This window comes from Lemur catta, chromosome 23 (assembly GCF_020740605.2).
Source record: "Lemur catta isolate mLemCat1 chromosome 23, mLemCat1.pri, whole genome shotgun sequence".
NCBI classification, from domain to species: domain Eukaryota; kingdom Metazoa; phylum Chordata; class Mammalia; order Primates; family Lemuridae; genus Lemur; species Lemur catta.
The window spans coordinates 1,689,796-1,833,974 of NC_059150.1; the positions used below are offsets into that span (position 1 = coordinate 1,689,796).

At 37.2% G+C, this 144,179-nt stretch overlaps 2 long non-coding RNA genes across 2 annotated transcripts in view; both read right to left on the reverse strand.

Moving 5' to 3' along the window:
• Positions 1 to 2,011: 2,011 nt before the first annotated feature.
• Positions 2,012 to 63,233, reverse strand: LOC123626838. Its single transcript, XR_006731036.1, has 3 exons — positions 63,041 to 63,233; positions 26,930 to 27,040; positions 2,012 to 3,433 (listed from the first exon to the last, which is right to left on the reverse strand). It is a non-coding gene; the product is annotated as an uncharacterized LOC123626838 (long non-coding RNA).
• Positions 63,234 to 142,626: 79,393 nt separating this feature from the next.
• Positions 142,627 to 144,179, reverse strand: part of LOC123626840 — a 9,136-nt gene continuing 7,583 nt past the window's right edge. Inside the window, exon 3 of the long non-coding RNA XR_006731037.1 lies at positions 142,627 to 143,288. This is a non-coding gene — a long non-coding RNA (uncharacterized LOC123626840). The remainder of the gene's footprint in view (positions 143,289 to 144,179) is intronic.

The following is a 144,179-nucleotide window of genomic DNA, read 5'->3' on the forward strand; positions in this document are numbered from 1 at the left end:
GATGTACATCCATCATCACAAATTTGGAATAACTTGGGTGAAATAATGGAATTAAAATATACATAGCATACTGAGAAATTCAAAACAGATGTCTCCTAAAATTCAGTATATTTACATGCTTTTAAATAGCATATCTTTCCAAAATATGACATTTCTTATTTAGGATAATTTGTGTGTAACTATGGGATAATAGGGTTGGAAGAGGGAGAATACATTTTATTCAAAGTTCTACATTTGATAACACTACATAAAATGGAGTTGTTACAATTATTCTAAGGGTGACAGAATGTTTCTATTTGAAGGAATATATGAGTGAATCGAGTTTAATGATTTGCTTTAAGCTGACTTATTTTCATGCTTCTGCACATGTACTACAGAATATCTGCTCAGCCCTTACTCTTTGGTTCCTGTATTTTTAAAGATTTTAGGGACTAGTACATGAAAATATACACCAGAGCTGTTTTTAAGTATTTTTTTTTTCCTGCAAGAATAAGGCTGAATTTGGAGGCTGCATCAATCATCCAACTTTATGGCATTATAGTTTGATTTAGAATTCGCTGCAGAGTTAGTTCAGATAGTTGTTACAAACCCTGGAAGCATAAAGTCTTCAGGAGTCTAAAGTTCAACTTTCCCAGTAGGAACAACCCATTTTTTTTCTTAGCTTTAGAAGCAAACATGAAAACCAAATGCTCCACTTCTATTGCTCATTTAGAAACTGCACATCAAAGCCCCAAATACAAATAAAATATTTTTCTGTCATTGCAACTTCCATGTAAAGCTACCCTTGCTTAAATTTTTCTTAGTAAAATGAAACAAGAAAGAAAGAGAGAGAAAGGGAGGGAGGGAGGAGAAGGGATGGGTGGGAGAGGGAGAGGGAAGGAAGAAAGGAAGAGAGGAAGGGAGGGAAGGAGGGAGGAAAGGAAGGGAAAAAGGATGGAAGGAAGGAAAGAAGGAAGAAAGGGATGGAGGAAGGAAGGAGAGAGAGAGAAAGAAAGAAAGAAAGAAAGAAAGAAAAGAAGAAAGAAAGAGAAAGAGAAAGGAAGGAAAAAAAGAGAGGGAGGAAGGAAGGGGGAAGGGAGGGAAAGAAGGGAAGAAGGGAGAAAGTTAGGAAGGAGGGAGGGAAGAAGGAAGGAGAAAGAAAGGAAGAGAAAGGAAGGAAAGAAGGGAAAGGAGGAGGGAGGAAGGATGGAAGGAATGAAGGAAGGAAGGAAGGAGAAAGAGAAAGGGAGAGAGGGAGAGAGCTAAAGGAAGGAAAGAAGACAGGGAGGGAGGCAGGAAAGGAGGGGGAGGGGGGAAGCAGAAGGTTTTGAGTGGGCGAGCTGCCACCGTGACAGATGGGCATGGTTACAGGCAGCCGGAGAAGCCCATGCACATCGAGGTACATGAGGGCTGAAGGGAGACTGATTTGGAACCACCTGAACCACCTTTATCTTTCCTGAGATTCATTTCGGGCATTAGTTGAGAGAATATTTACCAACGAATGAAGATGCAGTTACTGAGTGGAGTTTTTCTTTTGTTGTTTGATTTCAACAATGGCCCTATAGCTTCTATACCTGAGCTGAGTTAGAATCAACTCTTTTGCATTACTCCCATACTCTTGCAGAGTTTTATATTTGGACAATTAGATAGTAAATATATGCCCTGTTAGCTAACAGGTTGCATTTATAGTCAAATATATATTATTCAGTAGCAGCTTTATTTTAAGAAAAGAGGAAACAAACAAACAAACAACTTTTAAAATTGCTTGTTTTTATTTTCTTTTGTGAAATTGAAAATTATCCAAGTCTATGTTTTAATTTCAGAGAATCTCAACATGAGGGCTAGATACCTAACAAAGGCTGTGTTATACTTTAGGCACTACTTTGATTACAGATTATTAGCTGAAAGTGAGTATAAATTTGGATTTTTTCCCATTCAGTTAAAAACACAAATATACACACTTTCTGATAAAAAACACTCTTAAGAAGTAACTCTAAAATAATAATTATCTCATCAAGCAATGGTGAAAAATTATTCAACCTAATTCTATTCATTTTATTGTAAAACATATTCTACCTAAGATGATGCTACCTATCACAATATATTAGTACTCAAATTTCTAGTTTTCTTTTTTTTTAATTTTCACTACTTGGTCTAATTGAGTCACTATAGTTTGTAAAAGAGGAAATGGTGACTTAGAAAATGTAAGTGACTTGCCTAAAATACCATGAAAATGTAAAGACAGAGCCAGGAGTTACTGCGTCATCTGGGGCTACGTCAAATCATCACTTCCTCCTCTGTCGGGTGCTCAGTGAAGTTCATGGGTCAAGCTAAAAGTCTCTTCTCAACACTTTAGACTGTAATTATTGCTCTGTTGCTCTATTTTTTGATTCATTTTATGAGTTTATTTTTATGTTGCTTGAGTTCAGAGATGTCACCTAGAGCTTTATAATGTCTCATTACAACAATGTAACAATACATTGCAACACACATACTTACAATGTTTCATGACAACAATACATTCTTACTGCCTACTCTGTTTTTCTCTCTTCATTTTTTTTGTTTTTTAACAAACTCATTCAAGAATCTAGAACTCCCATTTCCGTAGGATCAGTGTTATCACACGAGCACGCGTGGCAAGTCAACGTCCCCACCTGGCCCTTCCCTCCCGTCTCCCAGAGTGCCACTGGCAAATACATTTGATCTAAAAATGTCATAAAACATAAATGTCCAATCTTTTTTTTTTTTTTCTGAAGAACAAGGATGCTTAATAGATTTTTGTCATTATTTTTCTCTGGGACTATGTATTGAAAGCTTTATACTTTGCAATAAATAAGTTTATCTAACTCTTAAACCTATGGCTATTTCTCCTTCCTTCTCTCTCTCCTCCTTTTCTTCAAAGAAATAGCTTATTTTTCAATATTTGAAATGGATAAGGGCAAAACAAGATGTGACTATAGAAGAAAGATTTACCTGTAGAAATATACATCAGACCTTAACATTGTATTTTTTTCAATATATCTTCCTGTTATTGAATGCATATCCTACACAAATGTAACAAAGTTCAGGTTCTGTCGGATTTATGTGAGAGATACTTAACATATGATGAGGAATTTACCAATACTTGTTACCAATATTGATATATGGGCAATACATTATTATACTACTTTAATTTCATTATCTACGGCTTTTCTTCTTCTACCCTCAATCCAATCTATATACACCAACATATAGATAAATGGATTCTTAAAAAATAAAACAGATATTCCAAGTCTATGGAAAATGAGAAGTGAGATGTCCACGAAACACAAAGTGTCTGGATCCTTGTCTGGCCTCGCGCAAAGCCCGTTTCCGAGGTCTGCGACAGCTACGAAGTCCGCCTGCTCGTCACACAGCAGAACACGCCTGGACCCCTGTCCACTTCTCTGCCAGAGTCCCGGCCCTGTTCTTGCCACTGCAATGAGCAAAAGAATCATTCTATTTTCTATTATTTTTTGATGAGACGATTTAGGCAGATTTCTCAGAAATAAATGAAGTTCTAGGTGACAAGTAGGAGGGTTTTTTTCTTTGGTTTATATGTTCTTTTTTAAATGCACAATTCATTGTAAGTAATTTGCCTGTATCATCCTATGAAGTAAAAGGAAAATAATTAGAAAACTTTGGACAGAATATATTTTTTTCTTCCTGAGTGAAGAATAAGCCCAGTTAAGAGCCATTTTCCATGCGTGTGAAGCACAGCTCGGTCACACCGGAGTGGGGGAACCGACGGCAATTGCAGGGTGGCAACTGCTGCCCCTTTTTGTTGCTTTTAATTAGCTGGGAGGCCCCGAGCGGGCAGCGCCCACCCGCCGGGCGCTCGCGCTGCAGGCTCGCCGGCCTCGAGCAAGAGCAGACCCAGGGCCCCGGGCAGGGCACGCTCCGCAGGGCTGGGATTTGGGAACGCACGTGTGACCCAGAGACGTGCCTGGGGGTGGGTTTGTTACTCCTCGGGGGCATTCCAGGGGGCCTCTCAGCTCTGCGCCAGGGCTCCAGTGAGAGCTCTCAGGGGACACAGCCAAGGACCAAGGACCAAGGCAGGTCATCTGCCCCAGGCTGGGCATTGGCCCTGCCCAGGCACGGCTCTCAGGGAGGACTCGGCCCATAAATCAGAGACAAAGTCTGTCTCCGTGGACGCCGAGGCGCAGCTGAGAGCACGAAGGAGCCGCTGTCCCCGGCGCGGGCGGCTCGTGGGATGCGGGGCCACAGGCTGGAAGCGCGCAGCCCCGCGGGGCTCGAGTCCCTGAGTCACACGGCAGCGACTGATCGGGGCAGCCGACATCCAGAGTCGCCAAATAATGAACAAGTTGTCGGAATGAATGGGATTAATTTATCATGCATAAGAGGCAGTCTGCCCAGCTGAGGTGCCCTTTGGACAGGTAAAATAATTACAAGTCTACATGCTCCACCAACACCAGGTGAATTGTTTTCGGTTTCTATAAGTCTTTGGCACTAAATATAGCACGTGCTTTTTAACCTCACAAATAAAATCTATTAAATGCATTAGATGTTCACTGCTACATAAAGAATTGAACTGAATGATGAAATATAAGCATGGCCTCTGGTTTGAAAACTCTCAAAGACACGTTCTGAGTCTTTTCGGAACACGCTTTGCTCCGTCCCGGGTAAGGCTGAAAGGGGGACGCTTTCGTGTTGCATCAAAACCTTGAACAGTTTCTCTGCAGACGTGCCATTGCCTTTACTGAAAATTCCAGAGAATGTGCTGGATGTAGAAAACAATTAATAGAAAATCGCAATTGATAAACTATATAATAAAGCACCATCTTTAATATTACCGGTCCCTCTCTTGCTTAGCATAGATATAAATAAACATAAGTCAAATTCAGATTGTGATTATCAACAGTAATAGATCATTTCCTCCGTGGGGGGATATTGTTAAGAGGTGAAATGACTGGGCCGGTAATGTTTTGGTGTGTTTGTGAGATCAAACAGTAGCTTGAAATACATAAATTCTGTGGCAGGAAACTATTGTTATTTCATTGAGTGATTATTTCATAAAATTCAGCCATATATTATAAGACTATGAATGCAGAAAGATTCATAGCACAGATTAGGACTAACGTATTTCAGGTTCTGAGTGGGACTGCTTCATGTGCTAGACCTTTTTAAAAAATAAGAGTATCATCCGTCTTTTTCTTAGTCTTTACATACTTTCTTAAGTAAAACTTTCCACGTGTCTCTTTCTAACTTACTTCTACATGTGTTTTTGTTGTTGTCATAAAGTGTACGGATAGGGAAGAAAATCATATTCATTTCTCTTTTAGTTTTTTCATTGTCCTTATTTTTATCTTATAATTGTAAATTGATCTATGGTATATAATAAATAACTTGCATTGAATACTTTTGCACATGTGTGATATTCTGCCACATGCTCTCTCTTCAATACCTCTCAACACCTCAATCTGGTAGACAGTCATGTTAGCATATCCAAAGTGCTCTCCAGGGCTTACATGAATGATTTCAACTATTTCTCTCATTTCTTTCCTTTCTCTCCTCTCTTCATTCACTCTGTGCCTACAAGGGCTTCCTTGCCATTAGCAGAACCTGCCAAATTATGAATTAGCCTCAGGGCCTTTGCACGTGCTATTCTCTCTGTCTAGAAGGCACCATGACTCATTTTTCTCACCTCATTCATGTCTCTAGTCAAAAATTTTCCTTCTTAGAGAGGCCTTCCCTCACCACCCTATGTAAAACAGCACTCTAGTTACTATCCTTAACCACTTACTCTGTTTTATTTTTGCTTAATTGCAAACATCACCGTAGGACATTAAACTAGATATTAACGCAGTCCTTTAGGAAATAGGTAACAAACACCTGCTACATGCCAGGCACTGTTCTAAGATCTTGGGGTATAATAGAGAGCAGAATAGAAAAATGTCCTTGTCCTCATGAAGTTTACATGTTAGAACAATGACACATAAATAAGACAAATAAGAAAACATATATGGTGTGTAGACAGTAACAAAGACTAATGATTAAAAAATAATAGAGCAGGAAAGGGACTATGAACTATGACAAGGTGGGATTGAAATTCAAGTATGTAGCCAGTGAAGATGACCTTTACATAAGAATACAACGGATGAGAGGGAGCGAACTCTTTAGACACGTCTAGGAAGAAAATTCCAGGAAGGCAGAACACACACTAAGGGCTGGAAGCAGGAAAAGACAGGTATCATTAGTTTTTCAGTTAATTATCTGTCCCTCATCACCAGAAGGGAACCTTCATCAGAACAGGGATTTTATTCGTGTGGTTTATTACTCTATCCTTACAGCCAAGAACAGAAATCTCTGAACAAGTATGTTTGCATGCATCAAATAAATTAACTATTCTCAGTTGACAAATGAGGAAATTGAGGCACAGCATTTAAGTAACTTGCCCAAAGTATCCAGGTAGTAAGAGGCGGGTTTAAGATTTGAACCAAAAAAAAAATCTAACTCTAGTCTGTGTTCTAATCAGTATCCTTTGCTGCTATAGCAGCTCCCAGTTCTCTCTAAAAGTAAGAACACACAATGTGTAGACTAAATAACTTAACTGGAAATCAGAAAGGACTATGAAAAGAAGGAGAAAAAGAAGAACTATTCTGGATTACCTATTTGCATTCCCAATTTTCATTTAGACTCAGAAAGGTTAACGCATTTCCCAAGGTTAAGTCCAGAATCATCTGAGTCACAGGCTGTTGGGATCAATGCTGCAGAGACTGGCGAGAAACAGAGAGCTAGTCTTGTCCCTGTTGGTTATTACCGTGCAACTTTGGGCAGTCTCCTCTCTCTGTGCCTCAGTTTCCTTAGCTACAAAGCGAAAAGGTTGGGCTAGATAAGCCCTAAATATTTCACTGTTTTTCCTGGTATGTTTTCTCTAAATATTAAGTTCCTGAAAGTACTTTGGAAAGTTTTGAACAGTTCTTATCTACTGAAGAGATGAGGAGAAATTATCTGTGAAGAAAAACAGACAGAGGCATTCCAGGAAAAATGGTTACAAGGAGAAGCCAACTGGGTATGAAAGTTCATGTGTTCGGGAAAGAGTCCATAAATATTAGACTGATGTGTCTGGAAAACTTACAAGAGAGGTGAGGAGCAAGCCTGAAGGTACTATGTTTTCCAGACTCAGCATATAAAAGATCTTCAACACCATGGTAGGGAGTTTGGACCCTACTCTGTGGGCAGCAGAATGAATCGACAGTTTCGACTCAGAGTTACCAGAGTTGTGTATACTTCACAGGTCAGTGATACATCGACAGCATGGGCTACAGTAAAACTTCATCAGTTTCTTATTCTGAAATACTTTCTTTGACATGAATTCTACAAGACAAGGTAGAGAAGGAAGAGACAGAGCTTTAAAAAGCTATTGGAATGAGTTACAAAGATGTCAAAATAACGCTCCTCCCTTCGGCATTCTAACCTGTACCGGGTAGACTATGGGGCGTGTGGTCCCTGTTCTCATGTGGCTTATCACAGCGTGGAAGACAGCATCAAACAAACAGCACGGAAACGTCCTTCTCAAATCACCTGACAGTATATAAGGTGTAAGAGTTAAAAGGAAGATTCTAAATTGAATGTGATCAGTTTTAGAATTTTGAAGACCGTGTACATGCCATTGTGGAAAAGAGGTGGAGGATTTCTTTAAGCACTTGGTTCAGTGGTCAAGAAATTAAAGAACAATAAAAGCTGCTTATAGAGAGTCTCCTGTCCCCCCCACACATTTATTTTTTCCTTCCCTTCTTTTCCTCCTCCTCCTCCTCATGCTTATTTATGCTTTTCCGCAGCCATCTGTATGAAAATCTCAAGAAACTTCCTGTAGAGCCCGTGATTCACCAGCTATTGCAGAGTATTGCATTTCTTGGTGACTCACACGGTGGGGGGTAACCCATGGGTGCCCTTCACTTTTAACTGGAGTTTGTGTTTTCCCCCCGGAGTTGTTGAGTATAATTCACATGGCCAGTAGCATATGAGCACACCTACAATAGAGGCCATATGAAAATTAATATATAGTTTTCAGCAATAGCCTGTAAAATGCAGAAAGAAAATATAATAGAAATCCATTTCAGAAGAGATAAGTCAAGAAGAAAAACAATGTAAAGCACAGACACAACAACGTATAGATAAGTCTGGCCTTTGACCATATTAGGAAATTCCAGACACTTTCAAATATAAAATTTTAAGTTAATGCATACTAAATCAATGAATTTAGTTAAATTTAACAAAGTTAAGCCAAGTTACCCACATAATGAAGAATGACCTAATCTAGAATGACTATGACTACCAATATACCATATTTAAAGATGAAATCATTATGTATGATAGTGATTGTTTCTAAAAATCAAAGGAAGCCGGGCGCGGTGGCTCATGCCTGTAATCCTAGCACTTTGGGAGGCCGAGGTGGAAAGATTGCTCGAGGTCAGGAGTTCGAGACCGGCCTGAGCAAGAGTGAGACCCCGTCTCTACTAAAAAAAATAGAAAGAAATGATCTGGACAGCTAAAAATATACATAGAAAAAAATTAGCCAGGCATGGTGGCGCATGCCTGTGGTCCCAGCTACTTGGGAGGCTGAGGCAGGAGGATTGCTTGAGCCCAGGAGTTGGAGGTTGCTGTGAGCTAGGCCGACGCCAAGGCACTCTGGCCAGGGCAACAGAGCAAGACTCTGTCTCAAAAATTAAAATAAAATAAAATAACTAAAAAACAAAGGAACTATTGCTCTGATGGTTTCGATTTATATATATTTATATATGTAAACATATATTGCCTGTCTATATTTCAGTAGCATGCAAGCATATATATTTTAAAAATATCATTGCCTTGCTTTAAGTAGTAAATTTTTTAAGCAGTGAAAAAACAAGTCAATTGCAAGCTTCATTTTCCCCTTCCAAACTGGTCCTCACGTTTTCTGAGCAACAACAAACCACAGAACCCCCATATTTCCTTATGTTGTTCTTTTCCTTTCTCTGCTTACTTGATTACCATTCATATTTTTAAATTAAAGCCTTCTTTAACTCACCAATCATCATATTTTAGAATACACGTCTTAGTTACCTTCAAATTGTTTGAGTTTTTAAAAACATTCTGAGTCTCACTATTCATGTACCTTTGTACAGTAAGTACTCAAAAGTGAGAGAAGAAGTATCGTTATAAAGGAATGGCCACTCCACAAGCTTTGAAGAAATTCATTCTGCAGAAGTATCTTCTGATACTTAGTCAAAACGCAGCTCTTCCAAGACAAATGACTATCTCAGCAGTCAGGGGCAGGCTTTTGGCAGAGTTGACATCTGAGAGATAGCTCTACTTTGTGTAGATAAACATATATGCAATTAGTTTATCCACGATAAAGACAAACAAATTTTATTCATTTAAATGAAAAAAGAATGAAGACAAATAATCGGTCTCCTTTTGAAATGAAACCGTTATACTCGTAATTCAGAATGTTTGCATTTTTAAATTAGCGTTCATATCAAAACTATCAGCATAGGTATGTTTCTGTTTTTCTCTAGTGAACTCTATTTTGCTTACACCTGAAAATACTTGAGTATTATTTCTACCTTTTACCCACAAAATATTTTGTTTATTTTAGCCTTAAGTAGTAATTAAGCTCTCTTCTGTTTTACAGTAATGAAATCAAAATATGACAGATGTGAAGTCAATTGGATAAAAGCAAAATTGACCTAATAATTTATGCTCCAGGAGACGGGGACTATGTGAGCATTGATAAGGGCTTGTTATAGCATAGGAATCACAGCTGAGGTTAGTATACAGATTTTTCTACTTGGTAATGAAGTCCAGGGGTTGTAGAAGTGATAAACACTCTTGCAGTAACAGGAACACAATACTCTACCTGTTTTCTTAATAGAAACCTAAGAAAGTACAGGTTTGGATTTTTGTAGAAGCATCATTTATATTTTATGAATTATTTATTATGTAAATTATGAATTATTTATTTCACAGTTCTATATTTTAAAATTAACAGCACCTTTCCCCACTTCTTTCTGGAAAAGGATTACAATGAAAGAAGCAAAGATATTTTGATGAAGTAATTAGAGGGTGAAATTTTCAGGCTACATAAAGAGAAAGGTAAATTCATTACACCTGTGCTTGTTCATGTTCACATAACTCTGTGACATGAAACTGGATTAATCCAAAGGATAATGAATAATTACCTTTTGGAGATTTCCCCATGTGTTAATGTACAAACGATATTTCTATTCACTAAAATTTAAAAACAGCTAAGTTACAAGCAATGCTGATGATAATTATTAAACTTTTCCAGGCATAAGTAAGCAGCACTTTAGAAGACCCTGTAGCATGTTATTATCTAGGTTTACTTATAGAGATGAGCTTCGGTGGCAGCCTGTAGGTGGTTGCACCTATGCAATTCCCACCATACCAGGTCAGGACTGGTGGGATTTGTATAAAGCTTAAAAATACTTTTATTACCACAAAATCATTAATCCTCTCTATGTCTACATTTAAGGACATTTCTTGCAAGAATTATTTTTAAGTGCAATGAGCCTAAGGTGCAGAGAGGATTGAGAACTGGTCCCAAACTCAACAGATCTAAAATGTCACCCTCATTCTCCTCATAAAAGAAATACAGTGCAGGGCAAGTTACACACGTCACCTGATTTTTTTAAAATACGCATTCAGTGTACATAATTCTGACTTTATCTTTTGGGAAAAAAATACAGTATGTTAACTTCAGCAAAAGCCCATGGCAGTCACAGGTTGGGAAAAAAGTATCCATAAAAAAAACAGAAGGGGCCGGGCGCGGTGGCTCACGCCTGTAATCCTAGCTCTGGGAGGCCGAGGCGGGTGGATCGCTCGAGGTCAGGAGTTCGAGACCAGCCTGAGCAAGAGTGAGACCCCGTCTCTACTAAAAAAATAGAAAGAAATTATCTGGCCAACTAAAAATATATATACAAAAAAAAAAATTAGCCGGGCATGGTGGCTCATGCCTGTAGTCCCAGCTACTCGGGAGGCTGAGGCAGGAGGATCGCTTGAGCCCAGGAGTCTGAGGTTGCTGTGAGCTAGGCTGACGCCACGGCACTCACTCTAGCCGGGGCAACAAAGTGAGACTCTGTCTCAAAAAAAAACAAACAAAAAAAAAAAAAACAGAAGGCCTGAATGTTCCCTAGACCACTTACCAGCTGTGAAATCCTAAAAAACAACGGATCCTCTGAGAGATGTGCTTCTTGAGAGAAAAAGAGCAGCTGCCAACTCTGCAATCGACTTCATGGTGTTTTGGTGAGAATGAGCTTAGCTAAGGGCGTCAGAATCTATAACGGTTACAACGGGCTTTGATACCAGGAAGACCCAAGTTGGAGCTTTGACTTTGCCTCTTACTAATTGAAGGGCATTATACACTTAACCTCTTGAAATCTGTTTCCTCCCCTGTAAAACGGTCGAGAAAGGGTTGTCTCAGCCTGGCTGACTGGCTATTTATCTATACATCTGGCTATTGATTTACCTACCAATTAATCATAGCATTGTGAGTGCTGGCAAATATTAATAAAGTATAATAAAGTATTTTTAGGTTCATATTCAAATGTAAGCCATTATGAATGGAAGTGGCATGGAAAAATTCTATTTATAAAATGTGCCCTTCATATTAGCAACTCCATGTCACAGTTAAAATTCTCAACTTCATATTGTTGAAGTTAGAATACAACAACTTGGATATTAGCATCAAATTTTCATTTTTAGAATAAATAAATGCATTCAAGTAACAGAAAAGTACTGTAAAGGAAAAAATATGAAAAGTGTATTGTCTCTATCCTTTCTTTTGCCAATCTAAAGAAAATATTCTCACAGTTTTCTTTTAACACCTAGGTCAGCAGGTGCCCAGGATGCTAACTTATGGGAGCTCTTAAAGATCTTAATATCTAAAAAGAATTGAAAGCAAAGACTTAAAAAGATATTTGTACACTTGTGTTCCTAGCAGAATTATGAACAAGGATCAAAAGTTGGAAGCAGGCCGGGCGCGGTGGCTCACGCCTGTCATCCTAGCACTCTGGGAGGCCGAGGTGGGTGGATCACTCGAGGTCAGAAGTTCGAGACCAGCCTGAGCAAGAGCGAGACCCTGTCTCTACTAAAAATAGAAAGAAATTATATGGACAGCTAAAAATATATATATTGAAAAATTAGCAGGGCATGGTGGCGCATGCCTGTAGTCCCAGCTACTTGGGAGGCTGAGGCAGGAGGATCGCTTGAGCCCAGGAGTTTGAGGTTGCTGTGAGCTAGGCTGACGCCAAGCACTCTAGCCAGGGCAACAGAGCAAGACTCTGTCTCGAAAAAAAAGAAAAGTTGGAAGCTACATGCCCTCTGCTCATCTGTGGGTGAATGGATAAACTAAATGTGGCATATACGTACAATGCTTTATTGTTCAGTTTTAAGGAAGAATATTCTGCTACAACATGGATCCTTTGACATTATGTAAAGTGAAATAAGCCAGTTACAATAGGACAAGTGCTGTATGATTCCACTTCCATGAAGAACTGGAGTAGGCAAAATCATGAAGACAGAAAGCAGAATGGTGGTTGCCAGGGGACGGAGGGAGGCGGAAAGAGGATTACTGTGTAATGAATGTGGAGTTTCAGTTTGGGAAGGTGAAAAAGTTCTGGAGATGAATACTGGTGATGGTTGTGCAATGATGTGAATGTCCTTAACACCCTGAACTGTACACTTAAAATGGCTAAAATGGTAAATTTTATGTTATGCACATTTTAACACAATGAAAAATAATCTTCCCATCTAATAATTTTCTGTACATTTATCTGCTTTCCTTATACTTAGGATTATAATTATAATCTTCATGTTTTGGAGTTCATAGTCAATATTTCCAAGAGTAATTTGAAAAGCCTATGGGAAAGGAAATAAAATTGGTCATTTTTACATTGGCTGAAACCTCTAATTTTAATCATTTCCCAAGTTTAAAATAAATGTACTTAATCCATAATAAGATAATCAAAACAGTTTCTGGCTCTGCTTCCTTTTCTAGGTAATGGATTTAGATGAATCAATTTGATGAATTGATTGATTTAGCAAAGGCAGGTATTTTACAAAACCACTCAAGTAGCTACTTACAAATGGAATTGATGCTTATGCACAAATATTAATAGTACTTGTATAAATGATGAAAGTATTAGAAAATGTTTAGGTCTTTTAAAGGAAGGCTTGCCCAGTTTCATATCATACCATTTTCCATATGCATGCATTAGAGTTTTTAAAGTTTACTTTTCACATATATACCCTTAATCCATCTGGAAACCTTATGATTCAGAAATTCCTATTCTCGTACACATCGTGCAGCATTTCTTGCCCATGTGCACTAAGAGACCTATAGAAGAATATTTACTGCAACAGCTTGTATAATTGCAAGGCAGGTAACAACTCAAATGTCAAAGAAGAGAACAAGAAAATAAATTGAGGATATTTATGTAATGGAACTCTATATGGCAATGAACTACAGAAACGTGTAACTATTAAGTAACAATGTAGATGACAACTGGAAACATAATTTCGTGTGGAAAAATCTAGTTCTAGAAAGAATATGTACAAAATGCTATAATGTTTGTAAAGCTCAAAACAAGCAAAACTATCATATATATGAAAAAGTTATCCCAAAGCTCAGTAAAGTACCAAGCCGCTTGTGAAAATATGTGTAGGTGATGTACTACACACTTCAAGGGCATCATTCATATCAGACCTGTACAGAGATTTGTAAAGTACACACCCTGCACAACTGCACGTGGAGACCTTGAAAATAGTAACTTCTGAGGGAGAAAGGAAGGCACGTGACAAGTACAGAGGTTGCTTTGTCAGTTTTTGTGCTGCTGTAGTTCTCAAACTGGGGAGCAGGTTTGTGAGTGTTCATGATATTGCATTTACTCTTTTGTACTTATCGAAATAAACTCCCAGCAATAATTCTTGGATATATCCCAGTGTTGTGAGGCAGAAGAGAATGGGGATAGAAAATCAACTGTTTTCCATACACAGAGAATTTTTTTCTACTCTATTCTTTTGTCCCTGAAAGCCACTGTTCTTTTTCTTTGCTCCCAATAAAAGAAAATAACGCATTTTTAATCAAAATATTGCATTACGTGGCACCAGTTAGCTACATCAAATTATGACAATAAAATCCTTGTCGTGATTTCTTGTCAAATATTAAAATTGTACAGACATCCAATCCCGATTCAATGAGAAAGTGATATATTCTCAATAAATATCTTCCATGTTCCGTACCAGGTTCCTCAGGTAAGGACCACATCATGTGGAAGGAAGTTTGGCATCCCTGTGTTGAGGAAAAGACTTTACTCCTCCCCCCACTATGTGCACAGCAGCCTCCTTTATATCTACTCTACATGGAGCATACAGAAGATGTGATTTTCTACACAAAAATAACAGCAATAAAAGTTGGTCAAAATAATTTAGAAATTTAAGAATTAATTTATATGTAACTGTTGGCTTTTTCCAGAACATATAAACCTATTCTGGCATAAATATTCTTAACTGCAGTTTTTCTAAGACAGTGTCACTTTAATTAAAAATATGCCTTCCATGGGCAGGGTAAAATCACTTTTCCTCATCAAGCATATTGCATCTCAATCTTAAAATGAACATGTGGTTTAAAATTCATTATTTTTTCAAATTATTTAAATCTAGTCTTAAAAATGCATGAAGTCCCATGTTATATTTTGAATCGCAAAACCAAAGTTATCTATCAGTTACTAATCTAGCATATGCTTCTAGAAAAAATGAGTTTTGCTCTTTTAAATTCCTATGATAACTACTCATAAATATATATAATATTGGATAGCATGAAAATGTAAGATAATTGTATATTCCTGCTTATATCTGTTTTTGAGAAAAAGCTCACTCCTCTTGTAAAAGTGTACCATCTTATTTTTATATGTGCATGGATATTCTGAGTAAAATGCTAATTTTCAGAAAGGTTTTATTGTTCAGTTACTATAATAAACATTATGTTAAAAGTACATATTCAAATTAAAACTTGCCTCCCCAGTGACATTTGAAAAATGCCATCTGTATATTATGTGCCATCCTGGAATTCAGAGAATAGCCCCTTTTCTTTATATGTAATACTCACTCTTTTATAAATGGGTTTAACATAAAATACTTTGCTTTGAGAAAACAATATTTTAGCTATAATTCTCTAATGGACACACAGCACTAATTTTCATCTAACAAGTGTCTATAATATGCCATGTGTCATGTGATATAAGAAAGATGAAAATCCTAAAAACAAACAAAGAAAAGTGTGCAGGGGTATATCACAGAAAAAAAGGAAGGGGAAAAAAAATCTATACATTGGTTTAAATTCATTAAGTTAAAATAATATAAGCCAACGTATGCCATTTGTCTATCTTTATTAGATCAACTCATAAACCTAGTTTAAAAGAAGATAATTCACTCCGTTTTTCTACCAAAAGAGAAAACGAGGACAAGTACAGTATAGAAGAATTTTTTAGTGAGACATACTGACAGATTATAATATGGTGTCCCATCAGATGACATGGTGTTTTGACTGCATGGCTACAGAGGGCTATAATTTAAATGCCATTAAAGACACATACGCTTTAGCGTGGAGACAGAAATACTGTAAAATCTTTTGGTCTGTAGTCGCAATGCAGATAAAATTGTTCCTTTGATCTTGCAATGCCCAAGTCTGTTGTCCAGAAGGGAAATGTCTTTGTGCTTCTGTCTTAAAGTAAGACAGATTTCGTTTTTTTTTTTTAATCTAAGTCATTTTGTTAACACCGCATAAAAAGTAACGCGTATTTTATCAAGCAGAGCTCTGTTTTCTTCCATTGTTATTTTAGGTTATGTTATGATTATGTAGTGCTCAAAAAAATGTGCCCAAAATACACACATCTGGGTTTAAAGTGACTACACTCTAACTTCAGATGTCTTGATATGGAAAGTTTAGTGGCTTTTTCACGCTAGCAGTTAAGAACATTGCAGTTTTCTTCTCTTTTTTATGCATTTTTCTTTTTTAAACAAGAGGAATATATTTCACACATAAAATCAAGCAGCTCATAAACACAGATTTGACCTCTGTGAAAAACCTCAGCAGCTAATAGTCTGTAATAAAATATATGCTACATCATTTGCAAAATCACACTGAATGCTCTCCAGATTGTCTCTAAATTATAAAAATTTGTGAAATATTAACAACTTTGGGTTTTAAATTGCAACTTTAAATGCATATATTACATTATTAAGGGGAATTTATGATGTGGGAGATTTTCATAATAGATTTACTGTGTCTTATGTATAAGAAGATCTGAACAAAAGGAAGCACTTGTGATTTGCACGTGGTCTTGATGATTCATTGTACATGACCCTATTAAATTTATGTCAAAAACATTTATTGTTTTTGGATAACAGTACGCCACTGATAACTTCTAGAATCTAGCATATTTTAGTTCTTAATGATTTTATGGTAATTCTCCATTATATTAAAAAATGAATAATATCTTTTTAAAAAGTAGATACTGCTAGAAATACATTTTTGCCAAGATTGAACCTAATATTAAAATATTATTTATCTCTCTTTATGCTCAGTATACGTAAGAAGTATTTCCAGTTTTTTTCTAGGTGAAAATTTGGGGATGATTGAAGGCAGTATGTTTAATGGCCAAAAATAACATTTCCAAAATTTATGTTATCAGGTGGGAAAATCTTGATAATAAACTTTACAAATGTCAGGTTTGAATAGCTTCAAGGCAGCATGTCTTATGCATAAATCATCTGTTTATTTTAATTTTTTCTACCTTGATACACTTTATTGTATATATGAAATAACAAAATTCTAAAAGTCAACTTTCTGAGCAAGAGGTCTTTGGAAAGTTAAAAGAGATTTTAAAAGTATAAGAAAAAAGAAAAAAATACAACAACAACTTAAGCAGCACTATTTCAGGTACAAATCAGGCTCAAAGTAAAACAATTCAAACACATTGGGTATTTCTGCAACACCGATCAACAAGTAAACAAAGAAAACCAAAACCTGTAACTTAACTCTTCACTGATACTGTTCTAAATATTTGAAAATGGTTTGTATTCAATAAAAATGGAGGCTTCTTAACGCTGTCTGCCCCAAAGTGGGCACTAATGGAGATGCTTTTGTTGAAAAGTCTGTGCCTCGTGTTTATTATTACCCAGCTGTGCCATACTTTTAGTAAAAAATCTAGAGTGTGACCATCCTGAGAGCAGCATCCCAGGCATCTCCTGGGCGTGGCCCCCGAGCTCAATACAGGTGCCCAATGATGAGCGTCCTGACTCCACAACTCTGCGCCCCTGTCTTTTTTGTGTAAGTGGATCCCCTGGCAATAAGAGTACATCAGTGGCATTTTGGCCAAACCTCTGCAAAACATCAACGACATGTAAAGACACCGTCATAAAAATAATTCTGTTCTATTGATTCTGAAAATAATTCACCTGGCTACGAATGCCGGGGACCAAGCCAAGATTGATACAGAATCTCCTTTGTCTGACTCATTGCGTGTGATGAAATGTAAATTAAGATAAGGAAGGCAGGCAGCACGAACAGCAACCAAAACCAATCCTAGAGAACGTACTGTATATTTTATATCTGATTTTGAAATGGCTCTTTAAAAACTTCATATCAACATCTTTCTGGAATCCATAATTGCTAATGGTTACAAATATCAGCCCCAGGCAAATTGACGCCTAGCAAGGTTTTCTGGAGCAGTGAAGATACACAAACCAGTCACTATCTAAACAAATATTGTTTTTATGGTTATTTAAGCCTGCAGCATATCTTGTGGTATTAAAATAATAGGAGAATACACAATATCCTCTGATTATCATAGGAACGGTTAGATAAAAGTGGCAAAATACTCAAGCATACCTAGAATCAGTATAATAGAAAATATATTATACATACATTTCAAAGAAATTTCTAGCCAGAAGAGGATATCAGAGGTTACAGTCACCAAATAAAACGTATTGGCAATCATTTAAAATCAATCATTAAATTACAGTGCGGTGGGGAAGAGATTGAGATTTAATCACTGTGAGTATAAAATTCCAGAAGAAATAATTAAGCAAAGAGAAATATTAAATTTGAAATTAGGGCAAATAAAAACATACAAGGGGGAACAAGGGATATTTTGGAAAAAATGTAGGAAAGAGGAAAAAACAGAAATAAAAAATAAAACTTAAAGTAAATAAAAACCACATGTAACTGTATTTTGGTAGAGTTATGCGAGGAATCAGAGCAGTCCTCAATCTGTTTTACAGCAAAACAGTTTAGTTTCTAGATCAGTGGCAATCATTTTGAGTAACAAAGTAATTGTAGGGCAATATTAAAATCCATTTCATTCTTAATTTGATGAACAAAAAACACTAATGCTCTTAACATGAGAATAATAATTATTTGTAGGCATTTCAGAGATAAATTAATAGTAAATCAATCCAGCAGTAATTCCCTTTGATTAAAGGATAAAAGCAATCTGAATAAACAATTTATAGATTTATCAGCTCAAAACCACAAAATATTTTAGAGATTTAGTGGAGCCAAAATTCAGTTGGAGTTGGATATTTCTGCACTTTCTTTGGAGATCGATCGATCTCTAATAAATTCCTAAGTATCTGAAAATCTGTGTTAACTGAGATGCTATGTGAGCAAATACAGAGCACAGTGATTATGACTAAGTTAAATTAATCAGTTCTCTTCCAACAGTTTGAATACAAGCATATATTTGGGTAAGCTCTCTTCCATGCCGGTCATTTGGGAAGATGACGGAAGTGGGAGAGTACTGTGACTAGGAGCAGAATGATGTTCAATTCTGTAATATCCATTACTGTGTATTTAAAATGGTTGAATTTGGAATATGACCGCAATGTAGAGTTCTATGTCATTAAGCGAAATACCACATTCGATACCTGTAAGTGGTTCAGACTGTGTGACACGTTATACATTTGTGTACGGTGCCAAGATCTGGTTGATACAAAATAGTGTGTCCACCCATATCCAAGCTTTTTTGAGCTGCTAGAAAATATCAGAAACAATTAGGGCTCTTTGGAATGTGTATCTAACTTCCTGCTAGGACCGGAATCACAGCTGCTACAGTAGCAATGGGTCTCCAGATGTCAAGGCTGTAAGGACGGTGAGGTAATTGCAGGAAGGAAGGGATACACTTTTGTTATCACAGATCACCCTCCCCACTGACAACCGTAGATACAGCACTAACTCAGTGCTTTGGATATGCACGTGACGAACTGGAGGTCTTCATGTTGACGTTTAGAGGTTTGTATGTTTGCTTCTGTGGAAAATGACAGGCCAGAATTATTAAAATGTGTGGGCAACAAAGAGAATAAGTACTCTCAAAGCTGCATGATTTGATTTGTAAAGCATCTGTAAGTGTTAGTAAGTGTTATCAGTGAAGGCTGGTCTTACAAGGCCAGAGACCAAATAAAAAAATTTAACTATAAGTGTTCCAGTACTATAGCTTATCCATTGCAGTAGGAGAAAATAAAATGATTGGTCACAGATAAATTAATCAGCAACTCTGTGTAAGGCTTTCTTTGGATACTGGTGACTCAGTAGAAGAGACAGGAGGATGAGTTTACGGTATTCAACTAATTTTTCTCAACTTCCTCTGCTATGTAGTCAGAAGACTGAAAGTTGGTGAAAACTCTGTAAGCTCTCTTTCACAAATTAGAATCAAGGTGCCATATTTCTATATGGGAATTTTAAAGACTATGTTATTTTGGCATATTTCATCATCAAAACCAATATGCACTTGTCCACAGATTATTGACATTAATTGAAAAATCCAATTTGACAATTTCTTCTTTTTCTTTTGAAGTGTCTCCATTACTCATCGTCCTCAGTGTAGATACTAGCTTAATGTTCTCTGTAAATGAATGGAGTAAGTGGTGAGCGGGTTTCACCTAAAACAAGGCATGGTTGAGGATATTGAGAGAGGTCTGAGAAGTGGCCCATTCTGGTTTCATTCTACCAGCCACAAAGAGAGGGACGTCTCCTCTCACTCATACCAAATATCCTCTCCTCTATTAAAACATTCAGCTTTTCATAGTTTTTGTGGGAAACTGTATATTACTATTGACTCACACTGAGCTAATCACAGTCAACTAAACGGTCATAAGTCACATGTGCAATTTGTACACCATGTCTACACCATTTTGCAGAATTTTGAAGTTAGGACTGTAACTTTATGTCTGTCTTTTTAAACCTGGCCTATTACATCTGACTAAGAGTCACATGATTATAAAATTCCAGAGTATCATTCCCATCACTGTCTCCATTAGGGGTACACCCTGTAGTTGAGCAGCCTTTATGGCCATATGCAGTAGTCCTTTGAAAATGCTTTCTTGAATCATAGATAATTTATTCAACATATCTGATGTCCTATCATTTAATGGTATCTTACACTTAATAAGATCCTGCCAAAGTTTAAACCAAAGTGTTGGATTGATGGGGTCTTGCAGTACATTTAGGCTATAAAATATATGAGGACAAGAGCCGTTGGGTAATTTGAGGGTCTCAAGACTGAGGGGAGAAAATGATTATTTTTTTGTGGCAGGTGGAATAAGGATAATTAAGGAAAAATTTAAACAAAATATTGATAAGAAAGTATTTACTTGCTCAGGAAAATGAACTTTTAATACTCTGTAGTGGGCATTCAGAAAAAGGTTTTTAGCTAATTCAAATCCACGTTTGGGAGGAGATTATCAGTTTTGTTTTTCTTTTAAGGTTTCCTGTCTTTCAATGGCATGTAAAGAATCTTTTGTTAAAAACAACCACTGCCAAAAGTCATTCTTTCCAGTAGTAAAGCTGATTTGGTCTATTGCAAATGAGCAAACCCAAATTCATGCAACGTTTTATTTATTTATTTGCTCATTTATTCCTGTATGGTCTTTTGCCATTTTTAATAAAGAGAAAGTTACAGAGTCAAAATAAGAAACTGGCCCTGACATTAAGCCTGCCTCTAGAACAACGACTCTCTGTGGTACTGGATCATTTGAGGACTTTTTATAAAGGCAGATCCTCAGACCCCTACTATGGAATCAGAAATTCTGGGCTTAAAGCCCAGTAATCTGTATTTTAACAAACTGTCCAAGTAATTCTGATACAGCTAAACTTTGGGACACTTTGACCTAGAAAACCTGTGGTAGTTAAATGTTTTCTCAGTAACTAAGTGCTAAGAAATAGTGATGCAGTATATATCACTAAAGGAAATTTTACTTTCTTGTTAATTTGAACATATTCACTATAAAAATGTTTTATCACATTTCAAATCCACTGGCAATGATAAATTGTTATACCCACTTTCCCCTTTGTTATATGTCATATTGTTTTTTATCAGGGAAAGAATTCACTGTAATTAAAAATGCAACATATAGAAACAAAACATCATTACCCTATGCCCCTCATAAAGAAAAAATTTGAATGGTAAGCATAACACCATTTTATTACATAGTTTCTACAAATCGGGACTATAAAGTCTCCAAGTTTAATGCCTAAATCTTGACACTACAGATTCATGGTGATATGTTCAATCAATCTCCTTACAAGTAATCCCTGAAAGGTACTAAGCTCATATTTATCCTTAGTGTACAACTCAGGGCCTATAAAAGGCAAACCTGTCGTTTTATCATTAATGGATCCAGAGAACTTATTAAAATCTCAAATCTCAAAATTATAATAAAAAAGAAGTACTGGTATATTTAAATTTTGGTGTCTCCATATCACCTAGTAGAGGGTCTTAGAGTAAGTGATCCTCAAGAGCTTTGGGAAAAAATCCAAGAAAGACGTCAAGAATAAAAGGCAAATCACCTCAAACCTACCAGTTTAAAAACTTTCACAATTTTTTAAAAAATAATGAAGGGATTAATGCCATACGATGAATTTTTTTTTTCCTAAGGTCTAAAACTCAAGATTCTGTACATCCTGGGTATCTCTCTTTTGATTAGAATTGTCTTGTAGCCTTCCATGTGCCTATTATCTTTTTCTTTTCTATCAATATAGTTCCACCAAATAAACCCCCCCCACACAAAAGACAGAGGCACAGCTAGTTAATAGCATCTCTACCATCTCATTGTTAGTTAAAAAAAAAAAAAAAAGTTGACAGCCCATATTTTAGATACATGATTATCAACCCATTTTAACTTTTGTTCCCTCTCAAGATTTTGTGTGCCATCCCAAGAGATCTGTGCTTTAACATGCAGATAAAACTAACATTTTATAGGAAAGCACGTGAGAGCCATTCGTCTGCTAAAATCTGCCCCATGTAGAATCATTCCAGAACAATCTTATTTTGTTTTCTGATGCAAAGAGTAGCCTCCGAACACATATTACTGTACTTAACTATAATCCACAAGAAAATGTTTTTACGTTCAAAGACAAACATGTTGCAGTGATTTACCTGATTTACATTACAAATTTTCAAATGAGGCACAAAGTATAAGCCCACATTCAACATCCCTAAAAATTCATGTATTATCTATAGCAAATATTTTAAGTGATGACTGTGCCACTGAGATTCCTATAGTTTTACATCCTGCAGAAACATTTGCATTACAGAGCTGTTCTTCACTGAGCACATAAAATTTCCGTATGCAAAATTTCTGTTAAAGTTAACGCAAAGAACAAACATAACTCATTTGGCATAACGATAAGAGAAAAAGCCCAAAATGCCTAGACAAGCGGTTCTCCACCAGGGGAGATTTTGTTCTCCAGAGGACATCTGGCAACTTCTGGATATCAACACGGTGGGTGAGGGGCATTACTGACATCTAGTAAGTAGAGACCAAGGATGCTGATACAACAATCCTCCGGGGCACAGGAAGTCTCCTCATGACAAAGAATTATCTTGTCCAAAGTACCAACAGTGCCACCTGCTGAGAACTCTGCCCCAGAGAAAAGTAAAGTGCTCTCTAGTCAGTACAAGTTGGCCATAATTATTATAATTTCCATGTTTCCCACTTGAAAAATGAGAGCCTTCCATCCTAGTAGTATAACCCTGTAACGGGAGTGAAATGCGCTTTTCTCATACTCAGAATCTCGACTTCCACTCTCATCCTCAACCCCTGGGGAGAACTTTCCTCCTCAGTGAAGACAATATGACTAATTATTACAGACCAGCGCCGAATCCCCATTTATACACTAATATTTTTGCACTGGCATTTCGAGCTCTGTGACACATTGTCTTGTGTGAACACTCAGCGTTGTTAATCAATAACCTTGTTTTTCTGAAAAGAAAGTCATTGCATGTGTACTTGAAATGACTGCTTCTTATAAAAAGTAGCCATTTCACTATCTGTATAATTACTACTTCTAATAAGACTTGTGTTTCCAGTTCATCTCTTTCTCAATTTTTATGATTAAAAATTAGTTGATAAGATACTGAAGTACAGACCAGTTTCTAAAACAAAATATGCTTTCGATTAATGAATGTATTTGATAGTGCCATTCAAAAACTCTGAAGTTAGCTCTAGAAATGTTTTCTCATGTGTATGTTATGACTTTTTTTCTTTTTTAGCCAAGGGATATTTCTAGACTTCCCTGGGCAAAAGGTGTCATTCAAAATTTGGTACAATTTTGCAACATAAATTTAACAATGGACAAATATTGCCACGTATTTATAATTTGTCTAACAATATAAAAATAGCAGATTGGGAGTAATGCATTTTTGCACTATCCAGCTCTAAGTTTTATTGAGTTATACCCTATCCAGTGCTATTTGCAGAATATAGGCAGGTGATTCGCAGCTGCACTTTCTGTCCCTGAAGATTCTAGGAAAGGCAGTTTGGCGGGTAGCCTAATTATCTCTGCTATGTCTTTATTAAGATATCTTTATTAAGAATACAGATACTGCACACCTACAGACTCTGATATTAGCCATGGATTTCCTCATATAGCATTAAGACAACAAATATCAAACCCAACTGTTACAGATTAGTCTACAGAAGTGCCAGGAAAAATAATCATGTTCATCCTCATTGTGCTAATTTCTCTGTACTTTTTTTGCCTAAGGGAATGCAATTTTCTATAAATCTGAATTCATTATATTATAGTATCCTATATCTTCTACATTATTATTTAAATTATGACAATCATGGAGAGAATTCGGATCTTGACGATACTTAGCTGAATTTGGAGTCCCTGAAACATACACCTGCAGAATGTCACATAATTCTGGTTTAATTCCTTTTTGTAAACTTAATTATTTCTATTTCACTAAGGTGTGTCTCCAACGTTTTGAGACTGAAACATGTGCTCTGAACAAGTAGCATTTGAGTGTGGAAACTAAGATCCACTTAAGTATTATTATTTCATCAAAATATTCATCTTTAACTGAAGAGATGGCTATCTTTCAAACATTTCATCAAAACATATGGAGAACTAGAAGGTAAACCAAATTATGGTTTTCTAAATACCCCTAAGACTTGCACTGTTAACCTTTGGGCAGTGCAGCACATTTTTGGAGCAAAGACTTTGTACTTGTTTAATTTACAGAAATACTCATTGTATTTCCAGTAACAACACCACATTTTGTGTGATGTTTGAAATATTAATCTCAGTATTATTTTTTTAATTTTTTGATTTTCTTAGAAAAACTGGAAAGCCAACTGAGGAGGATAAGTTAATTTTAAAAGCTCTGTTTAATACAAATATTGGTATTTTGACTATCTTGGTATTTTAAATATTATATCTACTATGTCTTCAAAAACCAGTATTTATGGAAATACTCATGTTCCCATAAAAATGAGAAGAGAGGATTTTTTCTCTATCCTTTTTCTTATAACAGGACAATGCTAATAATGGGAAAAGAACTTCTGGTTCACAACACAACTTATGAAATAGCTCACCTTCTTTTCTTCTGGGTAATCCCTTTGTTCTGGTTAAAACTGTTGAACTGTAAGTAATAAATAAGTGGAATACAAAAAAGTGAAATGGGGATTGTACTTGTACACAAAAATAATATTCATTTATGTACAGAATTTGGGTTGGTTTACATACTTTATACCTATAAAGAGGTCAGAAGATATATTAACAAAGTAAGTTTTGCTATATCAGTAATATACTCAGGCCAATTTCAATACATATCTTGGCTATGGTGAATGGTAGTTACATTTTACTGTGCATATATTTTGATGATTGTATATCTTCAGAAACATTTATAACTACTCTCTGAGAAAATAGTTCTTTGTCTAATATATGCAAAAGGATAATTAAGGCAATGGCACTTATGGAAAATCTGAATGATTTAGAGCAGATTATTTTCTGGGCTTCATTTTCTTCATCTAAATATGAGAGTTGTATTAAACAGCTATATATACCAGCTTTATGATTTTCTTAATTCCCATGAAAATATAAAAGATAAGGCCAAACTGTGAGTTGAAACCACCAAGATCATAGTGAATATCATATAAGGTAAACAGGAAACTACGTTCATTTTATTGGTGATCTGTTTCTATTAAAATGCATGCTTCCAATGACTCCATCGGCAAATGTGCCTGACGCCCAGCTCCGCACACATGTTCTTTAAAACCATTTTAGGAAAGGAGATTTTTTTTAAAAGCAGAATCTACAAGAGAGCATGTTCAAAAATGAACTAGTCCCTGGTGGATCAAGGAGGGCTTTTTGAGACGCAGAGTCTCCTTTCAAAGCACGCTCTTTGTTTTCTGGGGACACCCAGCATGAAATGGGAGTCAGAGGCCAAGCAACTACTGCAAAAAAAAAAAAAAAAAAAAAAGGTAAGGAGTTAAAGAAATGGGAAGAAAGAAATAAAATATGAAATTTTCAGACAGAGGGATAAAATCAAATGGAACGTGGGGGACACAGGGATGGGCAGGAGAACATACACTGACAGGAAAGGGATTCTGCCATGGCATCACCGTGAGTGTGCAGCCTCGACCCTGGAGCCCTGGGGCTGGTCCCCAGGGAGGCTCAGAAGTGCCACCTTCCCCGACGCCAGCCCCAGTGGCCGTGGCTCTGCACGGCCCGACTGCAATGGCTGACCCAGCTGCCACCACAGCAACAGAAATTACAGCCCTCAACCCTTCATTTTATCCCTCTTACCTATAATCCTCTAGTTCCAGTCTGTCTGACCACTTGACAAAGGTTTTTTTGGTTGTTTTTTTGTTTTGTTTTGTTTTTGTTTTAAATTAGTGCAGCTTTGGGGAAAACATTTAAATTTGCTTTACACACAGAGAGAACAGCAGACAGCCCTGGAAACTCGTGATGAGAAAAAATAAAAAAGAAAAATCCTGCCGGGAACGTAAAATGGCACACAGAGGGCACACAATAATGATCCTTGTAATTGAGATAGTCACGTGTCATTAAACGCCATCATTTACCTGGAGGTCTTGCTTGAAAAAAAATGCTAAGATGCCTGACAGATTTCACATCCTTATGTTTTTCAAAGCCTTCCTGATCTATTTTCATATGGGTGTTGCTTGGTTAGGTCCTTCAAAGGGCTTCAAGGTTTACTTTTATATTTAAAAAGAGCGAAGATGAAAGCTATTATTTGCATACAGCATTGCCTTTAGTGGCACCAAGATGCTTATTACAACTGCCCTGATGAGACAGTAGAGGCCTCTTCTGGAAGCCAGACTCCCCTAACGTGTACTTAGGTGCCCCGTCTGCCGGTTTGCCTAAGTGATGTGGCATATATTTGATGAAGGGACAGTAAACACCATCAATTATAAAAGACATCTGCTAATAAGAGGAAGAAAAGGAAGAGGAGGAGAGAGAGAGACAGAGAGATTGGAAAAAAAAAAAGGAGGAGAAATTCTCTGCGATGGAAAGAACAAAGCATTTTGATTGAACTAAAAGAAATGACGTACCTTAATGATGCCCTAATTTTAGGGCCAACTAGGCACGCTCTCTACTTACTATTTGGAGACATAACATGTTTCCTCAACTTCTGTGGACTTGCCATTGAAGATACAGATCAATTTGCCTTCAGTTTCCTTCATGGACTTGTTGGTAAGTTTTCCAAGATCCCTATCAAAACAAACAAACAAAAAAAGATATGTGAAACTCAGGCTGTGCTAAGCAAATTAGCTAAAATTCATTTTTACTCTCTTGGATGTTTTCCAGTCCAACAATCAGTAGGGATTTGCCAACTTTTCACGTCCTAAATTCACCCTTTTCTAGAGCTACTAATTTGGTTCCAGAAAACATTGTTTGTGGTTTTTTTTTTTTCCCCCTCCATAAATAAGATTTGTCAAATAACAACCAGACACCCCTGAAAAGATAAACTAGTTCTGGCTACCTCTGGTTTGCTAATTGAATTTAAGGGTTGGTTTTCCTTCGAATGCATTTCCTCTGTGTAAAAATGTTTAAAAACATTACATAATATTAGCATAATTATTAATGAAATCTAGATTTTATTGTCAAACATCTTAAACATATTTTTATCATCTAATTTCTCTAAAGAGACTAGTTTATCTATCGAATCATGCTATGCTATCTTTATTCTAGTCTATGATAATAATTGAATTTTCAAATAGGAAAGTATTGCATGTGACTAAGCAATGTGATTTCTTCCCTTTCAATTAGACTAAATGAAGACAAACAAATGTGTTTATTTCTTCTCAATGTTGAAGTAGAGAATCCTGATATTTTGTTTAAAAAAATGCTGTAGGAGACACTGTTTAGAATTTATAAGTTTGTTGATCTTCTTAGGTTCGTCATTATGTATCCTCTCTTCAGGAATGTATTTCCATTACTTCTATTTCAAAAGACTATCAGGATTTTCTGGAATATTTTCCATATTATTATACAATATGTTTTCTTCCAATCATAATCTATGTTCACTGGCACTGGGGTCAGGCTCCGGGCACTGCTGGGGAAGCACAGCTACAGAGGTGTGAATGACCCTGTTGGCTGGACTGCAGGAAGGGGACTGAACAACTCCACATGTCTCCCACTGCTATTTCTGTCTTCCAAGGCAGAGGCAGGGCCCTGGCAGCATGGAAAGGGGTGTCATGTCACCCTTATTGCCTGGCCGGAGTTTCAGTGTCACTCTGGTTCACCTTGGCTCACTCAGCTACTCCGCATACATCTCTTTAGTAGTAAAATGACTAACAAAGGGAGGGCAAGTTAATAAAATCAATCAACCATATGAATAAATAAACACAGATAAAGCAGCTATACTTTAAGAAATTTAAAATTAGACTATCAGATTTAATGTTACAGAATGTTGAAACATTCCGAAAGGTGAGCAGATGCACCAATCAACTGGTCTCAGGTGCGGTGACTGCATAACTTTTGACTGATTCGTTTACTGAATTCTCCAGGGACTCTTGTTCTTACCAACGACACTGAATTGCTCTGCATATTAAAATTTAAAGTTTCAAAACACAACAGAAGTTCTATACCTTCCCCCTCCCAACTCCACATGTTAGCATTTTGGAATCCAAGCAGCCTTGGTAGATTGATCTCCAAACAATTTCCTACAATTGGCAAAACTCTTCCTATTATAGAGAGAGAAACTAAGACTCAGAGTCTCACTAAGATTACCCAGTGGCTGAATAATACCGTTAAAAAGTTATGCCTTCAAACTCTAGGATCAGTGCTTCCTTTTGATAAGCAAATATTAACAGATGAATACTCAGACTGAGTATTTTAATACCTCAAATGAAATATTAATTTTATTCATTAATGTAACAAATTTTTGCTTAAATGTTATATAGGAGTCTCCTTAGATTAGAAATACCACCTAGAAATGTATCCTGACATGAATAGTGTTGCAAGAATAAAGAGCTTGTGTAAAACCCTTAACGGGTATAGGGCCTACCTATTTATTGTCTTTTTCCTTTTTTCTTTTCTCTTATTACATTATGAAGTGACTTGTTAAGTCTCTTTTCCTCTCTCTGATGTTCCTTTTGACTAAAGAAAATTAAGAATTGCAGGAGCTAGGAGAGGGGTGAAAGAGGACAAAATGTGTCCTCTATTTTTTTTTTTATTTTGGTGTAAAACATTTTTTTTTCTCATTAAAATATCCCCCGTGCAATTTCTTGGCCTATTACCCCTGACAGCTATTATATTTTAACCTGTTAATGGTCTCACACATTCTAAAACATAGTAAGCCACGTTTTCTGCAAGCAGGGAGCCCACTCTGTTCGATTAAGAACAGAATGCTATGCGCTGGATTTGAGTGGGCATGTAAGCAGGAGGAAAAGCGTGATCTTCCTGAGTGAATGATGAACTTTCTTTGTCTCCCAGTCCTAGCCTTTGTACCTGCACGCTGCCTGGTGCGATGTGGAGGCCGAGCAGACGGCCCTCGCCGTTAGATGCCAGAAGAAGGGACTGCGGAAGCCAAGGCCCTGGGCACACAGGCTAAAACTTGCAAGCTTGGCAAGGCTCTGACGCCAAGGTTTGCATCTCTAATAAACCACTCGCTGCCTCTCCAGTAATGATACCCTGGGGCTGCTGGGAGGGGATTCTTTTTATAGGAAACAGACTCATAAGAACTTAATATTATCTTTCTGAACCCTTTGATTCAATAGGTTTTCTTTTTAAAAAAATCCCCCCCCCTTATTTTATAGACGCTGTGATGTGAGCCTGTGTCAATTCTTTATGCAACAGTAGCATGTAATCAACATCTCCCTGCTAAGCTCAAGATTCCTTTTCCTTTTTAGCCATGTGCTTAAAAAAATAAAATATCTTGCCATTGAATGGCTTTTTACAGACTGAAAAGACTTTTAGGTTCAACAACATTTGTTAGGCTTTGATGCAATCAAATGCAATTTCAATCTTGAAATACGCAGCCCTGCCTCTCTGAAATTGCACATATGTGTCAGCCTTCAATTTTTCTCACTCGTGTTCTACACATGAAATCTATTTCCACTGAGAAAATGGAATCTTTGTGTCTTTGTCTCTGGGCATGCTGCTTTCAGGCATGTTCTGGCAGGGGCTTTGACTGTCGAGGCACTGGGGGAGGGGCCTGGCAGTCATTTGTCAGCTTTTCCTGCATCTGTAATTTCTGGCCACTCAGCAGTATTAGAAGGTCTTAGAAACGGGGTGAGGAGGGTTGGAGGAAGAGCTTGTCATTGATGAAAGCCAAACTCCGAATAACTGCCCAATGTTAACGACCAAAGAGAGAAGGGAGAGTCTGAAAAACTTTTATTGTGTTTTAATGAAAAAGATTTTTTGGAAATGGCTAATTTACAAAATTGCACATGGTAACATTTTCAGATCTCAGTTTAGAAAGCCCCTGTCCATATTGTGTTACTGATTTCATTGCTTTTAGCTTGGCAAGGGCTCATGAAACTATTTTAATTTTCCACCAGTGGCTTCTGGTTATTTCTGCTCTTATTTCCTGGTAACAAAGCTGACAGCCCAATTAAACATCTGCATTTTTTAATCTGAATTCCCCCCCTAACTATTTTGCTTTTCTTCTAAAACTTCCAGATGTTTTGGCTCCTTTATGATTTTAATGCATGCAAGTATATTTACTCCTATTTCAAAGAGAGAGAGTGCTAGATGGACTGACCAGATGTTTCTATATCAAAAGCTCTGTAATACACCAATAATCAGGTTGGTGTTTTTGTGTCTTTATGGCTATATTTACATTAGAATGCATCTTATTGTCTTTTAGCAGTTTACTATTTAAGTCTATGTTTGCAACTTATTTTTATGGGCTATTAGAGTTCAGAATTCACACTATGATCTCTTAATTAACTGTTGTGGCAGATGAGAGTGTCCAACTCTGTTATCTCAGCTCTTAGTGTCTAGTAACAGGGATAGAAGCTGCTGTGATTGTTTAAAATTATTTATTTAATCTGTCTGGGTTTTTTTTTTTTCTTTTTCAGAGAGAGATAAGAAGTTGTAAGCTATGTGAGGTAACAATGTATTTTAACTCTGTTTCCGCATTTGTACAAACATGAAAGGAATCATCAATATTTTGCCTTGAAGTGTCTGGAAAAGAGTCTCTAGTACATTTCAAGAAAACCTGTTTCCCATAATTAATAACAGGAAGCTGGGTAAACAGACTTTTGCTGACAAACGAAACTGAAACAGTAACATATACACAGAAACCTGGGAAAAGAAACAATGTAGCATTGTGTGGTTCTACCAAAAGAGCGGCTCAGTTCAGATATGCTTATGCAATGCTCACATAAAACTCCACAGTGAAAGATTATTAATTATACATTTCTGACCACTGAAACACATGCTTGTAGAGTGAGATTATTTATACCACTGCTTAGTATGTCAAAGTGAACTCAGGCTATTTATTATACATTTAACATTCAGGCAGAAAAAAATCACCATTTCCTGGAATATAGATTTTTCCAGACAATCAAGTAAACATGAAAGAAGACAATCTTTCTCTTTTTTAAACATTATTATGAGATTTTTAAGGTTCCTTTTAGCTACACATTTCTGGAAATGAGAACACATAATAAGATAATTTTGGTGTGTGTAAGGTTTTTTTGTGGGGCAGGATTGGGTATATATTTATGAGGTCTCAGGCAAACTAAACGCGACAGTCATTAAGTAGACAGATCGCTGGATGTCTTGACCCCCTTGTGCTTAAAGCTCTGGACAACGCTTGCCCCCGGAAGTTGCGTGTCTTCATCTTCCACCTGTGTCATAGACTGAGGACTGTCTGATCTCAGTACTGACCTTGGCAGCAGCAAACTGAGGTGACACGTGGTGTCTCTGCTTCTCAGAAACATTGAGCTCGATTTTAATATAGGGGCATTTTTCACAGAATTACTTGCTTAATTTACAGTCAGAGTTGAGGAATGAACTGCTTGATCCTTTAAGTGATTCTTTTTATCACATGTTAAAGGTGATTTATTTGAGAACTGTTTAATATAAAACTAAGCTTATTCGGATGTTTATTTCTGCTTTTGCAGGAAGAACAGGAGAATAAGCAATGATGGCAGAAGGGAATACTTTTATTTTATGATGCACTATATTGCAAATTAAGGGAGGTACTTTGGCTATTCTAGGGGAATAAAAACACACCTAAACTATCTCATATGGCTAGAATCATTTGCCTTCTTGAGAAGCTTTCTGTAAGTTGTGTCTTAACACCAGGAAAATGGGAACGGAAAGTGTCCTGACTGGCAGGGGCAGCTGTTTACGACCATGTGTAATATACGTCTACATAACTGACCTACGAGCTGAAAACCACATTTATTTTTTTCTTAGCCAAATCTACAGTGGATATAAACAAGGCAAGGAAGTAATACTCAGAGCTGACTAGGTCCTATTACAAATAAATATCAACTGTTTCATATTTTATACATAATGAGTGAAAGAGAAGTACCTATGACACACTTTACCTCTAGAATCTTATATTTATCGTAAAAGTTGGAACAAACCAAATTAATATCTTGAATTTAAAGAAACAGTTGAATTGGAAAAATTATCAGAGTAGGGCTTTACTAATTGCAAGAGAAAGTAAAACGTTTGCTAGGCTGTAACATTTCAGTGAGTTTGTAGGTGAGCAAGAAAAATATGTAAAAATTTAAAGTGATTAAATTTAAAGTGTACTTATTGAGATTTTTGTTAAGTATAGAATGGACTATATATAATTTATTAGGTATGTATCACTTATAGGATAATTTTTTAAATGTAAAATGTAAAAGAAATCCTAAATTCTAAGAAATGTAATACAGTTGTCTTCTGTTAAATCACTGTAGAAAGACAGTAAAACCTACAAAGTTTGCTATGAGAATGATGCTATTTGTAGATTGATGCTTTGGAAAATATAATTTCCAAAATTTTGAGGTAAAGATCTTCTTGGAAAACTTTTAAATATAACTAGCTTTTAAGTAATAACTCAGAGTTTATATGAAAACGAGGATATATAAATTTTAAAATAATCTTTTTCACAGGCAGACCCATGACCACACTACTCTATTGTCATGATATTTACAGTTGTTCTTGGAAATGGTCCATCATAAGACTATGCAGGTGATAGGAAGTGCATTGTTCAGTAGTCTGATCCCAGAGCCACTCATGATCGGGTCAATTCTCAGGGAGGTTGGGTTGAATAGAATCACCAGTGCCTGGAAGGAATAACATGTCCTCCTTTCTCTGGCTCCATCAGAGCACAATGTACACGTCTTTAGATGAACTCAATGGGAAAAGTTTGGTGTATTTATTAAGAGAACAACAATGAGCTTTGTGCATAATTGTCACAGAGTCAGTGATATCTTGCTTTGCCTATAAAGTACTAACTAACGTTTTATGCCTTGAAAATGAGATCTGGATGAAAAAAATATTATCAACATGAACCTCAGTATTATACATGCCATTAAACTTGGACCACTATTTTGATTAAGGAACTAAAATATACAAAGCAAAGTTCCAAGTTAGACTTATGGAAATGTTCCCATGGTAACATCTTTTGGTTCCAGTGGTTTTTGTGTGGTCGATAAATTTCACTCTTCCGTTTGCTCATCCTATGAACATATGTCTGATGGTTTAACTGTCATACTGTCTTCTAGTTTCTATTTGTTTCTTAGTAACCTGCCTTGAGAAAAACTGAAAATCTGTTTCCTTCCTTCCTTCCTTCCTTCCTTCCTTCCTTCCTTCCTTCCTTCCTTCCTTCCTTCCTTCCTTCCTTCATTCATTCCTTTGTAAATTTTCTCTAACAGGTATTCTAAAGAGATAAAATACATGGGTATAAAAGGAAGCTTGAAAAATTAGTTCTTACTTGCATAGTGAGAACTGTGCTTTAACACTTTCGGTAGTCCCTATAGTCTATCAGGTACCTACTGAATTTCCAACACAAGCTGGTAAATTGCTGTTGTGACTGTCAGATATGAACTGGGCAGTCCCCATCAGCAGGGCTTGCCGAAGATCAAGGAAATAGAAGATTGGTGCAATTCTTCCACAGAGAATTTAGCAGTTTCAATACCTCCTTCCCTGCCCTCTTTTAAGATTCATTGTTATCATCAAATAAAACTGTAAGACTATTCATATTTCCCACAACAAGGAAGTTCCTTCCAACTCCAGCCAGGTTTCTGGAGATCTTTTTATCTTGCGTTGCTGTGTGCTCTCGTTAGAACATCCCAACATGTTTACTGTTGTTGTCATCATTGTAAACACTGAGACCTGTAATATTCACTGAGCCCACTGGAGGAAAACATGTTATTTTGTTAATAATGTGCTAGCAGCAGAAATTATTAAGATTGAAGAGCAGTTTTTAAAAATCTATTCAAATGTGAATAAATGATGGCTTTGATGGGACTACACTGAAGCAACAATTAAAATTGTATTTGTAGTATAAATATAGGTCAGGACTGGACATGCACATTCCATCAATATCAGAACTGCTGTTTCTTCTGTAATAAACGATAGAATACACCTAAGGTATAAAAATGAACCTTTTCTGGTCTCACAATCAAAGCTAAGTGTGATCAATTACTGCTCTCCAGTTAGCATCCTTCTTTCTTCTTCCTCCTTTCCTGCCTTTACATGTGTTCCTCCTTCAAAGAGAAATCAAATTTGCTTTGCTAAGAGGAAACTAATGCTTATAAATTCTAATTTTAGAAAGTAAAAGCAGAGCATTCATCTTCCTGGTTTAACAAGTGGAATATTCATAATATATCTCATCATAATCAGAAACTGATTTAGTTTTACTTTATAAAAACTATGGCTATTTAAGAATGAAAATAATTTGGAAGTATAAGTTACACTTTTTAGCTAAATAAAAAACTTGAACGATGTTGCTTGAGAGATTTCCTGACTTTTAAGAACCTATGGATTTCCACATAGATTGCTTAGAGAATTTAAGTATTCAGTGTGAATTCTGTTGAATTTGACTTGCTTCCAGATGAAGGGTTTTCTAACGAAATCTTAAATATGGTATGTAACTTCTCTATGGAAGAAAACTAGAACAATGTGTGTGCAACTTTCGGGAATTGATATTGCTCAATTCCACATTCCTGTTCTACGTGGGATAAAATATCTCTAAAGTTCTCAGCTTACTTCTATCAAAGTGGGATGGGCATGTCAAATTCTATACAGAGAATAGGACACAAGTCATTTCTGCCTGTATCTGCTGTGTCTTCGTTCTACATGAGTATTCTTTTTTTTTTTTTTTTTGAGACAGAGTGTCACTTTGTTGCCCTGACTAGAGTGAGTGCTGTGGCGTCAGCCTAGCTCACAGCAACCTCAAACTCCTGGGCTTAAGTAATCCTACTGCCTCAGCCTCCCGAGTAGCTGGGACTACAGGCATGCGCCACCATGCCCGGCTAATTTTTTTTTCTATATATATTTTAGTTGGCCAGATAATTTATTTCTATTTTTAGTAGAGACGGGGTCTCACTCTTGCTCAGGCTGGTCTTGAACTCCTGACCTCGAGCGATCCACCCGCCTCGGCCTCCCAGAGTGCTAGGATTACAGGCGTGAGCCACCGCGCCCGGCCTTTCGTTCTACATGAGTATTCATTATTCATTATAAGCAGGCCGAGTGCCCTTTTCTGGCAGGTCCTATGTCTCCACTGGCTTCCACGTTTCGTGGGAAGGAAATGCAATCAGTAGCCATTGATATATCTGGGAAGAAAGATTTATGGAATAGAAAAACCCACAGATTTCCTTTTCTTTTTAGAGTATATTTTGCTCTTTGCCTTGTATCTTCTATAGCAGCAAACAGCCATCAAGCCAAACTTGCTATACGAGTTTAAGTCCTATAATTTCAGATAATAAAGCTTATTTTAACAATGTTTATTATGCAAAACCACTCAACATTTATTTATTTTTCTTCCAACACAATATACCATTTTTGTTATACAGAATGGAATGATGTGTGTTTTAAAATAATTAGTTCTTACAAAGTTAACACTGTAGATTATAAAATTTGTGGTCAATAGATCATAAAAGGAGAACTTCTTCATTTTTATATTATGTGACTTGATTTCCGTGTATAGTTTCAACAATTATTTGGTTATTGTCTTAAAGCTCTATGAGAAAATAATTCTTAGGCTAATTATAAGCTTAGTGAACTTAAATATCTGAGATATTTGTGGTTTTGAGGGGCAGAGCATTTATTGTAAATGGGATTAGAAAATTCTGGACCCTGGAATCTAACAAAACAACCAAATAACCATTTCATTATACTCTGTCATCATATTTACTATCCTCACTGGAAGCTGAACAGAACAACACCAAGCAGAAGACAAAGGATAATACACTCCAATTTCTACTCTTACGTCATCTTTTGAAAACATCTAAAACTTGCAATCAGGGTTTAAGCATGCCTGTCAATAAATCCAATTTTCCAAAATACAGACTCGAGTATCAATCGCTGTGACAGGATAAATCACTCCATCCTCCTTTTAGCAATTCTACGTGCACCCATTATAGCATCTTCTGAAACAAGAAAAATCACTCATTTCCCTTCATATTTGCATGGGAACATGAACGACAAGCTGTATTTTCACTGGAAGAGACCGTAGACGATGCTGAACCAATGCAACTATTCCTGGTAAATACACGGTGCCATCTTGCTCACCCCTAGTGACCACGCATGCTCAGAAACTGCTCCATTCTGTATTTTAATATATCCTTAATCCAGTAAATATGAATAACTCCGAACAGACAAAAGCGGATGTTTCCTATTTCTTACACCCTTCCATCTCCCATACTTACACTCACAAATTCCCCTATGAGCAAGGATTAGCACCACACTGGGGATTGGAATGAAAAGAAGGATCTAAGAGAAAATACCTTAAAAGAGATGACAGATCTCATCTTTGAGGGGACAGAGAAAAGGTTAAAAATTCTCTTTGGACATTTGAAAAATGCTTTCTCTCTCTCTCTCTCTCTTTTTTTTTCTCTTAAAGAATAAGCAATTGGTAAGAGTCGCCAGATTATCAATTATTTATCCTCGCAAGGCTAATGGCAGGCCTTTCCTCACTCAGATCATTGAACTTAAATGATTATTTAGGAGTCAAGGCCTCAGAAAGCAAGGGCTGTGTCCAATTCTCTGTTATTCTCCGTATGTCTTAGCCAGACTATCAAGCATTTTAGGGGTTGTCAATAAAAGCACAATACATTAAGTTCTCTGGGTTTCCAGAGGAAGGAAAGAGGGAAAAGAATAAAATGAGTGCCTTACTCAAGAATCTGAGCATTTATTTGAGACAGATGTGGGTCCAGTGAAAATGAATCACAAGTATGAGGAGGAAGAATTTTTAATGTCACTGTCCATATTTCCTGATTAAAATGAGGGCATTTGCATCATGTTCTAGCTTCCAAATATAAAAGCAGCTAAGAAATTCCAAGAACCCTTATATTCTTACTCAAAAACAAGAAGAACTGAATGGGTTAGAACTCAAATATTCCAATATAAAAAGTATTCTCTAGCACAATACTATCATTTTGATGAATCTGGTGAGCTGATTGGTTAGTATTTTATAGTACTGTCAATGCATATTTGATTGAAAAATACTTCAGAATAAAAAAAAACTTAAGTCATTGGTTAATTATCAGAATAAATAAATATGTGAATGATTAGGACTAACAATAAACACACACTTTCCTCTTAGAAATCGTTTGTTAAACGGTATCTTTAGGCATGCTTCTGATAATGCTTAAGTTTTAAATGCACATATTTAAAAACAAGGCAACACAGAAAATACCACTAAGAGAATGGAAGCACTTCCCCATATAGTGTGCTTGTTAAAATTGTTCAAAAATAAGTTATTGCACGTTTGTTTTTAGCATACGACATTCAAAACATTGCTAAAAATCACTACACTAATCTTTTGAAAATAAGATGCTAACGATTTTTTTATGAAGCTCACCACTTAGTCAATATTCAGAATTTTTCCTTGTGCTAAAAATACTTTACATATTTTAAATCAAACTCCTTGGATATGCAGGGGAAAAAAAAAACTGAGAAAATGTGACATTTAGTGGAAGGAACAGTAGCTTTGCAGCTCTGGGGTCTGGCTTGACTTGTGACACAAAGCATGTCACCCAGGCCTCTCAGAGAGCTGGGGTTAATCCTAACAGATGAGCTCCCCTGAGACTAAGTGTGAGAATAATTACCACTATAAATATGATATAATGGCGTCCTCTCAAAAAAGAGGTTCTTCTTTAATCTATATCTGGCGGAATCTTACTTAGTAAGAGCCTTACAGAATAATTTGACCATCGCTTTAGCTTAAAATGTAGCCAGAATCCAGCCACTTGTCACCATCTTCACTGTGGTCACCCTCACTCCAGGCACCTGTGTCTCATGCCTGGATTACTGCCACGCTGCGCTCAGTGGGCTCCATGCTTCACCCTTCCCCATTACGACCACCCCTAGCCTAACCTGCTTTTTACAGAAGCCAGAGTGATTCTTTTAAAGCCATACTCAAATCACATGATGTCCACTGCTTTGACTCTCCAATAGCTTTCCATCTCACTCAAAACAAAATGCCAAAGCTTAATTAACCTGTATGGGCCCTGCATGATCTGACCACCCCACTCCTTGATTGTTTCTCCTGCCACTGTGTCCCTGCTCATTCAGTTTTGAGTATGATGGCCCCCTTACCCTTCCTCAAACACCTAGTAACATTCCTGCCTCAGGCCATTTGCACCTGCTGTGCCCCTGGTCTGGAATGCCCTCCTGTGGACATTCGTATTATTCTCACAACACTTTCATTCAAGTCTCAGCTCAAACATTATGGTATCATAGAGGTCCCTCTTGATAGCCTTATAGAAAATTTCATCTCCTGCTTCCATCATTCCTTTATTTCTCCTCTTAGTACTTATGGCCACACGATTAATTATATATGTGTTTACCGTGAATAGGAAATTTGTCTGTTTACCACTGTCTTCTCAGCAATTAGAAAAGTACAGACTTACACAGATACTCAATAAATATTTGTCAAATAAATGAACGAATGGATGTCAATCAGTCTCAGAGGCATCTAAGGATTACATCCATTTCTTGTATTCCATAATCACCTCTTCTCCTAGTCTTACAATAGTATTTCTATTTTATACAATTCATTTGTTTCTCAAGCTTATTCTTTGCTGATCTCATTGTCTGTACTTTTTAATGACTAACAATTAGGGCAAATACCCATTAAAATCTCTAAGAGTAACCACTGTCTTCAACACTGGCCATTTTGGGGGGCCTAGATTTGCAAAGCAATGGGAATTAAAGGAAATACCATTTATATAATAAAAATCCAACTCTTATCTGATCCCCCTTAATTCCTAAGGTTTCTATATTGAGTTTATTTTTAAAAGTTAGGACTGTTTGAATTTTGCAATTTAGGCAGAGACAACAATGGTGATCTAGCACCTCTTGTATTATCCTGGATAGAGCTGGAACCCATTCTACTATGTGAAGTATCACAATAGTGGAAAAACAAGCACCACATGTAGTCACCACCAAATTGGTATTAACTGATCAGCACTTAAGTGCACATATAGTAATAACATTCATCGGGTGTCAGGCAGATGGGAGGGGGGAGGAGGGGATGGGTATATACACACATAATGGGTGCGGTGTGCACCGTCTGGGGGATGGACATGCTTGAAGCTCTGACTTGGGTGGGGCAAAGGCAATATATGTAAACACGTGTAGCCCCGTAATATGCTGAAATAAAAAATATTCAAAAAATATTTCTAGAGATATTTCAATTCTAAAACCAGCTCTCAGATTTCTGCAGTGGTGTTTCTCAGCCCTTACACACCATTTCAGTATTTCAACAAATATTCCCTTTGTGCCTGCTAGATCAAGAGCACTCCACTGAGTGATGGAGACCCTGCCTTCGAGGTTTTCTACTGATGAAAATACAGTAACACGAGGAACAATGTTGTAAGTACCTTGAAAGGAACAGGGCTGAAAGGTTGCTGATTTAAAGAGGAGATTAAGTCAGCAGTGACAGATAGGGGAGGTGTGTTGGAGAAGGTGGCATTTGAGTTGGACAATATTTGGATATTCAGAAGAGTAAGAAAAGTGCATTCCAATTGGAGGAAATAGCACAAACAAACTTCAGAGGTATATGGAAAACAGAGAAACAGGTTCACATAATAATGGGAAATCTTGGGTTATTAGTGTTTGTACATTTAAATTCTTTGTATAAGAGTATACTAACTCTAATATACAGTATGACCTCAATTTAAACGCACTTGTATATGCACTTGAAAATATGTACTTAAAAATAAGAAAAAATCTGCTGTTTTTCCTACTTTTATAACTTAAAACACAAAATGTTCTTAATATTCAAGGTATTTTAGAACAGTTAATAATTAATAATTACATACTATTGTAGCCTATGTAAGCATACCTAGCTTTGAGTCCTTGCAGGAAAAAAATTATATAAATTTAAAAACACTCTTTATATTCAGTGCAATCAGGACATGTGCCACACACTTTACGTCACTATTCAAATACGTTAATGCTATCAAATCTCTGCTGACATGGTGAGATGCATGCTACATATGCACGTTGAGATGCTTTTCAGGTTTCGTATGTTCAGTGACTGTAAACATGGAGAACTTGCTAAGAAATCTGAAGGTAAAAGTGCTCTTCCATTTTTGTGTTTCAAATGACAATCAACGTTTTATCTCCCACGGGTAATTTGTGATTTTGCTGTAACTTTCTTGATCCGTTGCATTACCAGCCAATACATGGCAAAGGAAGGGACGCCACTTTCAACTGGATGTCAGCACTGAGCATTTTCCACATTGGAAAGCATCTTTCCCTTTATATAGTTTCTTTCTCGAATGACAAATGTCAACGTTCCTCTGCAAGGTGGATTCTGAGTCAGGCAGAGCAATGACACGGGGTGTCGGGAGGCCCAAGCAACGTCAGCCCGAGCGACCAGGGACAGGCTCCCGGGAAGTCCATGTGCGGATTAACAGCTGAGAGCCCTCCCTGTGGAGGCTGCACTGCCTTTTACACAATAAAATCCTATCAGGCCTGAAACTGCACTGACTGAAACATATGCTCCCAATGTGTAAATGAGGACTAAGATGAAGAGGAAAATAAACAACTGCTTGTTTTAGTCTTTTGTTTAGGGAATAAACATTTTGGGAAAAAATACATGTTGTTAATATATGTCATCCTGGAACCCCCATTTCATTTTTGGCAATTACAGAAAGTCACCTCATCTGAACTGATGGCTTTCATCTTTCTAAAAAGCAAAATTTGATCCTGCCGTAATTTTCGTTGTGATCCTCGAATGACTGTTGACGGCTTGATACGTAGCAAGTGTTCCATGAACATGGTGTGTAAATGAACCACGTGTTCACAAGAGAGCTGGATGGGATTCCAGAATAAAACGATACGCATACACGTGGAGTTCCACTCTGAGAATGGAATGTTATATAAATGTCTCTGCAAACCTGTGATCTTTTGTGTGAGTTCTGTCCACAGACTGCCACTGGGCGTGCACTGCAACTGCCTCCTCCCTGGGAGTCTGAGGGGCCGCCCTGCAGAGCTTGGACCAGCTAGGGGCCACAGTCACATATGTCAGTTCCCTCCCTCCCTCCACACATATGTGTGTATATACATACACACGTGTAGAGAGAACCTGTTTCTCCAGAGAACTCTGACCAACACAGAACAGGGAAACGTCTTGAAGATGCTGTCTAAGTACTGCCCGGCCTCCTCAGATGTGTCTTGCTGTGGAACTCCTTGACACATCCTGTCCCAGACTCCTCCTTAAGTTTGTCTTAGAACTAGGTCAGGAGAAATCTACTGGATGTGTGTGCATCGGCTTTGCCCCACGCTAAGGTCATTCCCACACGCAGCTCTGACTGTCCAGTGGGCAGCACCGCGTCTCTGGCACGCGCTCGCAGGGGGCGACTTTGGGGCCATTCCTGCTCGGCCGCAGCCTCCCCCGTCAGCCGCCCTGGGGGGCAAAGCAGTGGGACCAAGGCAAGGGCCAAGAGCAGAGGGTAACGCAGAAAAAGCGTGAGAGAATTCTACGTGCCGTCAACATTGTGAGCAAAATTGTTTCTACTCTCTGCAAAAATTAAAACTAGATGGTAAAATGATGTGGCTGGAAATGTTCTTTTCTTGTGATTTGATGATCAAGAACTTTTACTCGTTATTATGAGGCTTTCACCAAATGCGAATCTCAGCCGAGATTCTCATTTGATAAAAATCACATTTTTCCTATGACATAATATTTTTCTGTGAATAGATACTTGCCATGTCCTGTTATTTTACGTGTCTACGATGGTTTGGCAGTTTTAGAAAGAGCCTGTGCAGAAACGTCGAATGGAATCCTTTCCTTAACAGGACGTACTGAATTCGATGGCGAACCCACAGTTGCAGCGACTGGTGGACAGGAGGTTGAGGGGCGGTTTTGTGGGGACAGGTTTGGGCAGAGGATCAATTTGCTCTGCCCTTTACAGTTTGGGGTGCTGTCCCCGAGTGCTGGGGGAATAAAAGGCCTGTGCCCCTGGTGGAGATGCCCACGGCTCTAAACCGAGATTTCCGGCCGTCACTCCAACCCTCGGCAACTATTCACTGTGCAAAACTCCCCCCTCATCACTATGTATGCATAGGTTATTTGTTAGCTTTCTTTAGGAACATTAACTTGGATGTATAATTAAAGCTAGAATTTTTTTAAACTTTACTACTTTATGTTTTACTGCCATTTCTTTCTTTATGCATATCTTTACGAGGAAAAGTTTCTGTTCCTCCCCCTGACTTTTCAGGCGCAGTGAGCTGCAGTGAACACTCCAAGCTCTCTCGTGCATCCACTCCACACAGCATGTAACTGGGAAGTCGGGAAGGAAACACTGGGCATGTTAGCCGGCACAGCTCCGTATCCTCTTCCCCTCTCCTACTGTCACCTTCTCTCCCCACCTCCCTCTGTCTCTAGCCCTCGGTTCCCCCGTCCCCCTCCCTGAAGAGCTGTTCTGCCTACAGAATGTGCACACTCACATATGACCTCGCCATGCTGACTCTCCAGCCCACACGTCTGAACGTGTGAGCCACGTTCTTCAAAATGATCAATGGTAGCGACGATGAAGGCGATATTCTGATTTTATCTGTTTCATTTTTTATTGTGTTTCAGAACTTGAGTGGGGAGGCAGGGTGCTGTTTACTGACGGCTTCAAGAACCCCAACTCTCCAATGCATTGCTTGAAACAAACAAGTAAACCAACATGTCCTTGTTTTCTTCATGGAATGAAGTATTGCAAACACATATTTACCTATATTTTATACTATTATTATAATACCTTATTTTCTTTTTAATTGTGACTCAGAAATATAAGGGTAGCAAAACCTACTTTGACAAATTCTTATTTTTTCATTTTAAACAGCCTACATTAATTTCTTCCACAGCTGTGCTGATACTTCCTGTTTGTAAAGTAAAAGGGTAATCTGTACCCAAATGAGGAAAATAAGTCAAATGAATACAGATTAAGACTTTTGATGGTCAATGCCTGTATTATACTTTCCTTTGCTCTTTGAGAGAATATAAACTTGACCAAAAACAAAGCAAAGAGCTTTAACAATTTTCTTTTTTTATGTTTTATCACAGACTGTGCAACTTTACAGAACTGACGTCTGAGGCCGTTAACTGCTCATTGCGTGGCAGCTCTCGGGGGGCACAGGTAGCGGCCGGGGACTCTGCCCTGCTCCTACCTTGACTTCTTCCTTCCCTCCTTGAGTGTCCCCATTAATTCATGCGTGGTTTTTCTCTCCAATGTGAAAACCATTAAACCCAAGAGCAGAATAAAAATCCACCTCCTCATTTACTCTCTCAGTGACTGAGAGCCCCACCCCACTCTCATACCTGACATTTAACCACATGAAACTACGGCGATTTAGTAAAACCCGGGAACCCGGCTGTACCGGGGCAAAAGCAATACAATAGTGCACTAACGGACACAACCTGAGAACATGCTTATGTCACAGTCATCGCTCTAGAGGTGGCTAATAAGGAAAGGCACTGGTGCCCAGAGGCTCCCTGGGGACAGTTGGCAGGAAGGGACGACACCCTCCGAAGGGAGCTGTGGTGGCTTTATCACAGCTACTGGAGCCTCCTCGAGTGCCACTTCCACAAACATGAGAGGAAACACAGAGTGTCCGGGGCTGCCTTTCGTGGCACTTGAAATCTCTTTAGCGCGAGCACTGCACGCCTGAGTCTACACGGACAAAATAAAAGTGTGGCCATTGTTTCTGAATTCCTCATCAGCTTCCTCTGGATTTTCAGGTCGGAGCACCCCACGCCTGGGCTCGGTATGGTCTTCACAATGTGTTCCTTTGTTGTCACCGTGCTTTATAAAACAATTCCCTCTATGTTATCTTAAAAACTATCTGAGCTTAAAATCTTTTCAGCAGTTTTATCTGCAACATCTTTTTCCAGATCCAGCCCCAGAAAGAATAGAAAGCCCTGGTGCTGACATGGGCAACTGCAAGGAGGTGCGATTCTGCCACCTGGCGCGAACACACGCGCTCCTCATGGTGCTGGGCTTCACCTCAGCGCACTTTGCAGGCACTGCGGGTTTTTTTGTGCTTTTACAAATTGAAGGCAGTTCTGCATCGAGCAAGTCTATGTACAACATTTTTCCAAAGTGAGCATGTGCTTATTCCACCTCTCTGTGTCATATTTTGGTAATTCTCACAATATTGCAAACTTTTTCATTATCTGCTATGGTGATCTGTGATCAAGGATCTTTGATGTTACTATTGTAATTGCTTTGGAGCACCGTGAACTGGGCACATAGAGGACAGAGAACTCTTGGTAGGTAAATGTTGTGTCTGTTCTAATTGCTCCACCTGTTTCAACATGTCTCTCTCTCTCCCTCTTCTCTGAGAGACAGCAATGTTGAAATTAGGCCAATTGGTAGCCCTACAAGGGCCTCAAAATACTCGTGAGAGGAAGAGTCACAAGTCTCTTCCTTTAAATCAAAAGCTAGGACTGATTAAGCTTAGCGAGGAAGGCATGTTGGAAAGCCAAAATAGACTGAAAGCTAGATCTCTTGCACCAGTTAGCAAAATTGTGACTGCAAAAGAAAAGTTCTTGAAGTAAATTAAAAGTTCTATTACAGTGAATACAAAAATGGGAAGGACGCTAAATGGCCTTATTGCCAATATGGATAAAGTTTGAGTGGTCTGGATAGAAGATCAAACCAGCCACAACATTCCCTTAAGCCAAAGCCTAATCCAGAGCAAGGCTCCAACTCTCTTCAATTCTATGAAGGCTGAGAGAGGTGAGAAAGTGGAAGAAGAAAAAGTGGAAGCTAGCGGAGGGTTCTGAAGCAGAAGCTGCAACAAATTATCCAGAAGATCCAGCTAAGAGCATTGATGACGGTGGCTACACGAAACAACAGATCATTCAGTGAAGAGGAAACATCCTTCTACTGGAAGAAGATACCACCTAGGATTGTCATAGCTAGAGAGGAGAAGTCAGTGCCTGGCTTCAAAGCTTAAAGGACAAGCTGACACTCTTGTTAGAGGCTAATCCAGCTGGTGTCTTTAAGTTAAAGCCAATGTTCATTTATCATTTAGAAAATCCTAGGGCTCTTAAGAATCATGCTAAATCTACTACTATGCCTGTGTTCTGTGACTGGGACAACAAAGCCGGGATGACAGCACATCTGTTAGAATATGGCTGACTGAAAATTTTAAGCCCCTTTTTGAGACCTACTGCTGAGAAGAAAAGATTTCTTTGGCAATAGTACTGCTCATTCGCAATGTACCTTCTCGCCCACTTGCTCTAATGGAGATGTACGAGGCGGTTAATGTTTTCCTGACTGTTAATGTTTTCAAGACAACATCCATTCCGCAGCCCATGGCCAAGGAGTAGTTTTGACTTTCAAGTTTGATTATTTTAGAAATACATGTCATAAAGCTATAGCTGCCACAGATAGTGATTCCTCTGATGTATCTGGAAAGGATTCACCATTTTACATGCCATTAAGAAGATTCATGACTCATGAGAGAAAGTCAAAATATCAACATTCACAAGAGTTTGCAAGAAGTTGATTCTAACCCTCATGGATGACTCTGAAAGGTTTAAGATGTCAGTTATGAAACTAACTGCAGATTAGGTTGAAATGGCAAGAGAACTAGAATTAGAAGTGGAGCCTGCAGAGGTGACTGAATTGCTACAATTTCATGACAAAACTTGAACAGATGAGGAACTGATCCTTGAGAATGAGTGAAGAAACTGGTTTCTTGAAGATACTGGGACCACTGTTGAAATGACAGCAAAGGATTTAAGAGATTAAATCAATTTAGCTGATAAAGCAGTGGCAGGGTTTGTGAGGATTAACTTCAAGTTTGAAAGAAGTTTTGTGGGTACAATGTCATCAAACAACAGGGCATGTTACAGATAAATCTCTCGTGAAAGGAAGAGCCAAGTGATGAGGCAAGCTTCACTGTTGTCTCATTTTCAGAAATTGCCATAGCCGCCCCCACCTTCAGCAAAGCCCCACCACCCTGGGCAGGCAGCAGTAACATCAAGGCCGGACCCTCCACCAGAAAAATGATTATGACTTGCTCACGGCTCAGGTGTTTGTTAGCACTTTTCAGAAATATTTTAAAATTAAATTATGTATATTTTTGTTTCAGATATAATGCATACAAATAATACTTAATCAGCTACATTATAGTGTAAACACAACTTTTATATACACTGAGAAAAAAAATCATGTGACTTGCTTTACTGAGATACTTGCTTTCATTGCAGAGGTCTGGAACTGAATCTGCAACACCTCTGAGATATGCCTACATCGTTCAGGTTCATCGGGGATGAGTAAAAGTCAAAATAAGTCCTTTCCCATTTACCTGGTGCATAGAAAAAACTAGAAAGGTAACAATAATGATAGCAAATGGGATGGGATTAGTATGAGGCTTTAATGGCAAGAGGAAGATTCCAAGAAATATAGGACCAACTTTTAAGATGACAGGTGGCAAGAGCTCACTTGTCACTTCTCTAAAATCAATGGTTCCATGAGCTGCAATTACTATGAGAGTCCAAGACACTCCAGACATTTCAGTTTCATGGAGGTATTTTGTCTTCATCTGTTTAGCTCCAAGAGCAACAAGGACAGCCAATCACTTCTACTGCTCTGAAATGATTCTGAGACCCACAGTCTTTTTAGCTCTCAGGTCTACTGGAAAGGGCATCAAGCTAAAAGAGGAGACCAGTCCTTATCTAGAAGATTCTTGCAGTGATCACAGATGGGAGTGAATTGACCCAGAGCATGTGGTCAGTGTTTATGCTAATTGCACTTATGCTGACTGTGCTTATGCCGTCCCATCTAACTATCAGTGACATCATCGGCTTGATGAAGATGGGTCCCGGCCACAAAGACAGACATGAGCGAATTTTAAGATCTCAGTTGTTATTTGGAGTGTGTCTAGGTTATTCTAAACGCCCATCAGTACTGGAACAAATATCCCATAGCAGAAACTATCTCTACGATCACATAGGAGATATCCCTGCTTGGTGATTTTCTGCCTCTAGTGACATGTGCATGCATTAAGAATTGGAGAAAATATGATTTTAGTAAACTAATAACCACAACACCATTTCATACAGTATTAAAGTGTCAATTATTTTGTTTAATAAAATACTCGTATAAATTCTATAAAACAAGAGCTATTAATACAGAAATGTCTATTTTTTCTGAAGAAGAACTGTTATATTTGGTTAAATTATGGATTCTCATTTTTAATTACTTTAGGAATCAATAAATAGATTTTATCCTAATATTATACTAAATATAATTCAGTTTTTATTTTTATAATTCTAAGACTTTAGAATATTTACTCCTCTGGTCATCATTATGAACATCAATGATCTTTGCAAATTACTGAATGACAATTTTGAAATGCAATTACTTGAAATTTCTACTCATTTTAGATTGTACAAAGAAGCTTGCTATCCTCAAATGTAAGATTTTTGTGATACAAACATGTAGAAGATAGTTTTCTTTTTTTTAAGTTAAGAGTATATCTTGAGTATAAAATAAGTGTTAATTACCATACATACTTTTACATTTTATTTTGAATCTATTTGATTATGGAAGTAGAGAGTACATTTTTTCTCATATCTTTGGTATCCTCCTTCCTGTGCAGCCAGTGTTTAGAATAAACAGATATGGAATTAAAGTAGCACAGTGATCCTGGGTCTATCTTTTTACCTTAACAACCAACTAAACAATTTGGTCAGCGTTTCCTCTTTTACTTTCTACTCCTTAAGAACACGATAGGAGTTTAGCTTTACTCTTTATTTACAGAGTAAAAAAACCATGATAATACATGAATGTTTCAATGAATGACTCAAAAATCACTGATGCATATGGAGGATGAAGGAAAAAACTGATATTGCACATGGGTCTTCAAATATGAAACTTTCTATTAATAATAACAGTTTCTTTAATGACTTTTGCAGTGACTATTCAAGAACACTTGAAAGACTGACTACTTATTTTTGAGGGAAAATAATGGAGTCTCTCCAGAATAGCCAACATGATTTAAGAAGACAATTTAAAATTTACTGTAGAATGTCTTAGAATTTAGAGTAATATTGCAAGCAGGAAACTTTGCCACAAGAGCTTCCAGTCCCCTAGTATTATGTTGTCCATGACCTTTAATAAAAGTTCTACCACAGTAGGCTGATACTGCATATAGACTCACTAGAGGCATGCTTCCTAACACAAGGAAATGTTAAATGCCCGAGGTGATGGATACCCCAATTACCCTGATTTGATTAATTCACATTGTACACCTGCATCAAAACATCACATATACCCTATAAAAATATGCAACTATTATGTACCCATCGTAACTAAAAATAAAAAAATTAAAAAATAGTGATACCTTCAAGGTGAAGGTATTTCAATTGAATGAAAAGTATATTATTACATAGTAGGAATTCTTTCAGATCTAGCATATAATGAAAAATGTCTACTGCTGTTTATGGAATAAGTAAGTTTCTGTAGTGAGTTTCACTACCGGACATAAAATCAAGAACTATTTTTTTTAGAAAGCTGGGAACCAACAAGAAAATTTTCGGGCAATGACTTAACATTTCTTCTCCAAGAGAGAAGTTGATTTGAGTCACAGTTTCACATCTAGTAACATTCAGTTGATTAAGGCTTAAAGAGTCACAAGAGAGAAAACTTGTGAGTTCAACCAAGTTTCTAACAAAGTTTAGTTGCCTAAGAAAATTTCAGAAAATGCCAAAAAAAAGAGGTGTGAGATTTTCGATTTTCTAAACACATAATTTTAATCCTTGATAGACTCCATGAACCCTGATCCAAGAGTGAGACTGTCTACAGATTTTCTTTTGTAAACCGAGAGAACATGAATTATGTTTATGCTCAACGTCCTCCCCAGAGCTAACGTTCAATAAGCATTTGAGACTGATTATAAAATGACTACACTGTTTCAATTTGATAGAACAGTCCTTGGATTCAGTTTTGCCCTTTTGAAAGGATTCTTGGTGGTTACATTCATTTGGATGGATGCCACTGCAGGCTGGACTTCCACGCTACTGTGAATTGTTTTGTAGCCAAGCTCGTATTAAAATTTTTATATTTGCAACCATTATTTGTGAGATATTGCTTCTATTTAGATGAAATAGCAGATGATACCATGTTGAATAGGTAAAGGAGATAAAACAGGAAACTGATGAGCCATAAAGAAATATGCCTGAGAACAAACTGAGTTCATAAAACAAATAATTGGCGTGGAAATGAAGGATGTGTTATCTACACAGGTCAAATCCCATTACAGTGAATTTCAAGATAGTTCAGTATCCAGGAATTTTAAATAAATAAGTCAAATGAATGGGCTTTTCCATGGTGCTTATATATGTTCTATCTCAATTCTTCTCATAATGGAACTCATTAGAGAGATTTGACCTGCACATCTAAGTACTGATTACCCATGATGATGTGAGATAGGGCCAGCATCCTTTCTAGAATCAGCACCATATTGCATCCGGAAAATACTTCATTACTTGGATGTTTTTTCCCCTCACCTACAATCCCAGGTTTCAAGACAAAAATGGGGGAAACCATGAAGCAAAGCAGTTAGACACATAAGGGAAGAGCCTCTTTGGCCTCTGGGTTCAAATCCTAACCCTACCCCACAGGTATTATAGCATCTTGAGTTCATTACTTATCCACCTGTGTTTAAGTTTCCGTATTTCCAAAATAGGATACTAATGAGAGACTTAACTCATAAAAATTTTGATAAAAATTAAATGCAATATACATAGTACTATGATTTACTGGTAGTGAGCACTTAATAAATGTTTCTAGCGTTGTGAGACATACAGGGCAGGTGCTGTTGTAACAGTTTTCAGACGAGGAAAAGGCAAAGGGCTTATGTGCCTCTGCAGGAAGTTGATGTTTCTTGTTAGAACAAACTGCTCAGCTTTATCCTTAGCAGGACTTTTATCACAGCTGATGTTTGTAACCAAATGGGCTCATTGTGCCCTTTGTTTCCCTTTATCTAGTCACTTTTAAAGAACATCTGAGAAATTGAAAGAATTAGACTCATCGCTTGCACTAATGTATTCCATGAATCTGAGTTACTTGCTTCTCTACTTAGGCCTTAGTTGCTTTGACTTCTCCTAATCTCTAAGGTCCTTTTCTGAAATAAAATAATGTTACCTTATTTCACCAACCAGAACATCAAACTCTCAAACTCTGAGATTTGACTCTAGCAAATAAACTCTTAAACTGAAAGAAAAGGGACCCAATTCTGATCATAAAAATATTATGTTTTATTTTATGTATGTTAATTAGGGACTGATATTTCCTAGGCTAATTCTTCCTTTTGTTTACATCCCATTTCAAAATATGTTGGAAGGGGAATTGGCAGCAGTTATGGAATTAAGGTTTTTCCTATCAAGTTCAAATGTGATCATTACTAACATGTTGTGTGTTAATATGCATACGTGGCATACATGCATCAAAGCCTCACGCAATGGCAAACAACATCCAGATTGGACATAAGTCAATATTACTGAAGGTCCACATGATTTCAAGAAATAATTAGTTTCACATTTTCCACTAAGAAACTATTTTCTATGTTTAATATGATCTGTTGTTGCATCATCTTTTACGGTTTCTTCTTCATTTTCCCCTGTCTAAAAATTAGGCTTATATGACTATTTGAATAAACTGATATTTTTTAAAAAAGAAGGATGAAGAAAACCACAGACATTTCTGCAATTTCTAATTATGGATAGGTCAATAATATTTGATTGGGTACCTACAAAAGCAATTTAATCTATATCTATTCTGTATTTATAGACTATTGTAGAGGCAGAGATTGTTTTGGCAGAGATAGTTAAGAAATAGGTTAAAAAAACTTATTTTGAATTGTCTACTTTATGGCAGAATCTGAATAGTTGTTGATTACAATTTCCTAAATAAATACATTAAATCTTTTGTATAGACTTCAGTAGAAAAATATTGTCATTACAGGTATAACTGCTTATATTTCCAGTACATTTTTGCAACTCATTTTATATTTATTATTTAACTCACTTGTGACATTTTCCTCCATGGCCTCCCATTACTCATTACTGCACTCCTGATTTTTTTGATTTTTTTATCTCTTCTTCTGACACTTGAAACTATGATTTCAATTCCTTATATTCATTCCTGATGGAAATTCAGCATATATACATCATAGTTATACACTAATTTAAACCCAGAGCATAATCTGAATTAGAGAAACCTTTATAACTTAAATTGTTCATAAAGAAGAAATCTGAATAAGCTTGCACTGATGAAATTCATGGTAAAATTGGCAGAATTCCTCAGTAGTCACTCAGCGAGCATTCTCCCTATAATAAAAAGACTGGTAATGCTAACTTAAAACATAATACATTTGGTAACACTTGGAAGACATCCATTTTGTCACTCTTGGTATTAATGTCTAGATCAGCGTTTGGGAAACCCCCACAGCCATACCATGTGGTTTCAGTAATAACAGTTAAGATCTATCTTGCAGTGAATCCCTTTTTCTGTTGTGCTACTCAGTGGTTCCCAATTATTACAGAGTTTGCAGAGAATGATTCCTACCCCAAAAAGACCTTTATAAATAACTGACATGCTGTTTCCAGACGTTACTTTATCAGTAAAATGCATTATCAGAATTAAATAAAATCCCTGTAAGGTTGGTGATTTTACATATGATACTCCACACAGGAAATCAGCAGGTTCAGATGAAGAGTAACTCTCAGAAGACACATGTAGGAATCAAAGCTCATATGTGAAGGAGTTTAAAAAGTAAAATGAAATACTTCAGGGGAAGAGTTGAATATAAGTGATACTACATTTTAAACACATGGATCACTTGGCACATGTGTAACATATAGAGATTGTTTTGACAGCTCAGAATTCATCAACTGGCTGATGGTCTCATTTTTAATTAATCATGTGGAGATAGGTCCTAGGACCCTGGAAATTCACTCCTCCTACTTCCCCCAATTACTGACAGGGAAACTGACCACAGAGAGTCACCCAGCTATTTAGTAACACATCTTCTGACTCCTTACCCAGAGCTTTTCTTATGGGCTATGTGACCGTAATGAGAAACAGACATAAGAATTTTGAAAGGTAGTTAATGAATTGACCAGAGTTCTGGAGAAACAACAATAAAAAAGACCCGAATGAGTGACATTGACTGTGTAATTATCTGGAGGAAAGAACAGTGGTAGCTTAAAGGCTAATGAAGATAATAAATGGCTGAGAAAAAGAAAGGAGAGAAAAAGTTTAATCAATATTTAGTAAACATATTTGCAGTTCTTTTGGCCAACATATAAGAAGCCCTTGAAGAGCACCTTTCCATAGTCTTCGATTTATTTGATAGCAAAAAAATATGATGTCTTCAAATAAATGATTTGGTATAGAAAACTCACATTTAGGCATTAAAGTATTAAGATCTTGACTAAACTTTTAAATTGACTATAGTTTCTTTTAATATATTGCTACCTAAATAATTAGTAAGGGAACTATGGGGGAAAATGCATTTAAACTCACCTTTCTGTACCTGGAGTTTCCTCTCTGCAGATTATGTCTAAGATAACATATGATAGAAAGGTTCTCATGCCAATTTCTACTCAAATGCCCTGGCAGAGATGGGAGTACTAGGAGGTGTAGATGGCAATGCATCACCACGTAGTTTATGCAAACCTGTATAATACAGTATTCAAATAAGGATGTTGGTTTTACTACACTTTTTCAGAAATGTATTTGCTCCTTTTATTAAGGGAAATCTGTCTCCAAATGAAGAGACAAAAAACAATCCTAATGTCAATGCTCATTTCTTTAACTACGATATTGCTGATATTTTCTTAGCAAATGAAACCAAAGGCAAGTTTCATGGTTTCTTATAATATTTTGAAATAAGCATCTTTATAGTACACTATGTGGAATATGAAAATTAATACCCATGCATGAAGTATAATACATGTGCTTTTATGAACACAATAAAATGGGGGAAACAGAGATAATGCTAAAGAAAGTATCATGTTCTAACCTTACTACTGATTCCTTACGTAACATGAACACAGTTAAAACTTAGAAGACTCAATTTTAAAGAATTTGAATAAAAGAGAGGCAGGAGGCATATTTTCTCAATTTCTGCAACCATAAAATTGAGGCAGAGGGAAACATCTTTTAACTTAAATTTATATTTAATCAATATTATGTTCTTAAACTAAGAATATATAAGTAAATATAATTTCCAATGAATATATGTTCTTTTAAAAAATTTCAATATTTCAAAATAAATCTAAAAACAGCTAATTAGAAATTTTATATTGAATGCTTCATTTTTAATTGTTTTTTATGTGTAAGTGATTAACGTGTAAAAACAGAGATGTGAACAATGACTTACCAACTAGGAAACAGTAATTACTTCTATAGCAGAGGGAAATCAGGGGATGGAATGGGGATTGGAGCCACCAACTGTACATAAGTAGTTTGTTTTTAATGATTTGGGGTAAATACAGCAAAACATTAAGAAAGTAAATTTTGGTGGTGGAAATATGGGTATGTATATTATATTGCCTTTTTTGTATAGTTTGAAATATTTCAAAATTAAAAATGAAGTTTTTCTCTACTTTTTTATTCTAGCTAAAATAAATGTTTATATATTACTCCTCCAATAAAATTGAAAAACCTATCTTTTTCTCAAGTTAGAGATTTTATTGTCTTCAGAATTCCAAAACATGTATTTAAAATGAGTGTATTTATATAACTTAGAGAATCCTCTGTTAAACAAAACATTGAGCAGAAAAATAAAGTACTAAATCTTTTTAGTGTAGTTCAACACATGCATAGCTTTGTTCCCCCTTTTATGTTTATATAGTTAATTTTGAGTCTTTTTTTGTTTTACATGTATGTTCTAACATTAGATTTCAGAGGTATAAACATGGCTGTTTTATTCAAAAGATCTATTAATTAGTATGTATTTATGGATTTTCATTTATTTTTATCAAACACTATGTAAATATACTTTATAAAATGTTATAGTAAAATGTTTTACTAAACTAAGGACTATAGTATTTGATGTTTTCTTCTCTTAGTTGGTATAATTTTTAAAAGTAAAATTAATCTTTAAAAAATATATAAGCCTGGAACATCAAAGCTTCATGTAAAACTAAGAGTGTATATGTGAAAATTCAAAAGAAATAATCATATAAGGTTTTCTATGTCCACCTCAAAGAGAATTACTTTAAATAGAAATCACTGTTTTAGATACAGTCTTAACAAAAATTCATTAGGACAACAAATGTACCAAAATAGTTTAAGTATAAGTTGCACTTGAGTAGCCTCAGTTACATCTTGGGAAGGAGCTATCTTCACAGTTTATTAATTGTAAAAGGAAGTGGATGCAAGTTTGCAGAGTTTGTTAGTTTTCTTTTTAAATGGGAGCTTAATAACTACCAGATTATTTTTTATGCTCAACATAAAAATTCATTCACAATCTGAAGTTTGCACACAGTGTACATTAATGGCAACACACTTGCAACAATGTTGCACCTGGAATAGGCAGGAGTGAGAAGGGCAAAGGTCAAAACCAGGCCTTAATAAGCATTGACTAAACAGACTTTAGACTCAGTGAAAAGTCCAGACGACCCCTGCAGGGTCATCTTACAGCTCGATTTTCCTCTTTTCAACATGTAGTATAATCCATAAATACAACCAAATCACTAGCAGCTTAGTCTTTGGTTTGGTTTTTATCTTCCAGGGTTTTTTTTTTTTTTTCCTCCTCTTCACAGAGATTTGAAAAATTAACCCCTTTCTGTCCTTAGACTAACCAAAGAATGAATTTCTTCCTAGTCACTGTTGTCAGCTTAAATCATTAACTCCTTTCAAGGCAAGGGGCACTTTGTAAAGTGGCTCACAATAACCAAAGGAGTGGCTGAGTGTTTTATTTTCTCCCAATATATTTTGAATAATGCCCTGGTAGATAACTCACAGTAACAAGGCAATCAAGCGATTATACAAATCAGCGAAATATGTCTCTTTTATGTGTTTAAAGCAATAATACTTAAAACCTTAAAAGGCATTTTTATTTTTGGTTTCCCATCCCACAGTGAGTATATTTACATATGAGTTTCTAGATAACTCATATATGTGATGAAAACATCTATAACCAATTTTTGACATATTCTCATTTCAGATTATCTGACACAGTGTATACTCTCATACTCTTGTTGACATGGTCTCTCCTCTTTCCATCCTTGTGTTCTGTTTCTCTAGGCTTAACATTTACTGAAAGAGAAGTTAGGCCCTTTAAGTTAAAGCAGTAATTTCCCTACAGGAAGTCTATCAAATCAGGTATGAACCACAAGAATGAACTGAGCGTCTACCTCAAGTGTGTTAACTGGAAGGAGTCCCGCGCTCTGAAGTGGCCACACTTCACGAGCCAGAAGTGAGAGCGGCCCAGTCGAACGCAGTGTAACCGTGTCATTCCGTTGACAACACGGCAGGTTTCCAGAATGCTAGAGACATCTGCATCTGCCCCTACAGGCATCCTTTTGATGTCATGTCTAACTTGTTAGCCCTACTTCCTTTTCAGTTAAAAATGTAAAATTTAAAAACAAAAATAAAAATCACCCCTGCATATGAAACCATGCACGGCACAGGCAAGGGTGAGGCCGAGGAGAGAAGCAACTGGGCAGGAAGCATCGACCGTGCAGAAGGCTGCCACAGTCTGGGGAAAGCTCCCTCAGAAGGAGCGTGGAAATGGTGTCCCTAGATGGTGAAAGGAGACCTGGGTTTCTCAAGGATCTTCGTCCCTGACTGGTCACCACAGTCTTACAGACCAGGACAGGGGCATGGTGAGGGGCAGGCATTTTGCACACCTGCAAAGCTTCCATACCTGGCCACAATTTCCCCAGGGCTGCTCACCTAAAGAATTACGATACATGACGACAGAGTAGTAAAGCTTAACCCTGACCCCATACAAATGAAAATACCAAAACTCATCTCAAAGGGAAGTAACAACAGTTTATTTTACGTAATATTTGTGGTTATGATTGTCTATGACCCTGCACTCAAGACCTGCCTATTTTTCCAGAGTAACATGGAAAAGGAGAAAATGGGGCTAGCTCAGAGTTCTATTCCTTACTTAAACCTATCTGTTGAGAACATCTTTGCTTCCACCATCTGAAATTATAACACCAATGTAATTTTAATAATTTTTTTCCCAGATCCCATTATCCATCACCTCCTACATACAGGGTTAGATTCATTACTAAATAAAATACATTATTTTAAAAGTCAAGCTAAGCTAGATATACGTATAATTTAATTTCTTAGGCTCTATCTTATTCTTGGGTTTTTTGTTTATATTGAGATTTCTTAAGTTTCTAAATATATTTCATTCATTTGTGATAAGAGAAGAATTGACTAAATCATTGCCATATATTTAATTTTCTAATGAATTTTTATAATTAATAAATGAGCAGGAAAATCATCAAATATGAGAAATATTAACCAACACAAATATTTAAAGGAATGATAAAAATTCTCATATTTTAGTAGCACAAATTGACTCATATGTATATAGGATCTCAGAAAGTTAAATTTTATAAGATTCACAAAGAATTGACTTACATGTTGGTGTTTTAGAACACACCTCCATAGTTGTCAACCCCATGGACAACTACAGGTGCAATTTTTTGCATGATTTTGATACAAAGAAATTCTAAGCGATCTTATTCATAAGACTTGCATTTTTCAAAAAATTGCAATAGTGTGGCTTTTGATGAGGCTTCATATTTTTGACAACTAATAAGTTTGCTTGAGATAAAAGGTTATCTGAAGAATGAGCAAAAAATACCAAATCAGAGATAGGGTTGCTGCAAGGCCACTTCAATATTTTACAATGACAATGATAAATAATTCAGAGTTTCTCTTATCTCTATTATATATTTTTAAAATATGTACTTTTGGTTCATATTTTTCTTTTATTAGTTAAACTAATGTCAGTGGCAGGATAACCTGTTTTCACCTCACACTTTCACCACTCTAATATTACATTTTTAAAGAGATAACATCTTTGACTTTTTACAGTAATACATAAATTATGAATATAATTATTTGAGTCAAGAATTTGTCAAAAAGCAAAAAACTGAAAAATCAGATGCCCACTTTTAAAACTACAGAATTCTCTGAGCTACACTGTACATGTGGATCACCTTCTAGTCTTGATGTTTTTCACTGGTCCAAGTCCAAACAAAATCTCCAGAAAAAATATTTTTCCTTATAAAATAACTATACACAGAGTGAACCAAGAATTTTAAATAGTAAATATTTTCGTGGCAAATTTCAAAGCATTTATGTCCTCTAGTAATGATGATGTATTTCAGTGACAAGGAAAATCAATTTAGTGTCATCATTCTTTCATCTTAATTCAACTATCATAATATTTTAAGGTCTTTTTAACCAATAAATTGCTTACCAGCTAGTTGAGACTGTATAAGTGAATGACAACTTTTTTTTTATTATATTTTGTGATGAAATGACAGAAAGAACCACCTGAAATAATTTTCATTGAGGACTAATCTGCAGCTGTATTAATATTAATAAAAATTAAACACTTTTGATGAGTTTAGATTGGCTGGCAAGGGTGAAACACAAAGACAAAACTGAGGCAGGGAGCCTCACAATGCCTCCACTGATTTCTCCACTGGCCCTTCCTCTGCACATGGTCAATTAGAATTGAAAATCCTGTGCTGATTTCATTCGCTGGAATTTTTAAGCAGGTCAGGAAGAAAGATGTTATTGAAAGGAAAAGTCTCATCTAAATAAGAAAGGAGCACGTGGCCATCTGGTCTTAGCTATACATATAAAAAGTTATTTCAGCTGAACTGCAGGCTTGATGTTTAAAAAGATGTGCCAAAAATCAACCCAAAATCTGTTTACGGTAAAATATTCCAAATGTTTCTTTTTAAACCTCCAAATATGCAATACACAGTTCATTTCCTATCTGTGATTCATGAGCCCATTTGACCCCAGCGCCTCACTGAGCTTGACTGAGTTTCAGGCAGTAGAACATTCAATCTCTTTGGGAACTCTTTTCCTTCAAGGGAAAGAACCGTAGATCTTTTGAAAAAGGTGAACATAACTTTGATAGTTTTCACTCATATTAATTCTGAGTATTATCTTCACATAGGCTTGGAAGGATAAAATTTGAAGCATGAAGCAGCCAAACCAGTTTCCCTTCTTTTCTCATTGCAACTTGAGGTTCTTGTGCATTCTCTGCACGGTTCTCAGGCATCTACTCACAATAATTTCAGGTCCTATGCCTGAAGGCTAAGTTTAAAAAGAAACAGTTTCTCTTTTCATAAAGAGAAATTATAAATGCTGAGTCTTCTTTTAAAAATCATCTTCAGAGTGGTAAGAAACAGAGAGATTTTTGCTTTTTCTTAAAATCACACTGTATACTGTTTGCCAAATTAGAGTCATATATTTTGATATGATTAAAATACTTTTGATACAAGGCATCTGCAATAATTACATCAGTAAATTAATTTATCTAATATCTGAGCATGCCTTTTTGCTAGCATAGATATAGCTAGTTGACATCACTGTCTAAATTTCATTGTATTAAAATATATTATTATTCCAGAACATGTTAAAGATTCTTGTTTTATAATATAATAACAACAATTATTTTTGGTCGTAAGACTGTATTCAAATATATCACAGATATACTAAATATGCTACAAGCATGTACAAGATATCCATGATCTTAACACCAACATATGCTACGTAAGAGGTAGATTTAAGTCTTCAGATAAATAATTGGATTAAAATATTCTAATATATGAAACACAAGAATCTTGACATATCTGTGATATAAGACATCTGGGTGTTTTTTTGTATATCTACTATGTTTGTTCTGCCATTTCAAATAAATCATTGCCATTGTGTAAGAAGAATAAACTGTACTATAGTAAATTGTTCTTTCTCCGTTATGCTCTGAAAAACCATTTGTTCTTGAATTGGCGTTACGTAGTTCTACTATTTCAATCAAGTCCATTATCTTCTTGTCTTTGAAAGATGCCTTTTCAGGAACCTGTATCTCCAGTTGGCAATGCCATGTATTGTTTTTTGAAAGTAGGTAAAATTTAAATATGCATATTTGTTCATTTTTTATCTTTGATAAAGCAATTATATAATTCATCATCAGGGAAGAACTCCACTATATTTCGGAAGAACTGTTTATGTAAAAATTATAGACTCAGGCCCAAGAATTTCTTGAAAAAGTTATTTATTAGTTTACAGTGGAGTCTTACCCCTTAGAATGTGACCTAACTTGTGTAGCTCGTTTTCTCTAAGTACAAAATGTGTCAATCCTTTAAGCTATATGCTTTTCTCGATAATAGTAACATGAAGGCAAAAAAGAACAAAACATTTTTCTCTTGTTTTAAAACAATCACACAATACATTGGCAAAATGAATCTCATTAATTTGTGTGTTGACATATAAATAGTGCTGTTCATACACATATGCTTTAAAAATCCTTTCAAAATTAATCCTTTTTTAGTATGCAAGAATGTAGAAGTATTAGGAGCAAATTCCTCAGTTTTAAAAATTATGCATCAAATGTTTGATGTATAAAAACTGGTAAGTACAGCAGTCATTCTGTATTAATGCAGATTAATTTAAATTACATATCAAAACTTGGTAGTTGAGAGGCAGTATGTATACATAGTTGTTCTATATATACATCTCAAATCTGACAATATGTTTTGGCAAAGTATTAAACTTTGTTTTATTTAAGTAAAATAAAATAACTTACTTAAATATGTACATTAATAAAAATTTGAACACTTGTTTGGTGAGTGACTATTTAGTGTAAGACCCATGAAATGCACTTGAAACTAGATACAAACACTCTATCAATGCAAAAAAAAATCGAATTCAACTCTCATCTAACCCCGAGGTATAGATATACCCTTATAAAAAGCACGTGAAATGAGTATTACTTTTAAATCATTTGTCTAAAATTATTCTTTTCTTAAGGAACAGATTAACAGTAGAAATGATTTAATGGTACAAAATGTTAAATAGCAAATAAGAAACACCAAGTCATAATGAATAACAGTATCGTAGCATTTTTATCCAAATGATTTCAAAATGCTCACCATTTCACCATCCTATCCACATTATTGAAACTCAGCCACCTCTCAAATGTTCCACCAGCATATTAATAAGGCTTCCTAGAACCAGGAAACTCTGGCTGGCTACATACATCTTTATAAACATGCCCACTGCCCTGTAAACATATCTTCAAAAGGAAGACAGCTGCAAATAAAATAGTTCTTTCCTGTGGGTGTCGGTTAACCCCACAGACACGTGAACTTCCTATGGGCACACACCCAAGAGACACTGGCGATTAGGTGACAGAAGATGTTGCCCACAAAGGCGAAATTTTATATGTGATGACATCACCAGCTAACCTGGATTTCTCTGCGATATAATGACATAATTGCCTGGCTGAGTGTGTGCGCCTTGAGAGCGAGAAAGAGAGAGAGAGTGTGTGCTTGTGTGCGAGAGAGCGAGCAAGCGAGAGAGAGAGATGCTTAAAGAACAGCATCATCAGAAATGGCACATAACCTTCTGCGAGCTTTGCAAGAACCTTTCTACAGACTTTTGACTTTTTCCACCTTTCGTACAGCTGAAGTTCATTCAATAACGCACTCCCTGCACAAGCAAATTACGTTTTGTTTAGGTGGCACACTGTTCATCCTAAAACATCCTGGCAGGGGTTTGTCGAGATGAGATTTCCACACCAAAGGAGGCGTGTGCATCCCTGTGATATGGTGGTGCAGGACTTGCCAAGTCCCCCGAGACCTGCCTTTGAATGGAGAAGGCGTCTTGGTTTGAAAGGTAACGAAGGGGTTAAAAACTGAGGCTGTCTAGGGTAAGAGAAAGGGGATATTGTTGTCTTTAATCTTTCCGCAGTATGTGCAAGACTTCCATCCCGGATCTGCACACAGCAGAGGAATCGACTCGGCATGCATTGCGTGCAAGCTCCTTGATTGTAGAAGGGGGAGAAAACCCTGGCTGGAGTCCAGACAGGCTGGAGCTCTCTGATCATTATGTCTAGCCTTCAGGTGTCTCGGCACACGGTGGGCGGCGGGGGGTGGGGGGAGGTGGAGATAACGTGCGAGCAGACAAAGAAAAAAAAATGGTGTATTTTAAAAAGGTTATGTGGAAATTTGTATTTATTTTCAAGTCCTCCTTAAATAAATGAATCCTAATGTCTTGGACTTTTATAATTAGAACACAAGCTCTGCTCTGGCAGCTCTCTGTAAGCCATAATTAGTTATGTCTGGAGCCTTTGAATAATTCCTTTCAATAATGGATGGAGTTAATATTCTCTTTTAAAAATAAGGAGGACAATGTTTTCTTGCAAACTCTCTTTTCGATGGAGGCTTTGTCATTCAAAGTCTTCATCCGTCATAATCACATCGATTTGATTTGCCTTTTAATTTCTTGTGAGACTCAGCTTATAACTTTTTAAGGATTTGTATGATGCTGGAAGTAAAGGCAGAAGGCATTGCTAGATTACCCTAGCTGAATAGAAAAGGAAAGCAGTAATACAGGAACATTCTCTCCATTTGTTTCCAGTTATTTGATAAATAAAAAAAAACTGCATTGTATGTCGCTGCTGTTTGAAACTCCATCAAAAAATCTTACTGTGAACGTAAGTAACTTAGATGCTCACCACATCTTTTTGCTTGCTAGCGAGAAGAAATTCCGAATTATTTTATTCTTCAGGCATTCTTCTATAAGAGAGCTTCCGCATGCTTCCTCCCCACCCCCACATCCTCACTATTAGGAATTTTTAAAAAAAAAATCTTTATCCCTGGAAGGCTGGATCCTAAGACAGAAAGCTGTCTTTTCCTTCTGTCTTTGCACCGGCCACTTCCAGTCGTCCTCACTTCTGCCGGGATGTTATTTCACATTTTGTGGACTACAACACTGAAACCAGCTCGGTCTCTGTCATTATTATAAAATTAAAAGTGGTGGTTAAAAAAAAATTAATTAAACAGCAAGCCCTGGCTTAAAGCCATTGTTCGGAATTTCAGAGCTATTTGCCCCCGAGTGTCTTCGCAGTCTCTCACAGCTAATTACAATAACTGTCAGATGTCTGGGGAGCCAACCATGCCCTTGTCGGTGGAGTCAGCAAAGTTTGTCTTTTATTTTTCTCGGGGACAGATCAGATCTGATTCGACACAAAAAGCGAGAAGGAGTGAGCTAAGTGCATATGTGTGTGCCTTCGTTTTTTCTTCTGAACAAAGCAGCACACTGGAGCTATGTCCCCGGGCACAGCCTCCCCAGCTCCGCTCCGGAATGCCTCACTTTTATTTTTAATTCTTTACCTTTCACATAAGAAAGCATGCAACAATTGTCCCTGCAAATATTTTCCTGCCGGTCGGATATCCTTCAGGCTACACATAAACGAGTACCCTAAAAAAAAAAAAAATGCTTCCAAAATATGATGCTTATGACATAAAACTATTTTCATCAGTACCCTTGACGGAAAGAAACGTATACTCACAATTTGAAAATGGTTATTTGCTCTAGGTCCTCGTCCCCGGAGGCAGAGCAGAGGCTGTGCCAGACTGTCCCTGAAGCAGGTGCAGAATCCCTGTTTTGGTGCCCGAGGAAGGTGGAAAGTGCTTCATAAAGTCACCGGCAACTCGGCCGCTCCTGCTCAGGCATCCCTGGCTCCGGGCAGCTGCACTATCTGCAGTTCTGAATTGAACTGAATTGCAGCCCATGTGAAAGGCAGGGACAGGAGTCATGTGACAGACACAGAGGGCCCCATTGGCCGCCGAGACACAGCTCAGGCATCCTGCCCTCCCCTCCATTGGTGCACGGTTAAAACTGAAAGCATCTAGGTCCTCCTCCCCAGCCCATTTGTCCTTTATGTGTGGAAGAACGACTGTAGGATTGTACAGTGACAGAATTAGTTAAGAAAGGGACTGAAGTCATCCTTCACAGAGACCGGTGGGAGGAGAGTGGAAGCTCAGCTTTTCCAAGATTTTTTTTTTTTTTGCTTTCTAGCTCCCTGCCCTGCAGTGTTGTCTGGGATTTGCCTGTTTGCCTGTCAGAAAGAAGTGGGTTTTTTTTTTTTTTTTTCCTCCCTTCAGTCAACTTTGGAAGTGACAGAAAGTAAATGATCATCACGTTCATGTGCAGAACTCAGTTATTTTTTGAGGGACAAAATCAGTATTTTTTCCAGTCGTGAGTTTTCAAATTTTATTTTGATATTTAAAGAGGCTTTATTGCAGTTCTAAACTAACAGACTAAATTGTTCGCTCATGATGCGGGAAATGTAATTAACACTTTTAAGTAGTTATTACATTTTGGAGAAGGCAAGTGGAAAAATAACTCTAGGTAATATTAAAAGGCAACAATATGAAAAAAAATCAAAGAAGGGGCTTCAACTAAGTGGGGATAAAGAAGAAATATAATTTTTCCAATCAAAGACATTCTTTAATTTAGCTCATTAGGTAATTCAGAACGTCCACAACACTGCCAGACAGAAGGTGTCTTTCATTTATTTCAGGATTATTTAATGCACCGGATCTCTTGAAAAACATCGGGGGCCCTTGCAAGGATTTGGAGGTGTCAGTTACCTTAGAGATCATCAAACCCCATATTCCGAATGTTAACAGTGAGGGAGGTGGGCTGTGACATAACACTTACCCGCAGAGCTACTCGAATTAAGGGAAGGAAACATTGAAACAAAAGTACTTTGCTCTCTTACCTACCCACCAAGAGCCAGTCACTCTCTCATTCAATTTAATAATTGTAACAACCCATAAAGTAAGTTTTATTACTTTCATTTCTCAGTGGCACGCACCGCGATGTCCTACTACCACGGCAGTGCTGGGATTTGAACCCATGTCTCACTGATGTCACACCTAGTCTTTCAACTTCGTATGTGTCCTCCCAAAATACTAATTAATGGTTATCGCTCATAGGTCCCTTCCTTCTATCTGGCACATATTGTGCAAAACACTACAGCATCTTCTGCAGCCTCTGAAACCATCAGTGAGTTAGATTCTGTCGTCCCCCATTCCATAGATGGGGAAAGAGGTTCACACCACTGAGTGTCACAGAGCTGGTAGTTGGTAGCATGTGACTCAAAGCAGCCTTCACCTGTTGTACACACTGCATGGATTCTCATCGCTGTGTTGAGTAAGGTCGGTTCTGTTTGTTTGCTTCCTAGTGCCACACACCTGAGTACTTCAGCACCAATGTAGAGTAGTCACCAGAGTCGTATACGTGTGCGTGGTTCACACCAAGACCATGACATTTGGTGGCCCATGCGGGACTAGAAATTGGCATCAGAGGGGCAGGTGTGGGACCCCTGGGTGCCCCACAAAAGGGTCGGGCGACCACAGGAGAGCCCACTTTAGTCGAAGGGACACGATCTCTCAGAACATGGGTTTGGGCCCGAAGGAGTCCTCCTGCTGCTCCGCAGACTGAAACCCACGGCACCGCAGAATCGCACGAGCCCTGGGCCCTTTCAGAAATGGTGCCAGAAAGTTCCTCTCAGCCCGGCAAGTACCAAGAGCCGTCGGGGAATTTCCTGAACTGTGCCCCTCCCGCGGCAGCCTAAAGCATCTCGGTTAAAGAAAACTTCCACTTTTTCCTCCCGCCTTTTGCGGTTTGTTTATGGACGGGAGGTGATCACTAAAGGCAGGGTGATTACATCTTCACCTGCACTTCCTAAAGCCACCCCTCCGCGTGTGACGTGGGACGGGGCAGGCAGGTCCTAGACAGAAGCACAAGACAATTTTTACTCCTCTTCTCTTCTGAGCATTTTTTTCATTCCATGCGTGTTGCTCACTTTCCTAAATTATCCCATGACCTCATGCTGTCCTGAGCCCTCCCAGGCCTGCCCTCTCACGCAACATACGTGCAGTCACATGATGTCATCCTTATTTCCATCAAATAGGCTTCTCTACTAAACTGTAAATATTTTAAAGACTGAGTAGCATCTCATTATTTTTTTTAAAAAATCCTTCAGATGCCTATCATAGCAGAGATGAGATAAATATTTGATATTTTTTTTTGCCTTGCAGTGACCTATTCGCTAGTACCTCTAAGATCAGAAATAAATCTGGCAAGAGGATGCTAATGTGCTAAGAAAATACCTTAACATTTTAAAATAAAGTCTAAAGAATTAAATCAAACACTGGGGAACAAGTAGAAAAATCCAATATTGGTCTAAATCAGTCACACTCGACACTTACAGGGACTAAGCTGAGGGTCACGTATTACGCAACATTTACCTGGGTCCTCTCTGCTGTCGTCTCCCAACTTCTTCGTCTTTCTCATCCACTGGCTCTAGGTTCCTCTCTGTCGCTACCCTGCCGGCACCCAGCTGGGGGTCCCTGTTCACAGGCCACCCAGCACTCTAAGCCCTCAGTTTACGGACTCGGTGCCTCAATTCCGATGACATTCACCTTGGGTCTCACTACGATCCGATGCCCACGACTTAGAGCTTGGAAGATTTCACTCTTAAAATTCTAAAATCAAACCACCTACTGTCTAACTACCGTCTTCCATCCTTCCAACTCTTATCACTGCACTTACTTTTCAACCTCTTTCATACCTCCAATCCTTTGATTTCTCGATTTTCGCCTTAGCTATTATCTTCTTCCTTTTTTTTTTTTCCTTCCCTTTTCTTTCATAATTCATTCTCTCTTCCAGGCCATTGTTCATGATATCACATGGTGTCTAGTCAACATCCTCAACTTTCTTGCCTTATTTTTCTTCTGACAGCGTCCCTTCCCCCTGCAGGAGTCCCACCAGTCAAAATCCAACTTTGAGTCAATCCAACTGATAAGCTTCTCTAGGCTATTCTGGGGCTTTTAAGAGTTGCTGAATACAATTCTCACAGTCTATTCTCTCCCACATGCATTATTGTGACCATGTTTATCTGGTCTCGATTCTTTTTTTTTTTTTTTTGAGACACAGTCTAGCTCCGTTGCCTGGGCTAGAATGCCATGGCATCAGCCTAGCTCACAGCAACCTCCAACTCCTGGGCTCAAGCGATCCTCCCGCCTCAGCCTCCTGAGCACCTGGGACTACAGGTATGTGCCGCCACACCTGGCTAATTTTTTCTATTTTTAGAAATGGGATCTCATTCTTGGCTCAGGCTGGTCTCAAACTCCTGACCTCAAGCGATCCTCCCACCTCCACCTCTGTCCCCCAGAGGGCTAGGATTACAGGCATGAGCCACTGTGCCCACCCTGGCCTCTTGGCTTCTGCATGTGCACGACTCCCCTGCCCCCCTCAACACACTATGTTCTCCACACAGTAGCTAGCTTTTAAAACACCAAATATATCCTTTTCTTGCTTCAATTCTCTACTCACTTCCCACTACATTTATATTAACCTCTGATTCATTACTGTGACCCATAAGACACAACATCATCCTACCATAGTCCACACCTACCACTCCGATCTTATCTTGTATCCACCCCTCCCACAGTGCACTAGAATCTCACTGGCCTTCATCAGTGTTGCAGACTGTGCAAGCCGTGTGACTTGGCTGTTCCTTCTGCCTACAATGCCCTTCCCCTTGGGCTTCATCTTGCATCCTCTGTGTTCCTCTTCAAAAGTCATTGCTCAGAGAAATGCTCCTCCAGGACTGACATCTGTCTGTCTAACTTATCACCTGGTTTTGTTTTTTGTTCACAGAAATTCTCATTTGTTTATTTGCTTGCCTATTATTTCATTTTCCCCACCTGATTATAAGCCTTATGAGAGAATGCTGGTCATCCTAATTTTTTCTCCAGTGGTTAGAACATGCCATTGCATATTATAGGCACTCATATGTTTGTTGAATGAATGAATAAATACTTAAATAATGATAAGAGAATTCAAGTAGTGCATTTGAAAGGAAAAAAATCACCTGTTACAATAAAAATTATTAAAGTAGTTTAATATAGTGAAAAAATAGACAAACTCTATGGCAGACATTATTGCTAAAAGCTAAAATCCAGTATATCAGTTAACCAAATTATAATGATTTTGAATGTTCCATGGACTATGTAAAATTCCAATTTTGGTTGAAATTTTTGTGTTTATGGTAAAAAATTTGTGCTCAAAAATTCTAAATATAGCATACAATGGCCATTATGTATATTCAGTTATAAAGGAATTGAGGAAATGAATTTTATAAAATATTCAAAGGTAGTAGCAATGACAATAAAATAAAAATATAACACCACCAGTAATTAATTTATCCTGATGTATCTTCCTCACTCTTTTAAAATTATATCTATGTGTTTTCTTACATAATTGTTTAAGGCCAGTAAAATGAAGTAACAATAAAAATATATGTCTATGCTTTTTGCTCTGTAAAAAGATTTTTTTTCCTGCATTAAAATGGTCAATTTCTATTTTCAACTTTCTGAAAGAAAATCTATGGGAAAATGAATGTTATTGATGGCAGGATTGGACACTCTAAATTACATGTTATTAAATAAGCCCAGAATACATATTATAAATCCTAAAATATCTTTAAGAAAACACAGTAACAATCTTTTATATTTATATAGCACTGGTCCATCTCAAAGCTCTTTAACTCCCACTGTTATATATTCACGGTAATACAATGAGTTAGGAGGTAAAAGGACAGTGGGCCCCTTACTATGTAGAGAGAAACCGAGATCTGGAAAATGACATGATTTGTGGAAAGTCACAATGCAACGTAGGAACAGCACCAGGTCTCTGCTCTTCTAACACTGAAAACTATGACTGTGAAATTGTTCTGTATCTTGGACGTGCAAATAAATTACTGGATTGTGTTCAGCCTTCTAATTTGGCCTCAAGCTTGCATTCTAAAGGAGAAGATTCACAGAAATATGTGCCTTCCACACATTTACATACAAATGTATTTTGTTATAAAATTAGCTCCTGGTAGTCATTTTGTCTGTCATGGGTGGTCTGAGCCTTGGGTGGGAAAACTGGGATCAGATGAAAACGAAAGTTATCTGAGCAGGAAGTTTCTCAACCGTTCTGCATTTACAATGAGCACATACTGGGATATGTGGTCACATCACAGGGAGTCGAGCCAAACATGCTAAAAAGATCGCCGCTTATTTTTTGTTGAACTCCGAGACAAACGTTTCTGTGAACTTAGGCTTTTACCTTTAAGTGGTTGAAATGGTTTTGATTTTTCTTGGTTTATTAGTCTCTCTTGAGAGCAGCAACCACATTTCTCAAAGTAAGTAAAAGCATGCAGACATAGAGGTTTCCCAACTACGTGTATTTCATGGAGACAAAGTCAACAACTCACTATTTTAATGTTTTCTTTTTCATTTTTTTTTTCTTTAAAGAGATGGGATCTTGTTATGCTGCCCAGGCTGGTCTAGAACTCCTAGGCACAAGTGATTCTTCCACCTCAGCCTCCCAAGTAGCTGGAACTACAGGCACCACCACCATGCTCAGCTTGGTTGTTCCTTTTTCATGTGGCTGTTTTGGCATCACATGAAAAAGGGGAGAGGATTCAGCTGGCCTGCTTTTGTGTTAAATCGCCCTATTCCCAATGCCTCCTGGATGAAAGGCAAAGTATCTAGATATATATTTTTTCTAATCACAGGGAAATAGCTATGTAGACAGCACACAAACTATGAACAAATACTCTAATTTTTAGAATTCAATTGACCAAAACAAAGTATCATTATTGTCTTAGTCTCAGATTGAAATAACAAAATTAAACTATATAAAAGAGCAATGTTTTTATTAGAGTTTAAATTTCACTTATCAATATATCATTTGGGCTTTTATATCTAGATATCAAACAGCAATGCTTCTCCAAAATTAATGTGCACATGAAGTGCTTCAGATCTTGTTAGATGCAGATTCTGGTTGTGCAGGTCTGAGGCAGTGTGTTAGATTCTGCACGTCTAACGATCTCCTGGGTGATGGTCAGACTGCTGGTCTGCCGTGCACACTTCAGTTAGCAAGACTCTAGATACCACTCAGAAATCTTAGATTAGGAAATGACATCAGAGGCTAACTAATTAATAACCATCTCCAATGAGAGCATTTCTCTGGTTCTCCTTTTTTCCTTCTCCTTTTCCCCCTCTCTGTCAACTCACACTCTGTCTCTCCAAATTCTGTCATGCCTTACTGCTCTCACTTGCCCATATATACCTCACACAGCTGCCAAACTCCAGGTGGTAACTTTAAGAAGGGCCACACCAACCCTCATTTCATCTTCAGCCATGGACCAGAAAAATAGCATCTATAAAAATTCAGCTGGACCACTCCATAACTTTTAATCCAAGTCCTACTTCCTGCTACCTCATTTATCCATTCAAGGTATTACGTGCGACTTTCGGTTTACTTTCACGGAGCTCTTGACTGTTTTTTGGCTCAAAAACATAACTCATTTTAGCTTTGATTTTATTTATTTGTTTGTTGTGTCTTTATACTAAAATGACTTTCAAAATAACCTGCTGCTTTTCTGACATGTCTGCTCAGTGTTCTGCGTGACGGGTTTGGTTCAAGAACGTTTCCCAATAGTGTCCTTATATTCGACAGCACCGGTGCGAATAAATATAATTATCCGTTCGGGTATCCAGTGGTGAAAATGTTAGGCACTGTGTGACGACTTGGAGAAGCAACGTTTGATAAAAGGTGAGATTATTATGAGATTATCACTGAATGCCATTAAATACCTGCCTACTTCATTCTTGTTTTGGTATGTATGTTTCTTCTGTTGTCACACATATGATTAACCTAAGCTGTTCTAGCTGCTTGGTATACATTCAGTCCCCTGTGGCTGTGACACGGTGGAACGCCACGGCCAAAGTACTTTTCACACCGTCTGGGGAGCTGTCCCTATGGATGGAAACTTCCGCTGAAGCTTCTTTCTGGGTCTTATTTTTACAATGGTTTCTTTTCTGTTTTTTCTTTTTTCTTTTCAAAAATATTCCACAGGTCATGGCAGTGACTACCTTGACGCTTAAGGAAAGCAAGAAGCGTACACTCAATTAATATTAAGAAATTATCTTAACAACTCTGGCAAAATAACACAGAGGCAAAGGCACAAAAAAATAATACTTTATTCCCCAACTCTAGCTTCTTAAGTGAGGTGAATGTGTGGCTTTCAAAGACACACCAAATTACCCACGAAGGTCTTCAATTACGAAAATTGTTAGGCCCACCAGACATCCCATTACTGTTGAGCTCTATCTATATATTCAATTCCTACTCTACTCCCAACTCCTGGGTGGTCTAAAATTGAGATAATTAATTAAACCCTTTGAAAAGCATCTGCCATCCACATTTTATCTTGGATGAAAGAAATTATTTCGTGCTTTACTTAAGGAAAGTTAATACCCAGAGGCTGCATATTAGCACCGTCTTGAATTAGAACTTGCCAAATCTGAAAACTGGCTACTCACGGGCAACCTTCTTTAATAACTTATGAAAATTTAAATTAAATTGGATTAATAATTTAAGTAGAAAGTTCTACAAGTGAAGCTTAAAATTTTAAAGTTGTAGAATAAGCAGTGAACGTATCAGTTAGAAAATGTGTTGCTGGAGGTATAATTTTAAAGATTGTCTTAGTCATGAAAAGCAGAGACAAAAATCCTTCTTGGGAACTTGCCTTAGAGTAAGGCACTGTATATAATGGGGGCAATAAAACTCTTGATAGAAAGTTTAAAAATAAAGTGAAATTATATCCTCTCCAAACAATTTTTTCCCCACTTGTATATTTTATTTATTATTGGAGTCAACGTATGCTTAAAAAGGGTGGGGATAGGGGTGGAGGAATAGGAACATCAGCTGGCTGCTGTCATAGATGATTGTCATGTCAAAAATTTCCACTTTAAGCTTTGGCCTTAGAGACGGACCCAGGGAATGAAAAAGCAAATGGCAAAAATATGCTTTTTAGCCCATGGGGATAGGAACTATAAAGTGGGCACAAGCATTGGTGAAGCAAGTGGGAACCGGAGCCCCGGGTCTGGGAAGGAGAAGGAGAAAGCACAAGTGGGTAGACTGTGACCTCGAACACAGGATGATTGCAGGGCTGGTCTTTAGGCTGAAAACTACTGGATCAAATAAACATCCACTGGCTCAATCTAGACAAGGGCATCTGGAAGGCTAGGAGGGTGTGGCAGGGAGAGAAAGCATTTCAGTCATACTGGAAGGTACTTATTTCTTCTTCCGTAGAGCAGAACTCCTGCCGGCTGCTCAAGATAGACAGACGTAGCGGATGCCCATTGGCTAGGCTTCCCACACCTCTTTTCTAGAAAATTCCATCGCAGCTTTCCATTCACATGTGAGTAAGGGAAGCAGTCATGCTCCTATTACCCAGCACACAATGTGCTGGTCCAGATTTGGGACTTGATCTAAACTTAATTAATCAAAGTCCTGTTCTTCGGAATCTGAAGTTGTAACTCAGAGACTTAGCTTCCGTCTACAGACTAAGAAGGAAAGCCAGACCATTTTTCAGCAAGAACAGAGACTAGAAAGCAATGAAAGTTGGTCTTCACCAAGAATGAAGAGCAATGCAGAGCCTAGAGATGTGACTAGTATACTGTTTGGGTCTTCTATGCTTCCATCCTCAGGTTTCAGTTTAAATGCCGAGCTCTGTTCTGGCCCTTGGGTTTCCTGACATCTTCTCTTCAATCCCCGAAGACTCGGGTCCCCTGGACTGAGACCTGCCATGAGCTGGTCACAGAAATAGACGTCCAGACTAGAGAGGCTTTGATGCAACTTCTGACATTGTCATCATACCATATGTCATTAGGCCTCATTTTGCCTCTGACTTATTTAACACATTTCATTTTAATGGAAAATACACATTCCCTGTCTTTAGTGTCACTCCTGGCCTCCTGGGTCAACTGGTAAATTGTCCTAATGTTTTTCTCAGGCACCACGTGAAGCCTAAATACTTTTTTGATTTATATCATGCATAGCAAGATTGAATCATTCAGTCAGTCAACAGGTATTTTTGAAAATGTACTATTTACCTGCACTATCATCAGATGGGAAAACTAAATTGAGGAGAATGCTCTTTTCTTACATTACAGGAAGAAATAATAGGGTATAGATACACCTACTATAGTGAACCCTCTACGGAATCGCTGAAATGCATCTAAACTGACAAATATAGCACTGATCCTTATACTTCTAAAATATATTGGATTATGTACATTATACTATATGAATTATATATGTAGTATACTAGATGTATGAGAGACACAGAAAACAATCTTTCACATTAAGGCAATAAAAATCCAGTCAACACTAACATCAAAGCTGTCAAGGGCATCACTCTGCAAATATCTCTTACGAATGTTTCCTTTTGATTGTCTGTGTTCTTTCATGCCTGTAAATAGTCTAATTTTCATTAAGTTCTTTAGGTTAGCTCTTTATCCACGACTTTAGTTCATCTGCATCATTTAGCATCCACTGGATCTTCTCCTCGAGCTTGGGTCAAATCAACTCCCGAAGGAGCAAGGGAGACTCAAATGACGCGGATGTGTTTCATCTGACTCTGGCTTCCAACCCTAAATTAGGGGTTTGTCCAAATATCCAGGGTTTTGTAAATAATGAGATATCACTTTTCTTATTGGCTTATATTCAGGAAAGCAAAAGTGAGATCAAACTTCTCATCCCAAAAAAGAATTTCAAATACGAGAACTTTTCTCCCTTTACCTTCCACTCCCCAAAGCCACGTCCTTTGTAGCTCCTACCAGTTCCAGATTGCTGCCAACACTGATCTCTTCAGATCCTGGTTACGGGATTCGCCAAGCCCTCTGCCTCTCAACTTTCAGATCCAGTTGTTTCTGTGCCTATTGTGCTTTGCGGAGTTAGGGGAGTGGAAATTTGCTAAGATCTCTTTGTAGTCACAAGCACAGAAATGCCATGGGGAAGAGTACTGTAAGGACACACACCATTTAGCTACGATGCCTATAAAATTCAGAACTGCTAAACATATCTGAGCTGCCCTTTCATGCTATTTTCCAGAATATTAGGGCATCTAATTAAATTATGCATGCTGCCTTGACCAAATAAGGCATTTGCTTCAATTTAATGGAGAGTGACATTTATTTTCCTATCCTAAAAGAATTCCACAGAGCTTTCATTGTAATAAAGGATAATTTTATCTCTAATATGATAAATACATAGATATAACCACACAATTTCTGTTTTTTTTTTTTATTTTAATCCTCTTAAAGAGGTACATTTTCCTTACCTACATCTTAAAATTAACAATGGGCTTGATAACTAACTTCAACTTTTCATCTTGCTTTTGTGGCATATGTTCTTGTCATATCCACAAACTGTGAACTGAACATATCATGTGAATGCACAATTTAGAATCAACATAATTATTTTAAATGGGTTCTTTCGATGTTTCAGATGACTATTGAAATTTATACAATGGGGTCAAATTGCAATTTACAAACTTTTGTGTATATTGAAAGTAATTTCTTTGGCAAGTGATATGTTTTCAACAGACGATGATGATGGCAGCTATCTTTTGCTGGTCTGGATTTAATTTTAGTCATTTCTATTCATGATATTCTCACCCATGGCATATTAAAGAATACATAACTTCTGAAAGTGCTGAATTCTCTTTGAGATGCAGTTTATCGTACTGTTAAATACTGTGCATCAGAAGCAAACAATTCATGTAGAAAACTGTGCCTGTTCTTTGGAGGGAGGTAAATAGATAAGCTGTCCAAGGTACAAGGAAATAGAGCATAGATAATGCAGGTTTGAGATATTCTCTTGCTTAAGTGAGGCATTAAATCAATATTCTGCAAAGTCTTTTTCTTGTTATGGTATTTACTTGGAGAGTGTCACAATTTTCCATTAAATTGTCTGTTTCGGAGGATATGTTTTTCCCTCTTCCCAATTTCATTTGATTAGTATTCTTTAAACTCTTTCACTGTATATGCAAATTATCAACTGTTTCCATCTTGTCACTCTTTTGCTCAAAGGCCCTGGGGGTTCCCTATCTGCTGTTGGACCACGTGTAGCCATTTGTGTCTCATTTTCAAGATCTGGAGTACCTGGGTCCTCCTCTACCCGGGCCCTGTTACTGCCTCGGATTATCCAGAGTGCTCTCAAATGCAATGAGGGCTGCTGCTCACTGTCGTGGAAACATGTCAGGCCAGATTCTCCCACCATAATTTTATCTTCTTCCTCCTGCATTCCTCCACCACTTCCTTCTCCACGCGTGTGTGTGTGTGTAAGTGTGTGTGTGAATGTGTGTGTGTGTGTGAGAGTGTGTGTGTGCATGTGTGTGTGTGTGTGAATGTGTGTATGAGTGTGTATATATGTGAGTGTGTGATAGTGTGTGTGTGCATGTGTATGTATGTGTGAGTGTGTGTGTGAATGTGTGTATGTGTGTGAGTCTGTGAGAGTGTGTGTGTGCATGTGTATGTATGTGTGTGAGTGTGTGTGTGTGTGTGAATGTGTGTATGTGAGTGTGTGAGAGTGTATGTGTGTGTGCATGTGTATGTGTGTGTGAGTGTGAGAGTGTGTGCATGTGTGTGCATGTGTATGTGTGTGTGAGTGTGTGTGTGTATCATGCTCTTTCTCCTCACCCCTCCTCTTTCTTCAACCTTTAAAGGCTAAAGATCCTCCTCCCAAAAGCCTTCTTTTAGTTCCTTAAAAATAATTGATTGCCATATTTAAAAATACTCCTGCACACAGAGGCACACATAGTCTCTAACCACATAACACAGGCCTTATTTATATTTTATTATTTATATTTTCTTTATTCATAATAGCTATCATCACTTCCTGGGAGGCTCACCATGCTTAGTCACTGGATACAAGTGAACGCGGCCAGGTAAACGATGTGTCAGCTTTTACACACGTACCCGTGTGAGGAAACCAGCCCGTGTTTTATCTGGATTCCAGAACTCAGGCTACTAAACTGCCTGCTTCATGTGGGTGATTTCTCCACTGCAGGATGAATTCCATGTACTGAGTGCTGGAGCAAACATGGACCAACTGGCAGGACTGCGGTAACAGTAGCAAAGGAGCACGAGCCTTGTTTTAAACCCCCTGTGCTGGTGGAGGAGTCCGTGTCTTTTTGAATTAGATCACTTCTTCCCGTTTCCTTAAAGCTCTACAATTTCTTGACACTAGTTTATGCTTTCATATGTTTCAGAGAAGATGGTAAAACGCTGAGGACGTACTGAGCATTCAATAAAAACATTTTCAGTGGAATGTGCTAATTCAACTCACAATTGTAAGGAATTTTGGCAAATCGCTTTGATTCATTTATGTTGGAATTTATGAAAAATATAAAATTGGTAGCATCTGTGATAAATCTTCAGGTAAAAACTAAAAAACTGCCTAACAGATAATAGGTTTTGAAAAATATTTCTTCTATGAGTAAGTAGCCTAACTTTGAAAACAAACAGGGTAGTGTACCAGTACTACAGTTAGGAAAAGAAAAGACACATTGGATGTATCAAATTTTCAAATGACAGATGTGTAGGCTTAAATTCAAAAATAATCAAATAGTCCATAAATATTAATAAGATAGATGTTTTGTATCATTGTTTCAGCTACTCCTGAGCGTTGCTTAGCAATACTGGATAACTTTGTTCTGGTTTCTAAAAAATGCCTAGGCTCTCCTAGACTAGATTTTTAAAATACTTAGTGTTTCTTTTTAAAGATTATAAGTCGTATAGTGCACTGATAAGGAGTTCTAATACCTGGAAGCTATGAATATTACCCCATGTGATAAAACATGTGACTAAGTATCTTGAGATTAAAAGATTATCCTGGATTCTGCAGGGGGTCCGATGTCATCGTAAGTGTCTTTATGAAAGAGAGGCACAGGGAGATCTGAGACAGACAGAGGGGAAGGCCATGTGGAGAGGAGAGTAGAGACAGGAGTGACGTGGCTACAAGCCAAGGAATGGCAGCACCTACCAGAGGCTGCAAGAAGCAAGGAGGCCTCCGAGAGCCCCGGAAGGAATATGGCCCTTCCAACACCCTGATTTTTGCCCAACTGAATTTGGACTTACAGACTTCAGACCTGCTAAAGAATATATCATTTTAAGATCTACAGAGTCAATGCAACCCCTATCAAAATTCTAATGACATATTTCACACAGAAATGAGAAAATGATTTCAAAATGTTTATGAAACCACAGAAAAACCTAAATAGGTACAGCAATCTTGAGCAAGAAGTTTAAGCTGGAGACATCACACTTATTTCAAATTATATTACAAAGCTATAGTACTCAAAACAGAATGATACTGGCATAAAAACAGACACAGAAACTAATGGAGCAGAATAGAAAGTCCACAGATAAACCTACATATATACGGTGAACTAATTTTTGACAAGGGCACCAAGAAGACACAATGGAGAAAGGAAAGTCTCTTAGAGTAAATGGTGTGGGAAAACCACATCCAAAAGAATAAAACCAGACCCTTATTTTATACTATGCACAAAAGTCGATTCAAACTGGATTAAAGGCTTAAATGTGAGACCTGAAACCATAAAAGTCCTAGAAGAAAAAATAAGGGAAAACCCCCTTAACATTGTTCACAGCAATGATTTTTTTGACCATGATAACAAAGGCATAGGCAACAAAGCAAAAAATAAACAAGAGGAACTATATGAAACTAGAAAGTCTCTGAGCAGCAAAGGAAGCAATCAACACCACGAAATGACAACCTGTCAAGTGGGAGGAAATATTTGCAAACCATATCCCTGATAAGGGCTAATATTCAGTACATATAAGGGATGCATGCAACTTGATAGCAAAAAACAAATGACCTGATTTAAAAATTGGCAAAGGGCCTGAGCAGACATTTTCCCAAAGAGGTTCAATATCATTAATCATCAGGGAAACAACACAGCAAAGCCACAATAAGATATCACTTCACACTTGTTAGAATGGTGATTATCAAAAAGCCAAAAAATAACAAGGCAAGGAGAAAAAGAAAACCTTAAACATTGTTGATTGAATATAAACTAGAATAACCATTTTGGGAAACAGTATGGAAGTTCCTCAAAAAATGAAAATACAACAACCACACTATCCAGCAATCACACTTCTGGATATACTGGTCTTGAGTATCCATTATCCAAAATACCTGGGACCAGACGTGTTTTGAATTTTTTTTTTTTTTTTTTGGATTTTGAGTATTTGCATATACATAATGAAGTATTTTGGGGATGGGACCCAAGTCTAAAAGCAAAATCTACTTATATCGATTTTGTGTATGATACAAAGTTTTGTCTTCATTTTTATGGAGACCCACTGAGGTCAGATGCAGAATTTTCCACTTGTGTCATCATTTTAGTGCTTAAAAGTTCTGGACTTTGGAGCATTTCAGATTTCAGATTTTCAGATTAGGGGTGCTCAAAGTTGTACATTCAAAGTAAATGAAATCAGTGTCTTGAGGAGATCTCTGTACTCCCATGTTCATTGAAGCATTATCCACCACATATTTATAATATATGATAATATATATAACGTAATATTATTCAGCCTTATAAAAAGGAAATCCTGCCATTTGCAATGACAGGGATGAAGCTGGAGGACATTATGCTAAGTAAAATACGGCAGATACAGAAAGAGAACTGTTGTATGACATCACTTATAGGTGGATTCTAAAATACTTGAACTCGTAGGAACACAGAGCAGAAGGGTGGTTACCGCGTCTGGGAGGTGGGGGAAATGAGATGTTGGTCAAAAGGTACAAGATGAATGAGTTCTGGAGACCTAAGGTACAACCAGGTAATTATGGTTTATAATAATGTATTATATACTTAAAATTTGCTAAGAGAGTAAGTCTTCAATATTCTCAGCACACCTCCCCAAATGTAACTGTGTGAGGTGAGGGATAAGTTAATTAGCTTAATTATGGTGATACTTTCACAAAGTATGAGTATATAAAAGCATCATGTTATGCATTTTAAATATAAACAATTTTTAGCCAATTATATCTTAATAAAGCTGGGGGTAGGGGGAAACATATTGTCGTGTTCTCCGGTTTATTCCTATTTAGTTTTAGCCAGAATGACAGCTGTGAGGGCAATCTGGCCGTGGGTCGTCAGGCTGGCTTGGCGGAGGCTGGACGGCTCAGCAGGTGTCCCGTTTCTCTCTCGCTGTGCCACGCAGCTGTCCACCCAGGGCGAGGCCACCCAAGAACACGGCAAACGTTTGATACCTGGAAAATCCCTTCTCCGCAGAGAGCTGTTCAGGTTAATCATCAGAATTTGAACTAGATTTCGTAGTCTGTGAGGACGGATCCTATCTTGGAATTTGTGTGAATTCCCCGGAGTATCTAGCAGAATGCTGGGTTCACGATAATGATTATACCAACTTCATTTTCCTTTGTAAGCAAACATTTTTATCTCCCCTGACTACTGTCGGATAGATCTGTGGTTACCGAGTCTACCAGGCCCATGTTTACCTTCCTATTTCCTTAGTGCTACCTAAGGATTCTACCTGTTATTTAGCTGTTTTCCAGGTGCATCTATTCCAAGAACATGCTGTGTTCAAGCCGTTTGGCGAATCTGGTTACGGTTGCTCACTTACTATATCAAGTGTTTCCAATAAATTTGGAGATTTAGCCTAATACCTTCTGATTTCCAGGGAAAACTAATTATAATGAAATAATCCGGAAGTAAGTTTTATGATACTACTTGGTATTTTAACAGTCCCCCCCTTATCCATAGGGAATGTTCCAAGACCCCCCAATGAATGCTTGAAACCTCAGATATCACCAAACCCTGTATATATTATGTTTTTTCCTACACATCCATACCCATAATAAAGTTTACTGTATAAATTAGGTGCATTAAAAGACTAACAACAACTCATAATAAAATAGAAAAAATGTACCATTATGGTAGCATCACTACTCTTGTGTTTTGGAGCCCTTGAGTAGAATAAAGGCTACTTGAACACAAGCGCCTGGACACTGTGACAGTTGCTGTGATAATCCAGATGACTAACAGGCAGGTAGTGTATACGGGGTGAACGCTGGTCAAATGGAGGATCCATGTCTGGGGCAGACAGAGGTGACCGGCATGAAATTTTACCATTCTACTCAAAACCGTGTGCCATTTAAAACTCAGGAATTGTTTATTCTGGAATTTCCACTTAATATTTTTGGACTACGGTTAACCGTGGGTAACTGAAACTATGAAAAGCAAAACTACTGAGAAGGGGTGACTACTGCATTTATAACTCAGGCATAACTGAGAGATATTGTGGATCCGGTTCCAGACCACCACAATAAGATGAATATTGCAAAAAAGCAAGTAACAAAAATTTTTTGGTTTCCCAGTGCATATAAAAGTTACTGTTACACTATACTGTAGTCTACGAAGTGTGCAATAGCATTATGTCTAAAAATTCAATATACATGCCTTAATTAAAAATATTTTATTGCTAAAAATGCTAATGATCTTCTGAAACTTCAGAAAGTCCTAATCCTTTTGGTGCTGGGGGGTCTTCCAGGTTCATGGCTCCTGCCCGATCAGGGTGGTGGCTGCTGGAGATTGGCGTGACCCCAGCAATTTCTGCAAATGACAACAATGGAGCTGGCCTCAGTGATTGAGCCTTCCTCTCATGAAAGATTTCTTTGTAGCGTGCACTGCTGTTTGAGAGCATTTTATTCCCCAGTAGAACTTTCTTCAAACTTGGAGTCAATCCTCACAAACCCTGACACTGCTTTATTGGCAAAATTTATGGAATATTCTTCATCTTTTATGGTCATGTCAACAATATTCACTGCATCCTCACCAGGAGTAGATTCCATCTCAAGAAATCACTCTTTGCTCATGGATAAGAAGAAACTCCTCGTCTGTTAAAGTTTTATCATGCAATTGTAGCAATTCAGTCACCTCTGCAGGTTCCACTTCCAATTCTAGTTCTCTTGCCATTTCAACCAATCTGCAGTTAGTTTCTTAACTGACATCTTAAACCTTTCAAAGTCATCCATGATGGTTAGCATCAACTTCTTCCAAACTCCTGTGAATGTTGATATTTTGATATTCTCTAATGAGCCATGAATCTTCTTAATGACATCAAAAATGGTGAATCCTTTCTAGATACATCAGAGGAATCACTATCTATCGCAGCTATAGCTTTATGACATGTATTTCTGAATATAAAACTTGAAAGTCAAAACTACTCCTTGGCCATGGTCTGTGGAATGGATGTTGTCTTGAAAACATTAACAGTCAGGAAAACATTAACCTCCTTGTACGTCTCCATTAGAGCAAGTGGGTGAGAAGGTACATTGCAAATGAGCAGTACTATTATGAAAGAAATCTTCTCCTCTCAGCAGTAGGTCTCGAAAGGGGGCTTAAAACTTTCAGCCAACCATATTCTAACAGATGTGCTGTCATCTAGGCTTTGCTGTTCCAGTGACAGAACATGGGCAGAGTAGATTTAGCATGATTCTTAAGAGCCCTAGGAGTTTGTGGATGGCAGGTGAGCACTGGCTTGAACTGGCTTGAGACCACAGCTGCATTAGCCCCTAACAAGAGCGTCAGCCTGTCTTTTGAAGCTTTGAAGCCAGACATTGACTTCTCTCCAGCTGCAAAAGTCCTAGACAGTATCTTCTTCCAATAGAAGGATGTTTCCTCTTCACTGAATAATCTGTCGTTTGGTGCAGCCACCGTCATCAATGGTTTTAGCTGGATCCTCTGGGTAACTTTTGTTGTTCTACATCAGCACTAGGTATGTCACCTGGCACTTTTAGGTTATGGAGGTGGTTTATTTCCTTAAACCTCATGAACCAACCTCTGCTAGTTTCCAACTTTTCTTCTGTAGTTTCTCACCTCTCTCAGCCTTCCCAGAATTGAAGAGAGTTGGGCCCTTGCTATGGATTAGGCTTTGGCTTAAGGGAATGTTGTGGCTGGTTTGACCTTCTATCCAGACCACTCAAAATTTTTCCCGTATCGGCAATAAGGCTGTGCAGCTTTCTTACCATGCTTGTATTCACTGGAGTAGCACTTTTGATTTCCTTAAAGAACTCTTCCTTTGCATTCCCAACAAGATGTCTAGCTTTGGGACTAGTTTGGCTTTACATAGGCCTCCCTCACTAAGCTTAATCATTTCTAGCTTTTGACTTAAAGGAAGAGACTTGTAACTCTTCCTTTCATTTGAACACTTAAAGGCCATTGTAGGGTTATTAACTGGCCTAATTTCAGTATTGTAGTTTGTCAAGGAACAGACAGGCCTGAAGAGATAGAGACAAGCAAAGGTTGGTTTGTGGAGCAATCAGAACACAGGAAACATTTACTGATTAAATTTGCATCTTGTATGGGAGTGGTACCCGTGGTGCCCCAAAACAATTACAATAGTGACATCAAAGATCATTGATCACAGGTAAGCATAACAAATAAAATAATGAAAATGTTTGAATTATCATGAGAATTACCAAAATGTGACACAGAGACATGAAGTGACCACATGCTGTTGGAAAACAGGACAGATAGACATGCTTGATGAAAGGTTGTCAGGAAACTTCAAAGTGTATAAAACACAACATCTGCAAAGCACAATAAAGTGAATGAAGAGCAATAAAATGAGGTATGCCTGTACTCTTACAGACAACCAAGTCGGCCCTGAAAATAAAGTTGTTTTTTAGCTGCCAGTAAATATGTATTTGTAACCATTTTAGCTATTTGAATGTAAAACTATGGGAAAAATTCTGAAATGTGAAAGATAAAAGGATGTGATTTATAAAGCACAACTTGCCACTTGTTGAGATTTTTTTCTAAAGTAATATTTTTGTATGGAAAGTTTGTACTTGAAATAATATATTTCACATATATTATCTTCAAAAGTGAAATATAAATAATGCTTAGTTTGTACTACCACAAGTAGATGCATGTTTGTATCAATATATTTTCACCAGATAGTGGTAATTTCCCAGAACAATATATATTTTTACATTCAAAATCTATGAATCAGGTTGCCGACAATTTGCAAGAGACCATGGTTTTCCTGTAATACTGGTAATAGTAATGTCAACTGAAAAATATTTTAAATACAGGTAGAAAACCAACAAGAATTCTTCAATTATTTTTTAAAAAATTCAATTGTACATTTTCCAAATGTACAATTCTACAGCCAATTAAGTAAGAATCACACTAGCAAATATCAAATAGGAAATGGCTTTCTGAATGGAAGGGCTTCTTTCTTTTTCTAGGAATTCCAGTCACTTGGTATCTCTATCTGATGGAGTGGATCCTTTAATCATAATTTTACTGACATACATATATTAAATTATCTTGAAAAAAGTGAACATTTTCATGCTTCTTAATGTGTAGTCATGTGATTCACTTTAATACAGCTTTCAGTTTGCCCGAGAGTACTGCTCTGCTTTTTCCCATAATTGGATCTCATCCAGTTAAAGTACGACCCCTTTTAGCCCTTGTAATATCTGCTTCTTGATGAGCAAGGGGGAGCAAAAAAGAGCTGTTGAAACTCTATCACGTAGTAACTGCACCAAGAAGATGAGGTGGTTAAATTTAATATGCAGCATTACTAACCAGTGATACGAAACACACACGATGAGCCTGAACTTCTGGGGTGTCACTTCCCTTACCTCTTGCAAGCACGCAAGAAAATAAATCTCAGGTTTCATTATGTGGGGTAGGGGACATGGTTACACATTGCAGATTACTATGCATTTCATAGTCTTTCTCCCTTTTTCTATTAGTAATATATAATCGAGGTCATGGAAAGAGAGATTAATTCCAGCTTCCTGAAAATCTGGTTATGCATTTTCTGACATCAGACCATTTGTTTCTGGAGAGAAAGCAACTTATGGGATCAGCTTTACTTGGTGAACTCCAAAATTCTCGTGTAATTTTCATGCAGGACAAATTATCAAAGCATCTTGTAAAATAATAGAGAAAAGATCATCTGGATATTTTAAATTTCAGCTGGGCCAGAGGCACTTTGACAGTGATTCTGGTAAAGGGATTTCTTTTGTTTGCTTTTATTTTTGTGTGTGCTTTCCAATTCTTGCCCATCTAGGCTTATTGTCAATCTGGAAATCTGATGAATATCATTAAATGAGAACTGGAACTCACATTGTAGTGTGACAAAAAAGACAGACCTCTTCCTGCTTCAAAGGACTTCAAATTTTTATGATCATGAGGATTATACATAAAGACACTGAAATAACTTTTAAACATGAATCCAGAAACTTGGGGAAACTTTAGGGAGAGTAGAAATGTTTCCAGACAAATTAAGAAACATAATTCCACAGGATTTTATGTAAATGTAACAGAATGATTCTGAAAATTACAGACTTGCAAATTTGATGTGAATTCCAAATAATAGCCCAGAAAGAACACCCAGAATAAGGTGAATAGTGACACAAAATCACTATTGCAAAGAACCAATGATAAGGTAGGTTGAAGTAGAAAAGTTGTCCAATAGGACACAAAGTAAGAGCTTTCCCCAATCATTTTAAAAGGTTAAGTGGAAGAGGAAGTAGATTGGAATATGGTTCTAGAGGGCAGATCATGGACCAAGGTTTTGTTTTGGGGCAAAAATAGAGATAGATTTTCTAATAGTTTTAGATATTTGTAAATGTAATGGGCTATGAAAGTAATGAACACTTGGTCACTCCGAGTTTAAGCATAAGCTGGACACTGTCACCTATGTTTTAAAATAATATCAAAGACAACCCAGCCCCCTTTCCTGCCAAACCTCCTGCATTGTGTCCAATGAGGAAGACGACTTTTATATTATTCAACATACTTCACTTTCTTCTGTCTCCATAAACACTTTATCTCATTTTTTAACCAAATACAATTTTTACCTTTTTATTTACAGTTATTTAACTTTGATGGCAAGACTTATTAAGTCTAAACTACTGTTTAGCAGCTAAGAGATATTTAATTGGGTTTTTTGTTTGTTTGTTTGTTTGCAAAGGATGCCCACAGTTAAAATACTTTTCTTTTTTTTTTTTTATCGTTGACTATTTGTATTAAGATTCTTGTTGCCTCATACAAACTGGGAACTTAGGAAATGGAAATACTCAACTTTCTCACTTACTTCTCCCCAAACACACTAAAAATGTAAGCAATGTATGAATTCAAATGTAACAAATATAAGGACACTTTTTACGGTTTTGGTTTAAGTTGTTTGAGGCAGTACTGGAGGGTCTCAAGAAACAAAAAGGGTCAAACTGTTTACCTGTTCATGGGATCACAGGATGCCTGTCTACATGGTTGAAATTTCAGAGTTGGTTCCTTGTGGCAACTCACTCCCTGAATTAATTGTAGCCTTGAATAAATTTTGAATCAACTAAGGGAAAGTGCCCTATACGAACAGAAATCTGCTGTGTTTGATGGCTCGTGCCGCGGGGCACAAGGCACCATGGACACATGCTTTCCCATGGCATGAAGGGCAGGGAAGCAAAGGTATAACCACGTAAACCACAAAGTTACTGCTGTGGTGAAGTGAGAAGGAATGGAGGCTTAAGGGGAAAAACAGTGTGAGAAGAAGAAAAGCAGATAAATTCTAGGTAATTTCTGAAGATACTGTCAAAAGAATTTTCTGATTTTCTTTAGGTGGTTCTTGAAGGCAAAGAAGTCAAAATCGTCTGCTCAACAGCTAAGGGTGTGTGAGTGCCATTTCCTACAACAGAAAATTCAGAGAACAAGTTGTTGCTTTTTTCAGTGGGGGCTGGAGGAAGAGCAAGATCAAATACGAACATGTGAATTTTTAGATGCTTATGAGACATTTATGAGGATATGTCAAGTGAGATACATGAGTCTGGCACTTAGAAGAATTATCTTGGCTGGAGGAAAAGTATTGAGAAATCTCTATATTTACAAGGTATTTAAAGCTACAGAAAAAAATAGAATTATCCAGAAGAGTTTAGAAAGAGAGATAAAAATTGAAATTGACCTTTATAAAGACAGACAAACAAGGTGAGCATACCCTACAGAGGTTTAATCAGAGAGAGAGACACAAAGTTTGCTCAAGAGTTCAATGACAGGAGCTAGACCTCTTACCCACACACGTCTCAATGGATCTAGGAGAACAAGCGAATTCTAATATTTAGGACACAGCTTGGGAAAACTGGGAAGATCAAAGAGTGAAGGGAACTAAGACTGAAATGAAATATGGCCCCACAGGGTGGGCTTAGCACTGGGAAACTCTGATCCAGCTACAGGAAGTAAGGACTTTAGTCTGGCAGGCACACACATCCACGCACAAATATAAGAACAGGCCGGCACATCAGGGTCAGGGATGTGTAACAGAGGTCGATAATAAATTGTAATTGGTGGAACATAGTAAGAAATGTTAAATTCGATGACCCAGGGACAGCTCCAGATATGTAGCAGGATTCAATCTTTGAGTAACCTTCCCCTCTAGCTGGGAAGTGAGCTACACCCAGAAAATCAGCAAGCAGCAGGGTCAGAGTCACTATGTTTTTAATGCAATGGCTGGACAATAATATTGCTCTGCCTACCGAAATCACAACAGCATGCTAAACAACATTTGTCACAATGAATTATCACATCCCTGTCCACTTCTTTCTCCTCACTCTCCTCTCTGTGGACATGCCTGTTACAGTTCTTGTTCTACAAAGCACCCAATAACTTAAATATGAGTCAGATCGTATCGTTCTCCTTATGAAACCCGTCCAAGGCTTCCATTTGCACTTACGATAAAATTCATGACTTGAAGGGCTCTTAATGTTCAGGTCTTTGACCCAATTTCCCTCCTCATATTTTACCTCTCTCTCTCACTCTTTACTCTCTGGCCAACCGGCCTTTCATATTCTTAGATGCACTGAAGTCTCAGCACAGTGACTTTGCCTACTCAGTTGTCCCTGCCCAGAACGCTCTTTACCTTTCTCACAAAGCAGGTCCTGTTCTTTCCTCAGGTCTCAGTGTAAATGTCACCTTCTTAGAGAGGACTTTCTGAGCACCAGCTTATTTAAAATAGTTCCCATCTCTTACTCCCTCAGCTCAGTTTGTTCTTTTGTTGCACATAAGTTAGCAATTATACACACACACACACATTTGCTAACACATGTTTACTTGCTAAATGTTTGTCTGTTCATTAGACAATGAACTCCAGAAGGGCAAGAATTATGGCTTTTTGATTCTTCCTTATGCCCGTGCTAGTTATCATACTGGATATTAACATCAGCAATATTTACTAAAGAAATGAACAGACACGTGGATAAATGAACGAAGGAAGGAGTGGGTGAGCAAGTAAACGAATTAGTGAACAAAGGAAGACAATGTCTCATTATCATCTGGCTTTTTAGTGCATGAACACAAGCCATGACCAGCAATAGTAGGGTTCAGGCAATCGATATCTTTCTGCACTTTGTGAAACGACACAAAGTTGTTAAAAGTCATACTCCAGTAAGTAAAATGTGATTACAACATCTGTTCTTAGATTTTGGTGTATCAGATACTTAATTTAGAGCCTTTTTTTGGTACTGTTCCAGTTTTTAAATTATGTTTGTGAGTATAGTTAATACATTTTTATCTTAATTGATATAGAAATTGGCTTCTATTTTTATACACTTTATGTCCAGCCAATGGAGAATAGTTAATTAGTTTACTTCAGAAGAAATGTGATTCTAATTTTATAATTTACCAAATTCCTCTACTCCATTCAGAACTTAGAAAATGTAATTGTTCTCTTTTCTATCAAATTACTTGAGAATTTTAACTTCAGTCCGAGATTACTGTTAAGAAGCAGAATCAGTTACGTTTAGACAGTACATTCCAAGCTCTGTCCCCAGTTTATAAACCTTGTTTTTAGATAACATTTATATTAATGTCTAAAAGAAGTGATTGAGGAAGTGAGGCTATTGTTTTTCTCTGGTATATGATTGATAACATTTGTTGGAATAGTTGTAAAACCTGCCAAAGTCTGTAGTCTGGAGAAGAAAAATATATTAACTATTTTCATTTCAATATAAATTTTCTTTGAAATCACAAATCGTCATGACTTTTGCACATGCCAAGATATGTCTAATATGTGACTTAAACAACATTAAATAATCAAAAAGAGTCTTCTCATTAAAATACAAACAATAACCTAAGCGGTTCTCATTCTGCACAGTTTTAATATACACTGATTTTGGTCAAGACAGTTAGGTGTATAATGCCAGTCCCCAGACAACATGGTTCAAATTCCAGTTATCTCAATATTAACTGTGAATAATCGCACAAACTACAAAATTTGCTGCTAGCTCTTCAGTCAGTCCACAAATCACCATGTAAATAACAGATGCAAATCGTGCTCAGGGGCCAATCATGTCAGTTTCGGTGGGTCTTTGGTCACAATGTATCTGTGGTTCAGTCCCCACACACAGATAGGAAAGCATGTGCTTGTGTTGCCTCCTTGTCTCCTACTCACAAATGCACAGTTGAAAGAGGAAATTGGACAATGAAGACGTAATTTCTGCAAACAAATGAAGTGATGATACTGGAAGTGAAACTTGAACAGAGAGAAGCACAGAAGAAAGCGTTAACTACAAGAAGAGCCTGAATGCAGGAACTAAATGAGGGTCAGTTTATCAACACAAACGACAACGATGAGGAAGATGGCAAAAAAAGATGAAGATGTCCCAGAAAAAGTGATGCCAGCAAACAATTTCATATTAAAGGTATTCTCAGTGACATTTCATGACTTTGAAAATTCAAACAATAAAATATTGAAAGCTTATCCACACTTAGAAAGGAGTGTGTCAGTTTACTGAGGTGTAGAAAAGATGTCCACCCTGCATCTTAAATTATATAAGGAGAGGCAGATAAACACTGTTCATACCACTTTCGATAAGAATTTTATGATGAGATAAAACACGTTCGATAAGAATTTTATGATGAGACAAAACACTTTAACTCTCAATGTTTCTAACTGTTTTGAAGTACAGTCTTCCAGAAATATATTAATTATACTATTTGTTTTCATTTCCCCTACATTTACCACAGATAGTAAGAGAGGTCTTAATGTTCTAGGAAAAAACCTTTAAAAATCTTAGAATAATGATTTTCTGATTGATTAATAAGCTCACTTTGTGCAGTGGCAGCTTTCATGCCTTTTTCAAGCCCACTCTACTGTGAAAAACAAGGACTGCTTGTACTAACCTCCTTACTTCATGTGAGTAATCAAGTTCGATACACTGTAGCAGGTAACAGGTCCTATGTGGTTTCCAAGTTACCACTAATCATGCTTATGTAATAAAAACAATCTACAGTTTTTATATGCTTCAGAATTAATAGGCTAAAATTGAAGATAATTACTGATATAAACTGTTCAACGTGAACAATAATAGACCTTGTGATTGATCAACATTGCAGAGATAATAAAACACACAGAGTCTTCACTGGTCACATATAATATACTGCAATTAAACACTGAAAAACGTAATTTAGGAAGCATAACTCATGCTAAAGTTATGATTTATTATTCTGAAAAAGAAAATGAATCCATCTGTATTTTCTCCCATCTCAAGAAAGATGTCATGGGTTTTTTGGAAAAGCTATAAATTATTATCATATCTCCACAGATCATAAATAAATTAATTGCATTAAGATGTGCTCTCATTATAGAAGCAAGGAGATAAATTAATAATGCATTTTAGTGTTAAAGAGGTACATGCGTCAAGGTTTATAACTCGCCTAAGATGAACCACAAACGAGAAAGCAGGCCGGCAGCTTTCTGTGCAATTGCGGCCCATGCTGGAAACAGAACACGACTAAGATGATTTAAGGAACTCTAATGAGGGGTTTGAAGGGAATTAAAAGAATGGACAAAGTATGTTGAAGCAGCCAGAGATGAGCAAGTGGGAAAAGCCTTCATCACCTCTTGGCCTAACGTGCTAAGGAGCACACGGAGTTAACAAAGCCCAGTGACTCCCACGGTGGGGGACGGTTAATGCCCAGGAGTCCTGGTCCTGGAGAATTCAGTTGTTGCCCTAAAGCAGGAAGAGGGAAGGCAGGAAACTCCCGGATCTCTGCCTTCTCTCCTGTCCCTTCTCCAGCCAGGAGACCTCAGATCTGTCACCTGTGGGTCCCACCGGCCCAAACCCACTGGGATGAGCCAACAAGGGAACCTCCTGACTCAGTCCATAGAGGCCAAACTCCTGAGGCCCTTGAAGAGGGCAGAGAAAGGAGAAGTTTGGTTCTAGGGACATCCCAAACAGAATCATCAGCATAAATATAAGACCGCAGCAGTAAACCTGTGTGTGGCTGAATTCTGCTTCAGAAGCAAGACCAAAACACATCTCAGGATTTGCAAGGCAGCAGACATTCAGTAAACTCCACTTGAATTCTAAGAAAAATAGTATTTTATTATAACAATGGCAGAACATTGAGGAGTCTTAAGCATCATTTTCCTGTTTAATTCTACCTCATCCTCATTTCCTTATCTCATTTAAGTCACTATTTTATACACCTACATTTTGAGAACCTCACGGGCACTAATCTGAGAGTGGGCAAAGTTATGAACAAAGTTACTGACATTGCAGCGTGGAGTTACAGATCAGACACGCTGCCTGCCCATTAACAAGTGGTCAAGGGACGTCACGAAGCACGACCACTAAAGGGGACCACGCCCTGCAGGGTGAGGCAGCATGTGCAAAGGTGAGGAAGCAGATACAGTGCGCTACTTTAAAAACAAAAACAAACAAACAAACCCCAAACCCCAGCAAGCAGCTCTATACACTGGAGCACAGTGGAAGACTGTGATGTGATGCCGATGTGGAGGATCACCTTATCCAAGTAATGCAGCCTCATGTGTCTTAAACATAATCTTGGATTTTATACTCTGGGATAAGAAATGGAGAAACACTAAAGAGTAGCAACTAGGGGAGAACTAATTACTTTGAAAGCTTGCTCTGCTGGTCAGATGGACTGCCTTCTAAGCAAGAAAATGTTGCAACAACTTAATTCAGGATTACATTGTTTTTTACTCGGGGGAAAATAAGAACATAAAAAAATTAGAAATGGTGATTATATTGTTTTCATAATGATAAATAATGGATCCTAAAAATGCTTTACAATGACAAGTTCAAATACTTAACTAATAACTATAAATATATAAAGACAAAGTTATAAAAGTTGTACCAGACCACGTATCTGTCTGGCAGTGGTTCCAGTACGATTCCTTGGGTATCCAGACAGAGCACATAAAACTCTGCGAAAAAAACACAGTTGCTATTTATAGCTACATATTTGTGTAAAACTGGGGGTTTTGACACATTGTGACTTGAAGACACAGAGGAGCAATTGTGTCCCTGCTAAACCTGATATGCGGTGTCAGATCTATAGCTCTCCTAAGAAAATAATGCAAGAACTTGCTGATTTATAAAGACAAATCTCTGGAGAATACACGTGAAAATTAATTCTGAGGCGATAGAACAAGGAAAGAGAAATAATTTTAGATCAAGCTGAATTTATCAGCTTTGATTCACTTACCAAGGAATCCACCCACAAACAGTTACGAGGAGTATGAATTATTTGCCAGGTTGGTTTGATTCCAAAGTGGACCACACTCAGCACAGTTGAGCTGGCAGAATTGTGTTGTTAAGACGTGGAGAAAGAAGCTAAAGACTTTCGAGGTCGTGCCCTCTTCAAAGACAGAAATGCCCTTCCCCTCATCTAGACCTTAAGAAAAAAATATCGGTGAGGAATGCATTGCCATCCTTGAAAAATAATTTTGTAGAAATTCTCTGTAGACTAAGCAGCTCACCGTGGCGGACGGCGGCATGAGCCTGCTCACCAGACGGGTCTGATGGACACAGAGTAATGGATCGGAGGGTCTCCAGAGTCAGAAGAGACAGGCAATACACAAAAATCTTCTTTGTTTTATTAAGGGGCAATTCATCTGTCAAAAAATGCCTGAGATGAAACATCACAATAGGTAATTGTTCACCTCTCACCCCATTCGCCGCTAGTCAACTCACAGGGTGCAGCTACTTGAATCGAGTACCACGACGAAAACCCTGCAATAATATTCAAAGGGCATGTTCTAAATTTTCTACCAAACATCCCTGAGACTGGCTTTAATTTACCAGGATATTCTACATTGAGAAAAGGAAAACACCTAAGCTTTTCAGGTATCATGGGGCTGTGGATCTGAGGTAGTATTAATTCCAGCGAATCCGGAAAACCTCTTAGGCTCTCCGTCAGGGGGCACTGCTTCTGAGAGTCATTTAATGACAGGTTCTTGATTTGAGCTCACATCATAGTAAACTCATTGACTTCTCTAACTCATTTCAGGGCTCCGTGCTCAATTCCTGAGAGTGCAGTTGATATATTTTATAGAAATTAGCAGAACGCTCACATCGGCTCTCTTACTGATAGATTGAGGGCCATTGTGTTAGCAAGACCAAGGAAAAGCCCCTGGAACTCCTACTTCTCACCAAAATATTAAACCAAAGGCAATTCTATATACCTAGGGATATCACAGAGACTAATGCTACCGTCAAAGATTCAAAATATGCATGGGCAGAGGTTCCTATTACATTGCCACTGAATCTTACAGTTTAACCAGCACAGAAGATAGATGAGTTTGGGGAACAGCAATGGATTGTGGATTATTTTTAGTTAATCAGATGGCAAATGCGGTTATGGTTGCTACTCCAGATGTTGGCTCTAAATGGACTAACACAAGAGTCAGGTAAGAATTATCAAGGGAGCCAGAGGTGAGGGCCCAGGTTATAAAAAACAAAAGAAAAAGAGAAAAGGTAAAAACCTACTTCACTGTCTGGTGACTGATTTTTTTTTTACCCAAAATAATTAGAAGAGAAGCTTTCTACAAGGAGGGAAAAGATTATTACATTCCAGGAATTAATGGACAAGAGAGAAGCTTATAAGTGACTTTTATTGTGGCTTCTATTCCAAATGTGGAATGATTTCAAATATGACTGCCCCCAATTCTCTTTTCTCTCCTTTATATGTTCGTTAGACTGTTTTTGGCCCACAGGTAATTGAGGCTGTGCTCATTGTTTAGCTTTTCTTTCCCTCACAGCAGTTTTACTACTGTGCTGCACAATTACTACTGTGATCTTTCCTCTTGCAGTGTGAGTCTGCTGTTAAGCTCATCTATTGAATTTCCATTTCAGTTAATGTGTTGTTTAGTTCTAGAATTTGCATTTGGTTCATTTTTATAGTTTCTGTGACTCTGCTTAGATTCCTCATCTTTTCACTTGTTATATTCATCCTCTGTATATTTTAAACATAGTTTAATAAATGTGCTATTGTAATACCCTTGTGCCCACTATAGGCTCACATATGTTACTATTTCTTCTCATGTCCAATAATTTAAACTGTTTGCAGGTATTGTGAATATATGGTAGACAGTCTATTACCATCTTCCTTTCAAGACAATACGCATGTTGAATGTGGTTCCAGAAGGCAGTTACTATACTGGTAGATGAGCTGGATCCTTTGAAGTCTTGTTTATCAACTGTTCTCTAGAATAGACTTTTAGTTCTAAGGCTAGAACTGCCTTGTTTCTACTATATGACTATTCTGGGGACTCAGTTATTACAAATGGCTGTGTTATTTAGTGTGTCCTCTGCTCTCTGGGACACTGGAAATCTTTATCTCCCAACGCTCCAGGATCTCTGTGCAGCTCACAGCTCTGTTTCTCGTCCTTTTCCATACCTCATATTTTTCTCCCTTTGCTCCGGCACAGTTAATATCAGAATAAAAACCTAGGGGACTCCTTGGAAGCTTTCTGGAACACTGTCTCTGAATAGCTTCTTTCTATCTGGGACCCTGCCCTGCAATCCCCCTCCATTTGAACAGCCCGATTTTTCTTGTTCTGTTGATATATTGTCTCAATATTCTTCAAATTACTGACAGAATTATAAAAGCAATCACTGCCAATACAATTATAAAGTTTTGTGCAGAAGAGATTAAGAAATAAATAGGAAATTAATTAAAATATACAAATATAGCCATGAAACATAAAAGAAGGAAATATGGCTGGGTGATGAGGTTTCTAGTCAGTTTGTTACAAAGTAGGCAAAGGCCAGAGAACTAACAGGATGGTGAGGCGTAACATTTATGCAATTGTGAATCACATTCATTCTAGATAATTCCAGTTGAGAATAGTAAGAAGTTGCATTTATGAAGAAAGATTGACATTTTTCACCTGCCCAGTGATTTCAGATACTTCTTTTCATACTTCCACCTTCAGTTTTTTCACTTGTGAAACAAGAAAAATCAAGAACAGCTACTTCTGTAATCAACAAGTTAGAGTATCCTTTAAGGAAACTAAAGGCATAGATTTGGAACATTCCTAACACAAATGATAAATGCCCCTGAGGTGATGGATACCTCAATTATCCTGATTAAATTAATTCGCATCGTATGCCTGTATCAAAACGTCATATGTACCCTATAAAGATATACAACTACCATATACCCATAAAAACTAAAAATAAGAAAAAAGAAAATTTTAACTTTGAAATATCTCTTGACTATAATTATTATATATAAAGAAAAAGAAAAGCTACTTCATAGACTAATTATAAGGATTAAATGGAAAAATGTTTGTGGACATTTTAGCACAATGCATATTAATAACAGTCAAGCTGAGAGTCAAATCAGGAACTCAATACCATTTATAGCAGCTACAAAGAAAATAAAATACCTAGGGATATACTTAACCAAGGAGGTAAAAGATCTCTACAAAGAGAACTACACAACACTGATGAAGGAAATCATAGATGAAAAAAAATGGGAAAACAAATGAAAAAACCCACGCTCATGGATTGGAAAAATCAACACTATTAAAATCTCCATACTGCCCCAAGTGATTTGTAGATTCAATGTAAGTTTGCCATCAAAATTTCAACATCATTTTTTCGTGGATCTAGAAAAAATAATTCTAAACTTCATATAGAACCAAAAAAGAGCCTGAATAGCCAAAACAATCCTAAGCAAAAAGAACAAATCTGAAAGTATCACGTAACCTGACTTCAAATTATACTAAAAGGCTATAGTCATCAAAACAATATAGTACTGGTATAAAAGTAGACACATAGACCAGTGGAATAGAGAATCCAGAAATAAAACCATCTAACTACAACAAACTGATTGTGACAAAGTAGACAAAAACATACACTTGGGACAGGACATCCTATTCAATAAATGGTACTGGGGAAACTGGATTGCCACATGCAGAAGAATGAAACATCCTTATTTCTCACCATATATAAAAGTTAACTCAAGATGGTTTAAAGACTTAAATCTAAGATGTAAAACTATAAAAATTCTAGAAAAAAATGTAGGAAAAACTCTTCTAGACATTGGCCAAGGCAAGGAATTTATGAGTAAGATTCCACAAGCAAATGCAGCAACAACAAAAATAAATAAATGGGACTTAATTAAACTAAAAAGTTTCTACACAGCAAAGGAAATAATCAACAGAGTAAGAAGATAACCTACAGAATGGGAGAAAATATTTGCTAACTATACATCTGACAAAGGGCTAATGTCCAGAATCTACACAGAACTCAAACAAATCAGATAGGCTTAGGCTAGCCTACCTTAAACATGTTCAAAACACTTACAGTAGCCTACAATTGGGCAAAATCATCCAACACAAAGCTTATTTTATAATAAAGCGTTGAATATTTCTTGTCATTTATTGTATACCAAAAATAAAAAACAGAACGGTTGTGTACGTATTTGAAGTACAGTTTTTACTGAATTTCTATTGCTTTTGCATCATAATAAAGTAAAAACATCAGAAGTTGGATCCTTGTAAGTCAGGGACTGTCTGATGCCATTAAGAAAACTTTGGTCACTTTATTTAGAGTCTGAGTCACTGAGGTTGCCCGCTACTTTGTAACACTGTTTCTCCCTGTTTCACTGAGGACACTCTTCAAATCACTATTACTGAAAAATGATCTTATTCGTTACCTATCAGGATCTGTGCTAGATGTGGTTAATTAGCACTCTACCTCCTTCTGTGTACCAGTCTCTTACGTAGAGTATGGAAAGTTGAAAAACCGCACATCTCGGTCTGTTTTGCAACCATGGTTAGCAATGCAAATTTAGTTCCCCCAATTAGATACACCAAGAGGCTGAAGCCAATTTACTGTTTTTGGATGTTTCCTGTTGTCAAGTCATAGAAATACCAGCGTCAGCCTTGTAGAAGTTGAAACCATTATGATGGCCACAAGTTTTGGCATACCAGAGTCCAGTCTCTAGAGTCTGGGATGTAAATGGCATTTTAGCAACAGTGACCAGACTCTGTCTCTAGGGTCCCTGTATAAGCAATTTGCGGGGAGGGGGCCTCATTCTGGCTTCCTGATCCCTGAATCACAGCCAAGTTCATGTAGTCTAGGACTCAATAGTTGCTGTCTCGGCTCCTTACTCTCTATCTTCTTGGCTGTGTTAGAAGTAGCAGTTCACCTGGCAAATCAATGCTGCAGAATTCTGTATAGTTCTAGAAAGGCCACCATAGAGCCCATTGTCCCAGTACTTGGAACAGTTTTGTAAGAACCAACAGTTTTCTAAATCCACGTCTGCACAAAAATACCTAAAGATGTTTCTACTTCCTTCATTGAAACAAGATCCACAGTCTGATTCAATTATTGTGGTAAGCAAGGTGTCAGTTGGAATTAAACACTATATAATTGTTGATAAAAGAGATTTTGAGTTATCAACTTTTCATAATTTAATTTAGTAAAATACAGTGATTTGTTATGAGTTTACAGTGAAAACTGCAGACACACCTAGCAGCCAGTACCCGATTTCAAAATTTATGAGACGATTCCTGGCTAAAAATAAGTGCCTTGCAGTCATGATTAACAGTACTGTGCCTAATGTCCTTATCCATTACACACACGCTGAAGTAATTTATTTCAAAAGCACTTTATTAGCAGAAAAAGGAAAAGAAGATTCATTTATGTAACTAAAACTAATAATAAAATTGTCAGAATCATTCTATTAGAAGAAACAAGATTCTTAAAGACACAAATATATCCCTTTTTGTGGCAGAAATATTTGACATAATTGTGATTTATGGCATATGAACTGGATGACCTAGTAATGGGAAATGTACTCTTTTCAGACTTTGTGATAAAGATTCAGAGAATTCTCAGCTCATATCCATTACCTTGTATTGCTATACTTCAGAAAATATTGAAAGAGCAAGAATTGGTGGCCTTCAAAGGTTGAGTTTCGTATTCTCCTATGTGAGAATTAAATACAGGAGATATTTTTCAGGCCAGAAGAGTAGGTCCAGCACAGTGCCTGGCATGTATCAGGTGACAAACCATTATGTGCCCAATCAATAAATGAATGATCTTAGAGATTCCAAATAAGACAAAATAAGTGATTTGGAAAATCATGAAGGGTGAGATTAGCCCTCAAAATTTAGACAAAATATAAATGTTATTACGCAGTCATTATTATGAAGATCAAACATGTGCTCTGAAACCAGATAAACTGGCTGTAGTTCCGGAATCTGTCCCTTATTTAACGTATTGTAACTCCAAGTCATAAAAAAAAAAAAAGTCTCCAACCTTGAGTTTTCTCATCTATAAAATGAGGATAACAAAGCTTTCCTTGCACAGTGGTGATAAGGATTCCACGACAGGTGCTCAAGAAATAGTAGTTACAGGTATTGCACAGGCATTTTATTTTGAAAAAGAAATTGCTTAAACCCAGAAAATATAAATATCACCTTTTGCTTTTTCAAAGGGAACAAGGCAAAGTATTTGGGGGTGGCCTGCAGAGCACAGCAGGTGCCTCTTGCCCTGCCAGGCCCTGCCCTCTACCTCCACCAGCCTCCTTCCCTCCCACTGCTCCTTTGAGAGAAGATTCAATTCAGTGCTAACGTGAATCCTCTCTACAGTCTTATTCTCTGACATGTGGGTTCTTCCTCCCACTGATGGGAAACAAAGTATTAATACAAGTGAAGCCATTTTGCTTTAAATTCAATCTTATGGGAGTGTTTTGTTCACATTTAAGAACGGTGCTAATGAAGGGTAAATTATAGATGTGTGTCTTTCTATGTACATGTCAATATTCATGCCAAATGTATTCATACACATGTATCACAATGCACGTTTTCCAGGTAAGCTGGTGAACCATCAGACAGCGCATGGGTGCATACGTGTCCCTCAAGGACAATTAGAAGGGACCAAGTGAGTCAAGCGTGTAGCGTGTGTTGATACGCAAAGCTGGAAAAGAGGAGGAGACAAAGTAGTTCGGCTAATTCTCAATGTGAGTTTGAAACCAACTCTCCAGTTTAAAGCTGTAGAAATATTCCTGAAATGCTATACAAAATTTAAAAACTCTTCTTGATATATTAATTCTGTAAATTCAAATGAAAATTTTACTACTTCTGAAAGCAAGTGTGTGTGTGCCATCACATCATCCAACGAATAGCACGACAATAATAAAAGAAGCAAACACAATTTACTTTTTGGAGCTCAATTCAAAAGATTTCATTTAAAGTAAAAATATCTGGTGCATAGGGAGCATAGTAGACTAATGAAAAGTTCATTTACTCATATTTATTTTCAAAATGTACTTATTAAAAATTACATGTGTAAGTTATGACTGTCAATTCTTACAGCAACACATATTCAAGGACATCAGGGTATTTCCTGAATCTAAACTTTAAAAATATCTTTACACGCTTAAAGCCACCTGCTTATAACATAACCACATGGATCACAGAACACAGTAAGAAATGAAAGAAGAAATGAAATTCATCCTGTATCTATGGTGTTAAGTATGTGTTTTAATGAACTACCTAAAAGCAATATGTAACTATGAATGCACATTTTCTTGATACATAAGAAATTTGGAAAAAGCAAAATCAGCAAAGGAATTGCTCATTATTTTGTGCTGTTGTACATTAGCTGTCTACACAGAGCTTCACTGCTCTAAAAATACATGATAAAATTTGTAATGGGAGACCCACCGGGCAGGGTAGTGAATAATTAGTAAACTCAAGAGTATGAATTGAGTCATACTTTGGCAGAGAGTTCAGAAACAATGCAAAAAATGTGACATGCTGAGGATGTTCAAAATCTAACTCACACAAACAAATACACGTTGCTTAAAGTGACATACTAAAAGAAATGGGGAGAAGTGGTATTGGTACCTAGGGGACATTCAGGCTAAACAAGAATAAATTGATGAAAATACAAACTAATGTGAATAAATTATTTTCAAAGAGCCAAATTCACAAAATCTAAACCTTCAGGCTCATCTGTGACCCTTAGTCGACCCCAAAGAGGTGGTAATTACTTGAGGATCAACAATCCTCCCCTGCAACAGCAAGCTCCAGCCAATCAATAGAAAATACTAGTACAACGTGGGGACTCTATGACCCGGCACGAGATTACACACCGACACAACGGGTTATAAACAAGCACATGCTGAGTCTACAGTGAAATAGGCCATACGTTGTCACTTTGATCATCCCATACAACCTAATAGTACAGGAAAAATGACTCATCTCTTGACTTCAGGGAACTAGAATAGGGTATTTAATCAATATATTAGTATTTTCTTTGTTAAAAGTCTTAGATTCATTCATTCATTCGTTTTAAAATTTGGTTGCTCTTCTTGGTCTCTTATTGAGACAGCAAAGGCGTATCAGCCTGGTTAAGTTATGAAATACGAGTAGCCAAGAAGTCAAGATGCACAGGATGACATCTGGGAACAGGTGGTGGTTTTGCTCTTAAGATTTTTGCATTCGTTTCTCAGTCGCCTCTCCGTTTACAGTCAAGTGAAGAATCAATACAACTCAGCTTGCTAATGTGTTTCTTTCGGAAAAAAAAAAATAGATACATTTTTTCTTAGGACTAAATTGTGGAAACATCAGGAGCATCTTAAATCAAACATCAACTATTTTGGTATTCTTAGCAATACCTGTGCTATGTTATGTGTTTACCTTAGCAATGTAAGGTTTTCCCTAGCAAGGAGAAAGAGAAAAAAAAAATGTACCAGTCTGGAAAAATATTTTTGTTCTAAGCTTAACTCTTCTTGTGATTAAACCATCAAATTATTGAGTGACATTTTTGTAATGCTGATGAATGTGAGGATTATAAACTATAATAGAATGACTTTTTAGAAGATCACTATTTAATACTTTATTATTATTATTATTTTTACTGTAATGTAGTATCACATAGACACTAACTTTGTATGTAGGTTTTATTGCTGTGTTATTAGTTGGGCTGTTATAAGCCATGGCCTTTGAAAATCCTGACCTTTATTATTTTTTGCTGTAAGAAAAAGAATCAATGTTAGCCTACAAGATATCATACGGAAATAAACAGAGGATGTTCATATTAACCATTTTTTTCTCTTTTCTGTTATTTCCAGCGTCCAATATAAGGTCTTCACTTTTGTCTGGAAAGAAACTAGATGAATCGCATTCACTTGAAAACTATCATAAAATAGGACACAGCATTATGATAGTCTACCATGAGAGTTACTTTTGTGTTTCTAACATTTTATTTATACGTGCTAACTTTTCCACAAGGATGTATCATCAACTCTGCCCCAAAATTTGTTAGGAAAAGTCCTCTACATTTCTTTGATCAGACTTAACACTTTATCAATTCTTCTATATCCTTTATGCTTTTATAACCCGAAGCAGAATTACGAACCTACAGAGAACAAAAATTCATAAATCAACATTATATATGATTAAAATTAATATGTATACTAATATTACACTTTGTGAGTAAGCACTTACTTCCTCTCATGATAACCCAGTTAATCGTAGAAATTCTTTTGGAATGACATGCCGTGTTCTGTACACTTAGGGAGTGGGTGAAGGAAAAAACACTCTATTAGAAACACAAATGTAAAATTTGCTTATTTCCAGTTTTCCTTCCAGGTTAGCCACTACTGAACCAAGGGTGAAAAGACTGAAAAATTAAACTGCCTTTCTCTAATCCTGCATCCCACCCCAACTAGTGGGTGAGTGAACTTTTCTATTTTTGTAAAGATCTGAGCCATGTATCAAAATCTGGATTGTCTGTGCTTTTCTTTGTCTGGTTCTAAAGCATTTACATGATGACCTATTTATTAAGAGCTCTGAGGTGGGTCATTGTGAGTTCAAGTGCAAAAGAGGATCTCTATTTGCATTTGAATTGCTACTATCCTCAAAAAACCAATCAAGAAATGTCTCACGTTGAAGGGCAGGTGGGTGGGAAGCAAGATTAGTAAATATAATTTAGATTCCACAGGATGTGCCAGATCTTGCCCCACATACTATTTTTCAAACTGGAGAAAGAATGGAGGACTTAAATGATTATCAGCATCCTTGCATTTGGAAGAAGACAAGGAAATAGCCATGCCAATTATCCTTCCCACTTCATTTCCCCAATTCCCTGAAGGGAAAGATCAATTAGTATGGTTATTTTCTTTGGTGTATGGTAATTTTATTGAAAGTATTAATGAGTCCTGTCATTTGTTTAAATGAGTATCACATATTATCCTACAAGATTCCACAGTACTATCCACCATAAAACTATATAATTTCTCATTTAATAAAAGTAAGAAAATAAGATATCAAATCCCATCTGATACTCTAGCATTACAAACATTAACACTGACATTTAATCATAATCAATGTGCTAACATTAAAGTCAAAAAATATTTTGTTGTGCTCTCTATCAGAATAATTGTTGAAATGTTAAGCCTGTTTTCCTTTTATGATTAAAAAGAAAAAAATGAAGACTGCACTTAATGGAAAGCAAAATAAGAATTTGTAGATTTTGACAATTTTCGTTACACAAATACTGCATATATTTTAGCATGCATTAAAATTATATTAATTTTATAATGATTATGCATTAAAAAGTTTCTACTGATGCTAATAACTATATCAGCATTTAATCAACTAACTGTATCCATATTAGTTATGTTGAAAGTGAAAATAAAATTGAGCTCAATCACTGAATTCTTTAGAAAGATCTTATAGGTGGTATAATGCAGAGATATAGTCTCTAGAGCTTAACCAAAGTGACCCAAATAACGTTATGTTTTTGCAATTATAATGGCTAATCAATGAGCAGTTAATAATTGCCATTTGATCACCATATGGCCAAACTAATTTAGTTATTTGAAATTACCAAAATAATGTGAAGAGCCAGTTCCCCATTTTGTTTTTCTGTTAAAAACATAAGTATGAACTGGATCAACAATGTAATTAGTTGGATCTTAAATTTCAAATATTCAAGCTTGCAATAATATATATTTCTTATAAGAAAAATATTAAATCTAAATGATATAAATGTTCTGCTCATTCTATCCAAAAGCACAACATGGCTGTGGTCCATTCTTGAGTGCCAAATATGTTGTCTGGCTGCTCTGAGATTAAGGTACATCCAAATAAAAGCATATGCTTGAAATATACAGAGGTCTACAGATATTCAAAATATACTTTTCCATAGCTTTAAAAATGAACATGAACTATATATCAAGAGAACTACAAGGCAGCAGAAGAATTTGAGCATCTATATCTAGCCATCAAATCAAGAGCTGTTTTTACCATGCTTATCTCTTTAATCATGATCATGTAAATCAGCATTGAAAGCCATGTGGGTGATTAAGCTGAGAATCACACCCAAAACTTTCACAATTGGTGCACATATATGGTATTTTGGCTTCTTCTATTTCTGACCATCTGTCAAAATGGCAAAAGGCCCAATTCAAAGTTGCCAGATCCTCGGAAGTCGTTTTCAGATGGCTACGGGTTTTCATGGGGTATTCTAAATAATAAATAGCATTTGTAATTTAAGAATTTCTGGCCTTTTAATAAAAAATAAATAGTATTATGCTTTTTATGCTAAACTAAATAATATATACCTAAACATATTTCCTAGCAAGTGAAATAAGTAAATGGGAATATCTTGAAACAACAACTAAAAATGTTGTTTCTAGGTTTTTGCTTGAATCGTTTTCTCCTTTAAATTGAGATTTGAGTTTAAGTGTTTTCTTATTCAGAAACGGATCGCTACTAACTGGCGTGTATTAGACTTACATTAACTGGTCTGAACTGGACTCAGGAGTAGGGTTTCTGAACAGGGCCCGCTGATTTGGGAACAGGGTCCCTGTATGAAATAGGAAATCCAGTGAACTGAAAACCAAGGTCTCGCTTCACCTTTCACTTTTGGTGCCTCTCAGCAAATACTTAACAAGTCCCGTTTTTCATGTTTAAAATGAAGCAATTGAACTAAGTAATTGCTAATGTCTTTCCCAATCAGAATTATTTCCTCATTTGTGGTCCTATGGTACTTATATATAAATCTATTAGGGTGCCTAGAGAATCAATTTATGTATGTTTATGATTTGTCTCTGCTAAACATCCAGTACGTTCGTCAAGAGCAGACACTAGTGTTTTGGCATCCCTAATTTTCGATGTATTCAGAGCATAATGTGTACTGATCAGGTATTTATTACAGTAAATAGAGAGAGACACAAGTATACGAAACACTAAAACAATAGCAAGTAACTTCAGAAAATAAAATAAAACCGCATGCGCCTGTTATACATTTTTAAAAACAAATTCTAACACACTGGAATGAACATGTCTTGACCTAATGCACAAGGAACAAATTTGTTCTATAATCTACTTTCTTAAATTTATGCATCAATAATAGCTTATAAGCTTTGTCCTCGCCAACATTCAATTTAATTAGGTGAGAATCCATACATTGTTTTAGAAGCTATAACTAATTATGTCTGCCTTTTAAATGCTTTCTTCACAAAGATGTTTCTATCCATCTGTCTTCTTTGCAGACTTTGTCAAAACTTGATTGGGTTCTATTTCAAGACAAGCTTTTGCTATTTTCTCATCACCTGCCATCAACCCCACTCTCCCCTGTCGGCATCTCTGGACGGGCTCCTCCTTCTCCACAAGCCACCCAGACCAGAGGGTCCCAAGCCCCATATTGCCAGACCCAGCTGGCCTCAGGTGGCCTTCCCTTCCAACACGCAGACCTGACAGATTTACTCTTCATTTAGAGGCTTTTTAAAAAAGTTTTACTCTAGTATACAGATTTAAAATGAGAATAATTCATCATCTTCTGGCATATTGGTAAGGGCAATAGTGGTAGCACTGGGATGAGAACCTGGGCCGTGCCTTTTTGACTTCACAGCCTTTCTTCTAGTAGTTCCTCTTTTAATTGACCTATGTGATCTGTTTGCAAATTTCTACAGTATTGGCAACAAGCTTCTTTGTGTGGGGTTCATTACTAATTGGATATCTGGCAACATTAGGTTCCAAAGTGAGAAATGAGAATCTCATGTCCCTAAGATCCAGGCAGATCATGCTCTGAGAAAGAGCCTCATCAGCCTGGAGTGTCCAGAACATTCTATATTCCCGTGGGCAGAGTTTAAGATGTGAGATCAAAGAACATCACTCCTTGTTGGATAAAATAAATTTTGAATACTTCCAAATGATTGACTTAAAATATAATTAATAAATGGAACTAGGCTTTTATTTCCTAAATAAATATTTCATAAAATGATGGAGCGAGGCTTTCTTTGCATTTTCTGCTACCGGAGGTTGGTCAAACACATTGAATATTCAGCAATAGTGGGATCTGCCATGCAAAATGCTAATTTTGCCTGAAGTCATGTTTTCTTTAGAGTCCTTCCTTATTTAAATAAGTTCACTTATCCCCATACTAGCCTTGGTGCATTTTATTTAATGGCAATAAGTTAAAGGGAATTTTGTAGGATAAATTATGAGGTTCATATTATACAGCATATCTTTTCAGTCTAACCAATTTTTTCTGAACATAATCTATAAATGTATAGAATTTTTGGAATTCTTTTTTTCAGAAGAGAAAAGAAAATATGAATCTAATTTGAGCTTGGCTCAACATCTGAAATAAAATATGGGAAAACCAAAAGTATGCAGTTCAAACTAGAACCTAAACTTTAGCTGAAAATTTTGGGGTTTCTGAAAACGAAATATCAAAGCTCCCAGTAAGCAAATGTAATTTAATCTGAACAATTTTCAGTTTAAACAAATAGTCATTTAAAAAATTAAAGAAGAAAATAAAACAGAGGACACAATTAAGTACCTTTGCAGAGATTTTACCTGTCCTGGAAGAAAGATGCTGTTTGTTTTCAAACACATGCAGCTAACATCATCACATTACCCAACAGCTTATTAAGAAAAAAATAAGGCTCATGGCCTGTGGTATATAGTTTTCCAGATAAAATGGAATATGGGCTATATGCTGATACTTTAATTTATTGCCAAAAATAGTAATATCCGAAAACCTCTACAATAAACTTCAGATTATTTCCAAACAAGGGCCACGGTCAGAATAATTTAGTAGAGAAACTTTTTTGATTCTTCTATCAGAAATTATATTGGGGATATTAAATGCTCGGCATACAAATACTATTTAAAGTAGGCAAATGCACATCTGGAATTGACCTTTAAATGGATATTAATATTTTTATTATGCAAATACAAAAAGAAACTCACTTAGGGTTTCCTATTTTAATAAAAATTTGCCAAAGCAAATTGCACATAAATGTATTTGAGTGTCTCTGAAGTGAAAAAGAATTGTGTAGTTCAACAATGCATTTATTTAAACAGGTTGAAGGCATTTCATGAGCTTGTGGAGTGACGTTTAGGATTTGGCTCCAAATGGGTTTCTACAAAGCCTTTGTTCACTTTTCCCTGATTTTTTTTTTTTTTTTTTAGTGCATTTTCAAAGGGATTTAATCACCATGAGTCTGATTAATTTACCCTCCTCTCATCAAAACGTTATTTTGCAAGAGTTGGATATTTGAGAGCCAGTTATCTATTCTGGACCTTTTTCTTTGCACGGAGAAATGCATATTTTGCCAAGAACAAATGGAAATCAAATAGCAAGAACATGTCAGTTTGGTACGAGATTCAGTGGATCCCAAGTTATAAATAAAATACAATTGTGGTCTGAAACTCATTCCGACTCCTCATGCTCTGTGCATCAGGCAAGAATGTTCACTCCAGATACGTTCTGAGGACAGAGTTGAATTAGACCCCAGGAAAACGCAGAGACACTTGTTGGTCTGATTCAGCAGAGAAGCTCCACGTTGTCTTCTTCGTACATTAATTAAAAAAAAACACTTAAACAGTCTTTACTGTGGCCCAGATTTTGCAATCAACACTTTACACGTGCAAACTTGCTTAATTTTCCTACCAAGTCTATGACGTGAAATAACATCACAGGACCCATTTTACAGATGAGGAAGTGTTAAGTAACTTGCTGATGGCCATATAGATCCTAAGAAGCAGAGTGGAGTTTCAAAGCCAAGCAGCGGGCAGTCCCAGAAGCTGGGCTTCTTCTCATCATTTTGCTCCGTTACTGCTGGCTCAAGTTCTTGGATTAGGTTAGTGATGCCCAGATTTTCTTCTTCCATGAAGGGTTTACAATGGGAGGCTCAGATTCTACTCAGCAGTGTGGAGGTGCTCATTTGACCTCTGCCTCACACGTGTCTTGCACCTTACCACGGGGGTGGGACCACCAGCACAACCTCTCACATGGCTTCCCACAGTTTAGAAGGTGTAGCAGACATCTCAGTGTATCTCAAATTTTGCCCATTTTAGGAATTCAGACAATTCTAGGACTGTCCAATAAGAGTAGGATATGCAATTTGCATACTATTTAAGGCTATGAGCAACTATTTACCTCCTGGGTGGTTTTGGCCGTGTCACTCAGCTGTGATAAACTACAGGTGACCGTCTGCAAAATGGGGATAATGACAACGTCTACATCCGTTAGCTTCTTTTGTGGAATAAATGAGCAACCATAGGTAAAGAACCTTGAAGCAGTAAGCGTGCAATACTATTTACATAAGGACATTTGCATGAAGGAAAAACGTCGCATGGAGACAGGATCAGAGAAAGAACCGTGGAGAGAAGAGCTTGTGGTTTATTCTCTGAGCTACGGAATGAACTCGGGCCTGGGCCCGCAGGGCAGACACCAGCTCCAGGAGGCTCCCTGGGAGAAGACAGGGCTTAATCAGCCTTCTGGGGGGCCACGTGCGGCTCACGGGAGAGGACAGGGCAATTTCCCTGTTGCTTTAGAACAGGAAGAGCCGTAGCAAGCCCAGAATCTCAAGGTTGTGCAGTCAGGGGGTGCGGGGAGACCATGCTCGTGGTAGGGACGTCACACTTTCTCACTGAGAGCAGGCGCTCTTGGTCACGGGAGGTCCCATCTTCCGAGGGCTATAAGTACAGACGGGAAATGTGGAAGAAGGCGGGCAGGAATGCAAGGACATGAGAAGACTGTGTGAAGTACACAGAAGACAACCCTCTGGGTTTTCTAGAAATATCAAGGTGAAACCTTGAGGAAAACAAGCTGAAATTCTTTTTAGAAATGCATGCACAGGTGTACATACTAGACAGAGACCCTCCTAATAACTACTGTGAGGCCAGTAAAGGAAACTCAGGTTGTAGTAGGTATTAATTTTGTCACTCTAACTGCACTGTGATATCAGGAAACCGATTTTAGGAAAAGCCCCTAATATATGGCCCAACATGTAGATATTTGATAATTATTTCCCCACTAAGTGCTTTGCATAAGGAATGATCCTAGGACCACCTTAGTACATAGGGGAATCTTGGGCTGTATCATGGCTGATTTGGAGGGTTTTTTTTTCTTCCTGTTTATTTTGTATACCTCTGATCAATTATTGGGGAATAAATGTTCTCAGAGTCTTTCTCAACCTCTCAAGCCTCAGTTTTCTTACTCTTCTATTTCTTTATCATTTAGGTAGAGTTTCTTTTGCTTTTCTGCAATCTTATGAAGTTTTTTCTACATAATAATACATGCTCTGATATAAATTTCTCTAATGCAATACAAAAAAAAATCCCTAAAAGCAGTGAAAATTTGCAAAACAAACAAGCACGGTAAGGTTTGTGTAGATGAATTCTATTTTATTTTTATTAAGCTGAAATGGTTAAAATCAAAATTCTGAACTGAATATATACTGAAATGCTTACATAAGTAATAGTTTTTGGTTTTTCCCATGTGAACAAATAGTATAGAAAAACTTTTCAAATGTCTTGGCAAGCTCACACTGGGGTGGAGGAGGAGTATGACACAATTAAAAATAATTGTCTTCTAAAACTTTTTCTCTAAACATTGGGAAAAATTACATTATCAATTTCAACTACGATAAAGTCCATAAGAAGAATAAAATCTTAAAAGAAGTGGACAAAGAAAAAGAGAAGGAAGAAAAGGAAGAAAAGTTATCAGAGGCTTCAATATATGAGAGCAGTTTAAGACAGACATATATTTTATTCACTTCTGTAGTGTTGTGGCAATTATTTAATAAGATCTCATATTGCCAAGAGAAATCAAAACTTACTTTTTCTTTTTTTTAGACTTTCTATGAAATTAATGTACATTTTTCTTTCTTTGCTGGAATCTTCAGATGGAGAAAAAACTGCTGAAACTCTTTTCTGAACAGGATTGCCACTGTTTAATCCATTTTTCTACATCCTTTCTTTTTGCATTTCTAACTGGTTTGCATGAAACCAGAATATACTCCTCAACGCATCCAAGAAATACAGTGACACTGTAGGTTGGCCCCTGTCATTTATTACTTCCTTGGTCTCAGTTTGCATTGGTGCCGGCTCGCTCTCCCCTTTGTTGGCAAATAGATCAATTTGAGGTGTCTGCTTTATTTCTCACAAGCATATGCAAGCATTTATTTACGGGTTTTCTCTTAATGCATTCCATATTAGAAAAGGCCAAGAGTACATTTCTTAAAAAATTCAGATTTCTTGAGAAACAAGGAGGTGGTGAGGAGGAGGGGGTGTTAACTTGGCAGACTGTGTTTAAAATATTTTGCAAGAGGAGCCCCCTGAGGAGCTGTCCATTAAACTCCCACCATTTCTCTACGAGAAGTGAATGTTTTTCCTGGCTCTGAATTTATATGACTCTTAAATGTTCTCACAGGTTGAAACAAAAAAGAAATCACTGTTTGAAATGTGTACTTGACTGGGATCGAGTTATCTCTATTCATGGCAAAGAGAATTTGTTTTCTTGCTGGAGCCTCATACTTCTTTGCATTTTTGTTACAGAAAGCGTAATACGAGGATAAGTTCGATCACATTCTTCTAAGCATATCAGAGAAGGAGCCCTAGATTTATTCCACACATTTTCTTCCTCTTGTCTGCGTTTGCCTGATGTTGGAGTGCTCTTCACAGTCGCAGGAAAGCAGTTACGTCTTTGAAAAGCAGAAAATAAATTCTGTTCACTGAGTGGGTAATTGTTCAAGGTCATCCATTCGTTGTCTTTGTCTTTATTGTTTGAATTAGTAGCTAATAATGGTGCTGAGATGTGAATGAATTATTAGCAATGGGGCATATTTGGGGGAGGGTCAGGAAATATTACAGGGCAATTAAGGTTACCCAATAGCAAAGCTGCGTTCGCAGCAGATGTCTTGTAATTACTGTGTTTAAAGAGGGTAAGGCTTAAACTAAGATTATAGCTTTTATATTGTCTGCCTTTAGAAGTCATATTTGGAATTTATTCAGTTTATTCTCCTGCCCTTTCCCTTTTGTTCCAATTCTGTCACTTACACTTTGATTTAAACATAGCCTTTTTATGAATTAAAATAAGCATCAGCAGATGGTACGCGGTATAGATGTTTATAAAATAAGAGAATGATTGCAGAGATGTTTGAAAGGACTATTGATAAATAATTTATATTGATTGTATTTATTTGTTATTCACTGTTTAATTTCTGTAATTCAGATTTTTAAAATCTCAAACAGTTTGCAATCTGGTATGTATGAAAGTGTTGTCCCAATTTATTCATGCTTATCAGGGCAGTAAAAATTGTCCAGGAAAGGTTGAGTTACATATAATCTGGGAGCTCCTAATTTTTAACAGCAACACTCAGAGCACAACTAATTTCTTCTTTCAACACTGACCTGTCCAAGTTGGCTTTGTTTCCTTCAGTTTTTAGAAGATACTAAAGTAAGTGGAGTAAAAATCCTCCTGTCTCTAATAATAAACATTTTGGATTTGCAGATAGAGCTTCAGGAAGCAGCACTGCACGCATCAGTCACATCTGCTGTGAGCACACTTGTCACAGCTGCGGTGGAGAGATGTACAAGCCCACTGCAAAACACCCTTGATTTCCTCTTATTGACATGTTTGGCATTACAAGGCCAATAGGACTGTTTCAAAAGATGACTCATACTCAAACCTGAGAACTGATTTATTTAACCAACTGGTAAGTTGGTGAGGGTTAAGAAAAAAAAAATCAAGAATTAAAATCTAAAGGTCTCCTGCTTACAATTATTAAGATTTGCTCACTTTTGTATCCCCCATAGATAGATTATCCAATAGATTATCTTGCTAATAAAAATGCCTCTATTAATAACACCAATGAGACCTTGGATTTTCTTTTTTTAAATTTAATTAAATTTTATTTATTTATTTTAAAATTTTATTTATTTTTAAATTTTGGACAGTCTTGGATAAGTTTGTCTCCCTGATTAGATTTCTATGATTTTTTTTTTTCCAGAGTGTTACGGGGGTACAAACCCTTTGGTTACATAAATTGCCTTTGTACCACCAAGGCCAAAGCTACAAGCGTGCCCATCCCCCAGACAGCACACACCACACCCGTAAGGTGAGAGTTTACCTGTCCCCTCCTTTCCCCTCCCACCTGCCCAACACCCTATGGTTGTTGCTACCATATGTACACATACATTTACATTGATTAGTACCAGTTTAATGGTGAGTACATGGGGTGTTTGTTTTTCCATTCTTGTGATACTTCACATAGGAGAATGGGTTCCAGCTCCACCCAGAATAATACAAGAGGTATTAGTTCACCATTTTTTTATGGCTGCATAGAACTCCATGGTATACGTATACTACATTTTATTAATCCACTCATGTAATGATGGACACTTGGGTTGTTTCCACATCTTTGCAATAGAGTGAATTGTTCTGCTATAAACATTCTAGTGCAGATGGCTTTTTTATAGAATATCCTTTTTTCCTTTGGGTAGATACTTAGTAGTGGGATTGTTGGATCAAATGGTAGGTCTACTTTTAGCTCTTTGAGCTATCTCCCTACTACTTTCCATGGAGGCTGTACTAGTTTGCAGTCCCACCAGTAGTGTTGGAGTGTTCCTGTCTCTCCACATCCATGCCAACATTTGTTGTTTTGGGATTTTTTTGGTAAAAGCCATTCTCACTGGAGTTAAGTGATATCTCATTATGGTTTTGATTTGCATTCTCCTGATGATTAGAGATGTTAAGCATTTTTTCCTATGTTTGTTGACCATTAGTATATCTTCTTTTGAAAAGTTTCTGTTCATGTCCTTTGTCTACTTGTTAAAGGGTTGTTTGCTTTTTTCTTGCTGATTTTCCTGAGTTCTATATAGATTCTAGTTATCAGCCCTTTATTGCATGTATAGCATGCAAATATTTTCTCCCATTCTGTAGGTTGTCTGTTCACTCTAATGATAGTTTCCTTGGCTGTGCAGGTTTTTTAATTAATTTAATCAGTTGCCATTTATTTATTTATTTATTTTTGTTGCTGTGATTGCCTTTGGGGTCCAACACCAGATGCTGCAGGTGTTATACAGAGACCCAGTGCACCTGGGAACACAGGAGTAAAAATAATAATGTCAACTCAGTTGCCTGGAGAAGTTCTCCAGGGTCTACAGGGTTTCGGTGTATAAGAAATAGGAAGGAAGATCGGCCAATGAGGGAAGAATGCAAAAGGAGGCACTTGGTTCCTAGAAACTAGCATGGAAATGGATGGAAATGTGAAGAGAGATCAAAATGATCTTTAATGCCTAGAAGGTAGACGTAGGACATTGATTAATACAAATAAACTCGAGTTAGGTTAGAATTAGGCTAGATAGGGCCTTAAATGTCACCAGGAGGAGTTCAATGTGGTCAATCAGCAACTGTTTTGGGCTTCTGAGCAAGGAAGTGAGTGACCAGATCTGTGATTAGGAGATAACTTTGGAAGACCTGTGAAAGAGGGAATTAAAGGGAAGGGTTGGTGATAGGGAAATGAGCAGGAACCGTATTACAAGAGTTCAGCTGAGTGATGAAGGAGTTCTAGAAACCAATAATTGTGTACTTCAACCTTTTCTTTGTATTTTGCTAATGTTATCGTCTCAGATAGAAAACCCTCTCCTCCTCCACCCTATTGCTGTCACAGAAACAAAAAACAAACCAAAAGTCCCCCCAAACCTTTTTTTAATTCTTATAAAAAAACCTGTAATTTGTATTAAAAAAAATCAGTAACTCAAAATTATAACTAAAATATTGGCCCTTAGGGACAAAAAAAGGGGGGGGGGGTAACACTGAAGTGTAATTTAAATAAAAATTTTGATATAATTTTATTGAGAAGGGCATTGGGTATTCTGGTGCAAAAGTGCTAATTTTAACGTTGCATAATAGTCATTGCTAGAAGTAATACGTATTATTTAGTAATAAGGAGGCTGAAAAAGGTATTAGAAATTTTTTGTTTTATTTCAAAAGAAAATTTTTATATTATTTCGTTCTTCAGCTTATTACACAATAATATATATTACTGCTAGCATGACTTCCTATTGTGCTAAAATTAGTCCTTCTGTACCATAATACCAAATCCTCAGCACCCTTTGTCTTCCTCCTCTCAATAAAATTATATCACAATTTTAATTTAAATTATACTTCAGTCTCCACCTCCCAATTTTTAAAATATTGTTTTATATTGTTTACTTACGAACCAAGTAGTTTACTATGATTTGTTCTCTTACTTAAATAACTCTTTGTTCATCCTGGAGCTAATAAATGTCTTTCTTTTTCTGGGATTGCTGCATTCCAAACACTAGAACACCTAGGCTGAAAACTCTTTTGTTTGTGATCAGTCTCACCAGGTAATATATCATTATTGGTTCCTTTTTTGTTTTCTGCACACATTCATTCCTTGGTCTTCATGCTCTCAATAGTCTTGGGCTTTCTAGACCTGCAGAATGGCTTCTGTTTTAGGATTTCCCTTCATTATTCCAGGAATTCTTTTCAAACTTCTGTGTTGGAATCATTTTTCCTTCATCTTACGTCATCTTCTTTACTCATTTACTCCATTATTTTGATAATGTATATCATCCCAAGGAAAGGCATATTACGAATACATATTTTGAGACCTAATTATCTGAAATTGGCTTTATTTAATCTTTCTCTTTTGCTTTTTTTAATGGAGCATAGAATTCTAATTTTCTTTCAGAAGTCTAAATGTTATATTCCAGCTCCTATTGTGTTTATCTTTCTAAAAGCTTGTTAGTGTTAAATTTCCATAGCCAATATCCTAAGCTTTCACAATGATGTACTTTTGAACGTGTCTTTTTTCATTTATTATGTTGGCTCTTTAGTGTGCATTTTCATTTATTTATTCAAAAACTATTGTTGGATAGTGTCAACATGCTAGGTACTGTCCTCGATATGAAGAAAAACTAGTGATTCAGATTATTAAGTTCTTGGAAATTTCATTCAATTATTTCTTGTACTATTAAGATTCTCTGGCTCTGGGAGATAAAGAGGTCCCCAAGGAGAGAGTGTAGAGTGGGAAGAAGAAGAATTTGAAAGCGATGCTGAAGAGAAAGAAAAATCATCTCTTAGAGGCTGACAGGAGACATGAGGAAAGTAAGATGAGACTCATTCAGTCACTCAACAAACCTCACTCCTGGGCACCTGTGGTCGTGCTGTGCTCCCTGGTCCCAGCTCTGTCCCAGCCCTGGGAGTCATGGCTAGTCTTTATACCTGCTATTCTTAATTTCTTTAAAATCCTTCTGCTGCCTACCAGCAAATCCTTCCTTACTCCAATCCTCTATCATACTGAAACACTCTGGTAAACTTTTCCTGTTCAAATTACTGTGTGGTTTCCTGCTCCTTATTGGATCCTAACTGATACATTGTGGATAAATAAAAATCAAATTATAAACACGTATAAAATTATATCCCCCCAAATACATTAATGTTAGTCGTCTCTGGACATATTGCCATTATTTCACTTATCTGCGTATTCTAAGTCCTTACAATAAAAATACATTATGCTTGTGATAACAGAAATGTCAACATTCTTTTCTTCATCCCCAAATTAATTGTTTTTATCCCCCTGTAGGCAGTAAAGAATGACCTGAAATTACTTTCAACTACTCAGTGTCATTTAATGTAGGCTCTCTGTACCTGGTTCAAATACTCTCTGATGAACTTAGAGGTAAATAATCACCAGTAAACCCAGAGACTTGAAACTGTTTCCAGTGTAAATTCATGATCCAAAATAATTATTGATGTATTAATGTTCATGGAACATTGTAACAAATTATTTTCAGAAGTAAGGTAGACACATAATAGAAATATTAGAGTTTCAGCTATCCCGTTACATGGAATAAAACTAAACCTTTCTGGTCTAAAACTTTATTGGTTTCAGTGTCTAATATTAGGGAGATTCAGGAGGGTTTTAAGCCTTTTGATACCTGAACTTGAATTTCAGATGCATGTTATAAAAATGAGAAATTACACTGATCGGAAAAAATCTAATTTGGAAAAGGACCATCATTGAAAAATTTAGCTTCTAATAATAATACTTGTTTCTGTGTACCAGATCACAAGAATTCTGAAATGAAAAAGCTCTTACTTCAATTGAGTACCTTAGGAAAGCTAGGTAGGTGCTCTAAATGCTAGTGTAAGGGTTAGGAAACACATACTGAAACTGAAATAGTTCTCTTTAAGCTTGTTTCAGACTGTGAAGTGTTTTTTGAAAATGCTAATTTTCTTCCCCTCAGAAAATACATTATTTTCACTTTTAACTTGACTCTAACTGGCTGTGGTAGCTTCCACATTAGTCAAATCCTGTAGTGCTATAATTTTTAAAGCCCCGACATTTCACTATTGCAAAAACTTAATGGATACTATATTCTACATTTTCCTTTGCAATGAAATTGAAAATTCCATTACATATATTTCATTTCTTAAAAGTAATTATATTACAATAATTTTAAAGTACAACACTAGCATGTTAGCAATTATGACTTTTGTTGATTTACTGAAATTACTGCCCTGGAAAAAAATTTTAGTAGGTTTTCATCAATGTACTAAATGTCAGCATCATAAATGCAGCAACAGTGTGTTCTAGGAATAAAACATAATGCTTTAAGAATGGGGCATTTAAGGCAGAATTAAAAGAAGATGAAACAGGCAAATGACTAAATCAATTTTGATAGCATATCATTTTGTGATATTACATATGAAATTTATAGAATTAATATGGGGAACTAGGTGGGTAATTCAATTTTATATTTTGAATTGTCTCAAACATCAGCTTTTCTTGACAATACTGAAACTCAGATTGGAAGCATTACCAGAGACTATATACTTCATAGAAATAGTTTTTGTTTTTTCACTCCTTAATTTAGAATGAACAATATTTGATTACACAATAAAATGACTATAATCAATAAGTTAGGGTATATATTAAAATAACTAAAAGAAAGGAATTGGAATGTTACTAACACAAAGAAATGATCACTAATTTTGATATGCTCTACGTTAGCAGAAAAATTATTCAAAATATTCATTTTCATTTGATAATAATTTCTTATTCTGAAATAGCAACACATTTTATTTTTTCAAACTTAATTCACTCATCTTTAGTTGTTGGTCTGATTTGCCTAAATTTAGGATAATAACATCTTGTCCAATCTGTTGTCATAATAGAAAAGATCATTTTATATACAGCTTTGGTTAGCTTCTAGTTTGCTTTGTCAAATTTAGAACCACATGAACATTGTGGTTTCTAAATTTAGTCAAACCCTTTGAGCTTTAAGTTCCGTTTGGCGCTGGCTGAACATGAACTGCTGCTTTGAAAAAAAAAATTCCCTTGGCACTATCGGAATCTAGATGTGTGCACAGCACAGACTTCCTCTTATTTAAAAGAAATACATTCTCTTTTATTTGAAAGTTGGGAGCTCCAAGGGAATAAATAATAAAATGTGAAACTTTAAAGAAATGGATCATATTTTAAAACAGCTCTCAAGCAGAATTGGGCCTTTGGGTTTAGGGCTTGGTATTCTTAAAAAAAAAAAAAAAAGAGGTTCATTTTAGTTATTTCAAAATGGACCGGCTTTAATTTAAGCTCAGCAAGTAAAAGCAAATTCTGTCCATTATGTTGCTGTTGGTTTGGTGTTACTAAGAAGGACCTTGTTTAACTACTTTTTTTCCCTTTAATGATAAATTATTCTCCACACTATAAGAGATAGTCGGGGTATACATCCCTCCAAGTCAGATGGGTTAATTTTTCTTTTTACATGCTTCTGCTGTGAGTTTAATGGATCATGATAATAAAAAGTAAGACTTACCTAGGAGACATGCCAGGCAATGTCCTGAACTCTTTACATATGTTCATGCATTTAATACAACCACCCTTTAAGAAAGATACTATTATACCCCCAATACACACAGGAGACCGAGGCTCCAGGTGGTGGACTAACTCTCTGTGTGTCACGCAGCCAGTAAGTGGAAGAGCCCATGTCAGAAGCGGAGCCCTCTCTCTCCAGAGCCCACCCTATTAACTCCCCCCGTCAATATCTCAGCGGGATGGGCTGCACCGACAAACCACAAGCTGGGAGTGGTGGTGCACGCATGTAGCCCCAGCTACTGGGGAGGCTGAGGAGGGAGGGTCGCTGGAGCCCGGGAGTTTGAGACCAGCCTGGGCAGCATAGTGAGACCCTGCCTCAATAAATAAAACACCGGACAGTGTTCAGGCATCCAAGCTCCCCACCAGTCCGTCCACGTCAAGCAGGTTAGCCCGTGCTTATGTAGCAAAGGCTGCTTTCCCAGCGTGCACACTAGTTCTTTAGGCACATGTGCCGAAAGCGTATGTAAAACCCGCCACAACTGTGACATACCTTGAGGCTGTACACTACTGGAAGTTTCCTAAATGGGTCTTGCTTGTCTCTAAAGCTTCATATTGTTTGCTGGGAATTTTCTCCCTGGGAATGCACACGCACACGCATTGCACAAGATTCTTTGCATATCCAGTCTCAGCACGCTTTCCCTACCTTGGTGGCTCAAGTCTGGATTTTTATGTGTTCATCCCCGTAGCATCCTCCATCATATTCCCCTTATTGTCTTGTATAGGCCTCATGAATAGTTTGTTTTAAATAAATGAATGAATGGGTGAAGGAACTGGTGTCACAGAGAGAGCACTGTTCCTGAGGTATGACTCTCTGAACACAACAGGAGTGAGAAAATGTTTTGTGGACATGCTTCTTAAAGCAGATTACCTCTTCCCTTCGCCTAAGAATAACCAAAAACTTGGTGGGCGGGGGGAGGTGGTGCAAAGGAATAATCTTTTGTCTATGCCTACTGCCCCCTTGCAAGAGAAACTCAAAGGGGTCCCCGGAGAAGTGGAGAATCGAACTGAGAAGTCACCAAGATCCTTTCTGCAAACACTGGGGATAAAAGCTCCGCCTCTGATGAGCCTCTACATTGGCAGCAAATAAAACGGGACATTTAGATATGTTTGACGTTTCACAGCAGTGTGGACCCTATAGGTAAAATGTCCTAAATCATATTTTCCTTTGTGAGTTTAGTCTAGTTTATCGCTCTTATGTTTCCTTTATAAGGATGATGAAGAGCTAAGAGGTTTGTAAGCCCTATGGGAAGAAATTGCCAATATCAACCAGCCCTGCCCCATAAAGAGGTAGTCATTGCCCACGTTTTTGTATTTAAGACCTTTTTTATAGCATTTACCCGATCTTATTATGGTGTAGCCATAATACTGGGTACTCAATAAATGTTTATTGTGTTGAACCATATTGAATATTTAAGCACTTATCTTTGATAACCTTGGAGCATCTTTCTTATAGTAACAAACTGAGTGAAAAGCACACCAACGGCCTCCATTTTACGTTGGATTATATATGGCATTTGTAGGAAGTGGAAAATGTAGGGAATTGCCGGGCTATAATTTGTTGAGTGTTGGAAATAGAAATATCAACAAAATGATGTACTCCCAGCTCATCTGCTACTTAACACTGGGTAGTTGGGTTCTATTCTGTGTCTTCAAGTTATCGTCACTGCCCTGTTATAAATTATAGTGACACAAACTCCAGCTACTTCATACATTCTTCTGTAGCAGAGTCAGCAAAATCACCATGTCCCTGTGCGGTTTCCTGTGGATGGGATTTTAAAAAACAGTGGGAGTTTGAATGAGAGTAAATGCTGGAAGGATTATAACAACCCCAAATAAGCAAATTTGTAAAACTCTACCCTCCTGCATCCATTTTTTCTCAGGCACTCCAGTGTAGAAATCCCTTTTCTCCCCACTGGGATAGCTGACGGAGTATAAACGCTTATGTGCTTTTAAAACAGCCACTATCCCAACAGATGGGAAGAATCCGACTAAAAAGTGAGTGTTTCATTGCAGCTGGCAGGACCAAATAATCCGCTTCCCCATCTTTCGGATCAGTGGAAATTTCCTCTCCCTTCTCTTCCTTTCTCCTTTCTGAATTCTAAGTTTCCTTTTTCAACCCGAAGCATACCAATTTTGCAAAAGCATTTATTATTAGTTCTTCTCTACAGGTTTTGTTTGTTCCCGAAAAATAAGGTTTCCACGGAAATCTGCTTGAGTGAGTAAACAATATTTAGAATATCGTCTTGCTCAAAGTAGGCGCTCAAAGTTTACTGACTGCATGAATTAATGAATGTGTTTTACTTCATGGAAATGCACCTATTCAATTTACACAGCTTTGAATAAGAAGGTTTCAAAGAGAGATTGTGAGGAGAAGGAGCACGTTTGAAATCCATTCTATCTCCGAGCTCTTTCTCTACCATCCTTTTTGGCCCACCTTGTATGAAGCTCTAAAATTAGTCTGAATATGGTTTTGAAGCGATCCAACTCTCCACCCAGCAAAAGGAATAGTCTTACTCACAAAATGTGATAAAACTATCCAAAGTATATTGAATTTCAAAAATAATTGGTAGAATGTACATAAAACTACATAGTGTTGACCTGGGGAGGGTGTGATGGAGGGTTGAGGGGGAAGATAGTTTCTTCCACTAGACTCTAAGTTTGGTACAGCAAAGTTACGTCTATTTTGTTGGATATGGCCGAGCTAACTGCCAAGACAGGGCCTGACACATTGTACCTACTCAGAAAATACTTACTGATTAAATTATATTGTTTTCATTTTTCTTTTGTATAGTTTCTGGTTTCCATAAAGAGAAAATATAATGTTCCTAATCAGAAAAATAAAAAATAAAGTGTTTTTGTTTTAAAAAAAAAAAGACACCATATGGCATATTTATAGAACCTCCGTAAATATTTGTCGAGTGACTGAACCTAAGCAGAGAACATGCAGTCAGTCGTGCAAACTGTGAAACATGAGTCACTGCTATTCAGCAGGACGAAAACCGCCCATATTTCATCAGGGTAAAATTGAAAACCTGACACAGGCACGCACAGGTAACCGGCAACATCGCCCTGCTCAGTGTTTTATGTGATTATGCAGACGAGGAAGAGACCAGAACTTTCCAGCAAGAGCTCATTCAGTACATCTCTGCTCTGCTTCAAGTGTATCTTTATCTCCATGCATTTGCTTCTTTCCTTACGGAGTGAGAGGGAGACCTGCTATTCTCCATCTCAAATGCTAATTCCTCCGCCTATGCCCCTGAAGCCACCTCCCTGTCCCGCTGTAGGGCTCAGTTCAACCGAGCATGCCCTTTGTTTCTGGGATACAAATTCTCACCACGGCTGCGGCCACTCAGTCCACAGCTATGCATGACTCAGGCCTGCTAAGAATGAAAACCCAAACTCCTAGCACTCAAATAGCTGATCAAGGTACTGCCCTTTAGTAACTTTCCTGCATCTTCCAAAGGTGAGTTACTCACAGAAAATCCAGGTGGCATTTGAAGCCCGCAGGGAGACTGGCAAGGTGGAATGTAGGGCGATTTTGAAGCAGCCTACAAACCAGCAAGACCCCATCCGATAGGTTTGGCGGGACTTCTGCTCCCTTCTGCTGCTGATGCCTCACTTGAGCTTCCCATTCACAGCTGTGATTGTTGTTGGACTCACGCAGCTCTCTGCTGTCTCGACTGGGGACACTTGGCATTTAGCCTTGTCAGTCCCCTGGCATCCATGACCAGCCATGACCTTCTCACGGCCGCCCTCACAACTGCCTGAGAGAGTTTTTCCACGTCTTACGTTGCTGATAAGATCAGACAAGATTTTCGTTTCCTGATCACCTCTTTCTCCTTAAATCTTAGACTTTGGTTTCTGCCTCCACCACCTACTGAAACATCTCTTGCAAAGATTACCAATAACCTCTCATTTGCAAAATCAATGGTGTTCTTCAACTTCAACCCACTTCTTTTCTCTGAGTCGGTTGTTACTACAGACTAGAGATCAAAAACTGGCCTCCTGTGGACGAAATCAAGATTACGGTGTATTTTCTATATATACATTGTTTTTTAAAAAATGTATTTCTTTTAAATTCAATGACTTTACATGGGGCACATGCACTTCATTTTGCCTTTGTTCCATTCCTACTTATTACTTTAGACTTGGCTAGCTTTGATGATATTTGACCACCCAAAGGACTTGAGTTTGCAACTCTTATTTAGATCATCCCGTCCTTGGAGATATTACTTCACTCCTTTTTTTTTTTTTATTTTTTGTAAATTACCTTTAGGATAACTCTGTTACTTCTCTCTCAAGTTCTTTTAATCATCTGCTTCCTCACCCCAACCCTGAGATAGAGACACTTTATAATCTTACTGGGTGACTCCCAGGATTCTAAACTGTCCACTCTCGACTGCCTGTGGGACTAGTGCTTCATTTCTAAGTGTTCATTGTGTATCCTCAGCAATAGTTCTGAAAACCATTTCAATTAAGTATATACAAACTAATTGTTTCGCTCTGAGTCTCACAACCTATTGCTTTCCCAACATTCCTTATCCTTCCAGTTATTACAAACCTCATCACCTGGATTCAAAATATCAATTACTGTCATCTCTCACGAATGTCTCTTTATTGTCAATTCTATTTATTTCTATCACTCTTCTTGATCCTGGTTTCCACTTCTCTAACACCGTGCTCATGAAAAACCATCCTTTCCTTAATCTGATGATGCTATTTGTCAGTATACACCTGTCTCACCGTCCCACCTCTCCTTCTTACACAGACATTCCCAAAGAATAACTTACATTGCATTTGCATATAAGGGGAAGCCTGCAATTCTGATCTATCAAGGAATTTGTGAGTGAGGAATCACCCTTCCTTTTCGTAATACAGTTTAAGAAATAAAAGTTTTATTTTAGATTCTGTACCTGTGGTCGTATTTTCTACACCACCACTCACTTTTTAATTCAATTCTTTCAACAAGTTAATAAATTATTAACGTTTCTCCTAAATCAATTATTTTTTCTTTATTCATTTTATAAGCCATTTCCAGATTAAACTTTCTTAAGCCTAGTTCCATTAATTTTTCTCCACTATGCAGAAATATGACAATGGTTTCCCCTCTTACACATAAAATAATGTTCAACTCCAGAGTAGGGCATTTGATGCTTTCCATGATCTGAATCCAGAGTTCTTTTTCAATCCTACTGTACTATATGCATGTGTCACACCCTCCAGCTCAACCCAAGCTTTCACCTTCCCCCCTGTGGTGGACGCACTCCAGGGTGACCCTGTAACCTCTGTCTCTTGATATTTATGGCCTTGCATAGCACCTGTCTCCTGAGTATGGACGTAACTTGTTTCTAACCGATAGAATATGGAAAATGGGACAGGAAGTATGTGATTACACGTTAGATTACATAGAGAAGATTGTGTGACTCTCTTGTTAGAGTCTGTCTGCCTTTGGCTGGGTTTGAAGAACTCTGCTGCCAGGGTGTAGGCTCTGCGTTGCGTAGCCCCGGCAGCAAGGACCTGAGGTTGGCCCCTTTGAGCTGATGGTGGTCTCCAGCTGAATCCCAACAAGAAGCTGAGATTCTCCGCCCCTCAACTTCAAGGAACTACATTCTGCCAACGGAAGTGAATGCTTCCCCAGTTGAGTGTCAGATGAGACTGTGCTCCCAGCCAAGCCCTTGACTGCCATCTTGGGAGACCCTGAACAGAGGACTCAGCTAGGCCATTCCCAGATTCCATACCCACAGAAACTGAGATAACAAATACATATTCTTTTAAACTGCAAATTAGTGGTGATTTCTTAATGCTGCAATGAAAAACTAATATTCACCCTTTGCTTTATGTTATCCCTGAAAAGTCCTTTATATGGTCATAAATTTAAACTCTACCATAAATTACAACTCAATGCCACTTACTTCAAGAAATTTCGTCATATTGGGAAGCAATCTTTCCCATCTCTCAGTTCCAACAAAATCATATTGTATCTGCTTCTAAGAACACACTTCTTTCACATTTTTCTTATGGGTGCTTAGCTTTTCTTTTAAACCACAACTTCCTTCCTAAAAGGGGGAATCTGTATCTGATTCATCTTTAGCATCAAGGGACCTTGCATATTGCCTTGAAAGTGTTAATAGCTCAATAATTATTTTAACAAACAAATTCTTACAAAATATCTGAGCCTAAAAATTTGGGTGCTGAGAAGATTAAAATATATGCTTAAGTTTCTGTTTCAGAAAATGACAAGCTCAGCAGGCAACTAATTGGACTAGCAGATATTGCACAGAAATATTAATAGACTCAAACTTCTAATTATTTATTTTTTCAAAATCTACTCCAACTGCTTTGCACTGTGAAATATAAGAATTTTTTTAAAGGAACGACAGAAATACACGACCTTATGGAAAATTTAGAAAATAATTTTTACATAAATGGTAATAGTTTTCCTAGAAGTTTTATAACGGCCTTATTAAAATAAAAGTAAAGCAGCTTAATTTTATGTCTCCATGGCCTATGATCTCTCAGTCTTCTATTGATAATGAACTTTCTGTCTGCTACCTTATAACCGTTGTGTCTATTGGCAGGATGATTCTGATTAACATACACAGCAGCACAGATTAGTAATTTAATCTTTTTCTAATTCTTCAAAACAAAATCTATAAAAATAGTAGGTAATATGAAAGAAGTTTTCTATTGACATGAAGACAGTCTAGGACTGCATGTATCCTTTGTGGAACACCCATGTAACATGCAAAAATAGCTGTGCCTTCATATGAATTGCTAAATAGTAAAGAGAATTATAATAATTAATATTACAGATGGTAATACTATCATTCTACAAGGAGATTCAGAAATGTATCCTACTAGGAATATATCTTCATTACTAGATCTGCCTATATTGAGTAGGCACAATTATTATATTTGTATTCTATACTAATTAGTTTATTTCCTAATAGTGTCAAGTGCCAGTCTATCCAAAGATATGAAACTGTTTTAAAAACTGTTTAGATGTAACTGAGATCCAGAACACTTTTCTAAATGTTCACTGATTCAAAACTTGTTCATTTTCAGGACTGTGGTTTTGAAAAAAGAACATTTTCAGACCTGCACGATATGAACCAGGAAGAGCCAGTATCACAGCCACCTGTGTTTTATACACAACCCTGAAGTGCCAACAATAGGATGAAAATGATCTTTTATGATCAGAGATTTAAAATTGGTAGTCTATACACCAAAACTCTTAAAAATAAATAAAAAGAATAAAAGGCTCACAACAAATGGATGCTTTACTCCCTAATATGTTTCCTTTAAGCATGAAACATACAATCAGCATTCGGAAACTGCTATCAAATTGGTCTAAATCAAAAACATCTTCCCTCGGTAGAATTTATGTTGTCATTTTGGAACATTACTTTAAAACATGAGTCATATAGCATGTGAAGTGCTACTGTCAAAGAAGTCATAACATGCATTATTTAAAGGAACACATTAGAGGGATAAAAAAATTACCCATCGGGTACAATGTACACTATTCTGGTGATGGGTACACAAAAAGCCTTGACTTCAGCATTGTATAATTCATCCACATAACCAGAAACACTTGCGACCCCTAAATCTATTGAAATAAATCAAATAATAAAAATAAAAAAGAACACACTAAATTCTACATTATTGTAAATATGCTTTTCATAATACCATTGGCTAAAATACTTTTAAAATATTCACAAATTTATTTTCAACAGTTTTTCACTGAATGGGAGATTTTTTAAAGCATATATTCTAATATTGTGCTTTTCTGTAAGGTTATAATTTCAGGATAATCATTATAATGAATACACTCTTTAAAATGTAAATATCTTAAATTCAATATACCTATAATTTTCTGTGACTCCACACATATGTGTATCCACACGTAATCTTATGAATATAGATTTGATCTTGAGGTGGGGAACCTGCAGCTTTGGGGACACAAGTGGCCTTCTGGATCCCTGAGTGGGTCCCCTTGACCAAATCTAAATTTCCCAGAACAAATCCCTTTATTAAAAATGTTTGGATCAGTCCAGGGGCCACATTCGGGATCAGGAGAACCACGTATGGCCCAGGCTGCAGGTTCTCCAGGAGCCCTGACCTCTCTAACAGCAATTCCTACCGTTCCTCCCCAGCTCAGGGTGTGATCACCATACTGGGTGGCCATTGTTCCTGTCCTTCGGTGTCCTTGAATATCTGAAGCACTGCCACTGCATATGGTCACAGATGCTCTCCCTCATCTTCTCATACGTATTTTCTTCTTGACACACAAATCTTAGCTTACATGTCACCTCCTCAGAAAGGCCTTTGTGGGTCACCAAGCCCAAAGCGGCTGCCATTCCCCAGCCATTGCCCATAATGTCCCCTTGTTTCCTTTTCATCTTAGCTGTCACAGTTTATGTAGGTGCATATGCATTTATTGTTAGCCACACCCAACAAGAAACAAGCAGCACAGGCATCGTGCCTGGCATATAGTACTCGTTTTAAGGGAATGAGTGGGAGCATTAGGATACAGAGGGCTTGCTGTGGCTCCATACCTGACTTTGACATCGTGGCTCTCCCTTTCCTTTGCTCAGTGAACTTAAGCGATTACTCAAACACTCTAAGCCCCTCTCCTCATCAGCAAAAATAAAATTGTAATATTTATTTCATAAAGGTTTTGAATAATAAAAGAGATACCATGGATTCACTATTTAACCTATTGACTGATACACAGAAATCAAAAACAGTAGCTCTTTATTATATATGTGTGTACAGAGAGAGACAGATAAGACAGAGAGACTCAACCCTAAGACAATAAGTTATGTCTTTTCTGAAGCTAAGATTTTATGCCATTTATGAATAATTTAAGACACAAAATAACACAGGGAAAAGACAAAGTTTAGAAGGATAAAAGAAACATTAAAGGCTATATTGGGATTTTGTCTACTTATTTTCCAATCATTTTTCTCCTTAAATTTTTTCTGTATTTTATTACAAATCCAAAAAAAAAAAAAATCAAATAATAGAGAAGTACATAAAGTACATAAAGTTTCAAAGTATTTCCTGACCAACCCAATTATTTGATTATTGGCTTCATTTTTTAATGTCTATGTTTCTATGAAAGCATGTAATTCAAATGTTCTATTGCTTTTATTACTTGATGGAGTACTAAAAATTAACTTAATATTTTTTTAATTAAGTGACTGGTGAGCAGACAATAAATGTTATTTAATGAAAGAAAAATATTACCTTCTAAATGTTTTAGAATATAACTAATATGTGGGAATTTAAGTTTTTTATATGTTGAGTTTTATTTCTCCAGAAAATTTAATTATTTCACAGTTATAATTTGCAATGGTTATATAAGAGCCTTCTGTTTTGCAATATTATTGGAAATAGAGCCTCTTTAAATCTTTATTTAAAAAATTGACTTTTAAGTTTCAAAATCTAAAAATGTAGAGTTTTAAAAAAAACTCTCTGGAGTTAAGGGAAGAAAATTGATAAGAATGAATGAATTTGTAATATTTTAAGGCAAGAAATGACAGGTGGCCTTCACTGAGGTACAAGCCGGGCCAGTCTGTGCGGGTCACTGTGCAAATATTGACTTAGGAGAGAGATACAACAAGAAAGTAAGAGTTCTGGGCACTTAAAAGCCACATGGCAGTCTGAATTTTTAGGAGGAGACGGGTGGGGTGTACAGATACTTTAAAAAAGTGAAGTCATCACACTTTTAATATAGCATATGTGGCTTTCTTTAGTAAAAACGTATCTTTCTCCTAAATCAACATTTAGACATATCGTCAACTATAAAAAGAAAGACTGACTGCCAATTAGCTGACTCTTTTATACCACCCAGGCAAACTGCTTAGTTCCATTTGTTATTTTAGAAAAGTATATGTTAGACTGAAGAGGGAACCCACATGGGTTTTGGCATTCTTTTTTTCCTTCTCCACTGAAATATGAAGGGTTTTATTGAAAAGAAGATGAAATGATGAACAAATTGAATTTGCTATAATTTTGCTAATAATCTCTAGTCATTCCATTTCTTCTCGCCAAGTTTAAAGAATAGCGTTAATTCAGTTCACAGCATTTGGAGTATGGTGAGAGACCTCAAAAGTATCAAGTTAAAATAGTATGCAACACTGCATTCTAAAATATAGAGTTCTTCAGATTAAAACTTGTATTTCACTCGTGCCATGTTAAAATATTAATTTATAGAATAAAGATGTAGAGAGAGCGCTCACCATATGCCAGGCACAAAGCTGAGTAAAAGACAGCCCCTACCATGAAGCGGTTCTGCAGGTGTTAGTTATATAAAACCCTACGCACATCTCTGTGCTTGGAATTGGAACTTTAAGGAGCTTGCCACCAGAATTTTACGTATAGCTTAATAATAAGGATCTATGTAATTTAACTGAACTTCATTACAGGGTAACTTTATTCCCCTTTGTCACCATGTGTGGTACAGGGTGGGAGGAAGGACCCCGTGGTGGCTGAGTGTGCAAGCTCTGAAGCCAGCTGGCCTGGCCCAATCCTTCCCGTCCACGCAACATGGGGCCCTCTCTGGCCCTTGCTTTTCCCATCTATAAATTGGTAGTTATACTGATATCCACCTTCTGGGTTGTTTTGTTATGAGGAATAAATCAAGTAGCCCTTGCACGATAGCTAAGACAGATCTTACACTGTAAGTGCTCAGTAAATGTTCATCATTAGCGTTGCACAGGGAGAGAGCACCAGACCCCCCAGGCACCATGTAACCGAGGGCGTGGGAAAGACGGTCACATTGTTTCTATTATCTCCTTAGACAGTAAGAAATAAGTAAAAGATGAATGAAAGGGTTTATACTTGTAGTGTTAATATTCTCAAGCAGTTTTAATCAAAGAAGAGAACCAGATGTCTCATTAAGTTCGTACAATCATTTTTCACCTGATTCACATAAAAAACACTACCGAAATCCAATTGTTGACAGAGGCAGTAACGATGTATGTGTAACTTTTACTTCTAAACTACTTTATGATCCTACCTCTAACGTAATATTTGGGAAGAATTTTCCCTTGGGGATCTTGTTCTCATTTCATATCATCCTTTTTGCTATTCCTCAGGGAAGGAAATGTACTGCTTGCTAGTAATAAAATGATGGAAAATGACTTTTAGTCCACTTTGGAAACAAATTTGAACAGCAAGTAGGATAAATATTTTGGAGAGCTTTTCTTTTAAATGACAGGCTATTGTTCTCTTGTGGATACGGCCAAGGTTAAAGGAGTTCGGTGTGGTTTGAGGACTAGTAACACCACCAATAATTAAAGGCTTCAGCAATGTCTCTACTTAGCCATGACACTGTAACCATAATTATTTTAGGACTAAAAAGAACTACAGCTTTCTTCCCTTTCAACTGTATCATTTAACAGCTGAAGAAACTGAGGCTCAACTAGAAGAATTTGCCCACCAAGTCCACTTGGCAATGGAAAACGGAATGAAATCCACATCTGCCTCGCAGAGCTGTGTCTTTGCCCTTGTCCCCTTGGCCACCCATGATAATGGAAATGCCGCCTTCTGAGTATTTTATTACCATTTACTTTCCCTTTGTATTCTCTAGAAATGATACCTATGAAGAATTATAATGAAAGTGAGGATAATGTAATCTGGATTAATTTTTACTTTCGTTTCATGTATATCCTAACCCTTTCATTTTTATCCTCCCCCCAAAATCTGTTGTATTTTTCTCTTTCACTTAAAAGTTACAGCAGATAACAAATGAGAATCTCAGAAACATATAATGACACAATATGCACGCTTTCTGTGTTATGTTTTTATGTCACTTTACATTTTTAAAGATTCATAATTAAAATCATTGGAGTAATATGATGAGTACTACCTTCTTCCCATTATTCTCTTCAAGCACCTAGCAGCTGGAGATATACTTTAAGTATGATTTTAAAAAGTAAATATAAAGGTAAATACATGTATTTTACATAAATGTGCTGTCTCACAGATTAGCCATAATAGTTGTTTGCCCTGTCTGTTTATGTATTTATCTTTATGCCTAAGTCAATTGTGTGTTCTATATAAATCATTTCGGTTTTCTTCCCTATTTTAAATCTTCAGAGTATGCTTCCTTAAGAACAAAAGTTAATAAGCATATTACATGCTATACATTAAGCAATTAACTGAACGGATGGAGATGGTTTTATTTTAGCCTAACTCTGAAGCAGAAAAAGACGATCAATGTGGCCTCTTCAGTTTGAACAGGTTAGCTTTACGTGCAGGTAAAAAGGCAATTGCAGTTATATTATCTGATTATTTGTAAGAATCAAGATAAACTAGGTCATTAAACTATGACTCAGTCTATCAGCTTCCATTTCCTCCAAGGTTTCTAGTAAATGGAATGAAGATAAGAATGTATTTTTAGAACAGCATTCAGAAAGCTCCAGCCTGGTCCTCTGAGTAGGCAGTTTTCTGGGTATTTGGGTGGGGAGTAGAAGCACTGAATTACAAGAAGCAGAAAGGACAGAAAAAATAAACATATTTGCCAGTTACATTATTTTGCCTGAGGCTGGGACTTAACCTGAACGAATGGTCTTTCACCTTAGGTTTCTATGACACATTTTCTTTGGGTGTGCTTCCACCAGGCATGCGTAAATAATATTTTTTTTAGCATATTTTCATTCCATGGTTGTATGCAGACACTGAGCACAATAGTTAAAATAACTTACTTCACAGCCTTAAACATTTCATCAAGGCAACTGGGACTTCAACTCCTTTGAAACAAGGAGTTTGCTTTGCCCGTGCTCAAGACCTGCTCCGCAATGCTTCTTCATAGCTTCGACTATTACTTCGTTCATGCTGGTACAGAATGTGGTGTCCACTATTTGACTACTGTTAAGATTTTTCAGGATATAATAGCTTTTATCACTCTATAATGTCCATCCTTATTTCCTGTCTTTCTTTTAGCCTTAAATGACTGACACCTTTTGCAATGTTAACACTGAGTTTTCTACTTTTTTTAGTTTGCATTTTTATTATTTTGTTCACTCTGTTACTCTAACTTTCCTCATCAATTGTTTTGGATGTGTCTCTGGCAACCATTTATGTACACTGGTATGAGAAAAGTTTTTACTCAGTATGATAGAAGGGAAAATTTCATCCCATTCACATTTAAAATCAATATATTTCATGTATATTACTCACTTAAAAGTTTCTTTTTTTCCTTTGTCTTATTTTTAATTTGGCCAAATTGCTATTTATTTAATTTTCCTTTTGTTAGTTTTTGTTTCAATCATAGTTTTCCATTCTGTTAATGTTTATCCATTTTCTTGCTCTTCTAATTAGATACCTATAATTGCACTATTGTTTTTGTAAGAAGACTGACTATTCTCCCAGTTGAGATGTACTACCTCACTCACTGCAATATTTTGTTTTCCCTGCTGTCTCCCACACCCCTCACAACAACAAAAATATATGAAAAATTAAGAATTATACTAGGTCTTTCCACTCCTTGAAAGATACCATTTCAATTGCAAGATTCTGTTAAATTTAGCATTAAAAAACTCACTATTAGATTTTATTTATTAAAACAGAAAAAGAAGATTGATAAAGGGATAATGAGTAGAACAACAGATGAACAGATGGAGAGGTATTTAGGTGTGTAGATACATAAGTAACCACCTTCCTTCTTCCTCTTCCTTTTCTTCTTTTTTAAATTCACTTTTGAATGATTAGTTTTTTTTCAAGTATTTTCTTCATGCAGGGTATTTGAGTAATATGTTTTCTAAATTCTTGTATATCTTCCAGTAAACAGTATCTTAACTGATTATAGGATTCTGGAACTGTAGCTCCCTTCCCATCTTTTCTGGCTTCAATTATTACTAATAAGAAATATGATACCAAACATATCATCCCCTCTTTGTAGGTAACTTCTATTTCTATTTGGAGGCTTTCATATGTTTTAATCCTTTGACTTTAGGAATTTTAGCAGGATATCTTAGATTTGTTTCTTTATTCATCAATTTACTTTAGAACTCTGAAAGTCCTTTCAGTATACAGACTTAATTCTTTCTTCATGTCAGAGGAAGTTTCTTAAATAATTTATTCAATTACTGTCTCTCCTTTTTTGTTCTTTTTTCTCCTTCTGGAAAGTCTATCGTTTCTATTATATCTCCTGGATCTCGTCTTCAATCCTTTTATCTTTTCCCTCCTGCTTGCTCTCTATCTCTCTCTTCTCTCTGTTGTGTGAAATGTCACCTGTACTTGATCTGCTAGGCTACTTACTATAATTTCTACATTAGCCACCCTCTTCTTCAATTCAGCTAATAATACACTGCTTACTCCGAAATAACAATTTTTGTTTCATTTTGCTTCTGTTATTATTTTAGCACAAGACAGTCATTTGAATCTCAAGTGCTCTGAATATTATTTTATTTCACATTTTTATGTGTCCCCACAAGCAGTTTTAATTCACTGAAAAAATGTGCCCTAATTATTCTGCCTGATCATTCTTTCTCTGGCTGCTGGGAAACTTTAGATAGGTTGTTATTTTTGACTCCTTGTGTCATGGGGCTCAGGTCTGGAGGTTGGAGTTTCATAAATGGTTAGAATCCCACTGGTGGATTCTCACGCTGGTGGCCTGGGACTAAACGTTGAGAACCATCTGCTGAGAGCAATTCTGTTTCGGGGCTTTTCCTATTAAACACTCAAATTTCAGGGAAATGAAGGTTAGAAACTAGAAGTTGTAACAAGAGAATAAATAAATAGCACCTTTTAGAAGGAGAAGATGAAGCAGCAAGGTGAGCAGACGGCTGGGGAGAAGCATCTGCAGTATACACCATCCACTTAGAAGGACCCAAATCCTGTGTGGACAGTCACCCTTGGATCTGTTATCCAAGCAGGACAGTCATCTGTTATCCAAGCAGGAACACAGGAGTTCAATAGAAAAGCCAAAGGAAACTGCAAATTCCGAGAAAGAGCAGGAAACCAGGCAGGCTATGTGTCAGAGACTGGCTGAAAACCAGCAGTGAGTCCCCATTATGGGAGAGGGTGGGTACGTGTCTTTCTGAGGTTCACCTTCCCACTGGGGAATCATTCGATTGAGGCCACAGGAGGGCAACTTGAGCCTCTCAAATCCTGAATCTAAGTCAGGGAGCAGCCGGGAGACTGTGGACAGAAGCTGCTCTAGCAAATGTGGGACGTGTTCCTCAGATGTAGGCAGCTACAGTAAAGACGACATTCTCCATCCTGGCTCTTAGCAAGTTGTGTGTGGCTCTGGGGTCTAGCAGTGGCGGGGGGCTCTGGTGTTGGAGAGACACAGACTGGGCCTTGGGGAACTGGAATGAGAGCGAGGCAGGGCATCCTCTACCGGAACTGAGAAACGCGCGTGGCCTGGGCTCCTGGTGACACCCTCCCCGAATTGAACAGGAGTGGAACTGCCTTGGAGCTTGGTATTCAGCCAAGCAGCATCTCCCACGGCCTGGGGCTACACTGCAGACCAGACACAGTCTACCACCACTGGCTACACAGCCCGTGTGCTGCCACAGTCGAGATGCAGGAGGCACCCCCGTGGGGACCGGGGCACGAGAGGGAGCAAGTCCTACTTCTGCCAGCCAAAATGGCAGCCGAGACCACCCCTCCCTCCCTGTGCTAAGACGTCAGCGCAGCTTCAGTTGTCACTCACCTAAGCATCTCGCCAGGACCCCAAGCACTGCCCACCTCCCTTAACAGAGCTGACGTGCACCCCCCATGGGGGCCCCAGTGCAGCCTGCACAGTCTAGCTCTGCTCAGCTTGGCTCCCCGATCCAAGACAGAGCGCAGGATTCAGGCTCCTGGGGTTCAATGCCCCAATCCCCCGCTGGGGACATCCAAGCACTTCTCCCAAGGAACAGAAATTAGGCAGAAATCCTACTGCTACCATCCACAGCTGGCACTTACCTGCAAGTGCCACCCGCTGGCCTAGACACTGACCTGCAAGGCCCATTGCAATGACTCCTAACACAGGACAGTGCTCGGAAATGAGTAGAGCTTCTTGTGATCACTGCTACCCCGTCACCCACATGCCTCAACTGCCCAGGAGGTCAAGGGCCCTCTCACCTGCCCGACAGACTACTACTACTGCAACTGGCATTTGAGAAAATCACACAGACCAAAGAACTGGCCCACCTGGAACTGCCAACACAGGTGCCAGCATAAGCTGCCCCGGACCACAATGACAGATATGCTGAGCCCACCCCCACGACCACTGACACCTGAAGAGGTACCCATGAGGCATTCCAGTCCCCAGCACAACTTCCCCACAGCCTCCACCAGGAGCTACACCCTAACACAGAGGAATCTGCAGGTAACAGTAAGGCTATTTACAGCCAAGGAAATCAAATAGAGTCTTTCCCATTGCACACACCCAGAAGGAAAGTCATACCTAACCAACATCATAGGCAAATCATCAAGAAAGAGATGTTTACTCCCCACAAAAGTAAATTCAAAAATAAGAAAAAGCAGCTGTTGTTCCACGTCCACATAAATCAATGTAAAGATACAGGAAGCATGAAAAAGCAAGGTATTATGACACCCTCAAAGGAACACAATAATTCTCCAGCAATGGATTCTAAATTCTAAAGAAATTCTCAAAATGCTAGGTAAAGAATTTGAAATACTTATTTTAGAGAAGCTCAATGAGATGTAAGAAAAATCTGAAAACTAATACAAAAAAATCAGAAAACCAATTCAGAATACGAATGAGAAATTTAAGAAGACAAATATCTTAAAAAAACAAAAAACAAAATTCTGAAAGTAAATGAATTACAAAATACATTTGAAAGCTTCAGCAATAGACTAGAGCAAGCAGTAGAATGAATCTCACAACTTGCAGACAGATCCTTTGAAATAATCCAGTCAGACCAAAACAAAGAAAAAAATAATAAAGAAGAGCAAAGTCAACAAGAATGTTTGAGACTACATAAAATGACCAAACTTACAAATTATTGGCATTCCTGAGGGGGAAGAAAGATCAAAATCTTAGAAAACCTATTTAAGGAAATAATGGATGAGAACTTTCCAAGTCTACCAAGGATTTTAGACATCCAGATACAAGAGGCTCAGTGATCCCCAGGCAAATATATTGCAAAAAGGATTTCACCACAATATATTTTTATCAGACTGTCTAAAGTCAAAATGAAGGAAAGAACTTTGAAATCACCAAGAGAAAAGTATCCAGTCACCTATAAAGGAAACCTCATCAGATTAACAGTGAATTTCTTAGCAGAAACTTCACAGGCCAGATGAGAATGGGAAGGCATGTTCAAAGCACTGAAAGAAAAAAATGTCAGCCAAAGATTTTATATCCAGTAAGATTAAGCTTTATAAATGAAGAAGTAAGTCTTTTCTAAACAAGCAAATGCTAAGGGAATTCATCACCATTACACCAGCCCTACAAGAAATGCTCAAAAGAATCCTAAACATCAAACAAAACATCAATATTCCCTATTACAAAAACACACGAAAGTATAGAACCCACAAGTCTTATAAAACAATCACACAAAGGAGGAAGAGAAAGGAATTGAATGGCAATATGACAGAATTCCAGCAAAACAGAAAGACAAACAGAATGTAAGAAAGGAAAAAAATGTAAGAAATAACTAGAAAACAACAATGACAGGAACAAAATCTCACCTACCAATATTAATCTAAAGGGATTAAATATCCCATTTGTACTTTATCAGTTGGTGGAATGGATAAAAATCTACGATCTAACAATATGCTTCTTACAAGAAACTCACCTTACCTATAAGACACATATAGACTGGGGGTAAAGGAGTGGAAATTATAACTTCCCAGCGTCTGCACTAGTTCTAGCCACTGTAGCCTCTGCTTACCTACCAGGGAGACTGGATCTGGCATTGCCCTTGAGAGTTTCTCTACTCTTAGATTTCTTACTAATGTGATGTGTTTCCACTTTGCTTGGGTTTTGGCAGTCTCAGATTCTGCTATATATGACACAATTTCATCTGCTCTCAGTTATTTCATCTCTCCATTAACTAACTCACCGATAGAGGGTTCTGCCTGTATCTGCACCAGGAATCAGAATGAACAGAAGTGTGTGTGTGCACACGCATGCATGCATGTGTGTGTGTGTGTGTTTCAAGTGGAGTAGGGAGGGTTATGGGGGAAAATCTCTCTCTCTCAAATACATATTTTCCTTCCATATGGCACCTTCTGACTTATCTATTCACTATTATCTAGCACTGAGACAAAAGCTAACTCTCGGCTTCCTTCAAGGTTAACTTTCAGAGATCTGAAAATACACACTGACTTTTGCTGCCAGAATATCTCTTGATTTCTAAAAGGCATTTAATCAGTTTCCCATGATATTCTTACAGATAAAATGAATGAATGATAATAAACTTACCATGCCAGTTTTGAATAACCACACCCAAAGAGTATCAAGCTCTGAATCACTGTCAGCCTAGAGTTAGATTTCTTGTGCATGCATTGGATACTGTCTCATTCTACATTTTAATCAATGACTTGGACAAAAATAAAAATACACTTATGAAAGTCGAAGTAGATGAAAAATATTCGGTTTAAAATTAGATTTAAGTCATAGTACAAAATTAATACAACGGAATTCAGAGAAGAAAATCATGTTAGAATTATACTGCAGCTAAAAGATCACTCAGTTCAAGTGCTGTTGGTATATATGAGGAAATTAATGTCTAGAGAGGTGAAACGATTTACTTAGGGTTACTCAGCTCACTTGTAACAGCTCACTTGTAAGCTTGAACTCTAGCCTCTTTATCCAGTGCTATGTGACTATGCCTTGAATTTTCTCATTCAATAATATCCTTAGCGATTCTCAATAGTATCCCCCAAATTAATTTTTAATTTGCTGAATTCTGAATAGATATTAAAAACTATGTTTATCAATGCAGTTAATACTATACTTAGTCCAAAACAAACAAAACTTGTTTGCATTAGTACAGGATGGACAAGACAGACATGTGAAAAAGATGTGAGTTTTTTTTTTTTTTTGCAACTATCAGTCTCTAAAATGCAATCTGACTTCATAAAAAACTAATTCAGTCTTAGACTGCATAAGTAGACATGAGGAATTCAGATTGAGACTGGCTTTCCGTTGCATTTTGTTCTGTAGTGATCAGACCACTTGGATACCACCCTGTCAAGTGCTGGACAGCACCTCAGCAAACTAAAGACCATTCATCGCAGGATCATCTGAGGGGAAAATCTGGAAATCATGACGGAAAGTGAATATTTATTAAAGCTGATGCTAAGATAGTTCACCTAGAGGAAACGCATTTTGTTTACATGTGTGTTTGTTGATTTCTTTGTTTGATACAAGTCATTATTCAATAGCCCTGAAGCAAAGAAATGATTTATTTTTAATCATATTCAGTTCTGTCTGAACTGATCTGAATTTTCTGTAACAAAGAGACTCTAGTAAAGCTGAATTTCCTTTTTGATTAAAAACACCATTAATCCTCTTTGCTTTTGTTAATCTAAAATGATCCAGTGACTTTTCCCCCCAGAAACCACAAAGAGTTGCACTTCTTTGTTTAGTACCTAAATACGTTACCCACTGAGCCAAGAGATACAACCCCCAGAAGCACTTTGATTCCTTTGGCTTTGGGGCCGTACAGGCAATCTGCAGGAGAAATTTCTTTTGAATGTTTCTCAGTTAACCCTGCCTGAATGTCTGTAGATTTATGAGTTACCCCATTACAGTCACAGGCTTGTTTTAAATTTGTGAAAGGATTTTATTTCAAAGCATAATTTATTCTATTAAAAAGTAATATCTTATTTCTACATGATGCAATTAAGTAGTTCAAAAAGACACTGAAAACAAAGTGGGCATTTTATCTCTATTTGCTTGAAGTGTCCTTTTTTCACAATGAAAATCATTTTAGATCTTTTAGAAAAATGAGGTGAAAATATTTCATCAGTTAAAACATTCAGAAACCATATGAGTTGATATAAAGCAAGCTTTTATCCACCTTTCTCTGAGGGAGAAATTGAAAATATTGTTATGAACCATCCAGGAAGCCAAAAACTCTGATATTGTAACATCAAAATAAGAAATATACTATCTCACACTGATTTTTGTCAGCAAAGTAAGAGAGGATAGTCAAAAGAATTCATTTGAAAAGCAAAGCAAAGCAAAGCAAAACACAAACATTGATGACTGCCTTTTGACTCTGTCATCTATACTTTAACTTTCATAATAATAATATTAAATGCAGGGATTGTGCCGAGTACTTTATATTTGTAACATGAACAATATAGCTAATGAAGCATATAGGCATAATAAGTATAATTTTTAAAAATTTTTTAGAGTGTCATGCTATGTTGCCTAAAATGTTCTTGAACCCCTGGCCTCAAGTGATCCTCCTGCCTTGGCCTCCCAAAGTGCTCGGTTACAGACATGAGCCACTGTACCTGGCCTGTAATTTTTTTAATTTTATGTAATTCAACCAAATCTCTATTTGGAGGCCCTACTTGATTCATATCAGAAGATGTAGCAATTATCAATTTTTATCAAGTTTAGGAAGGTTAAAGCTCAGTAATTTCAGGTTTTCCTTCAACCTCTTCTCCCTTGGAAGCATCTAATGTAGGAACATTGGGTCCCAAAGCAAAGGATGCTGTTGAGAGACAGGCAAGAGAGCAAGTCCTCGGTCACCAACGTCCGGTGGTATCCACCGGACGTGTGCTCTCCGTGGGGCTTCAGCGTCCCCTGTCCCTCCCAGCGTCCCCTGAGTTAGCCAAGTGGCTATCGATCCACACACTCTCTGTTTTCCTCACTAACGCCTCTCTTTCTACATTTCTTGCCCTTCTTGGGGGCAGAAGAAATCTGGGGGTGCTCTGCAAAATATGCACTCGGCAAAATGAGAGACTGGGGAGCTGGACCAGATTCTGTCTGGATTCAATCCGCTGATAATTCAGATCAGCTGGTGCTGCAGTTTGGGATCCGTGCCCACCTACAAGACGGCAAGTTCATTTCTCCAAATTCCTTCGCCCTCTCCCGGCATTCTACCATTTGTCCCTTGGGGCAGGTGCCTCAGCTCTTTCAAGAAATCCTCTCCTGAATCTGACTTTCGTGCTTCCTTCTCTCCAAGGTTTCAGAATGTTTTACAATTGTAATCTCCTCTCTGGATCAAAGGAAATTGCTTTGCATTGTTCCAGTTCTTTCTCTCCCAAACACTGGCCATCAACTTTTTCATGAAGCCAATGGTTTGCCCCCACTGTTGTCTTCTTCTCTGTCATAACACCTGTCCCCTGGGGCAATGGGAGCATCGATCCAGGTAGCAGCAAAGGAGCCGGGTGGGCATCGCTGGGTCGGAAGAAAATGCGTGTGGGGGGAATAGAATGGGTGGGAAGCAAAGTCTGTTATTATTTTATAATATCGTTTTGCTCTGTGTGCTTTACAGTGCTTATTGGTCTATCAGAGAAAACCAGGCACCTATGTGCAGAGAAATCCAGGTGTCCCTCACTCCCTCAAGGCAGGGACTTGGGACTTGTTTTATTTACTTATATTACTCTATGGCAGTTCTTGTCACATAGCAGGTGCTCAATAAATAAATACTAGTTTAATGACTGAAGAAATGCCCCTCGTCTATCCAGATCAAAAACATTCTTAGGCTCAGCGCTGTGCTTCAGAGTGGGCCTGAAAAAAAATTAAATGAATGAATGCTCGATCTTAAAACAGAATTAAACCTTTGATAGTTTCAAGATGAGGAACATGTCCATTTTTAGACTGCGTCTTTGAAACTTTAGCTGTCTCAAGCGGGTCATTCTATGGCTGAACTCTCCGACAAATGTCTAAGATGTGGCCACTGTGCTGAAGAATAGAGATTAATGTACCGCAGGCCCCGGCCCCTGCTGGCTCGCTGTGAATGGGTCTATGAGAGCCACGTATTGATCCCCCTCAGAACCGCGGGGGGCAGAGCTGCCCGGCTACCACCTCTGACAGCAGCCGCCTCCTGTCGCTCAATTTCTCACCTAAATACACGGAGCAGGGAGGGTTGGGTCTGATGCACAAACTCTGACCTATATTCAAGCTGTCTAACTTCTCTGAGCCTCAGTTTTTTCTATATGCTAAATCACCCAACATGTAGAGCAATGCACAGAGCATATATATTGATGGCCACATAGGTACCATTCAGTAGCATTAGTTATGTTTACGCTGTATGTAGAAAGGCTGATTATGAACAGTTCTGCCTATGTGACTTGTACGTTAGGCATGAAGTATATGTCAATTGAAGCACCGAAGAATTTCTCCCCATTTTAAAATATTAATTGTGCAGCAAATGGATTAGCTTCTTAAGGCTGCTTTCTAGAACCTGAAAATGAATCTATTTTTATCAGTAGATGAATATTTGGCTTCATATTCCTTTAGTCTATTTCATCTAAGGCAATAGCTACATCAAATAAATTAGAGGTAAAAATAAAAAGTAAGTCCTGGGATAATATGTTATTTTATGCTATTTACAGGTGGAATTTGTTTATTCTGAACTGTTCTTATGTACTCTAATTTTGGTAGTATGCGTGGTAGATGCTTTGAGGAAATATTAATGACCTGGGATCGAAAATTAAAAGGAAATGGCCTGCACCAAAGGCAGCTCTAAACTATGGAGGATACATTTTTGAGAGATTAATAAAGACTTTCAAAAGACATGTTTTTATTATTTTCCTCAATTAAATTGCAAGAGTTTATATCTGCATAAAATTATCCACTTCTCTTACGGTGTGCTAGGCTGAGACTCCTGGGCAGCAAGTTGTTTTGAAAAGTGAAGGCTGGATTTGAGGGAGAGCAAAAGAAGGCTATTAATTTGGTTTTCCATTTTGGAAGATGGCACAAATAATACTAGGTGTTCATTCTGAGAGAATACTATCTAAAGATTTCATTAAGAAAATAATCTGGCATGGAAAGAGGTCATTCCATGATAATATTTAAATAATTTTGGTAGGTAGAAGTCTCGGTGTTACCTCTATCTTTAAGCAAGTGATAGTTGTTTTACAGTCCAGTTGTATAATTGGACCCAAATTAAAAAAAATTATTCCACCATTTGGAGATATTTTTCACAGGACCCAAATAGAATAAATTGCTTAGTAAACAAAAGATTGATGCTTAATGACTATTCTTCCAGAAGCCTACTGGTATGTATAAATTTTGCACGTATAGTCGCCCTTGCTGCCTGAATGAAACACTATTTGTTGAGACTCCTCATTATCTTTTCCACCCAAATTACTTGCATTTCCTAAATTTTAAAATGAATATTTATGTACTTTTTAAAATCAAAATTCCATCTGAGCTTTTTACTCATTTATTTTAGTGACTATTCTTTTTCTTCTCCGGTATCTTTATAAGACATGGAGGTTAAGTAACATTTAATCCCCAAAATGACGCACTCAAGTCTACTGCTACCTTTCTATCATTGGTTAGGGCTGTAATTGACAAAGGCAGTATTTCCCCATGTGATATTTGGCCAGATTGACATAAAAAATTTTTTAGACCTCAGAGGATTAGTTTTATTACATTAGAAGCCTACCTTAGCCATATCATTCCTGTTTTTACCTTCTACTTGTTTTTAATGTCCAAATCACTCAGGGAAGCAAAAGTAACAAATAGTGTAAACTTACAAAGAAAAGAATTACTTACAATCCATTCTAAAATATCTGTCTCAATATAAGAAAGGACTATTTTAAATAATAATGCCGGCTCCTTCAATAAACAAATTAATACATTAAAGTGTCTTTTGATTCCCTACAGGCTGCCATTTACCATTACCCAGTTCTGATAATGAGTTTGAACAGGTACTTTTCTCTTTGATTCAAACTGCTCTTCTTAGTCAAATAGCCCAAAGGGAAATAATCTTCTCGACCCAAATTTCCTATGCCGGGACCACTGACAATCCAGGCATCCGAAACAACTAAAATCATCGTCGGATAACGGCTATGTATGTACAGTTCACAAGGTTGCTAAACCGATTCCAGATGTCTAAATAATCTGCATACACATTCACAGGAGGTACATTAAACACGTATGTATGCTGTGTCGACATTAACCTACCATCTGTCAGTCACACGGGATGGGAGACAGGACCGAAAATAATAAAACTTGTAGTTCTGGAGGCAGCCTGCTTACATGGCCCGAAATACATGGAGCTGACTCATCTTTACTTTCATAAAAATTGTTTTGAATTAAGGATAGAAGAAAAACCTTAACTATGAACATATTAATTCTTTTAAAATCATGCCTATTGTGAGCCTAAGTTGAAGTCTGAGAGGAAGGGGAAAAAGGAGACCTGTCTTTCCGTTGCTCATTCCAAGAGAGGATTTTAGTTGTTGGGAACCTAACGTAATGGACATCCTAAAGGCTCCTTGAGAATAATTTGAGGACATTCCTAGGTATGTCTGTGTCCCTACTCCTCTTTTGAATAGAATATGAATTGTCCTGAAGATCTGACCCACTGCATAAAGTATTATGTATTAGAAATATTGATTTGTGTTTGTGAATTCCCTCCCCCCGTCTCTAATAATAACCAAATGGCCCTAGAAGTAATCGGTCTCCCAGTTCTGTTGTGGGTCCATAATTTGCCTGAAGTTGCTGCTGTCTCAGGGAGATTTCTCTTTTCTTTTTTTATATTGCCTCAATATAATTTTATTCATTTTTTCATTTACTTAAAATATTTAATTTTATTTTTGTCTTAGGGAAAATTTTAAATCACAGTAACAACTAATACTCATAAATAGAGATTTTTAGAGGTAATACACTCAAGTATTCTCCCAGGAGTGGACTTTAAGGTTAAAGCCTCTATCTAGGCCTAGAATGATTAGCTTGTTGAAAAACCATCATAGCACTAGTAAAAGGAGGAAAAAAAATATGTATTCCTTTAGGAGGTAATTTTTTTCTATTACCCATTCAAAGAAATAAAAACAAATATTTCCAAAAATAAAATATTTGGAAATGCACACTCTAAAATTTAGTATATTGCAATAAAGTACCTTCTGCTGAAGGTAATATGTGAGTATCTTATAGTTCTTCTCCTAAAGCAGTGATTTTTAAATTTTTAGCACTGTGGTCACTGAGGGCTTTATTATAGTAACAAGCTCTCTCAGCAGATGAATACTCCTACACCCATTTGGCATATAATTGACCACTGCCTAAAGCCAATCTATGAACTTCCTAGTGGAAATTTCCCTCCAAAGTTACATTCCCCATCCTAAAACATTTTATATTTGGCAGCTGAGGCAACTACACACAGATGTCATATATACTTCCAATGATTTGTAAGAAACTTTTATGGAGTTTCAAATGAGGGGACAGTTGTATTCTACTGGAAGGATCTGAGAGTTCCATGGTGGAGAATTCATTTAAATTAGAACCCAGGAATGGAATATAGTGGATTTCAGAAGGAATATGCCGCTCGAGCATATTCCAGCAGAGGGAATAATGGGATCAAAAGATCAGAGGAAGGAAATCTCTGGGATGTTTGCTGATCAGCTCAATTCCTCAAACAGGTGGGCCACGAAATGATGTCATTTGAAAAAATGTTGGGAAATTGGTTGGTAATAGATGTGCTCACACATCACAACACATTTTTAAACAATTTTACTGTTGAAAGGAATCCATGGCAAATACTCAAAGAAATTTAGGACCTTATTAGAGCTTCATTGAGATGATCATTATGATAAAATTCATAGGATGGAACGAGAAGAGCAACTAGAGGTGGGCAGAGAGAGACAAAAGTCCAAAGTAGGATGGTGACGTTGAGAAAGGAGAGGAGGTGACATTTTGTGAAAGAAAAACCACAATTTGTGATTATTTAAGTGTATAGGAATATAAACACGAGCAGACCCTTAGTTAACAATGTGTCAATAGCTGGTTTACATAGTAACAGAGCCTAAAGGGTATTTCCTAGTGTTAGGAGGTGCTTGCAGAGATCTGAAACTATGTTCTGTTCTGGGATGTTCACAGCGTTAACACATCAAAGCCTGTCCAGAAGACCTGGGGTAAAGAAACCTACTTAACTTCATTTAAGAAAGAAATTCCCAAAATTACTAGATAGTAGAAACTGGTGTGTTTTGTGTGAAGTATCTACTATATTCCTTTGCACGCATTTCCTGATGTTTATGGCAGTAACAGACATTAACTCGCAGTTCTGCCCTTTTTTGTGACATAACCATGTTTGCTTGTCATTTCTGTCCCACAAGTCTCATTGCTTGTCGTGTGGATACTGGGGAAAAGGGGCAATTTTGAGCCATACCGTACTTTTGAATCATCAAATATTTTGAACTAGAAAATTTTCTGATCTAGCAAAATTCAGTTAAAACCTTATTTTAAAATATCTTGGAAACTTATAATAGAATTAAAACCATAAGAGCAAAGACTATGAAACTGGCAAATAAAAAGCAATGGCAAGAACAAGATATGACATATAAATTACTAGTGAACTTTTATAATTACTTGATTCATAAAAATAATTCAAATAAATTTAGTGTTTTACAAATGAGCAAGTAAAATCATTATGATTTCAAAAGACTATTAAGATGCTCTTTCTTGATAAGGAATGTAGACATAATACTTATAATCTGTTTATGCAATTAACTACCATGGGCATTTTTATTTTTAGATGAAAAATATTGAGCACATTAAAAATGTCTTGACATTACTCTTTTATTTAAAAAAAGTACGAGAATTCTCTCATTTGTTATAAAAAATTTAAATCTCTGCCATCATGTTTGTCAATCTAATTTTATTTTCTATTCTTAGGTCTATAGTTGCTACTAAAAATAGTACATTTATCAATAAAACACATGATTTAGGATCCAATTGTAGCAAAATTTTGAAAAAGTCAGCAAAACAAGTAAGTAATATTTTCACTTTGATTTTTAGAAAAACGTAAGGAATCCTATTTTTCCAAACAGAAAAGCAAATAACTATCTTACTGTGACCCTGAAACAGAGAAGAGTTTGTTTTCATTTTTAGTATTATCTGTCCATGTTTGACAGTTGCGTTTTTTTTTTTCCAAATGAGAATCGTGCATCAAAGTTTAAGTCCCAAGAGATGCTATCAGTCCGAACAGCCCAGTGAACAAATATTTATGAACCTCCTTCCAAGTGAAATGTTCTGCAGAAAGGTGGAAGTGGTAAGAAACCGTTGAAACGGTGGTTAAGAAGGTAGGTCTCTGTGGGTTCTGACGGGAGACAGTCGTTAGGGGAATGCAGCCGCACCACACAGGAAACAGCAAAACTCTTGAATGCATCTTGTCCAGCTGTGAGCACGAGAATTTACATAGATAACATGTTAAAGCCGAGAGTTTATACCCAGCCAGTGACCGAGAAAGGGAGAGGCGAAGGGCTGCAGGCGGAGAGTGGAAGAAAAATGTTTTAGTTACAAGACCTATAAGGTGTGCACTTTGCAAATCACATAGCTACATATCTTCCCAGAAACGATGTTTAAAATAGAGACCTGCCCTGCATCATATTGAAAACTAGATGAATCTCAATGGAGATTTAAAAAAACAGGATTTACCAAACAAAAAAACTCAAAGAAGTATTTTATAATTTAATATAACTAGCATTAATATTAAATGCCTTAAAATTGACATATTTTCTAATTATAGATATTTAGAAGAGTAATCAATACAAATATTTATAATAATTATTAAAAGTAATAACAACAAAGGTGCCACTTTTTCTTGCTTACAAGGAACCAATTTAATTTTGTCCATTAACTTAACTGTCCTGAAGATTCTATAAGCTCAGAACTACCATCCACATATTATAGACGAGCAAATGGCAACTCAGAGAACTTGAGGCTTTGACCAAGGTCACGGGACCAAGTTTTAAATCCAGGTGTGCTGAACTCTGAAGCTTGTGCTCATCAAACATTGCTGTGCTACTTCTACCACAATATTGTGAACCATAATCAAAATAATTACATTCTGCTGTCGTCTCTGGTGTTTTTAGTTATTTTTTTCTTCTTCCAGCACTTCATATTTATCCTGCGTATATACCCATGTATTTTATTCTTAAAGAAAATTTTGGAAATGTTCTCTTGGAAAGGTCTTTCTGTGGCCTCTGGTTTTGTTCATCACTCTGTTTTTAACTATTGTTCTTATTATTATTTCACAACATTGTGACATACTACTAGAATCATTTCATTGTAAACTCTCTGAAACTAAACATGGTTCAATAATAATATTGCGGCTGTAACTCCAATTTTCACCTTCACGGAAATAATTGTATT